Source organism: Tenrec ecaudatus, chromosome 14, assembly GCF_050624435.1.
Source record: "Tenrec ecaudatus isolate mTenEca1 chromosome 14, mTenEca1.hap1, whole genome shotgun sequence".
Lineage (NCBI taxonomy): Eukaryota > Metazoa > Chordata > Mammalia > Afrosoricida > Tenrecidae > Tenrec > Tenrec ecaudatus.
In genome coordinates this window covers 439,244-577,767 of record NC_134543.1, presented here as the reverse complement: position 1 = coordinate 577,767, position 138,524 = coordinate 439,244, and the positions used below count along the sequence as shown (strand labels likewise).

Below are 138,524 nucleotides of genomic sequence, written 5' to 3'. Positions count from 1 at the left end.
TCCCCCTGGGTTTCCTGGCTCCTGGCCTGTTTGCTGACCCCCACTTCCACGCCCTGACCCCGCCTGCGTGCCCGGACCCCCACCTCTGCGTACCCCAAACCCGGCCTGGTGCACCCTGGCCCCGCCTGGTTCCTTCCCTGGGCCCCCTCCCTGGCGGCCGTCTGGCCTGCAGCACCGCTACCGGGCCGCGCCTCTCCGGGGGGCTTCGCCGGAAGCCGCGCTCAGCCCTGCATCCCCCGAGGGGCTCTGGGTGCGGGCCGAGACGCGGACGGGAGGCCGGGCCGGGAGGAGTTGTTGGCAGCCCCCCGCAGCCCCACGCAGCCCCCCGCAGCCTCCCGGCTCCGCGCAGGCGCGGCTCCGCCCCCGCGCGCAGCCCCGTCACGTGCGCGCGGCCCGTCACGTGCGCGGCCCCGTCACGTGCGCGCGGCCCCGCCGTCACTTGTGCGCCGGGCCGCGCGGAAACCCGAGCGCGGAAGGCGGGTTCCGCTGCGCTCCTGGGCGGCCCCTCCATTGGTGACCCTGAAATGTTCAGTGAGTTGTCCGGGAGAAGCCTGTTTATGGGGTTCTCAAATCGTCCTCTTCTGGAAAGAACACGCCTTAGGGGAAGATAGAGAGGAAGGAGGGGGAGAGAAAGAAGGAAGAACTTGATTATGGAGCGATCTACAAATAAAACCTCCGTAGATTCCCCCAGCCTGGAACTAACAGTTCAGACCCTGTTGGCTCATAAAATGAAATAGAAATGGAAACTAACGACACTTTCTAAAACATCTCTGTCTTCCCCCAGAGTGAGGCAGCGGACTCCCTGATCCTTTCAATCAAGTGGGAACTGCAGAGAAACCAGAAGTTCCAGAAACAAAAGCAGTGCTTGGGGGGGAGGGGGGTCAGAGTTTCAGGTCTCCATTCTTGCCCCTCTTGCAAGAAAGATTTCAGGCAAGGCACAAAATTCAGACTGTTAGGTTTCTCGACTGGGTAAGGCCCCCGTTCTTGGCTTTGCATGAGAAATGATTCACGCCGAAGCCTGCTTTGTAACCCAAGTGTGTTTTTACAAAGAATGGGAAAAGTTCCAGGTTTTACAGTCTCAGAGGAGTACGCCTATTGCAGGGAAGCATGTCAAGCTGTGGAAGCCACACTGGGGCCCACAACTGGACATGGGCAACCACGTGGGACTGCACACCCACACCCACACGTGTTGACCTGAGGCCAGAGAGACTGAGGCATGGCCTGAACATGGGAGCTGGGTAAAAAGAGAAAAAGAGACTGCTTTCCCACGGCCTGGGTAACTTAAATCTCTGGCTGGGGAGGCATGGTGGAAGGTATTGGTTGACCCCATTGGCTGAATTAAACCCACCTGGGCCTAGTTTGGGCTGCTCAGGTGAACGGCCCACCTGGCAGGGTGCGGTGGGGGGTGGGGACTTGAATTGGGTCTGTATGGTTGTTAAATGCTTGCCTGATTCTTTTCCAACCTCCTCTAGGGGACCTTGTGCAGGCATGAGAGGGACAAGCCCCTCTGTCCCTACCCTGCTCCCTAACAAGACCAGAGTCAGAGAAAAGGTTGAACAGAAAGAGAGTGTTTAATGAAGGAGGTGCTTTGGGAAAGAAGTCCAAAGGCCCCTTGCCTAGGCTACAAGGCTCAGCAGAAGGTATAGCCTAGCCTTCTACTCTGCTCAGGGCAGCCCTCCCCCAGAGACTGGCTTTCTGCCCTGTCTTACCCTATTGGCCTGTCCCCTGGAGTGTCCCTCCTCCTCCCAGTTCACTCCAGGCTTCGTGCTGTGCCCTTGTCTCAGACCTCAAATCCAACTCTTTATCTAGTCAGTGGGGGTGGGGGTGGGGGTAGTGTGAATACCTCTACCCAGCCTGGTCTCTCCTTCCATTGGTAAGGACATGTGTCTTTTACCTGCCCTTCACTTTGCTTTGCTTTGGAGAAGCAGCAGGGGAGGCATGTCTCCACCTCCTTTGTGCTGCACTTTCTGCCTCATCACCTCTTCCCCCTTCCCCAGCCTCTGAACTCAAGCAATGTTGAGAAGAAGACATGACCTTACAGTGCACCGTTATAACATAAAAGTAAATAAAGCATGCAGTCCAAGAACGTTTCAAGGAAAGCTCTAGGGGAGAAAGAGACCCCCAATCCAAATATAATTTGTCGAGACTTGTTCGTCATGTCTTAAACAGGGCAAAGAGAAGTCCCCTTCCCCCATGAGGTAGACCATCAGCAGGAGACCCATGGCATCCATGGATTCATAGCCGCCTGTCCACTTAAATCGGCCATAGGGAACAAAGGCATGGTCACAGACTCGTGATTGGTGGCAGATTGCAGTTCATCACAGTTGTAAGCCAGACGACTGAAGTGGGACAGGAGCCACCACAGGAACACACATGGTTGCAGATGAGGAAGGCTTACAAGACTGGTTCAGGAGCCTCTCAGCCTCTCACCACTTTGGTTGGGCCAAGACTCATGGCCATGTGGCCCCAGTACTCCAGTTTCCATCAATTCCTGACCAGGCAAGTTCTTGGGGTTGAGACTGCTCCTGTTGGGGCTGGTCAGAGGGTAGCAGCACATTCACTGTGTCTGAGGGCAAGGTCTCTCTTTCCTCGCTGGTCAATAGGCAGAAGCCACTCAGCATGGAGACTAAGCCTGGCTTTCAGGCCTCTCAGTCTCAGCTCTAACCCAGGAAGAACAGAACATCCGAAGGAAAGCAGTGGGCAAGACAGAGGACAAAGACAGGATCAGAAGGTAGGTGACAATGGAAAATCAGCAGAACTACCGAAACCACAAACCCCCTCCTTCAGAAAAACGAATCAAATAGAAAATCCAGCCATCTGACCAAATCAAAGGAGACGGGAAGCAACAAGGGAGAAACCACCTGTACAAAGAGACAAGAGGCTTCAGTTGTGGGATGGGAGAGAATGTGACAGTCTGGGCTAAATGAGTAATTGAATGGGAAAATTAACCATCACAAGGCGTCTGTGGGGGGTGCACTGTGCATACCACCTTGAACGTGCCTGCAACACACCTCTGACAGGTGGGTGCCATGCATGTGCCAGATGTGTTGGCTTTGACACATGTGGCATGGGTTGGAACCAGCAGCAGTAAGTTTGTTTGGGGGGCAGTGTCATGGATGTGCTATATACACTTGCCACGCCTGCCGCCTCTGACACATGTGCTAGGGGTGTTGACCCATATCGTGCCCACACTAGGCTAGATGAGGCATCTTGGACACACGGCATAGGCACCTCAAGGTGTTTGTGACACGTGTGTTAGGTGTGTCAACTTTGACGCGCCTCGAACTCCTGTGGCTGTGCTGAGCACGTGTTCTGCAGTCTGACAAGTGGCAACATGTGTGTGACGTGTGCTAGGCATGCAGTCCTTAACACGAGTGATCTCGGTGTGTGCTTGGCATCTGCTGGGTTTATTGACTGCACACGTGTGACACATTGCAACACCAGCTAACCCCCTTGCCGCCCTCCCCTTCCTGGCTGTCTGGGCCACCAGGACCAGACCCGTCTGATCTGTTTAGTACGTTCTCGGGGCTCCCAGCAGTGCCCTGCCCCCGTGCACACACACTGTTGAATGAGTGGGAACTTGACGCACAAAGAGCAGGGGCCAGGCCTCGGTGGCCAGCACTCACAGCATCGGAAGATGGAGTAAAGTGTCAGCGGGGGCTGGACTCAGTGGTAGACTTCTCGCTTTCCATGCAGGAGTGCTGGGTGCATTGCCCAGCCAACACACTTCCCGCACAAGCACTAAGGACCAGGAGCTGTGCACACAACGCTGCTGCCTGCCGTGTGAGCAGCCCCCAGGGGCGTTTCCGGACTCGGAATCCAAAAGGTCCAGTGACCCGCCCCCACAAACCCACTGAGAAAGCCCTGTGGTCTCCATGATGGGCCCCGTTGTGGTGGGGTTGGCACGGGATGGACCTGACTGGGACAGCCTGGCAGCATGGGGACACCGAGGGCAGAGGCGGAGCGGACACTGTGTTCATGAACGTGGGGAAGAGCCTCCCGTGTGACTGGGATCAGACCTAACTCCCCGGGGCCTGCTTTGTGCCCAGCTGCAGCCCCTCTGCACGTAAGCAGCAGTTACACCCAGGTCTTTTCTTGCTCAGCGCTGGGCCACCGGCACAGGAGCACTCTGGTCTGGTCTGACCTTCAGCACCCGCAGGACTCTTCCTGCTTCCTACCCCACCCCAAAGAGGGCTGGTGGCCAAGTGGGCTGTCTGGGCAGATGGGCTACTTCCGGGAGAAAGCAGGGGCAGCCTGCTCCGTCCAGGTGTACAACCTCAGAAGTCCTGTGGACACTTGGACCCTGTCCTGGGCATTGATTTGATGGCCGTGGGTTTGGGGATTTGACTGAGCCCCTCTGAGTTCAAATCTCTCTAGAATCTAGAGTCTAGCTAGAAACCACCCCCCTCCCCTGGCAGGATGGGGTCCAGGTTTGGGAGGACATCTTTGTACGGCTTCTCCTTCTCCCAGCCGGCCAGCCGGGGTGGACACGGAGAGGTGGCAGGAGCAGATAGCAGGGCTGTGGGTTCATCTTGATCTCCCCCCTTTGGGAAGAGCAGTGACCGGAGGCGACTGGGTGGAGAAGTCTGACAACTGTCCCATGTGCTGTGCTCTGGGGGCCCCGACGTGGCCTCAGGGGTCTGCCGGGAGGGGCCAGTGATGGCTGGGGGTCAAAGGAATCTAGGAATTCTTTTCATTTGCATGTTTCATCTTACTGTTTGCTTGAGAGCATTCTGCTCCTTTACTTTCTCACCCTCTGCCACAGAGTTGATGCTGACGCACGGCCACCCCATGGGGCTCAGAGACTGTTCCTGTTTACAGGAGTAGTAAGTCCAGTCTTGCCCCCCCAGTGCTGCCGGTGGTTTTGAACTACTGACCATGGGCATCACAGACCAGTGCTCAACCACTACGGCACCGGTGTGAACAACAGTGTGTTTCCCCACCTTAATAAGAAGCTTGGAGGCGGGCAGCCCGGCTGGCCTTAGGTCAGCAGAGCCATGATGTTGGGCCCAGCCCCTCTGCACCCCCGTGGCTTTGCCCCTGTGGTCGCAGATGCTGCAGGTGAAGTGGGGGGGCACAGAGACATTGCTCCCTTTGATCCCCGGTGGCTCCGTGGTTACACATCAGGCTGCTAATGGAAAGGTCAGCAGTTCAAAACCACCAGCTGCTCTTGGGGAGAAAGACGGTGCTCTCTACTTCCTTAAAGAGCTACATGCTAAAAAACAAAAAACTACATTCTGCCCCGATAAAATGATGTTTTTAAAATGATAGCAACATAGGTACAAATGTGCTTGATTCAATTGATGCATGGATTGTTTTAGAGCTGAAAGAGCCCCCAATAATATGATTTTTTTTTTAAAGAGAGAGTTTGAGGAACTCACAGGACTGTTCTACCCTGTCCTGTAGGGTCGCGAAGAGTTGGGATGACCCCAGGGCCATGAGCTTGGCTTTTGTTGGTTTTCAACCTGAAAAGGCTCCCCAGGGGCCTTCGGCTACAGCTCACCAGCCAGGGTTGTGTGCCACGGCCAGCCCAGTGCAGTGCTGCTGAGAAGGGAGGAGAGGGCCCGATGGATGCTCCTCACGCCCTCATGTCAGGAGCCTGCCTCTGCCGGAGCCCTGGGCCTGCAAGTGCACACCTGGAGCCCACCCAGCCCCACCAGCTCCGGAGCAAGGCCGGAGCACCAGCCACGGAAACCCCCTCAGGCACTCATGGTCTCCTGGTGAGGGGTCCACCAGGAGCAGCCGATGGCTGCGCAGCCTCACGCTGGGCTGAGAGTGGGGGGGCCACTCCCTGTTGTCCCTGAGGCAGAGCCGTTCTGGGTTGGGGCAGCAGGTCCTGTAAGGACATTTGGTGGCCCGGGGTCCTGGACATTGTTTCTAGTGTCCTCCCCTGATTGCTGAGCTGTCTCTCACAGAAGAAACCCCGGCCAGCTGCCGTGCAGCCAGACTCACCGCAGGAGTGCTCCTAGGGTTTCCGGGCTGCAAACTGTTGCTGATGAGGCAGCGCCCAACAAGCTATGCAGCAAGCCAATGGGGAAGCGACCACATGGCTACCGCCCAGTGCTTCACAGCCCCTTCCGCCTTAGGAAGGCAGCGTGGGGTTTTAAGAGACATCTATGTTTTCTTTCTCTCCTTTTGTCGTAAAGAAGCATTTCCATTTTATTTCCTTTCAGCTTTCTTCTCTTCGGCTTCTGATCTCTACATAGGCTTTGGAGGAGGCCGCGGGGCAGCCACCTGCAGGCTTCTTTGGTCCTTCTGGGCTTCATGTGACCTGCTCCTGACCACCCTGCTGTGACTGGTCCACCTCCCAGTTCCACGTGCTGCATGGGAAGCACGTACGCATTGAAGGCACCTCTTTTGGAAACGTCTCTGTCGGCCTCGGCCTCCACTCTGCTTCTTATTGGCCTTGGCCTCTGGCCGCCAGCAGGCACAGCAGGCAGCGAATGGTCCACACATGGCCGAGGTCTCTCTCGGCACAGCCCTTGTGATGCCTTTTCCTTGTCCTCTTGGAAGCGAGGCCAGGAGAGAAGAGCAGAGATATATTTTCTCACCGTTCATGGTGGTTAGGTGCCATCCAGCCGGTTCCCACACCGGGGCCCTTTGTGCCTCAGCACGGAGCACTACCAGGCCTGGGCATCCTCACACTGATGCTGCATTTCAGCCCTTGGGGGCCGTCAGCCATCCATCCGTCCGTCTGTCATCTCGTTGAGAACCTCCCGCTTTTTCAGTGGCCTCCTACTTTGCCGACCTCCATGAAGAAAGCAAAGGTTGTGAAAGAGTCAAGAAAGGAAAACAGATGTCAGAGGAGCCTCTGAAGCTGGCCCCCGAACACGGTGCAGCGAACGCATGGAAGGAAGGAAGAAGTCAGCCAGCTGACAGAGCGCTCACAGGCAGCCTGTGGAGACACAGGAGAGCCCAGTGACGAAGCCTGCGGCCTGAGTCAGGAAGCAGGGAGAACTGAAGACAAGACCCAGGGTTCTGTGGGCAGACGACTGGATACAGGAAGCACCAACGGACGTGAGTGGATAGAACCACCGCGCCCAGAGGGACCGTCCACATTCCATGCAGATAATCAAGGACCGACAGCACTGAAGGCAGAAGTCCAAGCTGCACTGAGATGTCCATGAAACTAAGGCCTTGGGACTCGGCGGGCTCCCGTTTGGAATGTCGAGGATGCATTGGAAGCACTCCCTCATCTGTGCCAAGCTATTGGGAAGACGGCTACCTAGCAAGGTCATGTTTAAACAATAATCATTTATAATTCGTCAAGGGTTCATGAGTGGGGGAAGGGAGGGAAAAAGATGACCTGGTACCAAGGGCTCAAGTAGAAAAAAATGTTTTGAAAATGATGGTGGCAACATATGTACAAATGTTCTTGGTACAATTGATGTATGGATTGTTATGAGCTGTAAATGCCCCAATAAAATTTTATATGTATATATAAATATAAACATATATATCATCCACCAAATACATACATACATACATATATATATACATATATATATATATATATATATATATATATATAAAGAAAGTATTCCCAAGGCAAGTATTCCGAAGACAAGTGACCCCGAAGGCTGAGATTGCTGAGCAACGGATGTGGTTGACATCACATGACAGCAAAATTTTCCTGGAGATCATTCAACAATGGTAGCAGCCGCGCATTGACAGGAAATTCAAGTTGGATTCAAACGAGGGCATGACGTGGTTTCGGATGGATTGGGCTCAAATCCAAGGACACCAGAAAGGTGTTTGCTGGTGTCTTATTGAGTCTGCGGAGGCATTTGGTCGTGTGGACCCGCAGAAACTATGGAACGCCTTGAGAAGAATGAGAATTCCAGAGCACGTCCTCGTGCCCATCTGGAAGGTGCACATGGATCAGGAGGTGGTCATTTGAACAGAAGAGGGGAATGCTGTGCAGGTTAAAACCAGGAAAAGCGTGTCAGGGTTGTATCCGTCACCATACTTGCTCCGTCTGTCGGCTGAGCAGGTGATTCTAGAAGCTGGACCACATGAAGATGGATGTAGCATCAGGATTGGAGGGTGACCAACAACCTGAGACACACCGCTGACCCAGCCTCCCTCTCGAAAGCCAGGAGGACTCTGAGCACTTGTTGATGCAGACCAAGCACACAACACACGACGAAACACACAACATTCCTCTAGTTCCCTAATGCTCCTCCCTTCCCACGGTCATGATCCCGGTTCTACCTCACAAAATCTGGCTAGACTGGAGCATGCGCACTGGTACAGACATGAACTTTCAACACACGGAATCCAGGACAGATAAACCCCTTAGGAACAGCAGTGAGAGTCGTGATGCCATGAGGGTAGGGGAAGGTGGGGGGGAGAAGGGGGAGAGATGAGGAACCAACTACAATATGCACAATTCCGCATCTCCCCACCCTCCCCAGGGGGATGAACCACATAACATGGACAAAGGGAGACGGCAGGGCTCAAACAGAAAGAAAATGTTTTGAGAATGATGATGGCAACATATGTACAAATGTGCTTCATACAGTTGATGCATGGACTGTTGTAAGAGCTGCGAGAGCCTCCCAATGATTTACTGAGGGAAATAGTAGAAAGGAATCACTAGCCCATGGCTGTCATGGCGGCGACAGCAGAGTGAATCCTCTCGGGTGCAGTGCAGGGCTGTTCCAGAAGGTTCTGCGTGATTCCCACTTCCTAACCGCTCTAGTCCTGGTGATCAGAAAGCAGATACAGAAATTGTGCCGGCGGCTAAGCATGTCTAACTGACACCCACCCACGAACCGGAGGCATGACCACAACAGGCCCACTGGACCCACTGTGGGGTGGACAGGCCCAAGCATTGACACTTGACCTACACAGGCGCCCACGAGCCAGCTGAGAAGGACCCATACCCGCTCAGAAAGAGTGGTCGGTCTTCATTGGCGGATGGAATGACGGCCACCAGGTTCCCCGGGGAAGCAGTGGTGCCACTCAGGACGGCACTTCCTTCCTCAGAGGGACCGAGGGACCGGGCTGTCCTGTGGGCGATGCTTTGGGAGCTGACCATGCCTTGGGTCCCCAGGGAGGTGAGTGGAGTCAGGTTTCTGCTCCAGCTGCACCCTGACCCGTCTCAGGAAGGTCGACCCAACCCCATCTCCCATTTCATTCTCCCCAGGAGGCCGCCACACTAACAGCCAGCAGGTGTGGGATTGGAGGGGACACCGGTGTCCATGGATCTGGTGCTGGTGGCGGGAGTGGAAGCGGTCACCGTGGCCACAGGCCAGAACGGCGGCTTTGAGTTTCCTTGAGAGAGATGTGAGATGCTGGGGGACTTACCAAGAAACCGGGTGCATTGTGTGCTCGGCAGCAGGCTGCTCACTGCGAGGTTGGGGGTTCAAACCCAGCAGCCGCTCCTTGGGAGAAAGAAGAGGCTGTCTGCTCTGGGAATGAGTTACAGTCCCCGAAACCCCAGGGGGAGCTTGCCCCTGTCCAATAGGGTGGCTGTGAGCCAGAATGGACCCCAAGGGAGGGAGCCGCGATAGGGAGGGTGGCTTCCAAGCACCCGCAGGCTGGGGAGGGGTCAATGGCAGGATGCTGGACCCAGTCTCTGAGTTCCCACACTCCGCCTGAGCACCACTGGCGATGCCACCTGGCAGCAGCGCTCCCCTGGCGGCCAGCGGTGTCGCCAGCTCAGGCATGCTGGTCAGTGCTTGTCCCAGGCCTCTAGTCCCTCCAGGGCTCTTGTCCCCTCCCCCAGTGGCCTCCTGAGCACCACCCGCAGACCCAAACAAAAAATACAAGCAAACTCAGGGTCGTGGAGGCAACTGCATGCATGCCCACACTGTAGGACAGGGCAGAACAGCCCTGAGGCAAAGCCCGACCTGCCAGCCTTCCTTCCCACAGGAGGAAGGGGTGGGCGTGACTCGGTTTTGCACCTTGTGAGCTGGAGGGTGAGTTAGGGGATGGTGGAGTGAGGAGGGGCCAGGGCCCAGGCAGGCCATCAGGTGGGCCCTGGTGGCTCAGGCTTGACAAGCGAGGGTCCAAGGCAGGAGCAGGGGGCACAGGGCTACAGCCCAGCCAGTGCTGCGAGGGAGGGGTGGCCCTGGGGAAGGAGGGCCAGAGGCAGTGGAGGGATTTCGCCTGTTCCCACCGGCCCGGCAGAACCGATAGCTATTTTTTTGGTTGCGCGGGGCATCAGGTTGTTCACATGGCACTTGTAGCCGGGGTTCTCTCGGAGGCTGGTGGATGGGAAGCTGCCCGGCGGGGAACGTCTTCTGAGCAGCAGCATATTCCAGAGTCTGTAGTCTGTACATTCCGCCCACAGGTATAAAAATTAGACAGCTTGGAATATTTACTGTCCATGTCATAAAATCCGTTCTCCTTTTGACGAAATGCTGCATGCTTCTTCCTTCGCGGTGTTACTTCAGCAAACAGACGCCAGAGGGTGACAGGCTGCCATTCATTACCGCTTTGTGCGACTCCCCAAGTTCCCATGAGCTCTTGTGAGTGCCCGGTGCAATTCCTGACCGTGTGCAAAGAGCTAAAAGCACTGTCGGAACACCTGCTCTGAGTTCAGCAGAAGCAGACCAGGTTTTCAAAGGTGAACATGACATGTTCGGAGAAGTCCAGTCGCCTAACTCTTTCTAATCTAGCAAACACAACGACTTGTCCACTGGGCCAACGGCTAAAGGAAGGAGACCCTACTCCGACGGAAAAATCACACAGCCCACGGTGCTAAGAACATTTCAGGGAGGTCTCCAATCAGAAGCACTATGGAAATGCCTTAAATAACAGTTTGATTGTTTTTGTCAGTTCTTACTGACATTTGTAAGACTTTAAGAGTCTGTCTTATAACCTAGTTTTGTGTGCCTCTTTCACTGTTCTTATTTAAGGAATAACTGTATGAAATAATAAACTACCTTTCGGTATATATTTCTTCATACTTAAGATGGTCATTAGGGCAGTGAACTGGTTGTTAACTGGTTTGAGTCCCACCATTGGCCAGAGGGGATGCTAAGGCTGTGCAGAGACGGGACGGCAGGGGCTTGGGTCAGAGGGTGGGGGCCAGGGGTTAGGAGGTTCAGGGGGGCTGGGGGTCAGAGATTGGGAGAGTCAGAGGGGTTGGGGTGAGAGTTTGGGAGAATCTTGGGGGCTGGGGTGAGGGCTGCGGGGGGGGGTGTCAGAGGTTGGGAGAGTCAAGGGCTGGGGTGAGGGGTTGTGGGCCGGGGTGTTGGGGGCCAGGTTTTTAGGTGGCAGACACTGACACCCGGCCAAATGCCCTCAGGACCCTAGGGTCTTGGCGGGGGTCTTCCCCACTCATCACACCCCAGCTGCCCACCTCGCCCGGGACAGTGAAGCAGTCCAGTGTGGGCAGGACACAGACCAGTGGCCATGAGGTGGGACAGGCCCCCAGGGCCTCTCTCAGGGCTGGGGGCGCTGGTCTGCTCCGCCCCTCAGGAAGCTGGTCCTTGCCCCTGGAGGGGGCTGGTCCTGTTCCTTCCAAGCACAGGGCTTGGCAGTGTTGGGTCCTGGGGACAGTGCTGGTCAGGACACACCAGACAAGAGGCTAATCTCCACAATCCGTAGAAAACAAGAGAAAGGTGAATAATCCAATTAAAAGGGGGCAGAAGACATGAACAGACAGTTCACTGAAGAGGACACTGGAGAATGATTTGAGATCACTAGCGAGAGTGGCAATACAAAACAGCAACGAGCTACCACCACGAACAGATATTGACCACAAAGTTAATAAACAGATAAATTAGGAATGCTGTAGCGTGTTCGGAGAGATCAGAACACGGATCCGGTGCTGTTGGGACCATCCAACGCACACTCACCATGGCACTCAGCTTGACGGGCCCTTGAACAGCTGGGAAGAGGAACACCGGAGGACCCAGCCTCCCTCTGCTCGGTGCGTGTGCCAAAGAAATAGCAGACACAGTACACCGTGCCTGTGGCACAACAAATGGGCACAAGACTTGAATAGACAACTTACCAAAGACAACATCCAGGTGGCCAACAAGCCATGTTCAAGATCATTGGCAATAAGAGCAATACAAATGAAAACAGCAATGAGATACCCCCTCACACTGACACTTTTAGTAAAATTCCATAAAATGAAAATTAATAGATGCCAGAGAAGATGCAGAAAGATTGGAATTGTGCAACCACTACAGAAATCAGCATGGCGCCTTCTTAAATGCAAACACAATTGCTTTACAATCCAGCAATCTCTGTCCTGGGTATAAACCCTAAGGGATAAAAGAATACAGCAGGAACTGACAGATGCACACCCCTTTTTATGGCACCAAATTCCATAGTAGCAAAACATGGAAACAACCAAACACTGATTACAGAGGAATCGATAAATAAGCCATAGTGCACCACGGGATATTATGAATCAGTAAAATAATGACAACTGAGCACCACGATGACCTTGGATGCTGACCTTGCAGGCAGCATGGCATAACGCAGGGGCTACCTGACAAGGATTCAACACAGAGGGAATGAACTGAGCCCAGCCATGAAGTTACCTGCGGACTGTTGCCTCAGGTGACTGAGGCCTGGGGTACTCAGATGGGAGAAGAAGCAGAGTGGCCCGGGGCCTGTGGAAGTGGTGGCCACTGGACCTTGGAGAGAATGCCCAGCTCATTGGGGGTCCAATGGACCCAGGATCGCCATGTATATATTTAGTACCCTGATGCCCTTTCTCACAGTGACATGACAGGTTTTCATCCATTGGGCAGGGATCTGTACTTGGAAGAATTGATCCAGGAAGATCCCCCCTGGAATCAATTCCCATGCTTAGGGCCAACAGAGTTCAATCGAACGGGAGATGGAATGGTGTCGGGTGACAGTGGTTGGAGTGCTGTGTCATTGGGAACATTGATGATGTTGTCCGTGAAATCTCCTTCTACCCCAGGGGAATGACTGACAGTATTGTGCTTTTTTGTTTCTATGGGGTTTTGTTTTCCTGCCTGTAGCTTGTTGGTTTGCTGGTTGGTTGGTTGCTGTTGTTGGTGTAGTTGGTCTTATGGGCCTTGGATTCTGTCATAAACGGCTGCCAAGGTGAACATGAGTGATGCAGAGCCCGGGAACAAGCAGGTGGAGTCTGGGCTCCTACTGAACTCAAGCCCCAATCCACGAGCAGTTGGTTCTGATAGCATGGCCCCGCTCGATACTCACCTTCATGAAAGGGTCACTGGAGATCCAGGTGCTACAGCAGTGTGGTGAAGAGAGTAGATGGTGCCCGGCTGTCGATCAGAATAGCGTCTAAGGTCTTAAAGGCTTGTCTTCAAACAAGCAGCCATCTAAGCAAGGAGACAACTAAGTCCACATGGAAGAAGCACACTCTCTTGTGTGACCCAAAGATGACAATTTCAAAATTCGAATATGACAAAGGAAAAATATCAGAGCTAAAATTATGAACAGTCAATTTGTAAAAGGCTGTGGGGGACAGTGGGAGCCCAGAGTGTCTAAATGGCTTAAGTTGATGGCAGGTCCTCTCCAGCCAGGCGAAGACTCTCAGAGATCGCTGTCATCCTCATCACGCTGGATCAGCTTGGCGCTTGGCCAGTTGACCTCCCTCTTGACCTAACCTGAACTTGTTCTAGGTGCAAGGATCTCCTGCTTGTTCCATGGCAACAATTTCATCCCTGGCTTTTAAAATATCAATGGTGGTCTCTCTTTTTCTTACTCATTATTTATATTTTTATCTTTACATTATTTTATCATTACTACTGTATTTCATTTTTGTTTTTTATTGTTTCTGTTGGGTTTTCCAGCTTGTGAAGCACAGGAGGGATGCATGGCAGTAATAATGGATGTGAGGGTTTACAGGGGACGGACGTTGAGTTAGGGGGTGGGAGATGGGAGGGTCGGGGAGTCTGAGGAGTACACAGTGACTGTTGGGGGTGGGGGTGGGATGGAGCTCTAGAACTGATTGTGATTACCCTCTCATCTTAAAGGCAAAAAAAGAAAATGTTCTAAAATTGATTGTGGTGATGATTGTATAGTTTTTCTTGATATGATTGAATTATTGAGTTGTAGGATATATGGATTATAATCCAATAAAACTAGAATACAAAAAGAATAAGCAAATGGGAGTAGTCCCCAACCAATGGGGAAAAACAACGAAAACGTCAACTCTCTTAAACACTGTAGGACATGGTCAAAGCTAGAGAACACTGTTTAGCCAGCGCAGTGAGTCTCTCCAGGATAGCTGTTTAATGACACCATCATTATAAGGGAAAACAAAGAAAAATGAAAGTGGTTTGCACACTGGAGGATAAGCCTTTGAGGACTGGGAGGAGGCCAGGGAGAGGGGTGGGAGAGGGAAATACAGAGGGAGAGAGGATGGGAAGGGGCAGGGAGAGAACCACCTTTCTGGAGTGGTTACGGGATATGACAATTGAGCTCACCTGTTAAGATGGGCTATGTCACTACAAAGAATCTACTTCTTTAAAAAACAAAGCACATCAAATAAATATTTCTTAGAAAATGAGGGGGAAAGCTCACAGCCTTAAAAAGGCTCAGATTCCTTTGTGCTGAGATTTAAATATTGGTCTGAGTGGCTTAAAAGGGAGGAAAAGTACAGCTGAGGTGGACGTGGTGCCTTTAGTGACCGACACACTCACTTCAAACGTACGGAAAAACACGCTTCTCAGCTCCGAACGGCGAGTGCTCCCAGTGCTGCGCAGCGTGAGACATGTCACCTGGCGCTCCACCAGCTCCTGGGCCCTTGCTCTGCACTGCACCGTTGGGACGGGCGGATGCCAGCAATACTTTTGGTGCAGGGACTGTGTATTCCCGCCATCTTTCTTTTTAACGTTTTATGAGGGACTCATACAACTCTTATCACAATCCATACATATACCTACATCAATTGTGTAAGGCACATCTGTGCATTCTTTGCCTTCATCATTCTCAAAGCGTTTGCTCTCCACTCAAGCCCTTTGCATCAAGTCCTCTTCTTTCCCCCTCTCCCCCACTCCCCCCTCCCTCATGCACCTTCGATAATCTATAAATTATTATTTTGTCATATCTTGCCCTGTCCGGCATCTCCCTTCACCCCCTTTTCTGTTGTCCACCCCCCAGGGAGGAGGTCACATCTAGATCCTTGTAATCGGTTCCCCCTTTCCAACCCACTCACCCTCTACCCTCCTAGTATCGCCCCTCACACCCCTGGTCCTGAAGGTATCATCCGCCCTGGATTCCCTGTGCCTCCAGCTCCCATCTGCACCAGTATACAACCTCTGCTCTATCCAGTCCTGCAAGGTAGAATTTGGATCATAGTAGTTGGGGGGTGGTGGTGGTGGAGGAAGCATTTAGGAACTGGAGGAAAGCTGTATTCTTCATCGGTGCTACATTGCACCCTGATTGACTCATCTCCTCTCCTAGAACCCTCTGCGAGGGAATCTCCAGTGGCCGACAAATGGGCTTTGGGTCTCCACTCTGCACTTCCCCCTTCATTCACTATGGTAAGATTTTTTTTTCCTGATGATGCCTTATACCTGATCCCTTCGACACCTCGTGATCACACAGGCTGGTGTGCTTCTTCCATGTGGGCCCTGCTGCCTCTGAGCTAGATGGCCGCTTGTTTACCCTCAAGCCTTTAAGACACTATCTCTTTTGATAGCCGGGCACCATCAGCTTTCTTCACCACATTTGCTTGTTCACCGGCTTTGGCTTCAGCGGTTGTGTTGGGAGGATGAGCATCATAGAATGCCAATTTAATAGAAGAAAGTATTCATGCATTGAGGGAGTGTTTGAGTAGAGGCCCAAGGTCCTTCCGCCACCTTAATACTTAACCTATAAATATAGACACATAGATCTATTTCCCCATCCTCCTATATGTATTTGCTTATGTACATGTCTTTGTCTAGACCTCTATAAATTCCCTTTGCCTCCTAGCTCTTTTCTCCATCTCCTTTGACTTTCCTCCTGTCCCACTATCATGCTCCGTCCCCACCTGGGTTTCAGCTATACCTCTTCATTACCTTACCCTTGACCATTCCCCACCAGGTCTGCCACTCCCACCTCACCACCAATTTGAATCCCTTGTTGTTCCCCTGTCCCTGGGTTTGTTAACACCACTTCCTTACCCCCCACCTCCCCCTATCCCTTGTTCCCTCGGAACTGTCGGTCCCATTGTTTTTCCTCCAGATAGTTCATCCAGCCTATCTTATTTAGACAGACCTGTGGAGATAATAACATGCACAAAAACAAGACAGAGGAAAACAAAGCAACAGTATACAACAAAACAACAACAAACCACTGACAAAGAACAAAACAAAACACATCAAGAGAGAAAAGCTTGTAGTAGTTCAAGGATCATTTGTTGGCCTTTAGGAGCGTTTTCCAGTCCAGTCTGTTGGGGCACCACGCCCTGGCCCCAAAGTCCACTTTCGGCATTCCCTGGGGACCTTGCCACTCCATTCCCTTGCTGTTCCGCTGCACTCCCCCAGTGCCTTGCCTCAGTGTGGTGGGATCAGGTGGGGCGCAATTTTCCCACCATCTTCTTTGGTTGTTTTTGTGCATTGTTTCATATTTTGCCTGTAGAATCTTCCAGTGTTTCAACCTGAAGATTAGGTCCGCACCCACCCCCTTAATTTTTTTCCGTTTGAGAAAAGCAACGCCCATTCATTCTTCCCTTTGGGTTTTCCAATGCCAGGTCTCTGCACATTTCGTGACGATGCTCTCCTCCGTCTTCCCAGTTGCCCTGTGACATTTCTGTTCGGTTTCAAGCTCATCAGATCTTCCTTCAGCTGCGCTACGATTGAGAACACGCTGCGGAGCTCTGCTGGCGTTCCCTTTGCTCTTTTCTTTCCCGACTTCCCCACAAAGTTTTGCAGATGTCTTTGCACATTTCATGTGTCCTAACTAGAAGGTTCTCTCCCAAACATCCCAGGGTTTAGAAGGCCATACTCTATCCACCACCTCCCGCGTGTTGCGCAATTGTCAGACATCTAATTTCACAAACGCATCAGACACCGCCACTGTCTTGGCGTTGGGCAACTTGTATTTATTCACTTATTTGTCATTTCTTGTCCTTGCCGTTTCTGCCACCATTGCTGTGCTTCTATCAGCTGCAAGAACGCTCTTTGTTTAATTAATTTTGTTTTCAGTCCCAAGTCTGATGACAATTAATTATCTTGGTTTTGTTCATTCTAAAATGTCTTTATATGCTGCCTTCGCGGCGACATTTTATCAGGAAAGTGTCAAACGTAAACGAGACCAGCAGTAGCAGCCCCCACGCACGTCCCATAGGCTCCACAGAGAGAGGCACTGTGCAGCGGTCTCAGCGGGACCCCGGTCCTCCTGCCGCTGTACTGGGAAGCTCGCGTCTCGTCCTGAAACAGATCTCCGGGGGGAAAAGCAGCCACCTCCCTCGCCATGGATGTTCCCGTCGGGATCTCCAAGTGCTGGCAGGTTTTTCTGAACCGCTGTTGTGTTATGATTTGTACTCTTACTGAATGCCCAGTTGATGGGCCCATTGGTGCTCGGGTCTGCTTCTGTGTGAACCGTGGATGAAAAATCAGGTCCTTTCTCACTGATACTTTCTTAGCCGTCCTCCCTGCTCCCGGAGAAGCCGGGCCTCTCTGCTGCAATTCTCCGCCTGGGTTTTGCCCGTCCTACTTCCACGGTACTGTGCCACACACATTCCCCCATGTCCCCGAGCAGGAGTCCTCATGGCATGTGGTTACAGGCTGGGCTGCTAACCACAAGGCCAGTAGTTCAAAACCACCAGCTGCTCCTCGGGAGAAAGATGAAGCTCTCTCTACCCTGCCCTCTAGGGGGGCTGTGAGTGGCATCGACTGGATGGCAGTGGGTTTGCCCTTTGGTATGTGTCTCCTGACAGCTGGCCATCTCGAATGGCACCGTTAGACAGAGGAGCCGCCAGTTATAGGTGACAATGTAAGTCCGTGAAACTCACCCCAGTCTGGGCTGTGTGTGCATTAGCCAGAGTTCCCTCGAGTGGCTGCGGGCGCATGTCTGGCCCGTGTTCCGTTGGAGTGCCGGTCGGATTCAGCTAGAGCTTGTGCGCAGTGACACTGGTGACTGGCACACATCCTGCCTGCTGGTCGCTCCTCTGGTCAGGCAGGGCCTCACGCTTCGTAACACAGATAGCCAGCCCCAAATTGGCCCCCCAGGAGGTGGGCTGACACAAGGGTGACGACGCCGCGGGACCAGGTGGCATCTGGTTCTGGGGTGCACAAGTCGTCGCTGTAAGTTCACAACTGACTCCACAGCCTCCAAGACAGTAATGACAGAGCTCAGGGAGGAAAGGCAATGCTGAGTGCCTCTTCCCTTTTCAAAAGGAAGGTGGCATCCCCCAGCGATGACTAACATGCTTTCATGTGGATCTGAACTCACCGGGCGAAACGTGTGGGAAGCCGTCCCTCTGCGGTGGTTATTACTCTAATTGAAGCACAGACCGGCTCATCCTTGGCCAGTGGCAGCAGCTTCAGGCTGCTTTCAAGTTCCTTTCTTGTGGCAAAATCGTACAGAACAAAACATCCCCACCTCAACCATTTCCCCATGCAAACATTCCTGCTGTCTTTTCCCGAATCATCCATGTCCCTCCTGCTCACCTCTGGTGCCAAGAATCTATAGATCTGCTTTCTATAGATCTGCTTATCTCACATGAATGAGGTCATACAGTGTTTGTCCATTGGTGACAGACTTGTTTCTCTTAGCAGGATGGTCTCCGGGGTCGCCCAGGTGGTGCTGTGCACCACGGCCGCCTCTCCCTTCAGGGTGGGCAGCATCCCATTGCCTGTGTGTAGTGCTGGAACTGCTTCCTGAGGCTGTTCTCGCCGTGGGCTGTGACTCCCACAAGATGACTGGGAGGGACTATGCAAGCCAGGTGCACAGGGCCCACCAAGGGGACTGGGCAGCCACCTATTAATGCAAATAAGGTGCCTGGAACCCTTGTGGCCAGGGAACCTTGGGGATAGTAGGCATGGAATCCTAATGAGAGGATTAGTTAGCTCTGCCAGCCCTCTTAGTTTAAAAATTGATGCATTTGAATTATGACGGTGTGAAGGCTATTGAAAGTACCACAGGACAGAACAAGCCCGTCTTAGCAGAAGCACAGCTGAAATGCTCTCTGCAAGCAAGGCTCATGAGACTGCGTCTCACATACTTTGGATGAGTTATCAGGAGAGACCAGTCCCTGCTAAGGACATCCTGCTTGATAAAGTAGAGGGTCCTAGAAGAAGAGGGTGACCCTCCCAGAGAGGGGTGGATGGACACGGCAGCTGCACCATCGGCTCCAGCACAACGGTCACCGTGAGGCTGATGCAACACAGGGCAGTATCTGGTCTGCTACATACAGGGAGGGAGGCTGTAAGACTGACGGAATGACACCAACGACAGCATAACAGGGTAAGCACCAACTCCAGAGGAGAAACAGTGGGCGGGGCTTGTCTTTGGATCTGGGCTCTGTGCCCAGGGCTTTCCAGACCCAGGAGGCAGAGAGACAGAGAGCTGTCCCACCAGAAGTGGTGGGTGAACCAAGAGAACTGGCATGAGATGGCCAATGGCTGCTCAGTCCATGGGCAAGGTGCGTGCAGGCTTGCCCACCCGCGATGTGAGAGAGCTGTGTGCCACTGTGAGCAGGGGCTTCCTCGAGCAGTAGGTCTCTGGGTATTGACCTCGGGAGTTAGTTCAGAGCTTGGCTATACTTGCCAGAGCAGGACAGAGGCTAGTGTGAGGGGCTGCCAGGCCGAGGGAGAGATCTGCTTGTCTCTGGAACTGTCCTTACAGAAGAACTGTATCCTGCGCTGTTCTTGATCCTAAGCTGTAACCAGTTACTTCACAAATAAACCTTGTATCCACACATTGCAATGTATTACCAAACCCAGCAGCTACAGACAGAGTCCCTTGGTCGAACAGCTGGGGTCAGAGTTGGTAGACGGTTGGAGGGTGTGCACATCTGACTTGGGCCACTGCGGATGGCAAGTCAGAGGTCTGACCCTGACAGACGACAGCCTGCACTGTGTTTGTCCACCATCTGCTGGTGGATGTGCAGCTTAGTCCTACTTGTGGCTGTTGTAAGTGAGCTGCAAGGAGGGCGCCTGCCTGCCTGCTCGCCGCCCAGTCTGGTCTTGGGAGCTGGTTCTCGCAAGGAGCCTGCCTCCCTCCGCCTGGGAGGCTGCCGGCACACGTCTGTCTCCGGAAGAGTTCTGAGTGCTTCCTCTTTGACGGAGCTCTCGAGAGTGGCCAGCAACCCTAGAAACAGAGATGCCATGGCATTGCAGCTGCAGACCTGCTGCAAAACCCCTCCTTAGAGTGTCGGGAAGCAAAGACCCCGTGTTGAGGACTAAGGCACCAGCCGCAGTCTCCTCCCTCACCTCACCTGCACATGGAGTGGCACAGAGGAAGAGGCAGGCAGCAGGATGGACACACTGGGATCGTGGTGTTGGGGAAGGAGAAGACTGAATGAATGGGCCGTCGACCAGTTGGTCTTAGAAGAAAAGTGACTTTATGTCCATCACACTGCTGAAATGAAAAATAACAAGAATTAAGCCCCCAAACAGAATTATAATTCTTGAACTACTGATGTAGAGGCACCACCTGACAGTGGGATCAGTCTTACGTGACATAACCTGTCGTGCAAAATGATGATGGCTTTCTCTCACTCGTAGGTAGGGATGTGACTAGTAAAACACAAATCACCTTCAAACAACGAGAAGGGGCACGTCACTAGGAAAGACCACTCAACAGGAATGGACGTCAGGTCTGGGAAAGTAGAGGGCCCAGCGACAATGAGGGAGCCCTCCTGCCAGGAGGGTGTCCTGCTGTTGGCAGTGCTGTGGCGTCCGTTCTGACCCCTGCTGGCCCCATGCCCAGCAGAAGGACACAGTGCCCGGTCCTGCACCGTCCTCATAATTGTTCTTACGGTGAGCCCATCGTTGCAGCCAGTGTCCACCCTTCTTGTCCAGGCTCTCCCTCGTCCTTGCTGCCCCTCCAGATAAGGAGCCAAGCACGATGTCCTTCTCCAGGGACTGGTCTCTCCTGACAACATGCCCTAAACACACTTGGCAGAGTCTCCGCATCCTTGCCTCTAAGGAGCACTGTGACCGTAGTTCAAGACAGTCTCGTTTGTGCCGTTGGCAGTCTGTGGTACTGTCAATATTCCTCCTGGGTGTTGTGCTAGGGGCCTAAGACGAGATGTTTGGTGTACAGCACCCAGCAGGCAGGGCTGGCCAGGACTGCCCGGGCTGGACACCAGAGTGGATGGATTCCCCTGCAGGGGACCACGTGTGCTGAGGGGACTTGGCCTTCCTGGGCATGGTGTCTTTGTTCTGAAGGTAGGTCACTGGTTAACCTGGCCCTTCTGGGATAGGTTATCATTCTGGATCCCATGTCTGGGGCTAGGATCCCACTTGGGAGGGAGCTCTGTTAGAGGATTATGGAGATGTAAAGTCCTGCCTTAGTCCGGGGTATGAGCCAAGTCACCCTTTATTACCTTGGGGGCACCTTTCCCTCTTAGTAGAGGATGGACTTCAAGCACCACATCCTTCACTTTCTTTGGGGGTCTCAAACACTCACTACCATTGAGTTACTTCCAACTCAGAGCAAGTTATAGGACAGGATAGAACTGTCCTTGTGGACTTCTGAAACTAACTCCATGGGAATGGACTCATCTTTTTTTCTGGGCAGGAGCTGGTGGCTGTGAACTGCTGACCTTGTGGTTAGCAACCCAGCATGTAACCACTAGGCCACAAGGGCTCCTGGGGGTATGGCCAGTGAAAAGACAAAGCACACCTCTATTAAAGCCATTCCTTGGTGCCTAAGAGACATCTGGGACTCAGAGAGAAAGCTCGGGACCATTAGAGGAGCCTGTCCAGACCTCTGTCTGAAGTGGTGGAAGCCACTGGGCCCAGACACACCAGGGAATGGGGCCCAGAGACTCCACGGAGCAGCACCAAGATGAAGGAACAGTTGGGCAGAACCACAGGTGGGCCGGCATCCTGGGCCATGAAGGCCAAGGCCAAGGGACCACATGGCTGAGACTCTGAGGACTCCTGACTGTGCCCTTACTGTGAGCTGATCCTGATTGTGGTGACCTGTGAATCTTCCTAGTAAGCCCCTGAGTTGTGAGTCCTGCGGCTGCTGCCACAATGATGGAGGCCCGCAGACGGGGAGCGGTGTGGAGAGACGGTTGGTGTCAGAATAGGGAAGGGTAAAACAGGGAGGTCTGTCTGTCCCTGCCTTGTGCCAACGAGGCCAGTGCCCTGACTGTTCACTGCAGCACGAATACCCTGGAAGCCTCCTCCCTTTTCTCTACGTCACATGGCTCTGTTAACTTGTAGGAATTGTACAGAGAGAGCATGTGCATGCGTTCAAATGTACAGGGGCCATGCCGCTACTGCTGCGTGCTGCCCAGGTGCCCGGCAGCCTAGGGTCGGGGTCATGCTGCCCCACAGGTGCAGTTCCGGGTGCTCAAGTCTTTATGAAAGCGGTTTGCCAGGTTCTTTCTCCTGGGGGCAATTGATGGGTTTGAACCACCGACCTCTCAGCTAGCGCAGGGTGCCTGAGCCACTCTGTCGCCATGGCTTTTGAAAAGGAAGGGAGGATAAACCGAGATGTGAACCAAGAACACACAGCAGAGGCTGCACTGCAAAAGCAGGACTCGGCGTGCTGAGCAGGAAGAGAGCACACACACCGCAGCAGCCGGCCTCACCTAGAGTTCTGTCCAGTCAGATCCGACCCATAGCACCCCACACACAACTGACGCTTGGCTGCTCTGAGTCAGCACCGACTCACATGGAGTCATTGCTGACTCACAGTGAGCCCCTGGGACACTCAGGACACCCGACAGCTGGGCACCATGACACTGTCCGGTAGCAGAAGGCAATTGATTGGCTGGTAAGGGGGCATGGACTCCCTCTGCTGACCCCGGAGCGGGGTGGCTTCCTGGCCCCCTGAAGTGCACATCCCCCACCTCACCCCCAAAGCTCTCCATGTTCTGTGGCTAATGACGCCCAGTGTCCAGCCCCTGGTCAGGCGGCCCTCAGCTGTGGAGACTTAGTTCTGAACACAGTGCAGCAGCCCCGAGGCCCACCCTCCTGCTTAAGGCAAATAATAGCCTCTGAGGGGCCAGCCAGCCTGACTGGTTGACCAGCCGAGGTCCCTCCCTGAGATTGCTGCCAGGTAAGTTCCCTGGAGATATGATCTACAAAATGTCTGCTCTGTGACAGAATCCAATGTCTCAGAAAACAGGCTTTGCTTTCCTGTGGACCCTTGCTGCCCTCCAAGCCAGCTGTAGCTTGTTTTTTTGTGCGTTTATTCTGGAGTGAGGGGTACAAACACCCAGTGCCCTGTTTCCTCCAGATGACCACTCTGTAGATTACCACCCTGTCTCCAGCACCTCCTCCAGGTGGCCACTCAGGATTCCTCCAACAGTCTGATAACCGAAGCCCTGTCCTCTCAGACTGCTGCGCTGTTAGGTGCTGCTGGATCAACCTCCCCTCACCAGGACTGTGTGTGCAAGAGAACTGCCTACTCTGTACCATCCTCACCATGGCCCCTCTGTCTGAGCCCATCGATGGCCACTGTGTTCGCCCATCTTGTCCAGGGTCTTCTTCTTTGTCGCTGTCCCTCCACTTTATCTGAAATGCCCCCAAACTCCTACACTGAATGACCATGTATGTCTGTGGCTATTAGCTGTCCTCTGGCCAGTGTCCAGCCTCCTGCCAGCACCACACAGCTTGGTCTGCACCCAGACAGACAGCCCTCGCTGTCCGGTTGGGACCTGGCAGGCCCTTGGTCCTTGCCCCTTCCTCTTCCTCAGGGGAGACAGTGGGTCTGGCTATGCAGAACCTTAGACCAGCCAGGAGCATCTAAGTGGGGGAGGGTCAGTTTGGGGGCAACTGTGGCCTCAAGTCTTGGGTCTGCCCTACCTTGCTGCCTCTTCCCAGCTCTTAGGCAGGTGGCCGGGACTCCCTGCCTCACCCTCCACCCCCATTCCCCTGAGACGCCAACTCTCACCCCTGCCCAATGGTACTTGCTAGGGGTGGAAGTGGACCTTGAACAAGGCAGACCTGTGAGTGTGAGCTGGTGTGGAAGCAGGTTCTTTGGAGGCGCTATCAGTGGGATTAGCACGAGGTTACACCGGAGCAGGGCAGGTCCTGGTCCCATCTGAGCAGTGTCCTCTGAGGGAGGAGACACAGACAGACACACAGACGTGTTTTGGGACAGGCGGCCAATGGGGAGATGCATCCAGGAGCCCAGGGACAAGCCTGAGGCCATCAGACAGCAGGACACTCTCTGGCGAGCTGCCTACCATTCTTATCAGCCACCAGTTTATGAAGCTCCCTCACAGTGCCCCTGAGCTCTGTCCTTGGCTCCCGGAGGGCCCCAGGCTGCATGCCCTTCTGGGAAGCCCTCCCACAACTGGCTGCCTGACCTGGGAATCCTGTCCAGTGGCTGCCATGACCTTTGGGCCACATGGGGCTTGGCCACTGGTCTTGACAGCCCCTCCCCCTACCTTGGCCAAAGTCAATTCTCAGATGGAGAAAGACACAAATACTGATAAATAGGTGGTGGGCCATTTGCTTAGGGGAGGAGCCCTAATGGCATAATGGCTCAGCAAGGTCAGCAGGTCGAGCCCACCAGCCACCCCTTGGGAGTATGGAAGATAAGGCTGCCTGGTCCTGAAAGGATTTGGAACCTTGGAAATCCCTGGGAGCAGTTCTACTCTGACCGAGATGGTGGCTACCAGTCAGAAAGACCTCAGTGGCAGTGGGTTATTTACTTCAAAGTAGGCAAGGCCAGCGGGGTCACGAAATTCAGAGTGTGGGGAAGGGCCCTGGGCAGGGTCTGGGGTTTGGGGGACCAGCTTGTGCTTAGCAAAGAGTGGGGTGGGAAGCTGGAAGCTCATGGGGTTGGGGGGGGGCATGCTGTCCTGGAGCGGGGGTTGGGAGAATCCAAGCACCTCTCCTGTCCCTTTCCCTAGCACCAGGGCTTCTACCTGAGAGCCCCACCTGAGTTCCAAGCCCACTGATTCCCTCCTGGATCCGGTCGCCAAATATCCGTCCACCCCCTTCCCCCAGAGGCCCGCCCATTCCTGCCCTCTGGCACGAGTGGGCCGGTCCGCCCAGCACCTTGGGGGCAGGTAGGAGGGTTTCGGCGGCGTGTGCCAGGTCGAGGCCTGGGACCAGGTAAGGCCCGGGCTGCAGCCCTCCTCCCTCAGGACTAGCCCCTGCCGGCCCCACCTGGAATGCAGTCAGGGCCCCGGCCACCCCTCCCTCCCCGCCTCTGCGCGCTCGTCTCTTTCCTCCGGGACTTCCCACACCGGAGGTGACTCCGGGAGCTGCGATCACGCTGGAGAGCCGGCCCACCTGGGCAATCAGGTAGGCGACATCGATGACCCCAACGTTGCCGCCCCGCCCAACGCGCCCGGGGCCGCGGGTGGGGGAGTCTCCCGCCACCCCTCGCTCGGGCCGCGCGACCAAAGGTTGGGGATCAGAGCGCGACCGGAGCCTGGCTCCTGGGCGAGGTTAAGCGCTCACCGGTCAGGGCCGAGCTGACTAGCCACACGATCCGCCTGACACTAGGGAGGGTCCTCGAGCGGAGACCAAGGGGCAACGGGGCACCGGGGGCGCGAGGGGAGGCGCTCACCTGGCGCCCCGGGCCGGCGAACCCTGGATTTCCGGCGGGGCGGGGCCGGGGCGGGGCTTGCGGCCCGGGGGCGGGGCGGACGGCCGCAGACGTCAGGGACCCGCCGCGGTGGCTGCCGCGGCAGTGGCGCCTGGGCTCCGAGCTGCCGCGCGCGCCGGGCATGTCCTAGCGGCGGGCCCCGCGCCCCAGTGCTCGGCCGGGCGGTGGGAGGCGGGCCGAGCCGGGGCCGAGTCGGCGACCTCGGGACCAACCCGCGCGCAGGTAAGCCGGCCGCACCTGCCTGCCCGCGGGCGGACCGGGGCCCGGCGCCCGACAAAGGCGCGTGGGGTGGGGACGGCGGCGCACCTGGCCCGGCCGGTCCCGCTGCGGAGGCGGCCCAAGGCTGCGCCAGGCCCGGGGCGTCGGGGTGGGGGCGCGCTCGGCGGCCACGGGGCCGCGGACTGGGCGCGGGGTCCCCTCGCCACCGGGCACCGGCGCAGCCATGGCGGCCCCGGCGAGCGCTGATTCAGGGAAGGTGCCGCGCCCTCCCCGCGGGCTGGCGCTCCCTCCCTGGCCGCCGCCGCCGCCTCCCGGCCTGGTGGCCTGCTCCGCGGTCCCTCCCTCCCTCCGCCTTCCTCCTCCTCCTCCCTCGCTCCTTCCCGTCGCCTCGTCGCTCCCGATGTGCCTGCCTCCACGCTCGGCCGGACCCTCCCCCGCCGTCTGCTGCGGCCACCCGCCGCCCGTCCAGGCCCCTGACCAGCCCCTGCAGCCCGGTCGGCGGGGCGGGGGACCCTCCTGGCGGGGCGGAGGGGCCAAGTTTGGGACGTTGATGATCCACCCTGCTAGCTACGCGGCAGCCAGGCCCTGCACCAGGCCGCTCGGCCCGCACCTCCGACTGGGGGCGTACAGGCTCCAAGGGCCAGGGCCCCTCTGCCTTCAGCTGGGCGACTGCAGCTCCGTGGGCGGGGGTCTCCATGCTCAAGTGGAGATGGGGTTTGCGCTGGGGGCAGGGTGGGGGAGGGGGATGAGCCACGGGGACTCCCTGCTGTCTCACCCAGCCCCCAACCCAGAGTCTTCCCAGGAGGTTGCCATGTCCCCAGGGCCCATCCATCAGGCTAGACCCTGAGGGCCCACGGGGGTCTGTGGTCAGCTGTTGGGGTCTCTTCCTGGTTAGGGGTTCCCACACCCCTCATCTGCCTCCCTGGGCCCTGGTCACTCACAGGTAGGAGGGGCTAGTGTTGGCCTCATCCCTGTCCCTCCACCCCACAAGGAGCTGGCACCTGGCTGAGTTACTTGTGGGCACTGCAGGGACAGGGCCCGGTCCTTTCCTGAGAGAGGAGGGGGGCACGTGTGACCTTGCCTACAAGCCCTGCACTTCCGGAGGTGAGCACACTGGTTTGTGTCCCTCCCTGAGGCCCTGCACCTGCTGCTGGTATCCCCACACTGCCCACCGCTCCGCAGACCCTGGGAGACTCTGTCTTCCTTGCTCACTCCACTGACCCCGGGAGTCACTGGGCCCTCAAGGAGTCAAGGCCCAACCCCTCCTCCCAATTGCTCACTTCTTTAGTGGTCAGTGTACCACCCTTACCACCACACTGGGCATTTGGGGCCAACTCCACAGACCTCCTTGTGCAGTACTGCCCCACCCCACCTGACCCTCTTTGAAACCCGCCATGCCGGGAGCACCAGAGGCTGAATTTGATGTTGCACTGACTGGCCCCGGAAGCCTCAGCGACCCTTCCCACCCTCACCCAGGACAAACCTTGGATGCCTCAAGTGCAGTCCAGGTGTTTCAGGCTCATTTGGCCCCTGCCCATCCTCCCCTAACTGCCCAGCAGAGCCAGTCACTGTAGTCACCCACCTCAGTCAGGGCCTCAGTGTGCTGTGGGCTTGTTTCTGATTCCAGAAACATCCCATCCCAGGCCCTTGGGGAGGGGTTGGCCTTGGGGAGGTTGAGCCTCTGGGCTCAGGCTGCCTTCCAGCCCACTCACCTGGGTCCACACACAGGTAACATGTGGCAGCGTCCCAAACTGGTGTCATTCCACAGCCAGCACTTGGAAGGGAGCAGATGCTGTGGGGCTGCCGGGGGTGGAGGCTGAGGGCTAGGAAGGTGGGCCAAGGGTCAGGAAGGCAGGGGCTGAGGGCCAGGGGGCAAGTGGGTCAAGAGCCAGGAGGGGGTACAGGGAGGAGGGCGAGTAGCCTGTTGAGGCTGGGGCAGTGTCCGGGAGGAGAGGTCCGCAGGGCCAGGGTCTGCACCCCCCCATCCCTCCTCCCCGTCCGATGAGAGCCCTCCTGCAGGGCTGGCGAAATGAGCGTCACCTCCTGGTTCCTGGTGAGCAGCGGGGGCACACGCCACCGGCTACCTCGGGAGCTCATCTTCGTGGGGCGAGATGAGTGTGAGCTCATGCTTCAGGTGAGGGGGCTCCCGGGCAAGGGGAGGGCACGGGGGAGGGATAGGACCACGCTGGTGGTGCCTGTAGGGCAGGAGCCATGACAGGTCTACACAGCAGGCTGCCCAGTGCACGTCTTGCCTGTCCTTGCTGTCCTGGCCTGGCCCTGGAGATGTCATGCTGCCCAGCCCACCTCGCAGAGGGGTTGCTGTCCTGCTTGGTCCTGGGGCAGGAGGGGGACCACCAGAGGTCCTGGCAGCCTGGGCCCACATGTGTCCTAATGGAGCTGGGGGCCTTTTAAAGCAGCCTGGAGCTGGAAAGAAGGGGGTCCTTTGGGGACAAGGCTCGATGGGCTCGACTCGGAGCCCTGGGAGCTGCCACACAGGGTCTCAGCCTGGATTCACAGCCGTGCTTGGAATGTGTGTGCAAGGCTATACTGAGCCACCCTGCAGGGACCCACCTGGTCCAGGTGTGGGGCCTTGGGTGGTGGAGACCTTATGAATAGGGGGCTGTGGATAGGGCGGGGGCTTGGAGGCAGGGGGCCTACAGGCAGTAGGGGTATCTGCAGGCAGGGGCCTATGTAAGGTAGGGCTCTCCCTGCTCTCTGACTGGGTGTTGGGGAGATGCCTGGCACTGGGGTACAGACCAGAGTGAGTGTGGGCCCAGCCCCTGGTTTCTAGTCCCAAGGGGCTGGGCAGGCCTGAGCTAGGTGTTATTCCTTCCCCTATGTCCGAGCGTCCATCAGCTGTGGGAGAGTTGGGCTGCCCCTTGCAGCCTCCTTCTGGAAAGCAAGAGGCCGTGGCTCTGACTGCCCAGTGTTGTGCCCACCCCCCTGTAGGGTTGGTGGCTGCTGGAAATACTTCTGCTATTAGGGGGGGGGCTGAGAAATCTGGGGTGGCCCGGGGAAGTGACCTGGTTCTGGTGGCCGCCAGTAGAGGCTTTGTCCCAGGGAGCAGTGGGCATTGGAGTGGACCTAAGCAGGTAGAGGGGCCGGGGCTGGAGGGAGAGCTATGCCATATGCCTCCCTGAAGCCCCGACCCGGGGGGCCCACTGCTGGCCCGTCTTCTGGGGGCTCTAGCTTGAACCCCATGCCCTGCTCAAAGCTGGTGCCCATGAGGATACACATGTGAGGGAGGGATGGAGCTGGGGTGCCTGGTGTGGACCCGGGTGGGGGTGCAGTGTGCAAGTGTGTGTTGGCTCATGTGTGCACAGGTGCATGGGTCACACCAGAGTGCACATGTGCACTGCTCCGGGTATGTGTATGCATGAAGTACACGTTGTTTGCCTACATGCACATGTGTCCATAACTGTACACTGGGGGATTCTGAGGGCATGTGTGTCATGGTGTGCATGTGATATGCATGCATGTGTGAGTGCCTGCGAGGAGGAAGGTGAGCATGCTCCTAGGGGGTCTGTGTGTCTGAGAGTCTGCCCTCCCCCCCGCCTGAGCACAGCCTGCACACCAGGACCCTGTGCACACAGCCTAGACCTTGTGTCCTCGAGGTGGGGTGAGCTGGCAGGACGCAGGACTGTGAGCACAGGTGTAAAGCCCTTAGACCTGCAGTTCTCAGCCTGTGGGTTTCGCCCCCTTTGGGGTTGGAACGACCATTTCACAGGGGTCGCCTGATTCATAACAGTAGCAAAATTACAGTGATGAAGTAGCAATGAAGATAATTTTGTGTTTGGGGGTCACATGAAGAACTCTATTAAAGAGTAGTGGCATTAGGAAAGTCGAGAACCACTGCCTTTTGCAGACCTGTCTTTCCCAGGCCTTTGGGGGCAGGCAGCCTATCGGCTGCCAGGGAGGGGCACCCCCTCTGGCAGGGGAGTCTCTGAGGCATGCAGTCTGCCCTGTGCAGGAGGCAGAGCTGGTGTTGGCCAAGGGCTCCCTGACCACAGGAGATGCTGGACCAGCCTGGGAAGGGTGTGGTGGTCAGGATAGCTGCTTCCCTCAGAGCCCAAGGGCCTCCAGATCTGTGGGCATGAGAGGACCCTGGCGGAGGTGGGGGGCTCAGAGCTTGGGGGAAGGGAGGGTGCGATGCTGTGTGTGGTGGAGCTGCCCGCTGAGGCTGAGTGTGCTCAGGTGTGCAGGGCAGGAGAAAAGATGCTGCACGTGCACACAGGGCTGTGTGTGTCAAGAGTGTGTGTGCTGTGTGAGAGCTGCCCCAAGTACTGGGTGTGTGAGCTGCTGTGTGTGCACAGCTGTGTAGGGGTGCGTGATGCAGTTTATGCACGTGTGTGTGAGCTACTGTGTGTGTGTGTGTGTGCATGTCTGCCTCTCTAGGGTCCCGCCAGCCCCTGGCTCCTTCTGGATGCGAATTAGTCTCGGTTGATAGGTGCCCTGCCCCTCCCACAGCTCACCGGAAGGGTGGGTGGGGGAAGGGAACCCACCAAGGGAGGGTCCTCGGGACCTGGAGGCTGGCCACCTCCCTGTGGTCCGTGCCAGTGGGTAGCAGGGCAGGTGAGCTTTCTGGGGTGCACATGCTGGGTTTTGGGGTGACCTTGGGAGCCTGACTCCTAGAGCTGGAAGGTCCAGGGTTGGCATTGGTATGTGGGGGCTAAAAGGGCTGGAGGAGGGTCTCTCCTGGTGGTGTTGAGGCCATACCCCTGCTTCTGCCAGTCTCGCAGTGTGGACAAACAGCATGCCGTCATCAACTACGACCAGGACAGAGATGAGCACTGTGTGAAGGATCTGGGCAGCCTCAATGGGGTGAGTTCGAGCACAGGCCCTGCCTTCAGATCTAGCATGCTTCTCTGCTGGCCACGCCCCTCTGAGTGGTCACACCCAGACTCATCCCTCCCGTGTTTCCACATCTTCTGATTGGCTCCACCCCCTTTAGGCCTACCCTTTTGCGTGACCCCGCCCCCTCTCAGCCCCGCCTAGGACCCCCATAATCTGTTCCAGGGCCAGGTGTGAGTAGGTGGCTCCTGGGTGCAGTAAAGGCCTCGAACAGGCAGGCCACGCGGGCTGGAGGTGAACCCTGCATGCTGGGTGTCCTGACTGGTGTGTGACCTGTGGTTACTCCCAGTGGGGGGTTGGGGAGGTGGGGAGCAGGTGTCTGAGATGGACATGGACAAGAGGGCAGGTGAGGGGAACCTAGCTTGTGGTGAATATGGCGGGTAGGGCCTTCCTCGGCCCATCTTCTGTTTTATGTCTTGTTAGTCATCCGGCCATCTGTCCCTCATGATGTTTCCATAGCTGTTTCCTCAAGAACTCAGGCCTGCCACACATACCCCTGCTGGCCCGCCTATTGGCTCCTCCTTCAGCTTCCCTCACCCCTCCGGTGCACTCCCCTCCCCCAGTGCTCACAGCCACGTGCCTGAGGGCCCCCATCAGGGGGAGGGAAGGCCCTGTGTGTCCCAGGAGCCTGGCCAGCTGCCCATCTGCAGCGCTGTCCCCATGCCAGGTCTTGTAGTGGCCGCTGCCCTGTTCCTGTAGCAAAGTCCATGCCCGCCTGTGCCCACCACGGGCCACCCCCAGGGCCTCGCTGCCCAACACACCCCTGCTCCTCGCGCACCTGTTTCTGTACCACTTGGGGCCCAGGCCTCTCTCTGAGTCACGTGTCTCCTCTCGCCCACTGATGCCCCGGAGCCCCGGAGTGAGGTGGGGTCTTGCACGAGGAATGGGCAGCTTGGATGGGGCATCGAAGAGAGGTACTTCTCAGATGTCCAGGTGGGGCTGCGCTCAGGTGTGCAGCGCCTCCTGTGGCCATCACGGTGCACAGCTAGGAGGAGCTGCCTGGCTGCTCCCTGGCTCTGGACTCTGGAAACTTCTGCTGCCCATTCACCACCTCTACCTCCTCAGACCTTTGTCAATGACATGCGTGTCCCAGACCAGAAGTACATCACGCTGAAGGTCAATGACGTTATCCGCTTCGGCTACGATATCCTTCCGTATCAGCTTCCCCTGGGTGGGACTGGGAGGGGTGGTCAGGGGAAGACTCCAGGGGCTGTGGCCACCTCAGCCTGTCCTGCCCAGGCTATGGCCTCTGCCCCAGGTCACACTGCACCTGAGCATCAGGCCTGAGGTCTCTGCACCAGGTCATACCTTGCCTCAACATCAAGGTGCCTGACACTAGGGTCCTGGAACCCTGGCCGACCAGGTCGGGAGGAGAACCTCCACCAGGTTCATTGGGCTGACTGCCCCTTCTTCCTGGGCACTAGGTTGGCACACCTGTGGTGAGGGTAGCCGGTAGAGGCTCTCATTTCAGAACCTCTTAGGGGCAGCTGGCAGCCTGGGTGTGGATGCTTAAGGCCCTGCTGGTTGTCACCTTGCCTCCCTTCCTGCTGTGAGCCCCCTCCAAGTCACGCGGGATGCGGGCTAGAGCCAGGACCATGATCAGGCCTCTGGCTCTTCCTTCTTGAAATGGCTTGCTGGCTCACCTGTGGCGTAGACATGGTCTAGGGGCCTTCAGGGTCCATGACGGGTGGACATGCTGTAGGGACTAGTGGCTAGTGGACTGGGCCTGCAGGTGACCATGGCAGGGTGGACATGTCTTAGGGACTGGCACTGGGGTGCCAGGCCTGGGTGGGGGTTGTGCCTGTAGGTGACCAGGACAGGTGGACATAGTCTAGGGGTCAGCCAGGGGTGAAGGGCCTGCAGGTGGGCAGATCGTTCCCCGGCCCTTTCCCTGTCTGGGCCTTGTTCCTTGACTTGGACTCACATTCTAATCTGTATGTGTTGGAGCGGGTGCAGCACCGCCTTCCTGAAGAGGCCCTCAAGGTCAGTGTCCAGTTAGTGAGAGCCCCCTCTCCCTGAGGAACCTGCCCCTGCAGCCCTCACACCGTGTTCCCCTATGTTGGCCCACTCCTCCCTGAGAACATCCCAGGCTGCTCAGGGCCACAGTCCAGGCTAGCCACCTGGGCCAGCTCTGCTCAATGGCCTTGTCTAATCTCGGGGAGGGTGGCTATTACCCTTCAGCCTGATGATGCTGGGAGGTGGGGGGAGGGTGGTGGAAGAGGGTGCAGGGCTCTGCCAGGGTGGCAGGGGCCCAGATGGCTCTGACACAGCAAAGTGGAAGGGCCCTGGGATGAGGGGTGGGAAGTGATCACTGGGGGATCCCAGTCCCTCCTCACCTGTGGGGTCAAAGGTGGGCTTCAGCTGCCCACCCCCATGGTCCCTGGACCCAGCCAGCATCTTAGGCACCAGGGTTGAAGGTGGGGAGCTTGATCAGGCCACCTTGGGTCCAGGGGTAGCCTTTGGGTCCCTGCCCCCTCCAAGCCCTAGGTCAGGTACAGGGGGTGGCTGGATCAGGCGATAGCAGCCAAGGTTTGTTCTGTGAGCCCCCCATGCGGAGCATAGGCCCTCTCGGTAGTGGAGCTTTACCCAGGAGACCTCGGTCACCTGGGCCATCTCAACCCATCGCTAGTACCTTGTGGGCAACACAGCTAAGAGTGGCCTGCTCAGAGCCCCCAGGTCTGAGGGGCACAGCCAAGACTGGAGTTGCTGAGCAAGAGACTGCCCTGCTCATCCATGGGGGATCCAGTACTTAGACCCTGTGGGTGTGGCCCAGCGCACACCCAGACACATGTACACACAGGTGTGCACACTCACCAACACATGCATGGGCACACACCTGCCATTGCCCCCCTTCCTCTGGCCCTCTCCCCACTGTGTGGTGTCAGAGCTGGCCTGCTCTGCCCTCCCAGACCATCCTGTGGGCCCACAGGGCCGGGGTGGGAGCCTGAGCTGTGGGACCCACTCCTTCCCCAGTCACTGGGGTTGTCCCATCTGCCCTGTGGGGTCAGGGAGGGGCCAGCCCCTCAGTCCTCCTGCCGCCCGCAGCATGAGAAATACACCAGCCAGCTGCAGCTGAGTGTGAGGAGTGCCCTGCCCAAGAAGGATGAGCCCCCGCCTGACCACACTCCATACTGTGAGGCCGCAAACCCCAGGCTGGAGAAGGTGGAGCGGAGGCCAGGTCCAGGTAGAATGGCAGGGGTGGGTGGTGCATAGGGCCAGTGCCAAATATGGCCTTGATGTCTTGTCTCTCCAGACACTGGGGCGGGGCGGGGGGGGGGGGGGGACAGGGCGGCTGGAGCAGGCCCCGGGAGCCCAGGGGAGGGGTCAAATTCAGCTCCCAGGTTTTACATCAAGGCGCCAACTAAAGCAGAAAGCAAAGACCTCAGTCAGGTGGGTCCGGCCCAACCCGGGTCACCCTCTGTGGTTTTAGCCATTAACAGGGCCTTGGAGAGACTTGTCCTAGGTGGACCCCCAAAACCAGAAGACCTCAGGAGCTCCCCTGCTGTTCCCCACCCGCCCTCTGCCCATCTGGAGAAGGGCCTGGGGCTGCAGAGAGGCTGGGGCTTGGCTCTCACTCAGGGGCAGGTCCCCTGGGTCCTCCTTCTGTGGTTGGGGGTCTCCAGATAGAGCCTGATGGCTCAGAGTGGTCAGGAGCTGGTCACCCTCCCTGGACAGCTGAAGGGGACTCCCGTCACCCTCCCATCTTGTGTCCCTGTTGGGGAACATGCCAACTCCAGCTCTGCCCTCTGACCCTCCACAGAGGCAGTAACTTACCGCACGCCCCTGTACGGACAGCCATCCTGGTGGGGTGAGGAGGATGCCGGCCACCAGCCAGAGGACCGGAACCAGGAGGAGTCAGACCCAGGTGGGTCCTGGAGGCCAGGCCACCGCCTGGAGCAAGACTGGAGGTGGGGGGGTGGGGAGCCAGAGGAGGGCTCCCACGGGTAAGCAGTAGAGCCCGGTTCTGGAGTGCATGGCCTGAGGTCACTCCTCATCCGCCCCCAGATCCTGCCTGTGGCCCTGCACAGCAGGATGGAGAGCTCCGGGGCCCTCTGGCTGGGCCCCGTGCTGCTGTGGAGCCACAGGGCTATGCATTCCGCCGAGAGCCCAGTTACTTCGAGATCCCCACAAAGGAGTCCCCTCCTCCGCTGCCACCACCACCGCCGCCCACCACCCGGTCCCCTGAGGTGCCTGCCCACGAGGTTCCCACCAAGGAGCCCGTATTGGGCGGGGCCGGGGTGGCGCCTGCTGTGCAAAGCCACGCCTCCTTCACCATCGAGTTTGATGACTGCAGCCCAGGCAAGGTGAAGATCAAGGACCACGTGACCAAGTTCACGAGGCGCCAGCAGCGCCCCCTGGGCAAAGAAGCCACACCTGCTGAGATGGTGTCTGCCCAGACCAAGGTGGCCGACTGGCTGGTGCAGAACGACCCAAGTCTGCTGCGCCGGGCTGGGCTGGGGCACGATGGCCACAGCACCAAGAGTGACCTGCCTGTCCACACTCGTACACTCAGGGGTGAGCGCCTGCCCCACCCACACCACACCCCGAGGGTGCCTGCCCCCTCTACCCTGCCCAGGGGTCTGGGCCCGCCCACACCTACACCTGAGCACTCAGTGCTGGGCGGCCTGTCCGTGCCCTCCAGGGCTCAGCGCGGTGACACCTGCTAGCCAGTCCCCCGGGCAGCTGTGGCCCTGAGTGAGCCATGTTGTGCACTGGCATGTGTCCGCCTCTCGTGGACGGGTCACTAGTGGGCTGGTCGCTTTTATTTCACAATGAACGCCTCCAAACCACCTACTGGTGGGGGACTACCTAAGGCCACCGTGTCGCATCTGAGTCACGTGCGCCAGGCTCTGTGGGGTGGGGGGCCCGGGGGCCAACTCTGTCCCTCCTGCTGATGACCGGCCTCAACGGCGCCCTCCAGGCCACAAGCACCAGGATGGCACGCAGAGCGACTCCGAGGACCCGCTGGCGGTGGCGGCGGCCGCGGCTGCGAACGGGACGGAGGCAGGTGGGGAGCAGGCGCGGCTGCAGCGGCAGATTAAGCGGGACCCCCAGGAGCTGCTGCACAACCAGCAGGCGTTTGTCATTGAGTTCTTCGACGAGAACACGCCGCGCAAAAAGCGCTCCCAGTCCTTCACGCACACGCCGCCCCCAGACCCCAAGGCCGACAAGCGCCTCCGCGCGCCGGGCGCCGCTGACGGAAACCGTCTGTGCGCGCCCCCGACCCCGGCCCCGGGTCGGACTCCAGGCGGGAACGCGGGGCCTCAGCGGGCCGGCTCGCTCAAGCGAGAGAAGGCCGAAGAGCGACTGGCTGGCCCTGCGCCCGCCCCCCGCGCTCCCGCGCGCCCCTTCGGCAGCGTGGGTCGCCGCTCCCGCCTGGCACAGGACTTCTTGGCCACCCGGGCTAGCCCTGACAAGGCCCCCCCGGCCCCGCCCGCCCCTCTGCCGCCCCTGGGGGCCAGCCCCGAGGTGCCCCTGCTTCCTGCTGACCCCCAGCTGACCAAGGCACGCAGGCCAGAGGAGGAGGACAGTCTGAGCGACGCGGGCACCTACACCATCGAGACTGAGGCACCAGACCAGGAGGTGGAGGAAGCCCGCCGGATGATTGACCAGGTGGGTGGGTTGGGTATGGCCTCTCCTGTGAGGGGTCAGACCCGAGTGGCATCACCAAGTGGGTGGGGCCCTCGGGTGGGCTGGTCTGGGGTTGTGCTGTTAGACTGGATGGGCGGAGCTGAGGCAAAAAGTGCCCAATCATGTGAAGGGTTGGGACTTGTTGGTCAACTAAATGGGTTGGGTGTGATTAGAACCTGTAGACGGGCTTGGGGTGGGGGTGGGGGTGTTCTGCTCAGGTCTGAATGGAGGTGTGTGTGTGTGGTCTGACTAGATGGGGAGAATGCTGGAGGAAGCTTCTCCCTGGGGTCTTCCTGGGATTGCTCCTGCCCCTCCCCATCCCCCAAGCCTGGGTCTGTGTGGCCCTTTTTATGGACAGTCCAGAACAGGAGCTCTGGTCTCCCAGCAGCCTGGGGTAAGACATCAGCAGGGGCCTGGGACCAGCACTGCTGACCACAGCCCTGTGCTGACCCCTCCTGGCAGGTCTTTGGAGTGTTCGAGTCTCTGGATCCGCCCCAGGTCACCTTCCGTCCAGTCATTAGAGATGAAAAAGAGGATGTGGCAGGTGCAGGGGTGGCCCAGCACCTGGTTCAGCTGCAGGAGTTTGGGTCCCGGCCAGCAGTAGGCCCACAGGCCAGGCACCAGGTATGCCCAAACAGGGTGACTCTGGAAGGTGGGCTCTCAACTCTGGGGCTCCAGGCTCCAGCAAGCAGCAAAACCAGGAGTGTGAGCAGGACAGGTGTGTGTGTGTGTGTGTGTGTGTGTGTGTGTGTGTGTGTGGTGGGGTGTCCTGTCAACCCCCCACTGTCCCCACCCCCACCGTTCCTCCCCTGCAGGCTCTCACCTCTGCCTGCTTTGAGACTCTCTGATCTTCCCTCGACAGGCCCAGCCAGCCCCGGGCTCCCCAGGGGCTCAGAAGTGGGTATCCCGCTGGGCCAGCCTGGCTGACAGCTTCTCAGACCCAGGCCTGGCAGGTTAGTGTTCCCTCACTGTGGTAGAGTGGTCAGCTCCCCAGCAGCCCAGTCTGCTTGTTTTGCGCATGTCTCCATGTGTCCCCCAGGCAGGTTGCTGCCCTAACAGGCTGCTCTCCCCGATCTGCAGAGGAAAGCCGCCAGACCATGGAGCCTGAGGTGGTCCTGCCCTCGCGTACACGCCGCCTCCTCCCACAGCTGCCCAGCGAGCGGGTGGACAGCCCCGCAGGTCCTGAGGCCACCAGAAAGGCTGCTCCTGGCCTGCCTGAACCTGGCAGTGAGCAGGCCTGCCCATTCATTGGCCAGGAAGAGCTGGACCCAGACAGTCTCAGTGATGCCAGTGGGTCGGATGGCGGCTGGAACCCTGAACCCAGCAAGGGTCAGCTGCCAGAAAGGCACAGGGGTCTTACAGAGGTGCCAGCATGGACAAGGGGCCAGCACTCCCCCTGGACTCCAGGGGAGCCGGCCTCCACCTCTTTCTTCATCGGGGACCAGAACGGGGAAGCAACAGCCTCCAAGAAGCCGGTCCCAGCACCCGGGGAGGCGCCTCCCCAGCGGGTGGCCCTGTCCAGCGTGCCATCCCCAGATGGTCTGTACGTCAGCACTAGCGGCAAGATGGTCATCCAGCTTTGCACCCGGCGCTCTCCAGAGCCCGCAGGCCCTGCCCCAGCGATGCCCAAAGAGGGACTGGCCTTCATCCGTCAGGAGAGCTTCACCAAGGAGCCAGCCAGTGGTCCCCCAGCCCCTGGCAAGCTCCCCCATATTTCCAGCCACCCACTGCTCCAGGATCTGGCTGCTGCCCGGGCCGCCCGCACAGACCTCCACACCCAGGACACCCACCTGATCCTGAAAGAGACTGAGACAGCACTGGCAGCCCTGGAGGCCCAGCTGTTGTCCAAATCTGCAGAGGCCCAGGTGGAAGGTGGCAGTCCCCCCAGGCCACAGGAGGACTCGCTGTCCGGGGACTCCGACGTGGACACAGCCAGCATGGGCAGCCTGCTCAGCGGCAAAAATGGCTCCAGCCCGACCACCCCACAGCCAGGTGGGTCACAGAAGGACAAGTCGCTGGCCACTCGGGACCTGGGGGGCTCCACCCTGAGTGGCACCCACGCACGGCTCTCTGAGAAGCAGTGCCGCCCACCAGGCCCAACAGATGCTGGTCGAGCAGAGCTGACCCGGCGCCTGTCCGTGAGGCGTGGACGTGGGCCCCACGCGTCCCTGGACTGGCCACGTGAGGAGCGCGGCTCCAGCCCTGTCCACACACCCATCTCAGACACTGGGGGCTCAGACCACGAGCTGCTTGTAGGCACCAGGCAGGGACGGCCAGGCCTTCGGCGGAAGCCAGTGGCCCTTCTGCCATCCCCAGCCGCCCGGGAGGAGCAGGGCCGGGTCTCTAGCAGCTCTCAGAAGGGGCCGCACACGCTGACACGCTCTAACAGTCTGTCTACCCCACGGCCCACGCGGGCCTCCCGGCTACGGCGTGCTAGGCTGGGTGACACCTCAGACACAGAGGCCGCTGACAGTGAGCGGGGCATCCCCGTCAACCCTGAGCCCACGAGCCGCCCAGCCGGTGAGCAGACCAAGAAGCTGTCCCGATTGGACATCCTGGCCCTGCCCCGGAAGCGGGCTGGCTCCTTCACAGGCACCAGTGAGACCGAGGCTGCCCCGGCCCGCACGGGCTTCTCTGGCCGGAGCGCAGAATTCTCCTGCAGTAACCGCAAGCCCAGCGTCCCTCGAAGGGCAGCAGCCACTATCGCCTCGGCCTCTGCAGCCCCTCGCCAGCCCTTCAGCAGGGCCCGCCCAGGCAGCGCCCGTTACCCTTCCTCTAGTGAGTGTGGGCTTGGGAGCAGGTGGGACCCTGAGGCCCCTCAGACCCCGGGGTCCCCCAGCAGACTTACAGACCAGTGGTCTGGACTGTGTCGGGAGCGCCTGCCCGGCCACTGACCTCTGGGCACAGGTGGGTGGAAGGGCACTCCCCAGGGGGCCCGAGTACAAGTGTGTGCCGGCTCAGTGTTTCCAGAGCCCCCAGCAGAGGGCAAGGAGACTGGCTATCCCAGACTGAGGATTCTCCTGAGACTCCTCCTCCCTCCCCACCCAACCCCAGGCTGTGTGCCTTTGCCAGGCTGCCCACTTACCCTTCGGTGCAGTATGCCCCTCCGCACATGGAGCCCGGGGCAGCCAGGCTGGGGAAGGACTTTTGGGCTACCCACCGTTGGTTCTGGGTTCTGGGTCTCCAGGGCCAGGGGTTGCTCTGACACCCAGGAGCCTTCTCTTGAGTGGACGGCCCCCCACGGCTTCACCCTTGATGCCTCTCCAGGCCTGGCCGCCTCCCTTTGCCCACTGGGTTCCCTGCGGAGGTGCCCATGCAGGCTGAGGATGGCCCTGCTCGACAGGCAGCCACTGAGCTGACTGCCACTGGTGATCCCTAGGAGGCATTGGCTGGGGTGCATGGCCACTGGGGGTGGGGGTGGGGGCACTGCCTGCTTGCCTGCATGTCCCCTGGGCGCTCTTCCTGTGCTATGGGGCAGGGACCCTTGTCGCTGGTTGCTGCGTGGAGGTCTGCAGAGCTGTGGTGGGTGGTGCAGCGAACGCCTCGCCAGCGGCCGGGCTGCGTGGGCGCTCAGGCCTGCTCTGCTTTCTTCCGCTTCTGAAACAACTCCTTCACCAAGACGCACGCCGCCGGCAGCAGGGCTCTGATTACACATCCACTTCGGAGGAGGAGTGCGGCTCCCCCAAACACGCCCGCGCCCATACCTCTACAGCCACGCAGACCCCGCGGTCCAGCAGCAACGGCCACTCCAGGGCCCGAGGGGGACCGCGAGACACAGACGACGACGAGGCCAATCCCTACGGCTTTATCGTGCAGACCTCTGAGATCGCAGAGATTGCCAGGTAGGACTCCGCCAGCAAAGCTGGCGCCTGGGTCGGCAGCATGAATGTCATTGGTGGGCAGCTCCTGGGAGGGCGGGCCAAGTGCCATTGATGGGCGGCCCCGATGGGCAGGGAAAGCCCCCTCAGTGGGAAGGGCTCCAAGGCGGGCGTGGTGAGTGAGCTGAGTAGGAGGGACTCCTCGGTGGATGGGGTACTGTCAGATCTTGCAGAGTGCATGGAAGACTCTCTGCCAGGGTGGGCGGGGCTTCCATAGAAGACAACCCCCCCTCCCACAAACACACGCCCCTGCTCACCCCAATGATAGAAAAACTGACTGATTGAAGTGAGGACCTGAGGAATGGGTGGAGCTGTGGGACACTGTGAGGTGCGGTGGGCCCGAGCCTTGAGGGGGAAAAGGGGGTCTTGGGTGCCACCTGGCTGGCTCGCTGTCTAGGTGGACACAGATAGGTGGGGGTGGCCAGGTGGGCCACACTGCCCGTTCCAGCAGAGTTTGGTGTTAGGACATCAAGCCTGAGCCCCAAGAGACCCAGAGGTGGTGCTCAAAAGCTTCTGGCCCCTGAAGGTGGTGGGGAAAAGGTAGATGTCCACCCACCTGTCAGGGACCTGTCCAGCGCCACCCCTGAAGCCCCCTTGTGACTGTGGGCGTGTCAGGCTGTCAGCATATCCTTGATGAAAGGGCCCATCTTGGAGTGACCAGTGGTGCAGGGCTTCGCCCCGACAGTGGTCCGCCTTGGGGAAGGGCTGTGTTGGGGTATAGGTTGACTTTGTAGGGTGTTAGTGGGCGTCTCTGGCTTCCTGCCCATCTCTGCCCCTTGCTGAGTGTCCTCAGTGCCCAGCAGATCACGCCTCCTGTCTTCTCAGGCTGAGCCAGACACTGGTGAAGGACGTGGCCACGCTAGCCCGGGAGATCCATGACGTGGCTGGTGATGGTGACCCGCTAGCTTCCTCTGGGCCCACCCGCAGCCCCTCCCTCAGCAACGTGCCCAGCACACCAGCCTCTACCATCTCTGCCCGTGAGGAGGTGAGTCTCGCGCCTGGAGGCTGGTTAGCAAGACCTGGCTGGCAGTCCTGAGGTGTAACTAGTACAGGAGCCCGAGCTTTGGCCCTTACGTGGGGGCAGAGGTCTCTGTGGACCCCGAGCCCTGGGCCTGGCATCAGCTCCCATAACACCACCCACCCCTCTGTCAATAGCTGGTGCAGCGCATCCCGGAGGCCAGCCTCAATTTCCAGAAGGTGCCGCCCCGCACCCTCAATTCCCGGGACTTGGACCAGAACATGAATGAAAGCCGGCAGGACTCCCTGGCCTCAAAGACCAGGCCTCGAAACCACGAGGAGGCATGCACTGGCTGGTGGGCTGGCGTGCTGGGTGGGTTTGGGGACGCAGAACCTGGCTGACAGGTGACCCGCCCTTCCCACAGGTGATATTTGACAACCTAATGCTGAACCCTGTGTCACAGCTGTCTCAAGCCATCCGCGAGAACACAGAGCGCCTTGCGGACAAGATGAAGTGAGAAGGCCTGGCCCAGTGGGCGGGGCTAATGCGGCCTGTGGGTGGGCTGGGGTGGACTCGATTCCATGGGCAAACTGGAGGAGGGCAGGGCTGAAGCGGACGCTCCCCCATGGGTTACCCCATGGTTGTGGCTGGAGTGGCTGTGGTGGGTGGCCAGGACTGAGGGAGAGCAGGACTGGGATGGAGGCAGCCTGGTGGATGGGGCGGGGGAAGAGCAGAGGCCCAGCTCCTGCGCAGTGACGTCCCGCCCACGGCAGGCTGCACACTAGCGTGCTGGACCTGACAGCACACACGTGCTCATGCTGACATCCCACAGGAGACGCTTGGCAAGAGCACACATACACTTAACAGATGTGAGCTGGCGCCCACGGCCATGCCGGTGACCCTAGGGTGTGGGCCTGTGCGCATGTGCAGCACTCCCCGGCTTGTTCTCTCCCGCTCTGGTCCCAGCAAGCGTCCACACCCCTGCTTGGAAAGCCCAGCCTCAGAACACACTAAGATGTGGGCTGTCAGTGGTCCCTTCAGACCAGAGAGTGAGTGGGGTGGAGCCTAGGAGTGGCCACCATCACAGGCTCACTCTGCTCCCCCCCTCCCTCACCGTGTTCGGCAGGATACTTTTCCAGAACAAGGGGCACACCTGGGAGGACTTGGAGGCCAGGCTCAATGCTGAGAATGAAGTGCCCATCCTGAAGACGTCCAATAAGGTGGGGGCTGCCGGGGGTGGGAGCTGACCTGTGGCCCCAGGAGAAGAGAGGGTCCCTTGGCCTTCAGCCCCTCATCCCCCACTCCCTTCCAGGAGATCAGCTCCATCCTGAAGGAACTGAGGCGCGTGCAGAAACAGCTGGAAGGTGAGTGGGCGGGGCGGATGCGGTGGTAAGGTGGGTGGAGCGGCCCCCTGGGTCTGGGTGGGTCTGAGGCCCCTCAGTGGGCCACTCCCAGAACTCCCCTCCCCCACAGTCATCAACGCCATCGTGGACCCTAGCGGAAGCCTGGCCTTGCTGACCGGGAGCAGGAACCCCGCAGCCCCTGGACCACTGGCAGGGGCCCGGCTCACTGCTCAGAGCCCATCGGCCTCCTCAGCAGAGACACTGCTGCCCGCCCTGCGGCCAAGGGGTTACCCTCCGCGACCCAACTGTGGCGACCCCGGCCTCCTGGACCCTGTCTTGCTGCCGGACACTGAGCAATTCCTGATGTAGGCCGGACCTTCTCATCGCCCCACATGTGCCATACCCTGTGGCTGGGATGTCCACCAGGCCCATGTGTGTGCCCCCGCCATGTCTTCATCGCCATCATCCTTGTCCCGTGGGAAAAGGGTGGATGGGGCCACAGCCACAGCCCTCCCACCCAGTAGAGCTGGGTACCCTCTTGGGGAGGCCCCTGCTGGGTCCGGCTGCCCGAGAAAGGATGAGGCAGGCCAGAGCAGTCAGTGCCAAACTCAGAGCCAGGGCCCCAGGCCCAGGAGCTGTCCCTAGCCCCACGACCCTTCAAAAGGAGTAGCTGAGGTCCCAGCTTCCTGCCTCAAGCCTTTGCCAACACACCTGCCAAACCCTGAGCTGATGTGAAGGCTGCCGAGGCCCTGTGGAGAGGGGGCTTTGGGCAGAGCACAGCCAAGCAGCCTAGAGCCAGCTCTGCACACAGCTCCAGCAAGTGCTCACACACACCTGTACGCATGCACACACATCACAGCCACATGTGTACACAGCATGTGAAGACAAAATGCACCTTAATGTGGGCACACATGCAGACACGTGTCAAGGAATACACACAAGCAAACAAACTAATTGGGGCCCTGCTAACATACTTGTACATATGCACACATACTTATGGAGACATGTATGCAAACAACGCATCCCCTCATGGACCAATACCCTCACATGGCAGACGCATAGCACATGTACACACACTGCACCCACACACTAGCAGACAACACGCCCCTAAATGGGCACACACACACAACCTGTGCACTCTCCCCCTCCCACCTCCCAGGGACACACAGACATACACACATGCACCCCCACATGGGCACACACACACACACTTGCACACAGGTGTGTCCCAGCAAGCGCGAAGGAGGTACGCACATGTGACTGTGCCCTTGGGTTCTGAGATTGGCCCTGCTTGAGGCAGAACTGAGCACTGAACCAGAGTGGTGCCAGCTTCCCGCAGCTCCCAGCTGGGTGGCTCTGGGTGCCTCCCATGTCCCTGAGCTTGGCGTTTTGGGAACTGGCAGGGAATAGCTCCGGGGGCGGGACCATTTTCTCAGGACTCAGCCGCGGGGGTGCATGAGCAGACCAGCCACTCAGGCGGCCGAGTCTCCTGGACCCTGTAAGCCAAAGAGCCCTGGCGGGTCACCCACCTACCCAGGCGATGTGGCACTGTGGCCTGCTAGCGGCCCACTGCTGGGGTGGGGGGCGTGTTTACATTTCCCTGGTGTGGAGCAGAATGGGTCCTCGGCCCCACCCCTCCTGGCTCCCAGCGTGAGTGGGCGGGGTCCTGCTGGCCCCGCCCCCTAGAGACGAGGTTTGTCCGCCTGCCCCGCCCAGCTGCCCACCTCTGGGCCTTGCTGTGCCAGTCTGAGTCACTACTCCACATTCCTCCCCGCGCTGTTTGTCTGCCGCGCACCAGCCCTGGGCCCGGGCCGTAACTTATTTGTCTGGCTTCTCCGAGGTGTTTGCGTTTGTTCTCAGGTGGTCTTGTGGGTGTCTTTAGGAAAATGGTTATTTTATATGATTTGGGTCATGGAATTTGTTCTAATAAATCATCCTACCGCACGGGGGCACAGCGGCGTCTTTCATCTTGGCCTGGTTTCTCCTTCCAGGATGTCTGCAGGCGGGGCCCTCTGTTACCCCAGCAGGACGGCACAGAGTGGGAGACTGAAAATTCAATCAGACCCGGGGCTGCAGTTTCGGGATGCTGCCGCTAGGCGGCGGCGTAATGGAGAAAGCACAGGGACATTTCTGGGCGTTTCCGCCTTAAAAATAGGAACTGTTTGTTGTCTGTTAAACCATCTGATGTGGCAAGAGCCAGGAGCCCTCTGAATATGTGCCAGCTGCAGCAGGGGTGTGGGGGAGACCAGTGTCCACATGGAAACCTGACTCCCTACCCCTCCCGGGCTCCTGAGAGAGGCGGCGAGGTGACCTTACACGGTGTCAGCATCCTTCACATCCACCGCTGTCACCACCACTGGCAGAGATGCACTCCCAGACACCAAGCTCACTCTGCCCTGGAATAGCTCTGGGTCCAGGAAGGTTCTTGGTGCTGGGATGGGCTTGGACCCTGGAGTGGTCCTGCCTCCTGTCCGAGGGAGGCCCTGGTAGCCCGGGCCTGCAGGCAGGCAGGCAAAGCCCTGTGGCGGGCTGTGGAGGACAGGCAGGAGGGCGACCGTGAGTGGACGCACACAGCCCTTAGAGGCTGGGGCCAGTGGACATAATGTGTTCTCAGGTGACAGACAGTTGGGCTTGTGAGTGGGGACTGCATGTCTCTGGTGGCTTGTGGCCTAGCCCCCTCCCCAGAGACCAAGGGCATTTATAACACTGCCCACCTCCCTCCTCCCGGATGGTTCTGGAGCCAGGCTCAAGGATGGGAGGTGGCAGTTGAGCCACCAGGCACTGAGGCCAGACTTTCATTTCTGACCCTGCCCCCACTCGCCTGTCCCTCAGCCTGCATGGGCCCCAGACGTCACCCTCACACTCCAGAAGCAGCCACGGCAGTAGGAGAAGCGCAGCCAAAAGCTGGGGACGAGGAGATGGGTGTGTGCCCAATAGAGCACTCATAATATGTGCGAGTGGGAGCTCAGCGGGGAGGTGGAAAGGGCCAGGTGGGGTTAAGCAGAGAAGCAGTCCCCAGCCGTGTGTTACTGACACCGTGCACACTCAGACATGTCTGTGCTACTCTGCCTGAGGAACACACAGGAACCGAGTGGGGGAGGGGGAAGGAGGCCAAGGCAGCCACCGGCCAAGACCATGACACTGGGCAGAGAAGTTGTGCCCAGGCTGTGAGGCAGAGAAATGAGTAAAAGTGAATGCCTTTGGCCAGGAGGCTGGATTGCAGAGCAGGATGCCCTCTGGGCATTTGTCTACCCCAAAGGTGTGGTGTAACGCGTGCCCAAGCAGGGCAGAGGTCAAGCAAAGACCACGAGGCCGATCCGCTGAGAGGCGCCGGTGGTCAAGCAGAAGAAGCGCTCTGGAGAACAGCACAGCATCTTCCAGCTGCCCTTGCCATAACCTCGCGTGTGCTATTGTAGACTTCTGCACGCTGGCTGTGGCTGTAATGCCAGGGCAGGGAGTTCTCTGCTGGGCTAATGCGGGCCTCCGGAGCCACCCCACCGCCATCTTTCCACTGTGTTGATGTGCCATCTGAGGAGCACAGAGAACCCCCACCCCAGAAGAAGAGCCATCCCTGGGGCACATTTGAGATCTCTATCTGACATGGCCATGGTCGAGACCAAGGACACCAGAGACTGCAGCACGAGGCACTGTGGGCAGAGGAGACCTGGTGAGAAGGGAGGAGCAGCGCCCAGACCATGGGACTGTGAGGCCAAGCAGCGGGCAGGCTCCCAGGCCCACAGAGGCAGAGGTCCAGTAACCACATGGCTGGGAGGCTGAGTGAGAGGCTGGAACCTGGGTTATGCATCCTTCCTGTTTGGCCCAGCCACCAGGGAGCCACCTCAGGCTGTGGAGGGAGGAGGGAGCCTGGGAAACTCCCAAGCTGATCTGGTCCCACCCAGCACTCTCCCCAAGAACCCTGCACGGCTGCCGGGCAGATGGAGGTGTGAGCCCCCGCAGTAGCACCTGGAAGACATGAGGCACAGCTGTACCCCGACCCGCTCTGCTCCGTGGTGACCAGTTATTAAATGGTGTCAAAACCACTTGCGGAATGGGAAGTGAAACCGGCCGCCGCTCTCTGGGTGATACCCGGCAGCCCAGGGCTTCCTCCAGCTTGCTTCCTCTTCTTTGAAGACCACCACCCAGGCCGGAGCAACACCCACCCTCATGACCCCTTGTTGGATTACATGTGCAAAGACTCTTCCAAACAAGGTTATGCTCACAGGTACAGAGGGTGGGGCTTGGGCACACTGAGGGGCCACTATCTGACCCCGACGCTGAGCCTGGAGCTACAGACCTTGTGCCTCACCTTAAGGCAGAGGCTGGTCTCCATAGGACTCCATCGGTGGCGGTGGCAGCAGCTCCAGCCAAACCTGCCTCTGGGCTCATCTGGAGGAAGGTGCCACTGTCTGCTCCCAGGAACAGACCCTCTGCGAGTCCGGAAACAGTCCCCTCCCCTGTAGGGTCACTGGGTGGTGATAGGACTCCGAGGCTAGGGGGCTCTGGCTCCAGGCTGCTGAGCAGGCATGAATGTCAAGTCTGAAAAGGGACATGTTGATGGGTTCTGGGCATGATTCTCAAGCAAACCAAGTCTCGAGGTTCCCAGATGTTCTGACCTGGCTGCCCCCATCCCAAAGACCCGGCAGGACCAGCACTCTGGGTGGGCCAGAACCAGGGGGTCTGTTGTGGCAGGAGAGGCCCGGCCCCCAAGCCAAGCCAGGCAGAGGTTCAGGGCCTGGGGCTCCCTCACCCTGCCTGGCACCCTGTGGTTAGGGTTGGTCTCACCTGAACCACATCTTCAGAGACACCTAGAGCAGAACCCTGGATGGGCCCCCACAGACCGTCCCCCTCCAACCAGGAGCTCCAGGCGAGAGGAGTAGACGGCCACCCCGGGGCGGCCAAGGGGGTGCTCCAAGGGCTACAGCATTGTGCATCCAGGGACCCCAGTGTGGGTGGGGGAGTCCCACCTGGGATGGAGCTGAGCTCCGGACATTTTGGCTTTGCACACAGGTCCATGGTCACCCCCATTTTCTCAATGATGGGGACCCCAGCTGCACCCTCTAACTCTATGTTGGGGTCCCAGGCATGGCCCCCCACATCCTCCACCAAGAAGATTCTAGCCGCCTCCATTTCCCAGTGTCCCTTGAAGCAAACCCTGTGAGGATTACAGGCTGAGCTGCTTTCAGCAGCTCAAATCTACTGGTCACTCTGTGGGAGAAAGACGAGGCTTTCTTCTCTGGGAAAAGTTACAGTCTTGAGAACCCACAGAGGAAATTCTACACTGCCCTTTAGGGTCCCTACGAGTCCCTTTGAAACCATGGCAGGGAGTTTAGTTTTTCTCTTGCAGCGAAGCGAACTGCAGCCATGTGACAGTTTGGCACTGTCCTGGGGGTTCAGGAAGTCAGCGCAGCCAGGACCCCTGGAGAGATGGCTGTGCTCTAGTGGCCACAGGGGCTACGAGGCTCCCAGCCACACCTAGGGCTTGGGGGCTGAGAGCTGGAGGGAACCTAGACGTAACCTGGCTAAGGTGAGAGAGAAGCAAGACCCACCTCAGCCCCAGACCCCACAATAAAATAACTTGGGTTCCCAGCGAACACTAGGCTACGTGTAGAGCAGGCTAGTCTACGCTCACTGTTCTGAGTGGCAGACACTATGTCCATGGCTTGCTGAGGGCCTTCCTCTCTGTTGTGCTGCCCCGCTACTTTACCAAGCATGATGTGTCTTCTCCTGGGACTGGCCTCTCCTGACAACATGTCCAAAGTACATGAGACAAAGTCTTGCCATCCTTGCCTGAGGAGCCCTCTGATCTTACTTCTTCCAAGACTGATTGGTGTGTCCGTTTAGCAGTTTACTATTCTTCACCAGCACCACAGTCAAATGCATTGATTCCTCTTCAGTCTTCTTTATTCAGGGTTCAACTATCACATGCGTATGGCGCTATGGAAAATATTACAGCTTGGATCAGGCACACCTTAGTCGTCCAAAGAAATCCTTGTTCTTCAACACCCTAAAAGAGGTCCTGTGCAGCAGATAGCTAATGCAATGCATCCTGGCATCTCCTGGACGCAGCTTCCCTGAGAATTGAGTGTGGATCCAAGCAGGGAAAGATCCCCGACCATGCCCATCTTCACTCTGTGTATCACGATGCCACTCGTGCAGTTGAGAGGACGCTTGTCTACTGGGCACTGAGTTGGAGTCCACACTGATGCACAGACATTTGGACATGGTGACAGCAATCAGCGGGGAACACAGAGACATGGGTGAGCACATGCCGTCACAAGCATGGCACCCACCGGCTGTAAGGTTCGCAGTAACTGTGTGTGTGTGTGTGTGTGTGTGCGCGCGCGCGCGCGCGTGCAGACGCTATAAAGCAAGGGGTGCCACGAATTTCTGTTCTGCTAAATCTCTGCCTTTGGTCTCAGGCCACCCTATTCTGACCCAAGGGTCTGTGACCGTGGTGCCCCCACCCCTAGGGGCCAAGGTCTCAAGCTCCCCGCCCTGCAGCCCGCCCTCCCTCCAACTGTCTGTCCTGAAGGGGAGGGGACCCAGGGCCCAAGAGGAAGTGGTCAGAAGAGGAGCAGCAGCTGCAGAGAAGAGCAGGTGGTGGGGTGGTGGAGCAGCGCGACTGGCCAGGGCTCGACAGCATGGACACCAAGCCTACGGGCCCAGAGGTGCGTGATGGCTGGGCTGGGCCAGTGAGGACAGGCTGGCTCCTGGCAAGCCCTGCCTTCTGCCTGGCCTGGGACCCCAGCCGTGCCATCCTACAAATAGAACAGGAAGTAGGGGTCCACAGGCTGCTCCCCAAGGGCTGCAAAGGCTCACTGGCACCCCCACAGATGCCTGAAAATTCCGGAGATAGGTCATTCTCTCCAAATGACTGGCCTCCTTGCAGAACCACGTGGGCACCGGCCTCCTCAGGCCAGGCCAGGTTGGCACTGCTGGGACCATGGAGTTGTGGGTGACAGCTATGGGTTACCTGTGGCCCTGGAATTGGGGACATTTAGGAAGCAAAGGTTGTTCCCACATGGGGCAGGGAGGTTGGGGGAAGCTTCTTCAAGGACAGACCTCTGGGGACCCCTTTGGCCCATCCCACTTGGGGTGCCACATGATTGCCTAGCTGAGTGCGTCGGCCCCCATTGTCCCAGGGAGGGGAATGTGGGCCACTGGGGAAGAGGACCTCTGGGCTCCGATAGGGGGAACCTGGGCTGTATTCTGAGAGGACCCCAGTCTCTGTTGGAGGGCACTTTGGGCTCTGTTGAGGAGTCCTAGGACTGTAAGGGGTGTTAAGATTTCATTCAGGATCTCTAATGCTTCCAGCCTCTATCTCAGTAGATTTTGAGGACCCCATACCCCATATTTCTCTGCGACCTGAGGTCTCCTAAGGGTCCCTTCAAGGGCCTCTGCCCTGACCTGTTGGACAGAGCCCAAGAGGAAACCCCAAACCACATGTTCCTTGTGGCCCGTCCCCATCCAAGGTAGGAGGAAGGGATTCTCGTTTCAGACAGCACCGGACACCAGCTGCCTGGCCCCATGGTGGACTTGCTGGCCTCTGGGAGCAGCCTGCTCACTCCACCCCAGGGAGGGGTCGAGCCCAGCTCTCTGGCCATGATGGGCCTCTGCATCTAGACAGGGTTGGGGTGGGGTGGGGCACAGCCCAGTGGGGAGTGACTTCTGCCGGCTGGAGAGACCGATTATTTATAGGTCGAAGTGCTAGCAGAAACGTCCCGACTCGTTTGCTTGTGGTTGAAACAGGGAAGTGAGATGTGTGCACAAGACCCCCAGAGGAGAAGGCAGGGGGCGGAGGGATTTAAAGCCAGCCACACCCCCACCGCGCTCCCTTCCCCCTTCCCGCCTTGGCACACGCCAAAAACAATGCAAACCAAACCAGATCCATCCGAGTGGCCCGGCCCAGCACTCCACGCGGCTCCCAGCAGAACTGTGCGCGCAGGGGTTCTAGGACTAACGAGTGGGAAGACCAACAGCCAGAGTGCCCCTAGTCTCCAGACTCAGGGACCGCCAGGGCAGCCAAGTGTGCTGCATGTGGGCCCTAGTGGGAGACCAGTGTCTCAAAGGGCCCAGCACCCCACTTCTGCATGAAGCCACCCCAAAGGGCCAAGTCTGAGGGCAGCTGCAGGCGGTTGCACAGAGGTCTCTGTGGTTCTGGGTGATGCTGCTGGGGTGCTCACCACAGGGGTGTCTGGGCTCAGCAGCCCAGCTATCTGTGCTGGTGACATTGGGCTGCCCTCACAGGTGGTGCAGAGACCCCAAGCGCCCCCCTCGTGGCCCTGCTACACATCCCACCACAGCCCACAGGGCATCCAGACCATCAAGGTAGGGTGGAGTGCTGAGGGAGGGACAAACAGGGCGGCAGCCCCACGGGACTTCTGGGCCAGAGGGGGGAGGTCAAGGCCCAGTCAGCCTCAGGGTCTCTGGTGGCACAGGCCACCTGATCAGCTGGTCAGCTGCATGCCTTGACCACTGGGGTAGGTGGAGTGGACAGTGACCATACTACCTAGGATAAGCCCCATCTCATCATAGGGGCCCCAGACCATCCCAGTGTCCCATCCCCCGGGGCACCACCCCCAAACCAGTTACAGGCCCTCGCAGATAGCACATCTCCATCCTGGAGCACCCAGAACGACCATGTCTCCACTGCAGGTCCTGGGGGCCCTGGCTCTGCTGGGCTTGGGGGCCCTGACTCTTGCCTTGCTCCTGTGGCAAGCACCCCTTCCTCCTACCTGGCGGGTCCAGGGACACCCTGAGGAGGAGCCCTCTGGATCCTGGGGCGGCCACCACCCCCTGACCTGGGGGCATCAGGGAAAAGAAGTGGGGTCCATGGAATCAAAGGATCAGTGCCAGTGAGTGGGCTGTGCTCCATGCCAGGCCCTGGAAGGGTGGGCCCACGGGGCTGTTGGGCGTGGGCTCCTACGGACCCGGTGCAGCAGTGCCTCTGGACATTACTGCCCACCTGTCCTCCCCCTCCCCTTGGTCCTGCACACCTGGAGACAAGCCCCTCTGCTGGGCCAATGACACTGGACCTTGGGCTTCTGCCGGGTGTGCAAGGTCAGGTGGAGTCTGGCCACCAGTGGGTCATCCCTGTTCTGACACCTGCTCAACGTCCCCTCTCCACTTGGCAGGCTTGCTCTTGTGGAGAGCCTGCCCCAGGGCATGAACATGTCCGGCCCAGTGGCCCAGCCCCTGGCTGAGGCCTGGCTGAGGCTCCTTGACTCTGCCCATGAAAGTGTCCACGTGGCCTCCTACTACTGGTCCCTCACCGGCACTGACATCGGGGTCAACGACTCGTCCTCCCAGCTGGTACACCCTGCCCCCCCATCCTGCCCTAGAACCGAGGACCCTGCCCATGGGTGTGGGGGAGTGAGGGCACCAGGCTCTCTCTTTGGGGGTGGAGAGCGGGCCTGGGAGACTGAGCACTGAGATGGATCCAACAACTGGTCTTCCCGGCCCAGGGTTTAGCCTAATGCTGAGCTGTAGGTAGCTGAGTAGGCTCTGGGGTGAGGTCTGGGGCCTGGTGAGAGCAGAGGGCCTGAGAGCTGCTGGACCCCCAGGGGGAGGCCCTGCTGCAGCGGCTGAAGCAGCTCCTGGACAAAAATATCTCCCTGGCTGTGGCCACCAGCAACCCGACACTGGCCATGAATTCCACCGACCTGCAGATGCTAGTGGCCCATGGTAGGTGCTTGTGCGGTCAGTGGGTCAGCGCCCCGGGAAGAGGGCAGAGAAGAAAGCAGGGCCACCTAGTGAGAGTCTGGGAGAACCCCCTTACCACATCTCCAGGTTCGGGGGATGGAGGGGTGTCTGCGAGGGATGCGTGGAGTTCGTGGGACCCTCATGGTCGCTCCTTGCCCCTGAACCTGGCCAGGTGCCCAGGTGCGGCGGGTACCCATGGGGCAGCTCACCAGGGGCGTTTTGCACTCCAAGTTCTGGGTCGTGGATGGGCAGCACATCTACCTGGGCAGTGCCAATATGGACTGGCGGTCGCTGACCCAGGTGAGTCCAGGGTGCAGGGGGTGGGCAGGTCCCCAAGGGGGCCACCTTCCTTCTCTTCCCCCTGGGGACTTTGCAGAGGCCAAATTCCTGCAGAGAACATGTGGCCTCCGAAGTAAGTGTGTGCGCTGACATGGTCAGCGGGTAACAGAGACGGTTCAGTCCATTGAGGAGCCTTCCTGCTGGAAGGGAGACCCCAGGGATGTGTGGGGGACACACAGGGCCCCTTCTTAGAAATCAGCATCAACACACCTGACAGAAGACAGACCATAGACGGCTGATGGGCAGCTAGGCATTCCTGCAGAATTGGCTATTTTAATTCTTGTTTTGATCTTCAGACTACTGTCCTCTCAGGGTCCACTCCACTGTCTATTCAAGATCTACCGGCAGGGGCTGCACCCCCATGTGCCCAGCCTGGGGGGGAGGCATGCAGCCTCGCCCTGGCTGTAGCCCTGGTCTGGTCTGCAGGTGATGTGGCAGTAAGGGTACTCAGTGGGGGCTTCATCCCCCATATGCCTTGCTGCCTCCCACTGGCCGCAGCCCTGAGTCTGGTCCACAGGTGAAGGAACTGGGCATCATTATATACAACTGCAGTCGCTTGGCCCAGGACTTGGACAAGACCTTCCAGACCTACTGGGTGCTGGGTGCGCCAGGGGCCACTCTTCCCCTGGTCTGGCCTCAGAACTACTCCTCCCACATAAACCGCATCCAGCCCTTCCGTGCCCACTTCGAAGGAATACCCACCACCGCCTACTTCTCGGTGAGGGGCTGAGCTGTTCATCTTCCCCCCATCCCCGTGGCCCCAGGGCCGGCCAGCGCTCACAGCCCCTCCTGCAGGCTTCACCACCCGCACTCTGTCCCCACGGCCGCACACGAGACCTGGAGGCACTGCTGGCTGTGATGGGAGCAGCCCGGGACTTCCTCTATGTCTCAGTCATGGACTATTTCCCAACCACGCGCTTCAGCTACCCAGCCAGGTGTGGAGGCAGGGCCAGGATGGGTGGGGGTGGTGCCAGAGTGGGGCAGGACTAGGATGGGCAGGGGTGTGTCAGGGGCAGGTCCCTAGCCTGGAACACCCACCGACCCGCTCTGACCCAGGTACTGGCCAGTGCTGGACAACGCACTGCGGGCTGCCGCCTTTAGCAGGAAGGTCCACGTGAGGCTGCTGGTCAGCTGCTGGCTCCACACGGACCCCTCCATGTTCCCCTACTTGCGGTCGCTGCAGGCTCTCCATAACCCAGCGGCCGGTGTGGTTCTGAATGTGGTAAGGGCCCGACCAGGTCTTGGAGGGGTCCCCAGGGACCGCCCCTCCCCTCCTCGCCCTGCTGCCTGACACCCTCTGTGTCCCAAGCGAGTGTTCATCGTGCCAGTAGGGAACCACTCCGGCATCCCGTTCAGCAGAATGGACCACAGCAAGTTCATGGTCACGGAGAAGGCGGCCTACATCGGTAAGTGGCTGGACAGGGGCTGATGTGGACACTTAAACCCGCAAGGAGACAGACCATGGCTTTGTGTCCACGTGGGTCCTCAGAGTGGAGGGGCTGCTGAAGGGGTTTGAGTCACATAGGCGACATGGCCACACTGGACAGGCCTAAAAATCCTGGCCACCTGGCACCTGGCTGGGCTGCCCGGTGCTCTGGGAGGGTCCCCAACACCAGTTGGTGACTCTCAGCATGGATGAGGCAAGAGGCCAGCGCCCTTCCCCCACTCCCAGGCACCTCCAACTGGTCGGAAGATTACTTCAGCAGCACCTCAGGCGTGGGCCTGGTGGCTAGCCAGAGGGGCCCGCATGCCCTGCCAGGGTCCCTCACTGTGCAGGAGCAGCTGCGACGGCTCTTCGAGAGGGACTGGGACTCCCCCTACGCTGTGGGCCTTGATGGACAGGCGCCGGGCCAGGACTGCGTGTGGCAGGCCTGAGACCAGCCTTGAGGCTCCAGGATGCTGCTCCCACCCCCACTACCCCTCCTGCCCAAGTCTTGGGCCAGGGCCAGGACTGCTTACTGATGCTGGACCACTCTGGGGTCCTTTCTGCCCTCCAGCCCCGCCCCTGCTAAGCCTCACCTCCTCCTGGGAGGACTCAGACCCACTACCATCCTGTTGGTCCTCACTCACAGCGACCCCAGACAGTAAATCTTTCCTTTTTAATTTTTTCATTTAAACCTGAGACTGTACATCTTTGTGGCAGCAGACAGCCTCAGTTTTCTCTTCTAGAGGGGCTGGTGGGTTTGAACTGCTCACCTTGAGTTTAGCAGCTCAATGCTTGGCCAATGCACCTCTAGGGTGACCTCCGCGATCCTGCTCCATCTGAGCGTCCAGCACCGCAGTCCTAGTCTGCTGGCCCTGGCTGACAGGCCCACCTAGCACTCTGCTCAGGCTGGTCCCCATGTGGCCACCAGTGTCCAGTGGGGACGTGGGATCCTGGGACAGTGCGTCACAGCGTGGCTGGACCCTTGCCCATCTCCTGCTCTCAGTTCTAGAAGGAAGCCACAGTTGGCATTTTGGGGTGGAAAGTAGGATCTGGGTGGGGATCCCGGGCGCCAGTATGTGTGGGCAGAGCTCACACCTCAGGGTGGGGTCCAGGCTGTGGATTGGGACTTAGACCTCAGAGCTGGGCTCTGGTTGTGCAATTGGGGTTTAGAGGTGAGCCCAGGCGGGCTGGGTGCCAGATGGCAGGGAGGGGACACAGAGTGGATCTCCCTCCTGATGTGCTGGGGAAGGCCTGCATTTGGGATGCAGGGGGACTCTGAGTAAGGCCTGGATCCTGGGAAGCACTTGGTCACCTGTAGAAGAAGCCGCTGACGCTGTGTGTGGTCACCAAGGCCGGTCCTTTGATTCTAAGTACTGGATCAGTACCTGACTGGGTGCTTGTGGCACCTTGAGACCCACCTGGGGGCCCACTTCAGATGGAGGGGCCCTGGACACTAGGCTGAACTTGGGCAGGGTCCCTGGTGCTGAAAGGGTGCCAAGTACCGAGGAGCTGGGTATCAGTGTAGACCCTTTCCTGCTTCCCCAGAGCCTTGGCAATCTTGGGGCTCACACCTACCTTCTCCAGTCCCATCATTCTCAGAACTCCCTGCCCCCCACCCCAATCTGCACAGGCCCAGTAAAAACCCTTAGGTATGAGCCTTTCCCTGCACCCCTATGTGTCCATGCTGCTCTAGGTCTCAACATTCCATCTCTGCTGGTCTCCAAACCCAGCCTGCCCACAGTTGGCCAGGAAAACAGTGATCAGTGACCCACCTACTGCTGCCACTCCTGGCTGTCCCCGGGCCACAGGCATCTCGAGAAGCAGGTTCTGCCCCTCTGCCCCCTGGTCCCGGAGCTTGATCTCTCTCTCTCTCTCTCTTACACACGCACACACACACGCTACAGGCCCTTCAGGGACACGTTTGGTCTGGACACTTCCCTCAAGCTGGTTCCAAGGGGCTCCAAAGAAGACTTACACGCTGAGACTCAGTGACATGGCTCAGGTGCCTATGTCCCTGCCCCAAGTGCAGGCCAGAGCTTCCACACACATGCAACTGACAGCCAGGGGCCAGCCACTTCTGTGGTCACAGGACTCAGACCAGAATGGTTGTGGGAATGATGTACCTGGGGCCACGTGACAGGACAGCCCATCCACCCTGCTAGGAGGTTTTCCCATACTTGCTTTGAGGCTGCCCTCTGGAGAGGCCCATGTGACCAGGGACTTTGCGCAGGGAGCGGAGACCCTCAGCTGCACATGCCCCAGTCAAGCCTTAGCTGAGACTACAGCCCTGGTCACTCCCAGTACAGCCTCCAGGACCCCGAGCACACCCCAGTGAAAATAGGAGATCACAGCAGCTGCTTGAGGCTGCTGCAGCCCAGAAAGCTGAGGTCAGGGTGGGGTCCCCACCCAGCAGCTTGCTGGCCCCACAACCCACTGCCCAGACTTGACTCTCAGCTCCAAAGAAGTCAAAGGGGCCTGTGGGCTGTCAGACCTGGGGGGCTCTGCTGAAACCCTCCCTTTCTCACCATATTGGGGCAGCCTCCCCACACTTGGGGGCTCTACTGACCCCCTCCACCCTTTCATTACGTGGGACAGCCTTCCCGCACCTGGGGCACTCTGCTGCCTAACACCCCCTCTCCCCACTGTGGGTCAGTCTCCCCCAGACCTGGGGCTCAGCGGCTTCTCACTATCGCCCCCCCCCCCAGGGCTGCAGGCATCAAGCAGAGTCGTTCTTCTGCAGATGGCCCCTCTCACCAGCCACAGGAGTGGTGGGCTTGCTCTCAGTGACATCCCAGCCGCCAGTACCCCTGCTGGTCCCCACCCAGTGCTCTGAAGGTTTCAGAGCAGCCCTGGGGCCATAGGGTCCTGAAAAGCCCCTCAGCTCTTGCCCCCACACCCATGGCTCAGAGAACTTGTTACCAGCAGCCAGCCTGGCCAGGGAGAAGGCCACTGCCCACTCTGAGTGTTAAGTCCCCACTGGCCTGGGGTGGGAGTGGGGGGCGCCCCAAAGAATGGCTGTGGAAAGCCAAACCTCTTGAAGGTCACTCTGCCCCTACTGGAGGCTTAATCCCTGTGTCCAGCCCAGAGAAAGTGTGACCAAGGACACAGCCGCCTGTCTTGACACTGGGTCCCTCTGGTGCCGTCACCACTCTGTAACCTGCCACCTCAGCAGTGCCCTCTGGTTGTGTTTATGTGTGTGTGTGTGTATGTGAACACATGTCTATTTACATGTGTGTGGGGCACACCTGTGTGTGTCTGTCTCTGTATATTGCCTATGCACATGTCTTTCTGTTCATGTTTGTGTATGTGACTGTGCTCATGTATGTGACACATATGGTGTGTCTGTGTTCATGTTTATCTGTGTGGTGTATAATGTCTGTTGGTTCATGTGTGTTTGTGACTGTATGTTGTATATGTTCATGTATGCGGTCCTCAGCCAGACAGTGAGCTCAGAGGACCAGAGGACTGTTCTCTGTCCCTCTGAGCACCACTGCTGAGTGACCAATGAAGGTCAGCAAGATGACCAGCCTGTGAAATGCCTGCTCTCAGACCTACTCAGGCCTGGAGGAGGGTTCTCAGGGGGACACACAGGAGCACGGAAGCGCAGCAGTGGCCTGGGGGTACCTCCTGTCTTTGTCCTCCCCAAGGGGCAGCCAGCTGGCTGCTGGGTCTGGTCGCTCCAGGGTGGGAACTGTGTGCAGTGGAGGGGGCCATGCTGCTCTGCCAGACCCTACAGGTGCCTGCCAAGCCCAGTGTCACCTGTCATCTCCTTCACCACCACCCTGATGCCCTGCTCGTGTCCCACCCCACAGAGTACCCCAAGCCTGTCCTAGCAAGGACCTGTCACTGAGCACTTGTCCCAGCACAGGTGAGCAGGCAGCAGGTCACCTGGACTAGAGATGACCCAGTCTCTGGAAGAAAGAGCACCCTGGAGCACAGGACAGACCACCAGAAGCTGCACTCCCCCAACCCCCGCCCTCGCAGCCCTGCCCACAAAGAAGCGTGACCGAGAGCTCCCAGGAACATGCATGGCTCCCACCTTTATTTAGCCAAGACCCCCCCCCCCCGGCCATGCAGTAGTGCATGTCTTAGGAAAGGCAGAGGACTGGCCCGGCCCCTAGGTTGGGTGAGGTGGGCACACCTGGGGGCCTAGTTCAGGAGGGAGGACAGTGTGAAGACAACTTGGTCTTGGTGCTGCAGAGGGTGGGGGGAGCAGCTGTGGAAATGATCACATGCCCAGAGCCAGCCTGCTGCACCCTCACTTAGTGGGGGACCTGGGAGCAGACTTGGGGGCAGCCTGTGGCTCTGGATCCAGCCGTACCAGCTTGGTCTTAGCAGCAGATGCCACCGTCCCACGGGAGCTCGGTGTGCCTTCCTCCTGGTCTTCAGGGGACAGGCTTTCTTGAGCATCAAAAAAGATGACCGCTTCCTCTTGGTGCTCTGGCTCCACCTGAGAGCTCCCAGTCCCACAGCTCTCCCTCTTCTCAACCGGAGCAGAGGAGAAGCCTAACCTGGGAAACCGGAACCAACTGGCCTTCTCTGCCCCAGGCCGCACCTCAGGCTGCGTCTGGACGGGCATGCAGGCCTGGCCTGCACCCGAGGGGTCGGGCCGAGTCTCCTCCACAGAGGATGAAAAGCCGATGTTGGGAAGCCAGAACCGGAATAGACCTGGAATAGCCTTCTTACTCGCTGGCCTCTCCTTGGAGACACCTTCATCCTCAGCAGACACCTCCTGGCTGTCCTCCAGGGAGCACTCCAGGATTTCTGCCGGCTCCTCATCACTGTCGGCCAGCTGGGGGCTGGGGGGCCCTTCGGGCAGGCTCATCTGTGGCCTGGGGGCACCAGCACTGGTCGAGATGATCTCAAAGGGCTCTTCAGTGTCATGCTGCAGGTCTGCAGACACAGGGTCTGCTCCGGGGGTGGCCTGCTTGTCAACCACAGAGCCCTGTGTGGCTGCGGGCACACCGGCCTGGGGCGGGGGCTCTGGGATTCTGACCTTCAGCAGGGAGAAGCCATAGGAGGGTGTCTGGACCTCAGAGGCGGGGACCTCAGACTCTCGCACAACCTGAGTGTAAAGGGCCTCAGAGGGCTCTGGTGTGACCCGGCTACGGATGGTGACAGCCCGGCTCTCTCCTGGGCCGCTCTGAATGTGCACTCGCACCTTGGAGGTGGGCAAATCTGTGTCCTCGGGCTGCTCCAGCAGGGCCCCAGCGCTGAGCTGTGGGGTGCTGGCCACCCACAGGCCAGGGCCTGTCCCTGGACACAGTTCTTCTCTCACAGAGGGGACGAAGATGTCCTCACCTGTGCCAGGGGCACAGAATGTAAATCTTGGTACTTTCAACTTGGGGAATGTGACAGTGACTACGGAGCCCTCCCAGAGCTGCTCCATCTGGATAAGGGACACCTGGGCTGGCACCTCTGTCTGTGAAGTCTTCAGCATCACAGGTCCTTCGATGTATTGATCCATGCTCAGGGGAGCCTGGCCCTCTGACGGAATCCCACCACCAGGTACCTGCAGGGAAAGAGAGTCGTCACCAGGCTGGACTCCAGGCTCAGGGGCAGTGGGGGGGAAGGACAGCGCCAAGCTGGGGCTGGGGACACTTTTGCAGGTCATCCACAAACGACTAGGTCTCACAGGCCATTCCATCCACGTCGACGTCTGTAGGCTGCAAGGACATGGCTGCCCTCATGACTGTCTCTGGGACATGGGTCTCCTGGATCTGGACTCCAGCGGCCGTGTCCCCACCTTGAGCCATCGGACCACGAGCCACACCCTTCTTCTCCTTAGGGGCTGCATGCCTGAAGCCAGGCATGTGGAACTTGGGCACTCGGAACCAGCCCTCCAGTGAGCCCACGTGCACCCAGGGCACGCAGGCACCTCCCTCGCTGCTCTCCAATGGGTGGGTGTCAAGCTATCTACAAGCCCGCCCTCGCCACTGCCCACCCTGCGGGGTAGACCATGCCTTGCCAGCTCACCTCCACCTTGGCCTCTCTCTGGTCCTCGCTGGCATGTCCTGGGGCTGCTGTGGTGGTAGAGGGACAGTGCTGGCCGCTCTTGGGATGGGTTGCTTGAGAGCCCTTGCCCTTGGAGAAGGAGAGCCTGCGCAAGACAAAGCTGGCCCTTCTCGCCCCCCCCTTGGTGCCTTCCTTCTCAGGAGGAAGGTCTGAGTGAACTTCCACCAGGGGGTCTGGTGCTCCTGTCTGGGCACTGCGCTGACTGGGTTCTGGCTCCAACCCAAGACCCACAGGTGCTGGGCTGCCCTCAGGTGCCCTCTGCAGCCCAGCCTCCTTCTTGGGAGACCTGCTGAGCGAAGGGAGCTTCAGTCTGGGCATCCTGAAGGGGCTGCCCTTCCCCTCACGCTCAGTGTCCTCAGGGGCTGCTTCCCCAGGCAGGTCAGGGCCAGGATGGGTAGCCTGCCCTGTGGGGGCGGTGCTGGCCACTGAAGGCAGTGCCATTCCAGATGGAGGGGATGCTTGCTCCTTCCCTCCTGCGAGGCTCCCGCACTCCGGAGCAGTTGCTGCTGCCGCTGATGCCACAAACCTCGGTTTGAAAAAGTGAGGAAACATCACTCGTCCAGAGGTGGCCTGAACGAGGACACCTGCAGGCCCGGGGACAGTGGCCGCCTGGAAGGCTGGGGCTCTGATCAGAGGGTGTCCCTCTGCTGAGCCTTCCTGGCTAGGAGAGGCCCCATCCAGGGGTGGCCCAGGGATATGGTCATGAGGAAACTCTGTCTTAGGAATAGCCACAGCCCCCTCTGTCACCTGGAACTTGGTGAGGGTGACATCATAGCTGGAACTGTCACTGGAGGATCCTGCTGGAGGGACGTGGAGAGCGAGAGTGGCAGAGTGACGACCAGGCAATGACATGGGGGAGACCAGCTGTGACCAGGAGCCACAAGACCCCTCTAGCTGAGAAGCAGCAGGCCTGGGCTGAGGGGAAAGCCCGGAAAGGGCTGGAGCAGCAGGGAGCTCGGGTGCGTGGCCAGGCACAACGGGGATTTCAGAGGACTTCAGGGGCGAGAGAAAGACCACGGGCAACTTGAAATGGGGTTCCTTCCCTTTGTGCTGCACAGGATCTTCCACTGTGGGGTGAGTCACAGAAACATCACTAGCTTCATTGGAAAGGTCAGGGGCATGGACACAGTGGGTAGAATCCACTACGGATGGGGCCAAATTCACGTCAGGGCCGGAGACATGTTCATCTGCCTGAGACGGAGTCATGAAAAGATGGCTAGACTTGCTGAATGACGGCATGCTAAGACGGGGAAGGCGGAATCGACTATCCTTGCAGGGCACAGCCGGCTCTTCCACAGAACCTGCACATTCCAACAGGGCACTAGGAGGCTGAACATCCAATACCGTAGAGGGTAGAGACAAATGAGGGCCACTGGAAGCCTCCTGACACTTGAGGGGCTGGAAGTCCAAGCTGGGGTCCTTAAAGATCACGTTGACAGCACTGGATTTGTCGTCGCCCTCGGTCCCAGGGACGGACACTTCCACATGTGCCTCCGGAAGAGACAAGTCGGCCGAAGTCTCGATGGACTTGCCTGGCGTTCCCATGCCAAAGGACGGCATCTTGAAGGAGGGCACCTTGAACTTGCCCTCCTTGGTCTTGAGGTCCTTGTCTCCAAGCTTCAGGTCCCCCTCCACCTTCATGTCTCCCACGGAGAGCTCTGGGACAGAAGCATCCACTGCCACCTTGGGCAGTGACAAGTCCATGTCTGGGAGGCTGACGTCCAACTTGGAGCCTTTCAGGTCCACCTTGGGCATCTTGATGCCGGGCATCTGGACGTTGGGCAAGTGCCCTTTGAGCCCAAGTCCTCTGGTCTTGCCCTTGAGGTCCCCGACAGGCTTGTCCACCTCCGGGAGGGTCAGGTCCAACTGGGCCTCTGGTAGGCTAATGTCAGCAGATGGCAGTGTGATGCTGCCCTCGGCGGGAGTGACCTCGACGGCCACGGAGGGCACGGATGCTTCCTCACTCATCTTAAGCACGGGCAAGTCCAACGAGGTGCCGAGGTCCTTGCTGGCACCTGACATCCCAAAGGAGGGCATCTTAAACTTGGGCATCTTGAACGTACCGTTCTTGTCAGCCATATCCTTGCCTTCCAGGGACACGTCACCCTCCAGTTGAACTCGTGACACCTGGCTATCCACATCCACGCTGGGCAGGGACACCTCCAGGCTGGGCGACATTATCTCAGACTTGGTACCCTTGAGGTCCACCTTGGGGCCCTTGAGGTCCACCTTGGGCATCTTCACGCTGGGCATCTGTAACATGGGCATGTGCCCTTTGAGTCCAGCTCCCACTGTTTCCCTTGCCAACTCCACTTCGGACAGCTGACCCTCAGGGAGTTTAATACCCATTTCACCAGCCTTCAAATCCACGTCGGCAGAGGGGAGCTGAATGGTGAGGTCGCCAGTCTTAACATCGCCCTCCAAGCCGGGGAGGGACACTTGTACGTGTGCCACTGGCAGAGACATCTCGGCTCCTGCATCGATGGCCTTGCCTGGCGTGCTCACACCAAAGGATGGCATCTTGAAGGAAGGCATCTTGACCTTACCCTCCTTGGTCTTGAAGTCCTTGTCTCTGAGCTTCAGGTCCCCCTCCACCTTCATGTCATGCAGGGAACACTCAGGGCCAGAAGCATCAACCGCCACCTTGGGCAGTGACAAGTCCACGTCTGGCAGGCTGACGTCCACTTTGCGGCCCTTCATGTCCACCTTGGGCATCTTGATGCCGGGCATCTGGACCTTGGGCAGGTGCACTTTGAGTCCGAGTCCTTCGACCTTGCCCGTCATCTCCCCGGCAGGCATGTCCACCTCCGGGAGGGTCACGTCCAACCGGGCCTCTGCTAGGCTAACGTCAGCAGATGGCAGTGTGATGCTGCCCTCAGCGGGAGTCATCTCAAGGCCAATGGTGGGCACGGATGCTTCCTCGCCTCCCTTGATCCCAGGCGAGTCAAGTGGGGTGCCCAGGTCCTTGCTGACAGCTGACATTCCGAAGGAGGGCATCTTGAACTTGGGCATCTTGAACTTACTCTCCTTGGTGGCCACGTCCTTGCCTTCCAGGGACACATCACCCTCCAGTAGAACTCGTGGCACCTGGCTGTCCACATCCATGCTGGGCAGGGACAACTCCAGGCCGGGCGACTTTATCTCAGCCTCGGTGCCCTGGAGGTCCACCTTGGGGCACTTGACGTTCACCTTGGGCATCTTCACGCCGGGCATCTGGAACTTGGGCATGTGCCCTTTGAGTCCAGCTCCTACTGATTCTTCTGCTAACTCGACTTCGGGCACCTGGCTCTCAGGGAGCTGGACACCCACTTTGCCAGCCTTCAGGTCCACATCGGCAGAGGGGAGCTGAATGCTGAGGTCACCAGTCTTGACATCGCCCTCCAAGGCAGGGAGGGACACTTGCACGTGTGCCTCTGGCAGAGACATGTCGGCCGCTGCCTCGATTGGCTTGCCTGGCATGCTCATGCCAAAGGATGGCATCTTGAACGAGGGCATCATGAACTTGCCCTCTTTGGTCTTGAAGTCCTTGTCTCCGAGCTTCAGGTCCCCCTCCACCATGACTTCACTCACGGAGCGCTCAGGGCATGAAGCATCCACCGCCACCTTGGGCAGTGACAAGTCCACGTCTGGGAGGCTGACGTCCACTTTGGGGTCCTTCAGGTCTACTTTGGGCATCTTGATGCTGGGCATCTGGACCTTGGGCAGGTGTACTTTGAGTCCAAATCCTTTGGCCTTGCCCTTCATCTCCCCGGTAGGCATGTCCACCTCCGGGAGGGTCACGTCCAACAGGGCCTCTGGTAGGCTAACATCACCAGATGGCAGTGTGATGCCGCCCTCGGCAGGAGTGATTTCAACGTCCAAGGAGGGCACGGACCCTTCCTCGCCCACCTGTAGCCCATGCAAGTCCACTTGGGTGCCCAGGTCCTTGCTGACAGCTGACATTCCGAAGGAGGGCATCTTGAACTCAGGCATCTTGAACTGACTGTCCTTGGCGGCCACGTCCTTTCCTGCCAGGGACACGTCACACTCCAGTTGAACTCGTGGGAGCTGGCTATCCACATCCACGCTGGGCAGGGACACCTCCAGGCCTGGCGATGTTATCTCAGCCTTGCTGCCCTTGAGGTCCACCTTGGTGCCTTTGAGGTCCTCCTTGGGGCCCTTGAGGTCAACCTTGGGGCCCGTGAGGTCCACCTTGGGCATCTTCATGTCAGGCATCGGGGATTTGGGCATGTGCCCTTTAAGTCCAGCTCCTACTGCTTCTCCTGCAAACTCGACTTTGGGCACCTGGCCATCAGGGAGCTGGACACCCACTTTGCCAGCCTTCAGGTCCACATCAACACAGGGGAGCTGAATGGTGAGGTCGCCTGTCTTGACATCGCCCTCCACGCCGGGGAGGGACACTTCCACGTGTGCCTCTGGCAGAGCCATGTCGGCCGCTGTCTCGATGGGCTTGCCTGGTGTGCTCATGCCAAAGGATGGCATCTTGAATGAGGGCATCTTGAATTTGCCCTCCTTGGTCTTGAAGTCCTTATCTCCGAGCTTCAGGTCCCCCTCCACCATGACTTCACTCACGGAGCGCTCAGGGCATGAAGCATCCACCATCACTTTGGGCAGTGACAAGTCCACGTCTGGGAGGCTGACGTCCACTTTGGGGCCCTTCAGGTCCACTTTGGGAATCTTGATACCGGGCATCTGGACCTTGGGTCCGAGTCCTTCGACCTTGCCCGTCATCTCCCCGGCAGGCATGTCCACCTCCGGGAGGGTCACATCCAACCGGGCCTCTGCTAGGCTAACGTCAGCAGATGGCAGTGTGATGCTGCCCTCAGCGGGAGTCATCTCCACAGCCATGGAGGGCACGGATGCTTCCTCGCCCAACTTGATCGCGGGCAAGTCCACTGGGGTGCCCAGGTCCTTGCTGACAGCTGACATTCTGAAGGAGGGCATCTTGAACTTGGGCATCTTGAACTTACTCTCCTTGGCGGCCACGTCCTTGCCTTCCAGGGACACGTCACCCTCGAGTAGAACTCGTGGCTCCTGGCTGTCCACATCCATGCTGGGCAGGGACAACTCCAGGCCGGGCGACTTTATCTCAGCCTCGGTGCCCTTGACGTCCACCTTGGGCATCTTCACGCTGGGCATCTGGAACTTGGGCATGTGCCCTTTGAGTCCAGCTCCTACTGCTTCTTCTGCTAACTCGACTTCGGGCACCTGGCCCTCAGGGAGCTGGACACCCACTTTGCCAGCCTTCAGGTCCACATCGGCAGAGGGGAGCTGAATGGTGAGGTCGCCGGTCTTGACATCGCCCTCCAAGGCAGGGAGGGACACTTGCACGTGTGCCTCTGGCAGAGCCATGTCGGCCGCTGCCTCGATTGGCTTGCCTGGCGTGCTCATGCCAAAGGATGGCATCTTGAACGAGGGCATCATGAACTTGCCCTCCTTGGTCTTGAAGTCCTTGTCTCTGAGCTTCAGGTCCCCCTCCACCATGACTTCACTCACGGAGCGCTCAGGGCATGAAGCATCCACCATCACCTTTGGCAGTGACAAGTCCACGTCTGGGAGGCTGACGTCCACTTTGGGGTCCTTCAGGTCCACTTTGGACATCTTGATGCTGGGCATCTGGACCTTGGGCAGGTGCACTTTGAGTCCGAGTCCTTCAGCCTTGCCCTTCATCTCCCCGGTAGGCATGTTCACCTCCGGAAGTGTCACGTCCAACAGGGCCTCTGGTAGGCTAACGTCAGCGGATGGCAGTGTGAGACCACCCTCAGTGGCAGTGATCTCAACGGCCAAGGAGGGCACGGACGCTTTCTCGCCCACCTGTAGCCCAGGCAAGTCCACTGGGGTGCCTAGGTCCATGCTGACAGCTGACATTCCGAAGGAGGGCATCTTGTACTCGGGCATCTTGAACTGACTGTCCTTGGCGGCCACGTCCTTTCCTGCCAGGGACACGCCACCCTGCAGTTGAACTCGTGGCACCTGGCTATCCACATCCACGCTGGGCAGGGACACCTCCAGGTCTGGCGATGTTATCTCAGCCTTGGTGCCCTTGAGGTCCACCTTGGTGCCTTTGAGGTCCTCCTTGGGGCCTTTGAGGCCCACCTTGGGGCCCGTGAGGTCCACCTTGGGCATCTTCACACCGGGCATCTGGAACGTGGACATGTGCCCTTTGAGTCCAGCTCCTACTGCTTCTCCTGCTAACTCGACTTCAGGCACCTGGCCTTCAGGGAGCTGGACACCCACTTTGCCAGCCTTCAGGTCCACATCGGCAGAGGGGAGCTGAATGGTGAGGTCGCCGGTTTTAACATCGCCCTCCAAGCCGGGGAGGGACACTTCCACGTGTGCCTCTGGTAGAGATATGTCGGCCGCTGCCTTGATGGACTTGCCTGGCGTGCTCATGCCAAAGGATGGCATCTTGAATGAGGGCATCGTGAACTTGCCCTCTTTGGTCTTGATGTCTTTGTCTCCGACCTTCAGGTCCCCCTCCACCATGACTTCACCGATGGAGTGCTCTGGGCCAGAAGCATCCACCGTAATCTTGGGCAGAGTCAAGTCCACATCTGGGAGGCTGATGTCCACATTGGGGCCCTTCATGTCCACCTTGGGCATCTTGATGCCGGGCATCTGGACCTTGGGCAGGTGCACTTTGAGTCCGAGTCCTTCGGCCTTGCCTTTCATCTCCCCGGCATGCATGTCCACCTCCGGGAGGGTCACCTCCAACCGGGCCTCTGCTAGGCTAACGTCAGCAGATGGCAGTGTGATTGTGCCCTCAGCGGGAGTAATCTCGACAGCCATGGAGGGCACGGATGCTTCCTCGCCCACCTTGATCCCGGGCAAGCCAACTGGGGTGCCCAGGTCCTTGCTGACAGCTGACATTCCGAAGGAGGGCATCTTGAACTTGGGCATCTTGAACTTACTCTCCTTGGCTGCCACATCCTTGCATTCCAGGGACACGTCACCCTCCAGGTGAACTCGTGGCACCTGGCCGTCCACATCCAAGCTGGGAAGGGACACCTCCAGGGCGGGAGACGTTATCTCAGCCTTGCTGCCCTTGAGGTCCACCTTGGTGCCCTTGAGGTCAACTTTGGGGCCCTTGAGGTCCACCTTGGGTATCTTCACGCCGGGCATCTGGAACTTGGGCATGTGCCCTTTGAGTCCAACTCCTACTGCTTCTCCTTCTAACTTGATTTCAGGCAGCTGGCTCTCAGGGAGCTGGACACCCACTTTGCCAGCCTTCAGGTCCACATCAGCAGAGGGGAGCTGAATGGTGAGGTCGCCGGTCTTGACATTGTCCTCCAAGCCGGGGAGGGACACGTCCATGTGTGCCTCAGGCAGAGCCATGTCGGCCGAAACCTCGATGGGCTTGCCTGGCGTGCTCATGCCAAAGGATGGCATCTTGAACGAGGGCATCTTAAACTTGCCTTCCTTGGTCTTGGGGTCCTTGTCTCTGAGCTTCAGGTCCCCTTTCACCTTGACGTCCTGCAGGGAGCACTCAGGGCCAGAAGTATCCACCGCCACCTTGGGCAGTGACAAGTCCACGTCTGGGAGGTTGATGTCCACTTTGGGGCCCTTTAGGTCCACCTTGGGCATCTTGATGCCGGGCATCTCGACCTTGGGCAGGTGCACGTTGAGTCCGAGTCCTTCGGTCTTGCCTTTCATCTCCCCGGCAGGCATGTCCACCTCAGGGAGGGTCACGTCCAACCGGGCCTCTGGTAGGCTAATATCAGCAGATGGCAGTGTGATGCTGCCCTCGGCGGGAGTAATCTCGACAGCCATGGAGGGCACGGATGCTTCCTCGCCCACCTTGATCGCGGGCAAGTACACTGGGGTGCCCAGGTCCTTGCTGACAGCTGACATTCCGAAGGAGGGCATCTTGAACTTGGGCATCTTGAACTTACTCTCCTTGGCGACCACGTCCTTGCCTTCCAGGGACACGTCACCCTCCAGGTGAACTCGTGGCACCTGGCCGTCCACATCCACGCTGGGAAGGGACACCTCCAGGGCGGGAGACGTTATCTCAGCCTTGCTGCCCTTGAGGTCCACCTTGGTGCCCTTGAGGTCAACTTTGGGGCCCTTGAGGTCTACCTTGGGCATCTTCACGCCGGGCATCTGGAACTTGGGCATGTTCCCTTTGAGTCCAGCTCCTACTGCTTCTCCTCCTAACTCGACTTCAGGTAGCTGGCTCTCAGGGAGCTGGAGACCCACATTGCCAGCCTTCAGGTCCACATCAGCAGAGGGGAGCTGAATGGTGAGGTCGCCTGTCTTGACATCGCCCTCCAAGCCGGGGAGGGACACGTCCACGTGTGCCTCTGGCAGAGTCATGTCAGTCGCTGCCTCGATGGACTTGCCTGGCGTGCTCATGCCAAAGGATGGCATCTTGAACGAGGGCATCGTGAACTTGCCCTCTTTGGTCTTGATGTCCTTGTCTCTGAGCTTCAGGTCCCCTTTTACCTTGACATCCTGCAGGGAGCACTCAGGGACAGAAGTATCCACCTCCACCTTGGGCAGTGACAAGTCCATGTCTTGGAGGCTGATGTCCACTTTGGGAGCCTTCACGTCCACCTTGGGCATCTTGATGCCGGACATCTCGACCTTGGGCATGTGCACTCTGACTCCGAGTCCTTCGGCCTTGCCCTTTATATCCCCGGCAGGCATGCCCACCTCCGGGAGGGTCACATCCAACTGGGCCTCTGCTAGGCTAACGTCAGCAGATGGCAGTGTGATTCTGCCCTCGGCGGGAGTAATCTCGACAGCCATGGAGGGCACGGATGCTTCCTCGCCCACCTTGATCGCGGGCAAGTCCACTGGGGTGCCCAGGTCCTTGCTGACAGCTGACATTCCGAAGGAGGGCATCTTGAACTTGGGCATTTTGAACTTACTGTCCTTAGCAGCCACATCCTTGCCTTCCATGGACACGTCACCCTCCAGTTGAACTCGTGGCACCTGGCCGTCCACATCCACGCTGGGCAGGGACAACTCCAGGGCGGGAGACGTTATCTCAGCCTTGGTGCCCTTGAGGTCCACCTTGGTGCCCTTGAGGTCAACTTTGGGGCCCTTGAGGTCCACCTTGGGCATCTTCACACCAGGCATCTGGAACTTGGGCATGTGCCCTTTGAGTCCAGCTCCTACTGCTTCTCCTTCTAACTTGACTTCAGGCAGCTGGTTCTCAGGGAGCTGGACACCCACTTTGCCAGCCTTCAGGTCCACATCGGCAGAGGGGAGCTGAATGGTGAGGTCGCCGGTCTTGACATCACCCTCCAAGCCGGGGAGGGACACGTCCATGTGTGCCTCAGGCAGAGCTATGTCGGCCGAAACCTCGATGGGCTTGCCTGGCGTACTCATGCCAAAGGATGGCATCTTGAACGAGGGCATCTTAAACTTGACTTCCTTGGTCTTGGGGTCCTTGTCTCTGAGCTTCAGGTCCCCTTTCACCTTGACGTCCTGCAGGGAGCACTCAGGGACAGAAGTATCCACCGCCACCTTGGGCAGTGACAAGTCCACGTCTGGGAGGCTGATGTCCACTTTGGGGCCCTTTAGGTCCACCTTGGGCATCTTGATGCCGGGCATCTGGACCTTGGGCAGGTGCACTTTGAGTCCGAGTCCTTCGGTCTTGCCTTTCATCTCCCCGGCAGGCATGTCCACCTCCGGGAGGGTCATGTCCAACCGCGCCTCTGGTAGGCTAATGTCAGTAGATGGCAGTGTGATGCTGCCCACGGCGGGAGTGATTTCAATAGCCACAGAGGGCACGGACTCTTCCTCGCCCCCCTTGATCCCGGGCAAGTCCACTGGGGTGCCCAGGTCCTTGCTGACAGCTGACAGTCCGAAGGAGGGCATCTTGAACTTGGGCATCTTGAACTTACTGTCCTTAGCAGCCACGTCCTTGCCTTCCAGGGACACGTCACCCTCCAGTTGAACTCGTGGCACCTGGCCATCCACATCCACGCCTGGCAGGGATACCTCCAGGCTGGGTGATGTTATCTCAGCCTTGGTGCCCTTGAGGTCCATCTTGGGGCCCTTGAGGTCCACCTTGGGCATCTTCACGCCAGGCATCTGGAACTTGGGCATGTGCCCTTTGAGTCCAGTTCCTACTGATTCTCCTGCTAACTTGACTTCAGGCACCTGGCCCTCAGGGAGCTGGACACCGACTTTGCCAATCTTCAGGTCCACATCAGCAGAGGGGAGCTGAATGGTGAGGTTGCCGGTCTTGACATCGCCCTCCAAGCCGGGGAGGGATACTTCTACGTGTGTCTCCGGCAGAGCCATGTCGGCCGCTGCCTCGATGGTCTTGCCTGGCATGCTCATTCCAAAGGATGGCATCTTGAATGAGGGCATCTTGAATTTGCCCTCTTTGGTCTTGAAGTCCTTGTCTCTGAGCTTCAGGTCCCCCTCCACCATGACTTCACTCACGGAGCGCTCAGGGCATGAAGCATCCACCGCCACCTTGGGCAGTGACAAGTCCACATCTGGGAGGCTGACGTCCACTTTGGGGCCCTTTAGGTCCACCTTGGGCATCTTGATGCTGGGCATCTGGACCTTGGGCAGGTGCACTTTGAGTCCAAGTCCTTCAGCCTCGCCCTTCATCTCCCTGGCAGGCATGTCCACCTCCGGGAGGGTCACATCCAACCGGGCCTCTGCTAGGCTAACGCCAGCAGATGGCAGTGTGATTCTGCCCTCAGCGGGAGTAGTCTCTACGGCCATGGAGGGCAAGGACTCTTCCTTTCTCCCCTTGATCGCGGGCAAGTCCACTGGGGTGCCCAGGTCCTTGCTGACAGCTGACATTCCGAAAGAGGGCATCTTGAACTTGGGCATCTTGAACTTACTCTCCTTGGCTGTCAAGTCCTTGCCTTCCAGGGACATGTCACCCTCCAGTTGAACTCGTGGCACCTGGCCGTCCACATCCACGCTGGGCAGGGACACCTCCAGGCCGGGAGACGTTATCTCAGCCTTGCTGCCCTTGAGGTCCACCTTGGGGCCCTTGAGGTCCACCTTGGGGCCCTTGAGGTCCACCTTGGGCATCTTCACGCCGGGCATCTGGAACTTGGGCATGTGCCCTTTGAGTCCAACTCCTACTGCTTCTCCTCCTAACTCGACTTCGGGCACCTGGCCTTCAGGGAGCTGGACACCCACTTTGCCAGCCTTCAGGTCCACATCGGCAGAGGGGAGCTGAATGGTGAGGTCGCCTGTCTTGACATCGCCCTCCAAGCCGGGGAGGGATACTTCTACTTGTGCCTCCGGCAGAGCCATGTCGGCCGCTGCCTCGATGGACCTGCCTGGCGTGCTCATGCCAAAGGATGGCATCTTGAATGAAGGCATCTTGAATTTGCCCTCCTTGGTCTTGAAGTCCTTATCTCCGAGCTTCAGGTCCCCCTCCACCATGACTTCACCCACGGAGCGCTCAGGGCAAGAAGCATCCACCGCCACCTTGGGCAGTGACAAGTCCACATCTGGGAGGCTGACGTCCACTTTGGGGCCCTTCAGGTCCACTTTGGGCATCTTGATGCCGGGCATCTGGACCTTGGGCAGGTGCACTTTGAGTCCGAGTCCTTCAGTCTTGCCCTTCATCTCCCCGGCAGGCATGTCCACCTCCGGGAGGGTCACATCCAACCGGGCCTCTGGTAGGCTAATATCAGCAGATGGCAGTGTGATGCTGCCTTCGGCGGGAGTGATCTCGATGGCCATGGAGGGCATGGACGCTTCCTCGCCCACCTTGATCCCGGGCAAGTCCACTTGGGTGCCCAGGTCCTTGCTGACAGCTGACATTCCGAAGGAGGGCATCTTGAATTTCGGCATCTTGAACTTACTCTCCTTGGCGGCCACGTCCTTGCCTTCCAGGGCCACGTCACCCTCCAGTTGGACTCGTGGCACCTGGCTGTCCACATCCACGCTGGGCAGGGACATCTCTGGGCCGGGCGACGTTATCTCAGCCTTGCTGCCCTTGAGGTCCACCTTGGGGCTCTTGAGGTCCACCTTGGGGCCCTTGAGCTCCACTTTGGACATCTTCACGCCAGGCATCTGGAACTTGGGCATGTGCCCTTTGAGTCCAGCTCCTACTGCTTCTCCTCCTAACTCGACTTCGGGCACCTGGCCTTCAGGGAGCTGGACACCCACTTTGCCAGCCTTAAGGTCCACATCGGCAGAGGGGAGCTGAATGGTGAGGTCGCAGGTCTTGACATCGCCCTCCAAGCCTGGGTGGGACACTTCCACGTGTGCCTCGGGCATAGACATGTCGGCTGCTTCCTCGATGGACTTGCCTGGCGTGCTCACACCAAAGGATGGCATCTTGAAGGAGGGCATCTTGAACTTGCCAGCTTTCATTCTATTGTCCTTATTTTCTAAGAGTAACTCACGCTCTTGCCCTCCACCCATATCTGTGCTCTCACCTAATGTTATTCTTGCGTCTATAGTTCTGTGCTTATGTTCAGATTCTACGTGCTGTCTCTTATCACTCTCTAGTGTCCACAGTCTGCCATCTCTAACTTGTATTCCCGCCTCCTGTTTTTCCAGTTGTGCCCCCGGTGTCTTTGGATCTTTACTTGGAGACCATCCAAAGGATGGTGTTTTTAACTTGGGCATTTTCAGCTTTCCTTCGGCAACTTCTCTGTTTTTGTCCTCAGTCTCGTCCTTCCACCTGGCTGTTCCAGCTCTCTCCTCTTTGCGTCTCTGTTCTTCATCTCTCAGCATGTTCTCCTGGGATGGCCCTTCTCCCTTCCCTTCTACCTCTTCCTCTCCCTCTCCCCAGAGCTTCTTTGTCCCCTTTCTCTGCTGGCCTTCTGAAGTGTCCATGTCTACATTTAGGACAGTTTGTTTCGCTACACCAAATCGTGGAGTCTTCAAGTGAAGGATCTGGATTCGTATTTCTGGGGGCTTGCTTGGGGTATCACTGGCCATCATGGGGTCTTGCAAGGAAAGCTTGGCAATCCCCACCTCTAGTCCCTGTACCGGGTCCCCCAAGATCTCTTCAGGGGATTGCCCTCCCTGTGGCCTGCTCCTCCAGGATTGCTTGTCTTCCTTGCCCTTCTTCTCCCTGTGTCTAGCCACAAGGTCTGCCACCTCACTCTTCTCTCCCGCCCCAATGCTCCTGCGCTCCGGGCTCAGAGAAACCTCTGTATCCCAGCACTCTGTCTCCTCCAAAACCCCTGCAACTGGCAGGCCTGCAGCCCCCTTGCTCCGGTGCCCTGAGCTAGACCGGAAGCGTAGACTGGGGAACCCCCTTCGGCGCCGGCCAACCTGCAGCTCCTGTTCCTCTCCCAGGCGTGGGTCCTCTATGTCTGTGCTTGTGGGAGACCTGTCAGGGCCCTCTCTCTCATAAGCCTCTGAAGAACTGTGGGATCGTCGGGGCCCTAACCTGGACTTAGGCCGAAGTGCAGGGAATTTAGGCCAGGAGCGTCTCTCCTGGGGCCGTCGGCTGCGCCCTTCCCTGGCCTTAGGGAGTAGCTTGTCTTGGTCTCCTCCCACCTCCAGGGTCTTTGTGGGGCTCTCAGGGCACAGGTCTGTGGCCTCTTCATCCTGAAAGACAGGAGGCAGGTTGTGGGTGTCTGTTACTGCAGCCCAGGGACCACCCACAGCCCCTGCCACTGAGCTAGCCTCACCTGCTTCTTGAGAGCCTTTGGGCCTCGGTGAGCATCGCTGGGCACTCCCTCCTCGTCCTCTCTGCCTGGAAGTTTCCGTCTGATCCTGAATTGAACCTTATATGGCTCTGAGTACTGGAGGATTTTGAGAGCATCTTCATATTTAATGTCATCAAAGAATATGGTTGTGCTGAGCAGCTGGTCCCCTGGAGAATAACAGATTGGCCTTCAAGCCACTACTTCCCTTAGGTCCTCAACTCTCTCCTCCCCTGAACCTCCCTCGGCCTCCTTGGGCCCTCTCAACCCATGGACCCCCTTTAGGTCCTAGACCCATCAGTGCAAGTCTACCTTAGGGTTCCAACCCTCTCCACCCCTAGACTCCCTTGACCCCTGACACCTCTGGTCCTTGTTTTCCTGGCCCAAGACCCTCTTGGGCCTTTAACCTCTTTGAGCCCCAGACCCCCAGACCCTGACTTCCTCAGTCTCCCAATCCCCTTAGGCCTACATTGCCCCTGGGCTCCTAACACCCTTCGACCTCACCCTTTCCAGCCCCATCCATCTTGGCTCCCAGCCCCATCAGGCCTGACTCACCTCAGGTCCCCACTCCCACAGGTTCCTGTCCCCTCAAGCCCCATCCCCCACAGTTGTATCATCCCCCACAAGCACCAATCACCTCAGGTCCCTCTCCCCCTCAGGCCTCCACCCTGCCACAGTGCCCTGTCCCCCACAGGCCCCAGCCACCTCAGACCCCTGTCCTTCACAGGTGCCCTGTTCCCCTCAGGCCACTATTCCCTCAGGCCCGGATCCCCTACAGGTCCCAGTCACCTCAGAACCCCACCTCCCTCAGACCTCTGTCCCCCTCAGGTCTCCTTCCCCTCAGGACCCCATCCCTCATAGGCACCCCTTCCCCTCGGGCCCTGGTCCCTTACAGGTCTAGTCGCCTCAGGATCTCTGTCCCTCACAGGCGCACCCTTGTTTCATTGTTTACATCCAAGGTCCCAGTCCCCTCAGGACCCTGCCTTCCTCATAGGTGGCCTGTCCCTGCAGGACCCCGCCCCCTAAGGACCCCACCTCAGGACCCTGCCCCTCAGGACCCCACCTCAGGACTCCATCCCCTCAGGACCCCGCCCCCTCAGGACCCCGCCCCTCAGGACCCCGCCCCCTCAGGACCCCGCCCCCTCAGGACCCCACCTCAGGACCCCGCCCCCTCAGGACTCCGCCCCGCTCAGGACTCTGTCCCCTCAGGACCCTGCCTCCCTCATAGGCAGCCAGTCCTCCACAGGCCCCAGGCCCTGCAGGACTCCGCCCCCTCAGAACCCCATCCCCCCAGGACCCGCCCCTGCAGGGGCAGGCTCCCATGCCTTACATTGGAACACCAGCAGGGAAAGGCCTTCAGGAAGGGGTGTGATCAAGAAGAGACCGCCCCCCCTCGGGTGGCCCTGCTCCAGTTAACAGGACAGCAAGAGGTTGCAGCTGGGAGGTGAGCCCACTTCCCCAGGGAGGACACCTGGGCAGCAGACAGGGCCCAGCCTGCCCGTCGCAGTTCTCGGGTGAGGGGCGAGGGTGGGCAGCACATACCTTCTCTCAAGCTGAAGAGCTTGGCAGCTGAGGACTCCTTCAGCACCTGCTGAACGAAGATGCCCTGGTGGCCACCTCCAGTGACGCTGTATCCGCTGGCTCCCGCCTCCACCTCGGTCTTGAGCGTCACTTCCGCTGCCCCCTGCTGAGCCGGGATCGGAAATACAAGTGTCCCAAGGGCTGCCCAGGGATGGCCGACCTCCTCCCTATCTGGCACCTGGCCCCAGGCTTTTGGGGACTCTGCTGCTGGCAGGTTCATGGGAGGGGCTGACTGGGGGGCTGGATGAGCCCAAAGGCTCTTGCCCTGCTAGTTCCTTGCTGCCCTTCCCACATCCTGGGCAGCAGCTGGAGGGCACCTGGCTCGCCCACGGAGGCCTAGCCTGTGCAGGCCAGAACATGAACCCTGGATCAATTGCATCTGACCGGCTCTGGGCTCTCAGCCTCATGGCCAGAATATCAGGGGAGGAGGACCAGGGGAAGCCAGGTGTCCTCTTCTGGGGCCTCTTTGACTGTCCCCTGCCTCCCCTTTCCCTCACCCTGGCCCCTGTGGCTGCTCTGCTCTGACCCACCTCCTGGTGACTCATCTTGGAGAAGGTCTGGGCGTCCCCCGAGTCGCGTTTCCACCACGATCTCCGATTCCCCGAGGAGGCACGCCGGCCTGGAGCGTCCTCCTGCAGACACAGGCAGCCGTTGTCAGCACCAGGTCAGAATCCCCCTGCCTCACACTGGGAGAGGGTGCCATGTGGCCACCATCCTGCCCCCACAGCCCCAGGGAAATTGGAGTAGAAAGAAATCCAAACTGAGCAAAAATAGGTTCCTTGGTCAGTATGTCTCCCAGCCCCTTCCTCAGCCCCCTCTCCCAAGAAGCTGTCTGCCTTTAGCTCATCCACTGCCCCACCAGAGAGCAAGTGCTCACTTGGGCCCAGCTGGGACACCATCAGGGGGCGGGGGGGTCTGGTATGTGGCCATCCCCAACCTGTGAGTCTTTGTCCAGGAGCCTTACCCGGAGGCCAAAACCTGTCCCCTCAGTGGTGTATTCGTAGACGGGTGAGGACCCCTGTGGCCGTGGCCGGATAATCTCACCCACAGACCCTTCCGTCACCTGCAGAAAGTGGGGATCCAGTTACTCCACGACCATGTTTGGCCAATCCCTGTCCGGGGTGGGGGTGAGCCTCACTTACAGAGCGGGTCTCTTCAGTGTCTGCGTTGGGGTCCTCTGGCTGAAGCTGCCGGTCAGATTCTACAGAGAGAGACATTGAGGTGAGTGGAGGTGTTGGACCTGCAGGCAGGAACCCAGGAAGGTCCATGACCCTTGAGAGGGTGCTGCCCTGTTCTGCACAGGAGAGAGAGAGAACCATGTCCCTGGAGAGGGGGTGTCAACCTGCCCTCACAAGGAAGAGATAGGGCCATTCCCTTGGGGGAATGCCCCCTGCCCTGCACAGGGGAGAGAAGGAAGAAGAGCTGAGCCACAGAGAGAGCAGTGCCGTCACCTTGCTGGAAGAGTCTGTGTGATAAAGAGGCCATCTCTCCCCACACGGACCTTGTGATGGGATATCAAACCCAAACTCACAGCCATTGAGTCAGTGTCGACTCCCGGTGACCCTGTAGGGCAGGGTAGACCTGCACCTGTGGGTTTCCAAGAGTGTAAGTCTATGAAAACAACTTAGGGAAGCAGAACAAGACTTTATGATCTGGCTTCAAGACTTACTGCTAAATACAGCCATGGAGACAGAGTGACATAAATACCCAGCTCAAACCCCTTATACACTCAAGCCGTTTCTGACTGCTACTTCAACAGGAAGAGTCCTCTTTTCAACAGATGGCACTGAAGCAACTAGACACTTGTTTGGAAACATGAGACCTGGACCCATAAAGATGGACTCCAAGAAACCAGTGCTAGGTACAAAACCCAAAACTATAAAGCGTCTAGAAGAAAACACAAGAGAAAGCCTTGGCCACCACAGGAGAGACCACGATTTCCTAGAAAGGATTCAAAACGCTCAAATCATATAGCGAAAAAGTTCATCAGACTTAATCATTGTTGAAGACTTCTGGTCTTTAGAGAGACCATAATGCCAGTAGAAACAGTACTGATAAATAGGCAAAGATTTGGACAGACACTGCACCAAAGAATATGCACAAAGAGCCAACAGGCACAAGGGGAGACAGCCAGAAAGACGTAGCAGTTAAAACCACATGGAGATGCCCAGGTGCCAGGGCAACGCTAGAGTGAAACCAAGCAAGGTGAACGCCGGCGCCGACTGCAGGCAGATATGGAGTCACTGGGATGCTGGTGAAAAGCGACCTAGTACAGTCACACTGGAAAATGGTCTGGCAGCTTCTTGGTTTTTTTTATTTGTTAAGTGTCATCAATGTGGTGCCAACCCACAGAGACTCCAGCCCTAACTGCCTGGTCCGGCCCCTTCCTCAGACCACAGCTATGACAGGAAAAGCACTGCCTGGTCTGGCACTATCCTCAGGACCCTTGGTAAATTGAAGGTCATTGTTGTGGATATTGTGTCCATTCACCTCCTGGGGTTGATGCTGGGTCCTAGCAGTCCTACCCAGGGTGTTGGAGAGTATAAACCTTTACAGAGGTGGCAGCCTCAGAGCAGCTGGTGGGCTTGAACCACAGGAATTGGGGTGAACAGCCCAGCACTTACCCCACTGCACCACGAGGGCTCCTTTCCATATCTCAGGTGTTTGACTCAAGAGAAAGGAAATACACCGACACAAAGGCTCATGCCCATGGCAGCATCGTAGCTCATCATCTCCGAAGCCTGCAAACAATGGCCTCCACACATGAAGCGATAAACCCACCTTCCCACACCCACACTTTCACCACGAGAAAGGGCTGGCAACTGACACCCGCAACCGGGGCACGAGCTGCTGCCATGTGAACTTCTACGGGCATGAGGCACAAGGAAAGACCAGCCTAACCTGTAAGGTCAAAGAGCCGATCGAAGTGAAGTGGGCAGCTCCCTGCAGACGGGCCTGAGGACGATGCCCATGTCCTTAGTGTTACACACCTGGTTTGTGATGGTCATCATGTGGGTGTGTACATTTGTCAACACTCAACTAGCTGTACAGGAAAACCAGGTGTGTTTTATTCTGTGCCCATTCTTCCTCATTAAAGACCTGCTGCCATCCTGGGGCGCTCTGCTCTGTCCGATGGGTCCCTCCGAGTGGGAATCGGCTTGACAGCAGACACCAATGATAAAGTTGACTTACAAAAACAGGATGCAGTGTGCACTGCAAGCCACCCTTCAGGCAGACTTAGAGCAAGAGAGGATCTGTGAGATCAGAGGAATACTACAAAACCAATGATCCAAGAATTCATCTCCAAAAGGTATACCACAAATTAGAAAACCCCAGCAAATTAAAGCAAAGAATAGAAAAGATTGATGACAGAGACCCGAAACAAAGATAAAACTAGAAAAGTGTTTTGTTTAATGGGTTAAAAACCCTACAGTAGCGAGAAACAAAAAAGTCAAATTCTGGTTTTGACTGCCGACTGATGAATAGATTCCGGCTCATCCAGTCCACAGTAGAACTGGTCCTTCGGGTTTCAGAGCACCCAGAAAAGACTATTTGGACCAGTAGATTGCTGGGGGAAGGGGGGACCTCACCTCTGAAAACACAACTTACCAAAATGGATAGAAGAGATGGGAGATCTACAGAGTCCTATCGCGACTCACGCCACACCATCAGTGACCACAGGTCGCCCAGGAGAAAATGTCACACACAGTCAGTGGCACCATGAACTGCTTCAAGCATTTACTAGAGAAACAGCCCTACACTCACCACCCTCTGGCACTCAGGAAAACTCAAGAGGAGTCTGTGCCAACAGACTAACAGCAAAATGAGGAAACCCTGAGCCTACTCCTTTCTCAGACACGGGGTAAGTCACTGGCTAGCCAAGCCCATACAATAGCAGGAGCATAAGGTGCCCTAGCAGAGCGGGGTTCACCCCGGAAATGTCTGGCTAAACAATGGAAACCAATCCCACATTAGGAGAATACGGGGTGGGGTGGTGGTGGAAGAGTGTGGTCATGTAAAGTTCTGCAACGCCATCTGACACAATTCAACAACCTTTCCTTGTTCAAAACAATTTTGATTAAAATACAAAAGGGTATGGAAATAAAACAGAAAACCCGTAGGCTATGCCGTGCTTAAAAGCTGGAGGTCTAGCAGCAAAGCATTCGTAAGGCAAGCAGAAATGACCCCAGGGGAAATCCCTTCTTCAACAGCCCTGCCTTAGAGGAAATATGACTGATAAATGGGTCACATGGGAAGGCACCCGAGGGAGTGAAAGGCCAAGCCACAGATGGGGCACAGAGAGAGTTGCTAGCCATTTATCCAAGAAGGGCGCCCACCCAGAATGCACTGGGATTCTTACACGAAAAAGACAGAAAAACCCAACTGAAAAATAGACCAAGAAAATGCAATTCAGAAAGGTGCATCCAACCAGCCAATAAGGCACAGGGGGAGGGGGGCTCAGCACTCTTGTCCCCCAGGTGATAGCAGGGGACACCACAGAACGTGGCTCTCAGCTCCTACCCACACCCACTCTGAGAGAAGGAAGACCAGTGGAGGTGAGGGCTTGGGCTGTCGCTTGGAAAACCCTGTGTTCATCTACGACAGATCATCATGCCCTCCTCCATGGTCAGCACCCACACCAGGGTGAGAGACGGCAACTGGGTGAACCACTCTGTACCGTGTAAGGGACTCTAGTCAAAAAACCAAAAACACCCCCCCACTGCCATCGAATCGCTGCCGACTTCTGCCCTGTGGGACAGGGTGGAATCGCTGCATGGCTCCCGTGGCTGGAGCCTGCACGGGAGCAGAAAATCCCGTCTTTCTCCCAAGCAGCTGCTGACCTTGCTGGTACTGGTTAACAACCCAACTCGTACCCACCTGGGCGCCTGAGAGACTCTATACCAGGTAAAACATTCCACGCCCAGGTAAAAGACTCCTTACCCAGGTAAAACACTCCTTAGCTGGGCAAAGACTCCACGGTCAGGTGAGATGCTCCACACCCAGGTTGAGTAACAGAATGGCCCACGTCTGTGCCCACAAAGACCTGCACACAGGTGACTGTGAGAAGCCAGGAAGGCTCAGATGCCCATCCACACAGCATGAGAGAAATGAGTGGCAAGTACTGACTGATGGGCAGAGCAGAAAGCGGCTGTGTACAATGGGAGTCACTGCTCTGGGGAGCAGGAGTGGATCAGGTGGGAGCTGCCCACCCACCCCACCCCAGGGAGGCACACCGCTGTGAAAACACATCACCTCCACACGCAGGATTGCTACCACTTCTCCTTTAAAAAGTGAAAAACCCCACAAAAGGTCACAGAAATGACCAGGGTGGTGCTGGTCAAGTTGGGATTGGACGCCTCTGAGGAAAAGCAGGCACCCAAACTGCCTCCGAAGAAATGAAAACCTACAGCCACCACCTTCCATGAGTTCAAAGCCAAACCTCTTATCAGAAACCTTCCCAACCAACACTGCAGGCCCAGCTCCCGTGAATGACAGCAAATGCTTAAGGAAAGAACCGCCAGGACAGAAGCTAACTGGCCACCTGGGCTGGCTCCCACCGCCCCTCCCCCTTGCTCAGCTGAGATTTGCAGTGGGGACACAGGAACTCACCTTCCACCTGACTGCTGGGGTGGGGCTGGACCCCAGGAGGAGGGATGGGAGGAGGCTGCAGAGACTTCAGCTCAGTCACCCCCAAGTGAAGCATCTCCCCCGCCCCCCAGTGGGAAGGCCTGTCCCTGGGAATGGTCAGCAATTCGGGGCAGTTTGGAGGAAGCAGGGCCCCAGGGACCCCTCAGAGGAGGCAGGGGCAACTGAGAAACTGGGGGAACAGCCAGCGAATACCACCCAACCCAAAGAAGCCTCACCCCCAGGTCAGCTCCAGGGGAACACCCTGGGTGTAGTGGGCGTGTTGGGGAGGATGTTGACAGCCTAGCACCTGAAGCACGCCCTGCAGGGGGTGGGCCAGAGCAGGCACCTCCCATTGGTGGTGACCCAGTTCTCTTCCCCACCTTCTGGCAGCTGTCCGTATCCTACCCCCACCCCACCTCCACCCACAGGTGAAGACGAGGCTCTTGGGAGCCACACGGGGTGGGGGGTGGGTGAAGGGGAGGAGCCAGCTGCAGTGTGGAGCTCTGAGCTACAGCCTTCCCTAAACCAGAACAAGAGCTGAGGGTTGGGTGGGGGACGCCCAGACCCACCACAGGAGGGAAGTCCACCCCTTCCAGCCCCCAGGACACTAGAAGAGACCCCACCCAAATGCCCATCCCTCCCTGAGAAGCTGTCCTGCCCTGTCTGTCCAGCCTGGCCTGATCCCTTCTCCCAGGCCTGCTCTGGGGGCCGCGGAGATGCCCTGGGAGCAGCCAAGCAGATTGTGCTGGGGCTGCCACCAGGACCCACTTGGAACCCAACATTGTCCTCCGAGGTGGCCCTGCCTTCTGAGTCCTGCCACTCAGGCCTCAGACACCCCAGGAGGGATCCCATTCAGCCACATGTCTTGGGGTCTTATGGGGTTGAACTGTCCACGGTGGGCCGGGCTTGTGGAGCCAGCAGGGCTGAGGAGGGTTAGCACTGGCCTAGGAGGGGAGCTGGAGGGAGAGAGGGGGCTCTCTGCCCAGGATGACACCCCAACACAGGGTCAAGCTGAGACCTCTCCCATCACCTGCCAGGTTCTGACTCCGAGGATGGACATGGTGGCAGTTTGGGCCCAGGGAAGAGCTTCACAGAGATGAGCCCAGGAAGTGGCTCTCGGGACTCCTGGCAGGCAGGTCTGTGTGCATATGTGCAGGATATGCATGGGTATGGGGGTGCTTATGGGGTGTGCAAGTGGTCTGTGCATGGGCGCATGCTCGTGTGTGTGCACACAGAGTGTGTCTGAGGATGGAGGTATGCATGGAGTGTGCATACTGTGTGTGTATGGATGCATTTGTAGGGTGTGTTTATGTGTGCATAGGGACATGTATGCTTGTGAATGTGTGCACAGCGGTTGCTTCATGGGTACTTTGTGTGTGCATGTGTGTCCAGTGTCCTTCTGTTTACCAGTGGACAGTCCTGGCAGCCTGGTGGGCCGGGCCAGGAGTCCAGGAAGTGGGGAGGCTGAATCAGGCTCAGGCAGCCAGGGCATTGCCCTGGGGCCCACACACAGACCTACTCCCTTGGCACAGGGACTGCAGCCCCTCCCTGACCATGACCATGAGAGCTGGGCTCCTGCTGGCCATCACAAGACCTTCACACTTTCCTCAGCAATACCCACAGGCAGCTCAGCCCCCTCCCTGATTTCTCCTCAGATAATTCTCTCGGGAGAGGCTGGGCAGACTCCGGCTCCTGGCTCCTGCCCTCCAGGTTCTATGTGTGCTGGGGTCAGCCACGGGCACCAGTCCCTCCAATGTCTCCTCCCCATCTCTCCCTCCCTGCCTGGTCCTCTGCCAGGTACACTCCCTGCCCAGCAGGGCCCCTCCCCACCCACACACTCATCAAAGAGAGGCTGGTTGGGACCTATGGAAGGGCCAGAGGGGCTGGTTCATTTCATCCCCCTAAAGAGGAAGCAAAGACTGGGCCGGCTGCCCATCCCCCCTCACCCCACCAGCGGGATGCCATCAGCAGACCTGAGCCTGCTGCAGTCTCGGTGAAGACAGGGTAGCACACTGATGTCCAGGGTGGTGACCGTGACTAGTGACCTGCCACCAAAGCCTACCTCTGACCCCTCCAAGAAAACAGCCTTGGGCAAGGTCCCGGTCCCAGGGCCCTGTTTCCCAACAAGGACATGGCCGACCATGTCCACCTGGGAGGTCCTTGGGAACCTGTGTGTGCTGAACAGAACCAGTCCTGCTGGGATGGTATACTTAAGCTCTCCCACTCTAGGACCGCCGTCCCTTGCCCCTGCCCAAGCTCTCCCACACTAAGACCACCCTGCCACCTGCCCAAGGCAGGGGCAGCCAAGGGGTCCTGGCCATACCTCAGACACCTGGCACCAGCCCTCCTCTCCCCAGCACCCCAGCCTTCTTCAAAAGGCCCTGAGCTGGTACTGACACACCTTACAGCCCTGGTATCGGCCAGGCTTCTGCAGAGCCCAAGTGCTGGCCCTGCACAGACTGGGCAGGGAGGGTCCCGGGGGGGGGGGATCCTGGGAGGGGCCGGGCAGCGCTGGGTAGAGCTGCTTACCAAATGAAGGCGTTCTCCAGACTGACTGCAGGAGTGACTTCCCAGGCTCTGCTGCAGCCTCTCTTGGCCCCTCCCTGCCCTACCCCCCTCCATCCCTCCCCACATTGTCCCTCCCTCCAGCTCCTCCCCCATAGGATCAGTGCCCAGCCTATCTGCCCTGGCCCACAAGGGAGTGGGTGGGCCCCTTTCCAGGCCTAGGCCTAGGCCAAGGCCCAGGCAAGGACCCAGGCCAAGCCCCTTGTACCCAGCTTCGCAGAGCTGTGGAGACCCCAGCCCAAGCGGCTGACCACAGAAGGAACTGGCCTGCCAGTGGACATCTGAGTCACTGTGGCCCAGCCCATTGTGGACAAACCACACAGACATGAAGCTATACTGCCCAGCCCTGTCCTATGCTGAGCTGCCCCAGGGCCGAGCAAGGAAAGGCAGATGCAGTCCAGGGCATCTCTCAATGGACCCGAGATGGGGACAGGGCCCGTGACACCTGGGCCTTAGGGGGATACGGCACCTGAGCAGAGATGGACACATGGGCTTCCCATCTCCCCCAGGGCCTCAGAGGGACCTGGCCCCTGAGCAGAGGTGGGGATACAAACCTCTAACACTGGGGTCTCAAATGGAGATGAGGACACAGGCTTGTAATCCCCCAGGACTTCAGGGGGCCATGGCCCTGAGCTCAGGTGCAGCAAGCCTGTCTCAGGCTAAAGTAATGGCCTGTGTCCACCAGGGAGACCTGACCCTGTGAGGGGTCCCTGCCCTGCCCAGCTACCCTTCCAGGCTGGGGAATCAGATGAACTGGGTGGTGTAGAAGCCCTCCAAGTCAAGTGGAAGCCAAGAAACACCCCCACAACCTGACCATCTGGTGCCCGGCTCCCCACATGCAAGCTGCCTGGCCTATCACCTCACTAAGGCCCCATGGTTGCCCCCCTAGCACCTCGCAGTGCTGGGAGGCCCAGGCAAGCCCAGGCAGGACCTCCTGGGCTCTGTTATCACAGATCTCCTGTAGGATCCCAGTCGCCCCTCCCTGTGCCCATGGCTGGCAGGGAGGGCTGGCTGGTTGTGGGCACTGCAATCCAGGAGCAGGCCTGAGCAAGCCTGAGCCGCTGAGCGCTTGGCCTGGGGTGCTAGGGCAGCCCCAGCCCCAGCAGGCCCCACAGTCCTGCCTCCAGGCCCGACCAGGCAAGGGACAGAGTTCTTGGGGTGCTGTGGTGACTGACACCCCAAGCTCTGTGGGGAATGTGGGCCCAGGTGACATCTGAGGGGTAGGCAGTGCCCTGGATGGAGGCAGGGCCCTGCTATAGAGCAGATCTGCTCCACAGGATTGCTGTCTTCACTGTACACAAAGAGCTAAGCACTCAGCGGTTGAGTTGGGGTGGCAACAGAGGGCTGACCCCCACAGCTTCCTTCATATCAAGCCCAACAAGGGGTCCCAACCTTCGCTTAGTAACCGGGCAGCTTCCCCCACCGTGGCAAAGCTATCACCTAAGGAGAAAATGTCTCATACAGGAGGAAGGGCGGCCACACCCAGACACCCAGTGCTCACACCTGACTGCAGTCCCAGGTGGGTGGATGGCTGACTGACTCACCCAGGGACAGCACTGGCCTGAGCCTGGTCCCTTCCGAGCCAGTCAGCTGCTCCTATTCACTGCCTCCTCTGCCCCCAGCCAGGCCCCCACCACAGGATCGCAGTCGGGGGAGGAGGGGTGAGGGGCACGATGCCTTTTTACAGCATGTCCAGACCCCTCTGCAAGCCTCTGCCAGACCCCCACTGGCCCAGCCTCCCCCTTCACCTTGGCAGACTCCTATGCCCCCCACATTACCTCTGCTTGGAGCCCACTCAACAGTCCACATGGACAGTGGATGGCCAATGGGGAGAGCTGGGGGGCCACACAAAGGTATGAGGTGCAGAGTCATGGGGGAGCACGGGGGGGGGTCAGCTGTCTCTGGGCTCAGGACCACTGTGCTGGGAGAGGCCATGGTTCTCGGACCCCGCACTTGGGGAGGAAGGGGCAGGCGCCAGGCATCTGGAGGACAGGGCAGTGGCTGGCATCCTGAGGGGTCCTAGGCCAGCCCTGCAGATCCCAGAGCCAGGTATTTAGCTGAACTCCCAAGCTGCGCAGAGCCCCACCGGAAGACAGGGTGGGACACAACTGACTGACAGTGAGTCGGCAGGAGGGCGGGGTTGAGGTGTCACATTCCAGGGGATTGTGTCAAGGAGGCCGCTGAGCAGGAGGAGCTGTGGGAGGGGTCTTGGGGCAGCTTCTCTCCCGACCACAGAGATGCTGCAGGGGCGGCGGCAGGCCCACTGCCCAGGAGGCCACAGGCCAAGTCAGCCCAACAAAGGGCCCTTGACTGGCCCAGTGGCTGTGCCGGCCCAGGGTGACTGGTGCAGGGTTTGTCAGCCTGGCTCAGCTCTCGCCATGTGGATAAGGAGGGCCTTGGCCAACACAGCCCAGCTGCCAAGCCCAGCCCCCGATCTGTATCCCTGGGACAGGTGTGCTTCTTGAGGGGCTCTGGCTTGGCCCCCCAGCACATGCTGGGGGCACTGCAGCCCTCTCTGGTCCAGGAGGCAGGGCGTTGGCTGTACATATTTCTGCAGCCCTGAGCAGGGGGGTAGGAGAGTAGCTACACTGCCGCCCCACCCACCCCCACTCCTGGGCCCAGTTCCATTTTTCCATTTTAGAGAGTGCTTCTGACTATTAAATATTTATCCCAAGGGCGATCTCTGGCTCCCAGCCACTGGTGACTTCCCAAAAAACATGCATAGGGAGAGCCAGGCGGGCAGGGGGCTCCGGGATGGTGGCCTGCTGGTTTCTGGTCCCACAGCCTGTGCAGCCAAGAGCCAGGTAAGGGTTCCAGGGGGCATGCCAGCCTCGTTGTGTGTCCACACAGAACCTCCCTGGCTCACCTGCCTGGTCCACTGTAGCAGGCCAAGTAGCCCCCCCAAGCCCAGCCCCAGTCCACTGAGGCTGCCATAAGGCCGCTTGGCTCCAAGTGGCCTCGGATCGCAGCCCCCTCCCCACAGTCTAAGCTAGCCTATGCTCTGAGAGCCCAGGATCTCCGTCTGGCTGGCCTTCCTCCTGAAGCCACCCTGGCCCAGCTGGCTATCCCCCGGACCCCTCTAGCCACCCACCCCAGGTCCTGAGCTGGGCATGTCAACCTCAGAATCACAGACCCCTGGACTCAGTTGGAAAGGCAGGTATCCTTACTTCACATTAGCCTGAGGGCAGGGCACAGCCTGTGAGAAGGGCACCTTGGCTTTTTACCCATGTCATGAGGGCAGGGACCCCTCAGGTGGCCAGAGCCCCACCCACCCCAGCTAGTCCCATGTGGCCCAGGTAAGGCATTCCCAGCCTGACATTTACAGAGCTCTTGGAGGTGGGGCTGGCAGCAATGGGAGGGGGCATCTAGAAGAGGCAGGGTCCAGGCTGAAAGGTTTGGCAGGAGGATGGGGAACGGCATCCAGAGTGAGGGTCTTGGGGGCCAGAGGCACCGGGAGAAGAGGTCTGGGGCACCCAAGTGGGAGTCCTAGGAGCTTGAAGGACAGGACCTGGGGGCCCTTAAGCTCCTACTGATTACCCATCTCTCCCCTGAGGAGGGTGGAGCCACACCTGGCTGCAGAGGGAGGGTAGTCTGTGGCTTCAGGGGGCAGACAGGCTAGAGAAAGCAAGTCACCTCCCCAGGCCACCGTCTCAGTTTCTCCCAAGAGAAAATACTAGGGTACTATCAGGAACACCACACACACGCACACACACACCCGAGGTTTCTGAGAAAATGTCTCACAATAGGGACATTCCTTGGAGGCCAGGCCTCTGCTGCCTCCCTGTGGGGTGTCCTGCCACAGACACCCCCATCTGGGGAGGGCACAGGAGTCTGTCCCCAGAGATAACACCCAGAGTTCCCTGCCTGGTGGGCAGGGCTAGCAGAGGCAGCATGTTCATTGCCTCTCAGTGAAGCCCAGCTGGGGGCTGGGCAGAGAGCTGTCCTTCCTACTCTGGACCTCACTGTCTCTCTCCACAATGTGAGGGCTACATAGCCCCCCACCATGGACAGTCACAGGGAATGGTCAGGGGCAACAGCTGGAGTGCCGGCGCTTGTCCCGCCCTATGCTGGCCTTGGCTGCCAGCAGCCCCAAGCTGCAGGGGTAGCCAACACAGAGACAGTGGCTGCCCCAGCACCATCCTTGGGAAATACACCAGAAAACTGGTGGACCCATTGAGGATGCAGCACCAGACCCCTCATGGGACTTCCTGCACCTTGAAACTCCCTCACCTTATACCCAGTGAGGATTCTGGTGGGAGAGAGGCTCAGGCCATGCAGGGTCTGTAGATGCAAGGCAGGTGCAGGGCAGCCCAGCTCTGGCTGAGAAAGAGGCAGATCTCCCTGAGGAGAAAAAGCAGGTGCCCTTGCGGGTGAAGTGGCTGACATACTACAGCAGAAGGGCTGGTGTCAAACCTACAACCAAAGGAGCCCTCTTTCCTTCCCCTCCAGGTCTGGGGCATGGCTGATGAAGGAGGAGCACTGGTCAGCTCCAAGTGGAATGAACTGGGCGGATCCGGGCACCCAGACCACTGGGTGTTCCTGATGCGGCCACCAGAGGGCAGCCTCTCCACACAGCCTGGCAGGCCAAGGGACACCCCTGGTCCTGAAACCCCAGATGGGGATGGGGAGGCTGGGGTCGTTTGGCACAGTTGGCACTGGAAGGTGTGTTTGGACCTGTGAATAAGGACGAGGAGGACTACTCATGGCTGGCCCTCTGGGAGTGGTCTGGGGTTGGAAAACGCTTGGACTAAGATCGTTTGTCCCAGCCTATGAAGTTGTGGAGGGCTTGCCTGGGTCAGGGTTTGTGGGGCTCTGATCCTCCAGGTCTAACAAAGTCACCCTCAGGAGCCACTAGCCTTGCCTTGTTCCTCAGGAAGGGACAGCCCTGCAGGTTAGAAGAGAGAAGAGCTTGCGTGGGATGGGGTCATATGACACCGTGGGTTCAAGGTGGGTCAGACGCAGAGCAGAGGTGGAGTCCACCGACCATGAGCGTCATGGCTCTCCTACTAGCTTCCAGGCTCTCATCTGAGTGGGCAGGTCACAGGGCTACCTGCCCTAGCCACCCCACCAACCTACTCCTCTCCTCCTGCCTGGAAGCTCTCCGGGAGGGAGTGTGAGAGAGCCTGCAACATTCAGAGTGGGGTCCAGGCCGGCACCAAGGCAGCTCAGCCCCTCCCCAGCCTGCTGCTGGCCAGGTGCCCTGGGTGTGGCCAAGCTGCCGCAGTGCTGACCCACCATGAGGGACTGCCTCTCCCCTCTGCCATCCCACTGGCCTGCCTAGATGCTGGGACACTCAAGCCCCCGACAGACAGACAAAGTGCAGAAGGTCCCATCCTGCTGAGACCAGAGTCTCAGAGGAAGGGGTCACCACATAAGCAGCAGCCAACCCCCCTTGTCCAGCACAGGCGGCCTTGAAGACTCATCTCCAAGCTCCACCAGGCCCCCGAAAGCATGACCCTGCCAGAGCCACCACCAAGCCATGTGAAACAGCCACACCACCAGACCCAGCGACCACGACCAACTGACTGCACGGCCAGCGGAATGCTCCCTCAGGCAGGTTAGGGGCAGCACGGAAACCTGTCCCCCGGGCGCTGGTGGTGCATGGCCTCACGCCCCAAAGACACGCGGCCCTTCTCACGGCCACCACAGAACCGGGACGAGACACTGTCCCCGAGAGAGAGACACAGCCGGGGACAGAGCGAGCGAGAGGGACGGCAAGTGGTCAAGGAAGGCGCGGGGCGCAGAGTGCGCGCAGACCCCTGGAGCGGGCACAGAGCGTCTCGGGAACCAGACCCCGAGCGCAGAACCAGCGGAGTGTCCTGCCGCGCCCCGCTCCCGCGTCTCCCGCACTGAGTCCGGCCACGCCCCGCGGCGCCCACCCGCCCGGAGGGAGCGGGCTGCAGGCGATGCGCACCGCTGCCGGGAGCTCCGGCCCAGGTGGGCAGCACCAGGTGGAAGCAGTCGCACATGGCGGCGGCCGGCGGTGCTGGCCCTGGCGGCCCGCGCGTCCACTCCCGGCCCCGGCTCCGACTCGGTCCGGCGGGCGACTCTCCTCCGCGAGCCTGGCGCTGCGGCGGGCGGCCGGCGCAGACTGCGGACCCTCGGAGCCCGGGCCGCTCGCCCTGTATCCCGCGCCCCGCCTGCGCTCCGCGCCGGTCCAGCCCCGGCCGCCTGCAGCCCATTGGTCCCTGCTCCTCGCCGGCCCAGCCCCACCCCGGCCGCCTGCAGCCCATTGGCCCCGGCGCTGGCCCGCCCGGCCCAGGCCGGCCCCGCTCTCCTCCCCTCCCCCAACTCTTTGGGGTGGTGCGCGGTGCGGACTTCTGACCCCTGTCAAGTAAGAGCTGGGGCAGTAGACCGCTAACGTCACCCCCATCCGAGCCCCTCATCTGACTCCGGGGGTGGGGGCCATCATCCTCATAAGCTGGGTGTCCGCAGCAGTTATCTAGGGCTTGAATCTGGACTCCTGAGGCAGAACCCTGAGTACTGGTGGGAGGGGGTACCCCAGGTGGGACACACAGAGGGCGGGCAGGGGTGAGGCTTGTCGTGGGGGAAGGGTGCCCGGTGCTGGGCGTAGGATGTGCTGAGCCACGACTTCCAGACTTGGACCGTCCACACTTCTTACAGACAACACTGGAGGGGTCCAAAGTGCCAGGACGGACACACAGATACAAATTCACACAACACACAGACTCCCACTGACACACTCACACATGCACACTGACAACACACAGACACAACATGCTGACACACTGACACCCACGGGACACCTACCAACACACGGATATGTACACACTGACACGTGCACACTGGCACATGCTAACACACATGGACACTGTCACACAGGCATGCCCACTATGTCACACTCAGGGGCACAATGGCACAATGGCACACGCACATGCTGATACAAAACTCACTGACACACCATGTATAACACACCTACTGATAGACTGATGAAGACTGACACAACACACAGACACACACACACACACACACACACACACCCTTTGTTCTGGAGTCCAGGGGCAGGTGATGCACACTCACACTCACCCTGGCCCACAGAGCAGACACATGTGGTGTGTCTCACAGATAGGCACGCAGATGCACACAGGCAGAGTTCTGCAGCATGCAGGTGAGCCTGCCAGCCAGTGAGTCACACTCACTTCCCGGTAGTGGGGCTGCAGCCGGGCAGGCTTCCAGTCACTGGTCAGCCAGGGCCACATCACTGCCTGGAAGGGTTCTGCAGCCGCCCCACTGGCATCCGGGCCTCAGTGGGGACCCAGGGCACAGTCTCATGCTGGATATCTTTTTCTGTGGTCCAAGACCCTGCCCTCTCCCACCCTTTGTCCTCCATGCAGTGTCCCTGTGTCCACATGTTTGTGGTGTTGGTGTGTCCACTGTGCATCTGGTGTGGGTGTGGGCAGGCTGAAATCGGGCACCCTCAGCGCCAGCCCAGCTCTGTGTCCCCCCCTCCCACACACACCTCTTGAGTGCGACCTTGGCAAAGCTCTGTGGGACCTGGGCTCTGTCCAGACGCAATGATCTCATTCTACATGATGTCTCCTGATAGTCTTGATTTGTGGGGGGCAGAGGCCCCGGTGGTAAGGCTAGACGGGGCCACCATCAAGCTCTCTACATGCCCAGCTGTAAGATCTGAGTACAGGGATGCCACCCTGAGTGGGAGCTTTGCCCCTTCCCCAGCACAGCAGACACCTGCTCTGAACCAGTCCCTTAGGTTGCCCACTTGTCCTGAGACATGCCCAGAGCCCAGTATCAGTATGATCGGTCAGGCCTATGACTGACCCCAGAGTCTCCGGGGTAGCCTGCCCCCTCCCTCTGTTGCCTGGGATTCCTCCTCTAGGTGGGGAATCTGACACTTACCCTGTGAGAGGTGAGGAGAAAGGAGAGGGCCAGCCAAGGAGGGGGCTGGGCTGGGGCTGGGGTAGGGACAGCAGGCTGGGTCCCTGTACCTAGAGAGTCCCATCTCTTCCTCCATGAGCCCCTGAGGAGTACAAAAGAGCAAGCCTTTGACCCAGGGGGCCCCTGGGAGGGGAGAAGACTTGAGCGGTTGCTGAGGCAAAACCCCCTTGTGTTCGACAGGGTTCTCTAGAGAGATAAAACTAGATTGCTGATAATTGTATATATATATATATATAAAGATAGATACATAACACAATAAATGAACAGTTAAATTATACACAGATATATAATACAAGAAATGAACAGTTACCATACACACTCGAATATAAGCCCACCCGAGTATAAGTCGAGGTACCTAATTATTATCTGAGAAACCAGAAAAACTGATTGACTCAAGTATAAGCCTAGGGTGGAAAATGCAGAAGCTATTGGTGAGTTTCAATAATCAAAACAAATGAAAATAAAATTACTAAAAATTGAGGCATCAGTGGGGTAATGTATTTAATATTTATTTTAAATAAAAAACATAAATAAAAGGACAAGTCATTTAACATTAGTAAACTAGCACAGTAAGTGGAAAATAGGTTCAACAAAACAATAAGGTATCAACAATGATACCTTAAGAGTACTATTCCCTGAGCTCAATCAGCAACCAAGCTAAAATGTAGTTAAAATCCTTCAAAACTGGATTCCTCATCATCATCCGTATCCCAATGCAGAGCTTCAGCTGGTGTGAGGTCATCATAGACGCTGTCCTCACTGAGATCGCCGTCATCACCATCACTGCTGTCATTTTCATACAAAGCGCAGTCTTCACTGCCATCCACAGCATTACTAATACTACATTTCTGGAAGGCACGTCGCACCATGTCTTCTGTAATGTCTCCCATGCATCTCGAACCCACTTTGCTATTAACTCTATGTCAGGCTTCATGAGATTTCCTCCTTTTGTTACTCGGGCTTGACCAGATGACATCCATTTATGCCACATCTTTTCAACACAGTCTTTAAAAGGCTTATTCAAAGATACACCCAGGGGCTGAAATACAGATGTAAGCCCACCTGGAATAACAGCTAAAATAACTTTACTAGATTTTGCCAATTTTTTTAAATGTCATCCAATAGGTGGACTCTGAACATATCCCAAACAAGTAACGATGGCTTTTTCTTTAAGGCTGCTCCTGGTCGTCGGTTCCAAATTTCTCCCAGCCATTTTTTAGTTCTGTCTTCATCCATCCAGCCTTTAACATGTGCACGCACAGTAATTCTTGGTGGGAAATTGATCGTTTTAGGCAAGGTCTTTCTTTTAAAAATAATGACAGAACGCAGCTTAGTTCCATTAGCCAAACATGATAGAACTGTAAATTTTTTTTTCATTTCCTGTGGTTTTGAGAAAAATGTTTTTTTCTCCTAAACTTGCCACGGTTCTGTTGCTTGGAAGATCAAAAGTCATGGCAGTTTCATCCATATTCCCAATATCTGCCAGGTCATAATTATAAATCCTTCTTTGTTTTATAATAAATGACTGGAATGACATAATTTTTTTCTTCAAGGTCTTGTGGCAATTTCTGGGAAATCTTTGTTCTTTGTCTCAAACATAACCTGTAGACCAAACCTATTCATGAAGTGGGTATACCATCCTGCTGACACAGCAAATTTTTCAATGCCTGGTGCTTTATATTTGTCATCCTTAGCCATTTGTAGAGCACGTATGCATATTTCCATTTATGTTACGCAATAACCTTATTGATGCCACTCGATAACCCATTTATGCAATTCACTCTCTAGAGTCCCATAAAAAGACGTTAAACCACGCCGAGTTTTTTTAGCTTTTGGAATCTGTTCCAAGTCAGCCTTCATTTTCCGCCACTCCCTCACTTGCTTTTTGTCAACACAGAATTCCCTACTTGCAATACTGTTATTGCTCTCTTCTGCTCTTGACACAACCTTCATTTTGAAACCAGCCTATGACCAGCGTTTTTGTTTTGGTTCAAGAGTATCCATTTCTAATAGGATAAAAAACAAGACTTTGAAAAAGAACTTTCATGGTAATGCCCCCCTGCTCCTCTCCCCCCACCCCAATGTGTTAGCCAGGAAGAGGAGGGGGGAGTCCATGCAGGGGCGGGGCGATGCAGGATGTGAATTAACACAGAGACCAGAGGGGAGAGACAGAATGCTGCCACAGACACCCTTACCAGTTCAGCTGCCGAGGTAAGTAAATCACTGTGGGTGCTTCTGCGAATTGGAGCCGTCCACGTCATAGGACGGCTGTGATTGGTTAGATGTGAGTAAACAAACATTCAAAGCCTACAGTGTCAGCGGGCCTTTGAATGAACGGGGGAGAAACGGCAATCACCCGCAAGATAACGGGTGCTAGTCCTGTTACCTGGGGGCGGGGGCAGCGAGATGTTACATCTTGCTGGGGTACCACTGACCCGTGTATAAGCCGAACCCCAGTAAACTCAGCATATACACGAGTATATATGGTAAGTTATAAACAGATTGATATATAATACATGAAATGAACAGTTAAATTATAAAGCAGTACAAATGACCCAGTGCAACCCACTCCCGGGAGAGTTATGAGACACTAGCAGTCCTTCAAGTCTTGAAGGCCGTCCGGTAGTCTTCTGTAGAGAGAGAGAGCTAAGCTATCTCAACACAGGCAGCAAACAGCAAGGCAGGTCACCAACTGTCAGTCCTCAGCTCCGGAGATGTAAATTTTATTCATGTGGTCTTAAAGGGACCTCAACTTACAGCTACACAGTCCACAGGCTAGGTGTCCCACAGGTAGTGTGCCCTTTAAATTGAGGCACAGAACAAGCAAGGTCACTGTACACTGGGCTGATGATTAAAGAGCGAGAGACAAGAAAGCCACGTATCTCACCGTCCTTCAATTAATCCCACTTGTGTTTATCAGCCAGGCTGGCACAATAAACTATCTCATCTCTGCCCCCGCCCATCTCTGTGAAGCGGGGGTCCCTGGGCAATGCCTTCCAGCCAACAATGGGGAGGTGGGGTAGGGGACCCAGATGCAGTTCAACGAAGGAGACCAAGCCAAGCCATCCAGGAACCTGGACACCATCCTGAGGGAGGAGTAACAGAACCCTTGGGGTGCCTGCTCAGGTCACACTGCTCCCAGTGGGTGTCCTGGTGCTGTGAAGACCCTCGGGGTTCTTGGATTCGTCTCATTCTAGCCATTACAGGGGTAGCTCTCTGAGCCCATCTCCCACCCAATGTCCCCTGGGGTCCAGCTAGGATCCCTCCGCCTGCCTCCTGGGCACTGCCTGCCCACCCTTACCTACATGTGGCCTATGCAGCTAGCTCTGCCCTCAGTCCCCACTGTCACTGCCGGTCCCTTGCAGGGTGTGAGGCTGGGCAGGCAGGGCCCGACCTCACCCAGGAACCAACGGGCACTCCCCAAACTGTGTGGTGACTTGGGGATGTGCACCCAGGCACACAGAACCTTACCAAGTGCCCCCAATAGATGGGTTCTACAGACAGCTCTGCATGCTCCAAGCTTGCTCCTGCCAGCCCCTCCCTGGGGGCCCTGGGAACCTGCGCTGAGGGTCCAAACTGGAGAGGGTCTCAGGCTTGCCTGCAGGGCATGGAGGAGGGATGGGTGCCAACAGAACCTATGCTGACTCCCCACCATCACCCCCACTACAGGCTGTCATCAGCTTCCAGCAAGAGGGCCGCCCAGAGAGCATCAATGATTGATGGCCCACTGCAGTGGCCTCAGCACAAGCAAAAATAGCTCCTCATCATCCTGCCCCACTGGCCAGCTGAAGGCTTGCCCTCCCCCTGGGCTGCAGGCTTCCTCCTCAGAGACCCAATGCTCACCTGCAGAGGCATCATCCAGACTTCTGCCCCACTCTCTCCCCAACTGGTACTGGGGCCCTTGTGACTATGTCAGCAGAGTCCCACTGGTGACTTGGGATCAGAGCACTGCACCTCAGGGAGAGAGGGACCCCCCAAGAGACACAACAAACATGGTCCCCTGGAACCTGGGAGTCACCCCCTTGCAGGAGCTTGGCTTGGCTGTACACCCCCACAGGTTCCCAGGGGCCTAGGAAGGGGCATCCTTGGGGGTACTCTTAGTGGACAGCCCCTCAGGGAACAGAGCTGAATGCAGCCCACAGCAATGCCTTGTTCCAGAACCCCGAGGGTTGTAGAGCATCCTCCTCCAGGGGAAGCCAAGGCTGTGGGGGCACTGCTGCCAGGAGAGCTACACCAGCCCAGCTCTACTCCCAATGCAAGGCTCATTTGGGCCTCAGTTTCCCCACTGCTATGGAGGCCCCCCCCTTGCCAGTCCCCAAGACTTCTAGGCTCACAGGACAATGGGTGAGGGCTCCAGAGCCTGCCTGAGCTGTAGGCCTTACAGAGCCCAGCCCTTCCCCGCCCGCCGCCCCCAGCTGTGAGGGCTGCCTGGGTAGATGGAAGCGTCCACTGTGGGACATTCCTGTGGGACCTCAGCCCTCACGGATCACAGCAACATTTGGAGTGACTTCCCTGTTCCCACTGGGAGCATCTCACTGGCCCTTCCCAGCATGGACAGGTCCTCAGCTCAGGAGATGGGGGCAGGGGACTGCAGAGCCACCACACAGGGAAGGTGTCACCCAGGCAGCTGCCTGAGTCTGAGGTGGGGGTTGCAGAAGGCCTTGGGTCAGAGTCCGGAAAGTGACCTCATTGTCTCATCATGCAGTCGCTTAAATTAGACTGGGGAGGGGGTGAGTCCTGGAAGCAGATACGACCTGCAGGATGAGGAAGGGATGGAAGGGGGTTTGTGGAGGCAGATGGATGGTAGCTGAAGCAAGCCTGGTGGGAGGTGGAGCTGGGGGAGGTGGATTGAGCTCATCCATCCAGGTGGCCATCAGGACGTGGGATAGAAGGTTGGAGGGGAAAGCGAGGGGGGCGGGTAGGTAGGATGGGAGGTAGGGCATAGGGCACTGGGCCAGGGTGGGAGTGGTGCGGGGAATGGATGGCCAGGGGCTGGTAGAAGGGGCAGTTCATTAGTGCTTGAGGCCTGCAGCAGGGTCTGTTTACAGGTGACCCAGCCTGGAATTTGGGAGCAGGGGACACCTGCCCTGCCCAGCGGCTGGGTTCTCAGGTGCAGTAGGGAGAGCAGCACTCAGGGTTTCTGCTGCCTCAAGCAGGAAGGGAGGCTAGGCTGGCGGCCTACTTCCAGGCCTAGGAAGGGATCCTATGGAGCTGGCCTCGCGGACACACAGGGGCAGCTGCGTGCTGACAGCCGTGCCGTGCACAGGGCAAGGTCCTGCTGGGCGACAGGGTAACCGCTGAAGGGGAGGGGCCCTGGACAAGAGATGGGGGCATACTGAGCACCAGTGGTCAGTCTGCGGATCTGACAGCGGAGACGCGCAGGCCCCGCCCCACGGCGGCAGCGTGCTGACCTCACCGAGGCGGGGCTGAGTAAGCAGTTGATGCCAGAAGAGGCTGGAGTGACATTGCTGGGAAAAGAGCCAGCCGCGCCAAGAGATTGAGGATTGTGTCCTGTATCCTTGGCATTGCCTCAGTCTCTGGCCACCGTAGGCTTGTCTCCCTAGCCCCCCAGGCCCCCCTTCGAGGACAGTATTATGTGTGACCCGATTTCCGGTTGTGGGCTCCCAGCCGGCTAGATGCAACACCTGCAAAGGGGTGGGGGAGTGGACCACGCCCTCGTGGTCACGTGGCAGGTGAGCTTGCCTGGGGCGCTGCCCTGAGTCGCCCAGCGATTGCCAGCCAGCTGGAAAGGACAAAGCTCCACAGGGACTGCCCTGCCGGGTCTGTTGGGCCCAGTGAGGGTCACTCCACGCACAACAGCCGCAGACGGGCAAGCTACTCAGCGGTGCCCGCGCCGGTGTGAAGGCTTTCGAGAACCTTCCCTGAGGCAGAACTGTTCTCCCAGCCCTCAGCTCCAGGAGGTAGCCAGGGGGTCTTGGCTGTGTGTGTCCCAGTGCGTCTGAGGGTTTCCAGAGCACCAGTCCGCCCCCCCCTCGCCCCAGGAGAGGGGTTTGGGAAACCCCGGGATGCAACTTGACTCCACCCCCAGCCTGAATCCCTTTCTGACCACTGCCCGAAACCCCACCCCCACCCCAGTCCTTCGCCCCACTGCACACTTCCACTCTGGCAGTCCATTTCCTGTGGCCCCAAACAAGATCACGCAGAAAGCACGCAGGGCCGTGCCAGCAGGGTGCAATGAGTACTGCTCAGACTCAGCTCAGCCGCAGGCTAGAGGACCTCAATGCCCTTGTTCCCAACCTGCAGAGCAAGGAAAGTGTGGGCCAGGGCCCTGCGCGTGGCAGACTGGGCCCAGGTGAACTGCGCACCCTAACTTGGAAGCAGGATTCTCCACCTAGAAAGACGGTGGGTGAGCAGTAAGAGCCCCATGCCACCCAGACATGCCCCTGTGCTTGCCCAGCCTTCACTCCTCACACCCACTTCATACTCCCATCTACCTCCCGCACCCATGCCCACCTCTTGCCCCATCCAGACACTGCCCCCACCCCCCAAAGCCCCACTGCACCAAACCATCCACTCTGTACCTACCTAGTCTGTATGCAGGAGCAGACACGGGCCATTCAGGTGTGGATCTGGGTGCAGGGGAAGTGGAGATGGGGGCTCAGGTCTGCATGTGTGTGTGCAGGGGGAGCAGAAGCAGGCTCAGGTGAGTCTGTGTGTGTAGTGGGAGAAGACCGGGGCTCAGGTCTGCATGTGGAGACGGGTTCAGGTGTGTGTGCAGGGGGAGGGGAGATGGGCTCCGGTCTGGTCTGTGTGCAAGTGGTGCAGAGACTGGGGTTTGGGTGTGCATCTGTGTGAGCAGGGGGAGTGGAGACTAGGGCTAAGGTCTGGTCTGTGTGTGCAGGGGAAGGGGACTGGGGCTCAGGTGTGGGTCTGTGTGTGCAGGGGGAATGGAGATGGGGGCTTGCCACTTGCCCTTTCCTGCTGGACACTTAAGAGACCATGGCTGTGTCAGGTGTGGGAGACCAACCACATGCACAAGAGTAAGCCATTTTTGGCTGGGGGGTAGGCATGTCACAAAGGCACGGTATGCATCAGGGTGTAGTCCTCCTGACCCAATGGGCCAGTCTTGGACCCATGTCCTCTGTGTCCCCAATTTCCTCTTTATTCTGAAGGCCCAAAGACCGGTATCCAAACTACTGCAACTTTGGACTTAACTTTAATCTGAAGTTGTATTCCAGCACCAGTTTGATACAGGAAACCTGGGCATTTTGACTACCAGGGGACATAGGCCTGGCGCAGGGCATCCTGCCCTGTCACTGCGCACCAGTCCTTAATGGCAGGCAGGGGCACCCTCAGACCAGGGCCAGTGTAGGCAGGACTGGCTGGACCCTCCTGAAGGGAGATCTGGGCAGAGACCAGAGGCAGGATTCCCAAGTAAACAAAAGTTTGGCTTTGATCTGAATGACATCCCTGGGGGCAGCTTACATATAAATAGTATAAATAAGCCCCTCCAGAGTTCCCTCCCCTAGTTCACAGAACAGGAGGCTGACTCCAGGGCTGGGAAGATCCCAGACCAGGGCTCAGCCCATTCCCTGGGCTGGCAGAGCAGAGGCAAGAGTTTGTAAAATCTCTCTTCTTCAAACCTCAAAAAGCAAGTCCGCCAACTGCCACCGCCAAGGCTGTGAATATGACTAATGTAGCAGCACAGGGTTCTCATAGAAAAAATATACTTTTAGGAAAATAGCTGAAAACATCTAAAGAGATAACAAGTATAAAAAGTTAAAAAATATATCTTAAGGCAAAATGTTGCCCACACATAAACTTACTTTGAAGAAATCCACCTAAACGAGGGAGGCTGGGTGTGTGGCCCCTTTGTGGGGGGCGGGTTGCCACTGTCCAGACACCAAGGTTTGAGGATGACTCCAAGAGGGGGAGAGGGGACCATGGTGGACACCTGGACAATAACAAACTGTTCCAGAACGTCCTCAAATTAAGTCCACAGACAAAAACTCAGGACTGCTGGGGCAGCTGACCCCCCATGAGCCCACATGGCCTGCATGCTCGGCCAGACCCACCTCAGGTCTCTACAAGGATCTCCACAATGTGGTCGAGCTCGCCCAGGTCAGCCTTGCAGCCGGGGCCAGGGGGAGTGGTGGCGGGAGACGCCAGGCCCTCAAGTGTGTCACAGGGGCTGGCCCTGCTGCCTGTCATGCCAGCCAGCACGGCATCGAGGCCATAGTAGGAGCTGTCTACATCCGCCAAGAGGTCCTCCATGGAGCTGGGGTTTCGGCTCTCCAGGGTCTCAAAGATCTGATCCAGTGACTTCTGGAAGCCCCCCCTGCTTTCCCGAGAGCTGTCCAGGTCCCAGACACTGCTGGGGGCATGTCTTGGCGCCGGGGATGCTGGGCCAGAGGCGAGGTCAGAGGTCAGGTCTGGAGCTGGGCAGTCATGGGGCCCTTTGGGGAAGTGGCCGTCACCGGGGCTAGGCCTACCCTGGTCCTGCTCCCGCTCTGACCGACACAGGATGTCTGTGGAAACGAGGCGGTCGAGGGGCGCTGGCCCTGTGTCAGGGGGAGACATCCCTCGCCAAGCCCCATCCTGGGTCATCTCCTCCTGGATCTGCCGCACAGTGTTGGCAATGAGGACGGAGCGGCAGAGGTTGGGCTCCGCCAGCATGTGGCACAGCTGCAGCTTCACCAGGGACATGTCCAGTAGGCACTGTCGCTGCAGGGCATATGAGGGGACGGCCAGTTCCTCTTCACCGTCGGGAAACTTTCTCTTCAGTCCCCGGGCAAACATCTCGTCCTGCTGAGACCAAGCCAAAGGCTATTTAGTGCTACACAGATACTGCCCCAGTGCCAGGAGAGGGTGGTGTCCTCTGTAGCCTGGAGACAGCATACAACAGAGCTGGTGGGCCACTGAGGACTGTGGCGCAGTGCTCACCACTCACCATGCTTTCCTCAGCAAGGACGAACTAGACCTAGCCCTGGGAGAAGCCAGCTAACCCAGCCACCTGCCTCCCCACCTTATCTATGCTGCTGACCCTGGCCTGCTGATCAGACTGGCCTCGGGCACTCCACCCCTACCCCTCAGCCCTACTAGCCCATACTCCCTGCCAGAGCACTGGTGGTACAGGATGAAGATATCTGGACCCACTCCAGATGAACAGGGGCCAGAGATATAGAGTGCCCCCCTGGGCAAGGACCCACCTAGTACTGCTATGAAGACACCTGCTGGTGAGCAGCTGCCAGCAGTAACCACCAACCTCATGACTAGGAGGCCCAACTGGAGATGCCAGGGGCTGAGGACTGTGTCACTCACTCAGCCACCAGCCCAGTCTCCACAGATGTTATGGCCAGCAGCCTGGGCCCGGCAGCTACAGACTTATCATCCTACGGACCTTGCGGAGCGTCCCAGACCCTGGGAGCACTTTTACCACAAGGGGTCTGACACTGAGCCTTGGGCAGTGGCAGGAGGTCGAGGCTTGGCCTCTGAGTGCCTCATTCCCACTAAGGTCTAAACCGGGCCTATAAGTATTAATCCACTGGAGAACGCTCATAAGCAAAGGCCCTGACCCTCAACAGCTCCTAGATACCTAACACCCAAGCCATCTGCCCATCCTTCAACAGAATCCTGACTCAGCATGCCCACAGACTCCCAACATCTGCCTAGCAGTTCGTCCACCCGAGAGCCTGTCCTCGAGCTCTCGGGGCAGCACATTTCCTGTCTAAGTGCCTCAGCTGACCTGTGGCTGTCTCTACCCCAGATTCTTAGCTACCCATCAATTGCAATGGTGACCGGGGCCACAGACTCCAGAGACCAATGGAACCACCCACAGGAGGGCATATCGGTGACGTGTGTTCCTACAGGAAGTGGAGACCAATCTTTTGAACTGTCTCTCAGGGGCGAGGACGGGAGCAGGCAAGAGGTGGGACTTCAGTTCTTACCTGCACCCCTTGGTGGGGGTTGGGGGCTACAGTGGCTGACTCAGAGCCCCATCACCGGCAGGGTAGGTCCCACCCGAAGCAACCCTGGAAGGAACACCTTACTAGAATAAAAAGAAAAAAATGAAAGCTGTAAGGTAGTAACTTCTCTCCTTTCCTATTTGAATTACAGCTAGGATTTTTGTTTTTTAAGTAAGTTTTATTGATAAAATTAGAATCCTTTAAAGATGCAAACCAATTGTATTACTCCTTTAGACAGCCATTTTGACTGAGGGTCTGGGATGTAGCCTGTCTGTCCATCAAGACAGAAGAGTTCTAAGCAAAGACAGCCAGATTCCTGCCGGTGCCCCCTTGTTGTCTGCTGTCACCAGGCTCACACTCCTGCCTCCCCTAAGAAGGATGGCTGAGGCCTCACAAGGAGGTAGACTCGGGTGTTACAGCAGTAGTGTTTTAAGAACAGCTTGAGGGGCAGGAGCCCTAATTTTGGTGAGTGACTGGGGACCAAGCCACAATTATGAAGCTCACGTCTTGGGAACTAGGTGGGCACCCAGAACGCTGGCCTCAGAAGGGTCATAATTCTTAGAATGCCAAGTCACTATGAGTCCAGAAGCTGGGGGGAGAGGTGGGCCTGGTGACTCTAAGGAGCCCTCTGTAGGCGGGGACAGTTCTGTGCCTGACCGATGGTAAACTGGAAGTACACCACCTTCCTCAGGCTGGCTGTGCCCTGCGTTCTGCCAGAGGCAGATGCCATTTCTGGACATCTTTATGTGAAATGTTTGTCTTTAAAAATGTAATTTTGTTGGGGGCTCTTACAACATTCCATACATCAACTGTATCAAGCATATTTGCACATGTGCTGCTATTATCATTTCCAAAACATTTTCTACTTGAGCCCTATGGTATAAGCTGTTTCCCCTTCCCCCTTCATGAATCCTTGATCAATTATATAGTGTTATTGTCTTGTATCTTACACTGTCCTTTGTCTCCCTTCACCCATATTTCTGTTACTCGAAACTGTAGTCATTGTGAAGGAAGTCACAAAGTGGCCATAGCTGATGACTCTGCAAAGCTCCTGAGATCACAAACAGCTCTCAGTAAGGCCCATTTTCCTCATTATACTTTGTACCTGCTGGTCCAGCCGATTTCAAGCGAAAGAAAGCCATTACCAAAGAAAAACACTTTGATAATAAAGTATGTAGCTTATCCTGTTTTCTGGACCTGGCTACAAAATCTGTTTGGTGGGCTACATATTGGCCTGCTTACCACAGGTCTGCAGTTCAACATTACCAGCTGCTTCTCAGGAGAAAGGTTTTCTACTCATGTAAGGATTTAGTCTTAGAAACCCAGAGGCAGTTCTACCCTGCCCTATGGGGTTGCCATGAGTTGGAACTGATGGGATGGCGTAGCTTAAAAGCCACTAGCTTATTACACCTCGAGAAGCTGAGGGCAGGAGGTGATCGGACATTCACGGCAGCTCTTATCACCTGAGCCTACAGGTGCAGCCACCTGAGGTGTCCCCTGTGGGTGACAGACAAGCTGTGGTCAAACCCAAAGGAATACGACTCAATCCCAGACACACAAAGTCCCAAGTTGCACCCCTACAGGGGACCTTGCAGATAGGCAGCTGAGCTGTGCAGTCTGGCCTCAGCTCTGGGAACGCAGCGGCCTCGCAGGAAGCAGGGCGGTCTAAATCAGCAGCAGGGGAATGACCAGTGAGAATAACTTCACAGCTCATCACCAAGGCCCTTGGATTGCACAGACTGCACATGCCCAAACAGACTGGCGTTTCCTCTGTAATGTTTATTTTCACAACTGTAAAGAGCAATGGTCTGAAATGGAAGGGGGAGTGACAGGGAAGGGCAGATGGAGAGGTGAGCCCAGATTAAGGGCCCAGCCAGCGTGGCCGTTCACCCATCAGATTTCACACGGAAGGTTCTGGAGTGGCTCTGCCCCTGCCAGTCCCTTGACCTGACGCCCCATCCCCCAGCCCAGTCCTCACACCAGTGACCTAGCCATTTCCCAGGGTGGGGAGAAGGTTGCAGCATGGCCTTGGTAAGATTCTGGGGCTGGTCCAGCCGGAGCAGGCCTCACACCTGAACATGGGGGCTGACGGCTCCCATCAAATAGCCAGACTGGCTTTGAAACCCGTCTTGTCATCTCTGGCTGCGGGAAAGAGAGCTGTTCAGATGAGGCTGAGGCACAAGCGCTGTTCTTCCTTGAGGAACTAGTTTCTTATTCTGACCTTGGTTTCAGGATGAAATTCACTGCCACTTGATGGAGCAAGGGAATGCATGTCAATAAGACACAAAACTTCATTTTGGAAACTGACTTTTCCCCTACAGGCTCATTTTAACAGGGGTTTGAAACTATGAACCACTCCCAGAAAGCTGAAGCTCTCTGCTTTGGTAAAGAGTAAGTCTCAGAAACCCAGGAGGGCAGGTTTACACTGGCCTGTAAGGACTGCTGAGAGTCAACATGCACTCCAAGGCTGTGGGTTTGGGTCTGAGCCATTTGAGAAGCACATCACCAGAGTCCTGGTGTCCAACACAAAGGCTGGAAGAGAAAACGCTGCCCAGAGACCCTCTGGGCTTTCCTTTGCCCGTGATGAGCTGTGGCATCCAGAGTGAAGCTTGTTGCTGGGGTTTTCTGTCCCTACCTTGAGGGCCTCAAGAACCCGAAGTTCATAAGCAGACACAGTAGACTGTTCCTCATCTTCGGAGGTGTCCCCTCTGCCTACACCTGCCACCCTCTGGCAAGGCAGGAAAGCAGGCCGAGTGGCCGGCTTTTAAACCAGTCAAGGCTTCAGTACTTGTTCCCGATTTTCTCAGTGAGTTCAAAGGAAAGCTGGGATGAATGTACCAGAGTGGGAAAATCAGTGCAAATAATATCTATCACACTCCTTCTAAGAGTGAGTAAAATAAGACAAGGGACAAATACTGACCAGGTACCAACCAACTCAGGAGGTCTGCCCACCTCACCAGCAGCCCATGGGGCCTAGGCCAGCCATTCTGGAAAGGGCTACCTAACAAAGATTTTCACAACAGGTACTGAGATAACAGTTAGGTTTTACGCCTCTGGGAATGGCTTGGGTGTTTCTGCTGGGCCATTCTGTTTTCACACACCGCGTCCAAGATGCTGCTGCTGCTAAGTGCCATCTGGTCGGTCGGTTCCCCAGCACAGCGACCCTACGCATCCTGCATCCTACAGTCCCGCGGCAGCCTCACAACCGCTCCTGTGCCGAATGAAGCCCATTGTTACAGGCCATGTTGTCACACCATCTCTCTGAAGGATTTCCTCCTCTTCTGTGCAGGGGACGCAAATAGCAGGGAAATCCAAACTGCCCGAACACAAGAATAAATGGATGGTGGGTGTAAAAGCAGAGGAGCAGGCCCATGGAAGGAAGAATAAACAGAGGGATAGAAGGACAGGCAGGCAGATGCAGGGGAAGGATATATGGACAGGTAGGTGGATAGATATTGGGCAGGGGGATGGAAGGATGGACAGGAAGGCAGACAGACAACAGTAGAGGATGGATAGACAGGCATCTGGATGTTGAATGGGAGGGTGGATGGAGGGGCAGGCAGATGGATGAGAAGATGGAAGGGCAGATGGACAGATGGGGAGGCAGGAGGATGAGAGGATGGACAGACAGATGGAGGGATGGATGAACAAAGGGGCAAGTGGACAGAGGACGAGGCTGAAGGATGGATGGTTTGAGGGGCAGCCCCAGCCCTCTTGGCTCCAGTGGTCAGAGGCAGCAGGCACTGTGGGTGCATGAGGACGTATAGGGCCAGGGCAGCAGAGGCTGGTGAGTTTGTCCAACACATAGCAGGCTGGTCACCTTCCACAAACGCAAGCTAAGTTTGGTCCCGGCCTCCCATGTGACCTACAATTCCTTTATGATTGAATACGGTTTAAAAAACCGGGAAAAGCTCCCTGGGTCTGCAGGCCACACACTGAATTCCCTGAAGGCGGGTGACTCATGGGTGGGGGAGGGGGAGGCACGAAGGGGGACACCAAGTCTTCCGGCTCGGCCCCGCCCCCGCCCCCACAGGCCCCGACCAGGCGGCGGGCTGGGCGCCACGAGGTCTCCCGGAGTGCGGCCCGTGAAGCAAAGGGGGACTGTGTGTGTGTGTGTGTGAGAGACCGGCGCTAGGCCCTCGGGGTCCCCGGCCCGTGTGGGGGCGTAGGCCCTCGGGGTCCCGGGCGTGTAGGGTCCCTGGGCCGTCGCGCTCAGTACCCCCTCCCTCAGCCGACACGCCCCGCGCCCCCACAGAGGCCCCCGCGGAGCGCCCACCACCCCGCGCGCCCCTCAGGCCCTCAGCTCACCTACACCAGCCCGCACCGCCCCGTTCCGTGCAGCTCCGCCGCCCAGGCCGCCGCCGAGGGAGGGGCCGCCCCGGCGCGCGGGGCGGGGCGGGCGGCCATTCGGCGCCCACAAAGGGTCACCAGCGCCGGCCGCGCCCCGCGCCCGCTGATTGGCCGAGACCGGAGACGGAGCCTTCGGTTCAAACCAGGACTGGGGCGGGGCCTCCAGGCCATTTCTGGTTAAGGCGGAGCCTCCGGTTTAAACCCCGGACGGGGAGGGGCCTCTCGGCAAAACCCGGATGGGGCGGGCGGGGCCTCCGGTTCAAACCCGGCGGGGCGGAGCCTGGCGCGCGGCGCGTCTTCCCGCGCGGACGGCCACGGCCGTTGAGCCGGTTCTTCCCCCGCCTGGAGTCGGGCCCGGCCCGCACTGGCTGTCGCGCGGCGGGGCCGGAGGCGCGGAGAGCGGGCCAGTGGGAGGTGGGGCAGGGGGGGAGGCGGGAGGGTGACGGAGGCCCTGGCAGGGAGCATGTGAGGGGTGGGCAGGCAGGCGTGAGGAGGAATGCGGGGCCGAGCAAGGCCCGAAGGGGAGCCCGGCAGAGGGGTGGCGCCAGGTTTTCCCTGCGGCCCCGAATAGGACGCCGAATCTGGAAACCGGTCCTTCACGCACAATGCTAGTAGGCGTCCCAAAGTTTCACAGAAGATGGAATTCGAGTGGAACTTCCCACCTGTTTTTTGGAGGCCCATTCAAGACCAGGGATATGACCACGGACTGGGTGCGGTTGTCTGCCCTGTTGGACATGTGGGGTCGTTGAGGAAAGCAGAGGTGAAGGGTCACCTGTGTCCCATCCAGACAGCTGCTGAGGACCCCAGGGAAGGGAGGGGAGAGAACAGGAAGAGCACCGGAGTTGAGGGCTCAGGAAGGACGTTCTCAGACACCTGAATTGTCTGTGAGGATAGACCTGGGGGAAGGGGTGGAAAGGGCAAAGTTCTTATTGCCCTGCCTCTGAAACCCTGTGTAAGGTCACTGTGGTCTCCAGGCCGTGTGGGGACAGTGGGCCCAGAGCCTGTCTTCCCACCACCACTGTCCAGAGCTCCTTGCAGAAATGACTGAAGCAGGTAACTAACTCATCCAAAGGATGTAGGAACCTTCTCAAAGTCCCCGCTGTGAGCTGCAGCAACCTGCAGGTCTGTACTCACTCAGATACAAGCGTCTGAACACAGGTACACGAGGGAAGGGAACCCCCACTTCCGTGGGCATCTTGGCCTCCCCACAACTTGCTACCCCAAACCCAGTGAGAGGAGTCCATCTTGACATGGCCATCCTAGAGGACAGAGGGAGCTGCCCAATAGGGTCTCTAAGTCTGTACCATGGCAGATAGCCTCACAAATACTTGCTAACTTCAGAGAAGTCTTAGCCAAACAGCAAGCATTGTAAGCACTGGTAAGGGGACAGATCTATTGCCCCTGTGGGGTTTGGGGCTGTGGTGGGTGGAAAGAGGGTCAAGGGTCTGGATCTATTTGAATTAGGTTGCCATGGGAACAAGCACAGTCGGGAAGCTGGCTCCCCTGTATGGGCTGGCTGTGGGACTGGAAAAAGCCTGTTTGCGCAGCAGTTTGCACGTTGGGCTGGCTAATGCAGGCTTAGCTGGCAGATGGAAACAGCGGCCCCTCCGCTCAGAAAGCCTGCTGGGGTCCCTCAGAGTCCCCATGGGCTTCCAGGCAGGGCAGGAAGGTACTGGACAGGTCGTTGTTTCAGATTTGACTTGCGGCAGTGAGTTTGGTCTTGAGGCGCCTGCTAGGAGGGCTCTGAAGTCGCCCCTTGATGACTCCATCAGTGTTTGTTCTGCCTGCTGTCAGGCACCTGGGGCTGGTCTGACCTGGGTGCCAACAGAGCCCTTGTCCACTGGTGTGGGCCCCATCCCTCCTGAGGTCCAGGCTGGGCCCTGAGCTGTGTAGGCTTTCCAGCCGTGATGCCGACCCGTCACGCCCCCGCCAGCAGCCTCTGGGATCTGCCTAGGGCCCCGCTAGTGCCTCCTAGGGGCCGCTGCCCTCTGTATGGGTCACCTGTAGGCACGGGGCCTGCCGGGCCTGGTGCCCAGTTGTGAGCAGCGTCCCTGCGGGATGCTTGTGAGCGAAGGGTTCTGCCACTTGGTCCGGCGCGCTCACCAAGGGCCACGGGCAGAGGCGTGGCTCCGCGGACACAGCTTTGGGGCGCACTGCCCCCTAGTGGCCGCGGCACGACCAGCGTGCCGGGCTGCACTCCGCCCCCGCGCCCCCCCCACTCCCGTCCCGCGCCCCGCAGCGAGGACGCGCTCTCTAGCGGCCTTCCTGGGAACAGCGGGCGCCTCGGGCGCGACCAGGTCTGCGCAGGCCTGGGCTGCATCCTCCTTGACCTTAGCACGAGGTTATGAACCTGATTCTTGCTAGGAGGTCACTTAGAGGCAGGCCTAGTGTTAAAGTGCGTGTCTTGGCCTGGATTCTCTAAAGCCAGTGACACTTACTTATATATGGAAAGAGGTTTACATCAAGGAAATGGCTTATCCTATTGTGAGGCAGGCAAGTCCAAGTCCATGGGAACTATGGACTGTCAGGCTAGAGGTTCTCCGCACTCGTGTAGCTGCAAGGGCTGATGAATACAAGATGCACAGGTCAGCTAGCAGGCTCCTGGCTGCAGAAGCAAATGAATGCAAGGTCAGCAGATAAGATAGCAGGCTGCTGACTCCTGGGTCTGGAGGTCAACTGGTGAGCCAGAGGCAGGATCCCGCAAGAACCAAGCAAGCTTTCCCCCACTTATACTGGAAGTGGACCACACCCTGGAAGAGATCTCATTAAGCGACGATTACTATGTCTTAATTGATCTCCTTCCTCACTGGGTGTGGGGACATAACTTTGTTTCATACTCAGGGCCACAGAATTTTGGGAAAAGTGAAATGAAAAGATCATGGGAATTTCTAGTGAATTTTTGGAAGTCCCTCACAGGAGTGAACAGTCTGTCCCCAGAGAGACAAACCCATTCATGCATGCAGGCGCAGTTTAGGTGTGAGCAGGCCAGCCCGGGCTACAGGCTGTGGGCTCCTAGTCCAATGGAGAACGTTCCTGTACAAGGCCAAAGAGAGAGGACACAGAGACATGCAGGCAGAGGTGTGGCCGGACCCGGGTTTGTAGGCAGCTGCCAGCAGGTAGGTGGGCACAGAGTGTCCCTTTGGACATCAGAAGGAACCAGCCTGCTGACACCTTCACTCTGGGCTCCAGACCCACCGGAGGATGAGCTGGGGGTCTGTTGGCCCCTGGTTTGTGGAATACCATAGCAGCTACGGGGGACTCAGATGCCATGGGGGCATGGTGCCGCCTCTTCCTGCTTGGATGTTCCAGACTGTTCCCAGGATCCCAGCCCACACCTTGTCAAGCCCCCAGACATGCATAACCTGTGGCAGCTGCAAGGACACAACCCCTCAGAGCTGGGCCCACCAAGAGACCAGAGGTGAACCTTGCAGTAGAAAGACAAAACCACACTGCGTCTCATTTAGAGGGCTTTGGGATGAGCACATCACCTGTGCCCTTGCTTCTAAAGTGTATTTCCTCGAGTTCTCCAACAGTGCAGGGGCACTGGCCTAGGGGAAGGACCATGGAAACAAGGCCTGGGCAGTGATAGTGTCCGGCGCCTCTCCTTTCCACTGTGCTGGCTGGCCACTGAGGCATGAAGCAGAGAAAACGGGTGAGGAGCAGGGCAGATGAGGAACCCAGGCAGCCTGGTGACTCCCAATGCAGCGCTGGGCTCTTTCGTCTGTTTCGGGGCCGTGCTCACTCCATAGGACCACAGGGCTGGGCTGGGCTGTGGGGTAGAGTAGGGGGAGAAGTCTCTGCTTGGCTCTGACTCATCCAGTTCCCATTGGCTTCTCCCCAGCAATGAAGCTGGGGTGTCTCTAAGTGAAGGAATCCCACACCAGTGGGCCTGACGCCTCCCCGAGTGTCCCAGATCAGGGCTTCCTAAGAGGGGCGTCCAGCTCCATTCAGGGGTCCACAGTAGTATCTGTCCTGTTCAGCAGAGCCAACCCCAGGGAAGGGCGCCATGCACGTCCCCCAGCATGCAGCCCTCCACAATGCTGGCACAAAACTTCAGAGAGGAAGCAGCCTGGCATGGGTCTGTTCGGGGCAGGCTCCAGTTGCCCACAGTGCTGGGTAGCCCCGGGACCTCTGCCAAAGCCCTGGCTGCTGGCTGATCACTGTCGGGCACAACCATCACCCAGAGCTTGGAGGACAGGCCTTGCTAGCTCCCTCGTGGTTGGGTTACTGCCCCTTACTTGACTCCTTCTAGGTGGACCCTGGACTTCTGAGCTGTGGGGCTGCCCGGAGAGGCAGAGGCTCACAGAGAAGAAACCAGGTGCAGGTCTTTTACAAAGATCACAGGTATGGGATGACTTGGGGGGGGGGAGACCCCTGCTGCTGGCCCCAACTTCTGGATCCGCCGACCTCTCTGCAGGCACTTAAGGCTCAGCAGGACCCTTGCTCAGCCACTCTGGGGGCACTGGTAGGTAGTCCCCAATCCACTGCCATCAAGTTGATCATGGCATATAGTGACCTGCAGGGCAGGTAAGCAGCCCATGGGGATGGGGAGGCTGTCCTTTACAGACTCAGATGGACTCACTTCCTTCCCGAGGAGCAGCTGGTGAGTTTGAACACCAACTTCCTGTTAGCAGTGGAGCTCCTTAGCCTCTGCACCACCAGGGTTCATGGGCAGATCGCTGGGCCTGGGAAACTCATTGCACCCCCCAGGTGTGGTGGGCGACTTGGGCTCCTCGGAGTCCTTGAGGCTCATGAGCTTGGTGAGGTCCGTCTTTGTGGACCAGGCTTTCCACTCCCTGTGGATCCGGGACACCTTCTGCCGGGAGTGTTCTGTGGCTAGCACATAGATGATGGGGTCGGCCACACTGTTGACGGTGCAGAGGCATAGGAACACCACGGACAACGTGTACAGCTTCACCTCGAAGGCACAGATGGCATCCTGGTCCCCTCCGTGGTAGGAGTAGGCAGCAGCTTTGGCGAGGAGCACCAGGTGGTAGGGACCAAAGCAGACCAGGAAGATTAAGACAATGGCGAGGGCCGCCCGCTTCACCCTGGCCTTCTGGGTGGCACTCAGGCCCTCACTCTGCCCTGCACTCTGGACGATGCGGTGGTTGGTGAAGGCAATGACCAAGAGTGGGACGACAAAGCCTATGGCAAATCTCGAGTAGTGGTAGCGGGCGATGGTGAGGTCAGTTGGCAGCGTCTCAAAGCAGGTGCGCTGCTCATTCATGTCAAACACCGGGTAGTGGACCAGCCCCACAAGCAAAAAGGCGGCCACTGAGATGAGCACAGCAGTCTTCTGGTGGCGGTGGCCCCGGCACTCTAGTGCATATGCCACCGCCAGGAAGCGGTCGCAGGAGATACAGCACAGGAAGAGGATGCTGATGTAGATGTTACAGAAGAAGATGTAAGCGGTCACTTTGCAGGCTGCCAGGCCCAGCGTCCACTGGTGCTGGTTCTGGATGTAGAGGATCCAGAGGGGCAGGGTGCCAAGGTAGAGCAGCTCACAGAGCGCCAGGCAGAACAGGTAGACTGCCAGCACGTTCCCCTGCAGAGCCTGCATGAGCGTCAACCAGGCCGTCAGGAAGTTGGCAGGGAGGCCCAGGGTGCAAACCGAGCTGTACACCACCACCAGGATGACTCGGCTCTCCTCGAAGGACACATTGCAGCGCTCAGCAGAGAGGCCAGGTGGGGTCACCAGGGTGGCGTTTTCTGCAAAACAGGGATGAGAGTGTGGCTGGGGACTTGGAAATCACCTGGTGACAGGAAAGGAGAAGGTACGAGGAAATGTCAAACTGGAGAAACCAAGGGGTTTTTAAGTGATGGTTTGACCATGCGGCACAGAGCATAGGCTGTACTGTATTGACTCTGCAACACAGGAAGGTCAAGTTCAAAGAACGTTACTCCTGTGATGGGGATCCCTGAGTGCTACACTGTGGCAGACTGGGCAGCGCCCAAGCCAATGCTCTGCCAGGTACACCCCCTGCTTCAGTGCCTGGTAGAGACGATGATGGAGAGAGGGGTGTTGAAGCTCACGGCAGACCTCAGCAGAGAATACTGATCCTCCATTCTCAGCAGAGTCTTGAGCTAGCCACACTCTCACCTCTCCTCCAATACCGGGCCTGCCCCATCCCTCCCTGCAGATGATCTGTTAGACCCAGCCTGGAAATTGTCTCCTCTCAACCTCTATCCTTACTTCCCTTTTTTCTGCTGGAGCTGCCAGTTCTGAGGAAGACGGTGCGCAGCTGCTGTGTGACTGTATATATTTGAGCTAGTGTCAGTGGGCACATATAAGTGAAAAGTGGTTATGTTTCCCTGGTGAGTTGACCCTTTTACCTGTGGCCAACTAAGGGAGAATTGTATCACACCGAAAAGAGAATTGCACAATCTATCATAAGGTGTCTGGACAATGCCCCATGCCTACAAGGGAGTCTCATTAACACAGCTATTCTCAGATTGAGGCACCAAGCACCAAATCTGAGGCAATTGATATTTAAAATCAATTTATTGAGTGAAATGGATTAAGCACACAATCAAAATGTACTGATAATTACTGGTGATTAGTATGTTAAAGTTGGAAATAAGAGTCGGTAGATGTGTCCATGTGTCTTTGGGACCTGCCGGCTGTGGCAGTCTCCCTTCTGAGCCATGGAAGAGTAGATGCTTGTTTATTGGCAAGACTGTCACCATTTAATTGGTATCGGATTCTGACTGGCACAAGTAACATTCTTAGCTGTTAACTTGATGTGTTTTGAGTGGATATCGGACAAACTTTTAACTGTAGTTGGACTATTTCTAGGGTGCAGAACTAATCCACGGACAGAGGAGAAAATAAGATCCCAATAAAGCCCAAGTGAAGAGTCTTCAGCAACTTGGATGAAATTTTATTTTAAATCTTAACTGCCTGGATTTGGATGTTAGTGATGGTTGCGGACATTCCAAAGCCACACTTTAATTGGTTTTAAATGTTATTTTAAGTGAGTACAATGAAGAGTTCAAGCAGAAAATAAAATATATGCTTCTTGTTAAAATTGAATAAGAGACTTGATTTCATTTGTTAAAAAAAAAAGTCGGTAGATGAAAAATATGTACTTGGTGGTAAATGGACACCAGAGATGGCATGACAGAATTTTTCAAGACCAGTGACATACTCATGGCAAATGTCATTGTTCAACATTCACTGATAGACTACACGGGAATCAACCAGACTGCATTGGAACAGAGACAACGCCATTCTTGCTGTTAGTTACATTGAGTCAACCTGATGTGGAACGAAAGGAAACCCTCCACAGCCCTGCACACCCTAAGAATTGTTTTGAGCTCATTGCTGCAGCCACTGTGTTCATCTACTGCTCCCCTCCTTTCCGCAGCATGATGTCCTTCTCCAGGGACTGGTGTCTCCTCGTGGCACTCCCTAAGTATGGGAGCTGAAGTCTCAGTATCCTTGGAACTAAGAAGTGTTCTAGCAGGACTTCTTCTCAGACAGATGTGCTTGCTCTTTTGGCAGTTCTTAGTACTTTCAATATTCTTCCCCAACACCAAAGTTCAAATGGATAAATCCTTCTTTTACCTTATTTATTCCTTGTCCAACTTTCATATACATTTGGAGTGATTAAAGGACACTGTGGAGAAACTCAAGTCAGAGCCAAGTCAGGTACTGACTTGGAAACACGGTCAATTGCTCAAGTTGAAGCCAAAGAAAACCAAAACAGTTCCATGGGAGCCAAGGTACAACCTTGAGTTTAGAAAACGTCTGAAGGGGAGTGTTGGCACATTGAACAGCAGTGACTAAAGACCAGAAAAGTTGTGGAGTGACATGAAGGACATCCTCTATGAAAAGAGCAGATCATTAAAACACACACACACACACACACAGAGGAAGCAAAGAAAAGACCAAATGGATGTCAAAAGAGACCTCGAAAAGTACTTCTGAGCATTGAGTAGTTGGAGCTAATGGAAGAAATAATGAAGCGAAAGCGCTGAAGAGAAAATTTCCATGTAGGGCTCAAGAAGACAAAGTAGTATAATGAAATGCGGAGGGAAAAAAGTCCCAGGGCGGGGGGCAGGCAAAAGGGAAGGAGACGTTCAGCATTTATCAAACTGAAAGAAATGAAGGAGGGGAGGAAAAATAATCCAGATTTGAACTGCAGTATTGAAGGAGCCTACGGGCAGCATGGAAAGAAGAGAAGAGGCCCCGCTGCACATCCTGGCAGCTCAGATAGAGCGGCAGCAGCCAGGTAACCCACCCAACTTCAAGAAAGTTCTCAGTGTCCTGAGGTACACTGGCATCAAGCAAGTGCCCTGCCCACAGCTAAGATCCCCAAAAGGAAGGTCTGCTCCGCCAAAAGGGCGGTGAAGGAGCAGCCCAGGAGGAGATGGGCAAGGTTGTCAGCGAAACCAGCGCCTGCACAAGTGGAGACAAAGCCAAAAAGGCAGCAGGAAAGGACAAGTCTTCTGGGGGAAAAGTGAAAGCAAGAGAGAAAAGAGGCTGAAGTCGCTACCGAGAACTAAATAAGATTGACCTGCCAAGGTTGAGAAGCAAAAGACGAGGAGAGTCCAGCCTCTGAGGAAGCAGGAAGAAAGAAGCCGAGTCTGATTAATGTGTGTCTGCCCTGTCTAATCAGCGGGCTCTGTTAGTTCCTTTCTTGTACAATGCAGAGGAATATTTTAATCAATTATTTTGTAAATGTGAGTTTTTTAGTAGCTCTACAAACACGTTTAAGAAAGGAAATCCCACTTCATCCCATTTTTTTAAGTGTAAATGCTTTTTTTTAAAGACCTGAAATCATTTACTGATTGTTTTTTTTTTTATACAACCACAAAATAGTGCATGTTGAATTGTGGGAAGATTTGACTGTCTTTGGTGTCAATATAACATTCCATGGGTAGGGTGAGGGAGGTTTGTATCCCTAATACAAAATGAACTTAATGCAATTTGGAGTCACTGTCGTGCATTTGTATGACTTGAAGATTTGGAATTTTATTTCCATGTTTTGTTTTTTTTTTTTTTTTCTGCGCAAGCTCCATTTTATTAAGTAGGATTTTGCAGTGGAACTGGGGCGCTTAAAAAATTTGACCGCCTGGGCCCAGGGCGGCTCTCTGGCTCCTCCCCGCCAAGATCTCTGAGACAACAGCTGGGTATCAAATGACTTTAGACTTTATCTGAAGGAAAGGTACAAATGGAAGAATGGAGGTGGATGCCTGGGTACAATTTCTAGAAAAGGGACAGGTCTACCCAACATGCATGCGCTGCCTTGGTGACTTGGGGAAAGCCGGGCTGCCGTTTAGCTCTCTCCATCACTGTCTCCCAGGGTATGCTTGTCGAAGAGATACTCGGCCAGGCCGGAATCTGGGGCCCCCATCTTGCGCAGGTTGGTGACGTAGTCGCCCAGCTGTTTGATGGATTTCACCTGCTCATCCAGGTAATGTGTCTCGATGAAGTCACAGAGATGGGGGTCGTTCTTTTCCGGGGCCAGTTGGTGCAGATCCAGCAGAGACTGGTTGACGTTCTTTTCCAGGTGCAGGGCACACTCCATGGCCTTGAGCCCGCTATTCCAGTCGTCACGGTCTGGTTTCTTGATATCCTGGAGGAAGATCCGGCCCCCTCGTTGGTTCTGCAGCTTCATCAGTTTCTCGGCGTGCTCTCTCTCCTCGTGAGACTGGTGCAGAAAGTATTTGGCAAAGTTCTTCAGAGCCACGTCATCCCGGTCAAAGTAGTAAGACATGGACAGGTAGACGTAGGAGGCGTAGAGCTCCAGGTTGATCTGGCGGTTGATGGCGGCCTCCGAGTCCTGGTTGTAGTTCTGGCGCACCTGCGAGGGAGACGCGGTCATGGCGGCGGTGGAGGCCTGGGGGCGTCGAGAGTGCGGCGGAGAGGAGGTGCTGGGCGGCCGGTGGGCGGGGGAGGCTGGCGAGCGCCGGGTTCCGTTCAAGCACTGTTGAAGCAGGACACCGCGGCGGCTCTGAGGAGAACGTCTCTCCATGTTGTTTTTTTAGTAGAATTGAGTCTGAGAATCATTGTTGTCATGGCTTGCTTGTCAGAACTGTGCATTCTGTCACACTGTTGGTTGTGGTAGTCCACTTTTCCTGATACCTTTGTTATGTGCTGTGAGAGGCTGAACATTTGAGTGTGTAGTGTGTGTGACATTAACTTGTGAATTATTGGGACTTAAGATGTAACAGCTTATCTACATTTGAAGATAAGTTATCAATATTTGATCATCTTTTTAAAAATTGCCTCCAAATTTAAAGCTGGAAAGTCACGGGGATTTAGAAAAGAATTGTATTTACATGCCATTTTAGGCTTTTGAGTATGAGCATTAAGAATTGCATACAAATTGCTCATAATATCTCTGTACTGATCTAAAAACAACCAGTAAAATGAGTTACAAAAACAAAAAAAGAAAAGAAAGAAGAAGGGCATCAGGATTAGCGTCTCGGGAACACCAAGATGAATTAGCTTTACATAATTCACAAAGATGATGTTCTACACCCTACTGGGGCCTTGAAGACTTGTGCACAGCCATGTAAGTGCAACTTTGGGTCTCTTCCTGACCACAGAGGCGATGACAACTGAAAAACACACGGAAGCGAGTCCAATGGACAAATGCACCACACAAGCATCAGCCTCCCTGAGAGCAGAAGAACCAGACGGTGCCCAGCCACCACAACCAACTGCTCTAAAAACATCACAATAGAAGGTCCTCCATAGAGTTGGCAAAAAACTGTGGAACAAAACCCCAAGTCATAAAAGAGACCAGGCTTAATGGTCACACAGAGGCAGGTGAGACCCAAAGACTATGGTCCTTAGTCATCCTTCAGATCTGAAAAGAACTCGCATCTCTGTTAGAGCAATGAACAGTCAAGAGCGAAAGGGCAGCGTTCACCCAAGGACCCGTTCAGAGACTGGAGAGGAGGAGGACTGAGAACAGCAAACACAGGGAGGTGGTGGGGAAAGGGGTGGTGCTGTCCGGGGATTGCAATGGACTGAATGTGACAAAAGGTGAACGAATTGCTTAATGTGAAACTGATGATCTGCTCTGTAAACCACCTAATTCATCATGAAAATTTTTAAAAGATGAAAGAAATACAGAGTCACTGTATCAAAAAGAATTGGTTGACATTCAGCCATTTCAGAAGGCAGCAGATGATCAAGAACTGATGATATCTAAGGAAGAAGTCCAAGCTACCCTGAAGGCTGGAGGGATTGACAGAATAACAATGCAGATGTTTCAACAAAAGGATGGAGCACTGAAAGGGCTCACTGGTCTTTGCCAAGAATATGGAGACAGCTACCTGGCCAACTGGCTAGAAGAGGGCTGTATTGTGCCCATTCCCAGGAAAAGTGAATCAACAGAATGCAGACATTATTGAACAATTGCATTAATATCAAACAAATAAAAGCTGCCAAAGATCATGCAAAATCAGTTGCAGCAGCACATCAACAGGGAGCTGCCAGAAATTCAAGTTGGATTCAGAGGAGGCCATGGAAAAAGGGATATAATTGCTCATGTCAGATGGATCTTGGCTGAAAGCAGAGAATACCAGAAAATGATTAATTGTGTTTCATTGACTATGCAAAGGCATTCAACTGTGTGGATCATAACAAACTATGAACAACCTTGAGAAGCATTGGAATTCCAAACATTTCATTGTGCTCATGTAGAACCTCTACATGGACCAAGAGGCAGTTATTGGACCAGACAGGAATTCTGCCTGGTTTAAAATCAGGAAAGGTGTGCATCATGGTTGTATCCTTTCACCATACTTATTCAATATGTATGCAGAGAAAATAATCTGAGAAGCTGGGCTATATGAAGAAGTACATGGCATCAGAATTAGAAGAAGTCTTATTAACAACCTGCGATACGCAGATGACACAGCACTTGCTTGTTGCAAGTGAGAAGGACTTGAAGCACTTGCTGGTGGAGATCAATGACTGCAGCCTTCAGTGTGAATTGCAACTCAATGTCAAGAAACCCCAAACCCTCACAACTGGACCAACAGACAGCATGATAACCAGATGGAAAAACTGACGTTGCCAAGATTTCATCTTGCTTGGATCCACAATCGTTGTTCATGGAAGCAGCTGTCTCAGGGATTGGACTCTCCTGACAATATGTCCAAAGTCTGTGAGATTGGGTCTTGCCATCCTTGCCTCTAAAGAGCACTCTGGCCTTACTTCTTTCAATCCAGATGTTTGTCCTTTTAGCAGTCTATGGCACTTTCAATATTCTTCTCCAGCACTGCAATTCAAATGCATTGATTTTTCTACAGTCTTCCTGATTCAATGTCCAACTTTCACATGCATATGGTGCAATGGAGAATCCCATGACTTGGATCAGGCGCACTTGGTAATAGTCAAGAAATCAGATAGTGTATTGCATCAAGAAATCTGTGCAAGACCTCTCTGAAATGTTGAAGAGGAAGGAAGGGTGCTGCTTTGAGGACTAAGGGCACTGGGCCTAATTAATGATACTTCCAGTTACTTCGCATGTGTGTGAGACTGGACCATAAATAAGAAAGACCACAGGAGAATTGATGCTTTTGAATAGTGGTGCGGGTGCAGAAAGAAACACACCATGGATCGCCAGAAGCACAGACATCTGTCGGCGGAGTACAGCCAGGATGATTCTCAGAAGTGAGGAGGAGACTTCATCTTACATACTTTGAACCTGTTGTCAGGAGAGACTAGTCCCTGGAAAAGGACTTCATCCTTGCTTGGTAAATGGAGGGGCAGTGAAAAGGCGGTAGACCCTTGGCAAGACAGATGGACACAGCTGCTACACCGATGGGCTCAAACTTAGCGACTGTGGGGTTGGTGCGGGACCGGGTGGTGCTTCATTCCACTGCACACGGGGTCAGTGTAAATCAAGCTTGACCAGGCAGACCCCAACAACAAAGTGAATCAGGGCCTCAAGACTCTTGGGCGGGTGAAGGTTAGAACTCAAACCTGCCTGGATGCACACTCTCCTTGCTCCACCATCCAGCCTTTGCTTTTGTTTCCAATTCTCCAGCTCAAATGATGAGCATTGTGGCTCTTTTGTGTGCCCCACAAACACTGTGGCCAGCTGAGAGTCCGAGGCAGGCAGACGCCTACTGGACAGAGAGTCACCAGTTCCAGGGCCCACCCATGGCACCCCGAGGTGGCCTACTCTGCTTCACTTGCTGCCTGCCCCCTTACCCTCTGCCGAGTTCCAGGAGGTGTTGGTGACACAGCCTCAGTAAACTGAGTGTTGTGTGGTTTATGGAAGTGTTCAGGGCTTGTGGGAATTTGTGGGGTCCATGGAAGTTTGTGGGAATTTGTGGGGATTGGGGGGTTCATGGGCTCATGGGAGTTCATGGTGATTGTGGGAGTCCGTGGCTATTTGTGGGGATAGTGGGGGTTTGTGGGAGTCTGGGTTCATGGGAGCCCATGGGGTTCATTGATGTTCATGGAGTTTGTTAATGTTTGTGGATTTCGTGGGGTTTGTGGATGTTCATGGCACTCATGGGAGTTCATGGGGTTTGTGAGGTTTATGGGGTTCATTGGAGTTCGTGAGTTATGGGAATTCATTAGAGCTTGTGGGTTCATTGATGTTCATGGGGTTCATGGGATTTGTGGGTCTCATGGAATTCATGGGGTTCATGGGATTAGTGGGGTTCATGGGAATTCATGGAGTTCATGGGGTTCGTGGGGTTCATGGGGTTTGTGGCAGGAAGGCTTCCAAGCTAGCTGAGGAGCCATGTGCCAGGAACAGATTCCCCTGAACAGATGAGTGCGGTGTCCTGATCTTTGTCCCGTGTCCCTCTGTGTCCTCGGCCCTGAAGACTGGCAGGAGCATGGGTGCCAGACCCCAGTTAACCCCTGACTCTCCCTCATGGCAGAGCTGCCTGTCTCAGCTCTGAGTTGTCACCGAGGGAGCAGGGGTACATGACAGCCGAGGTCCAGGATCAGAGTCTGATGAGGTTCCTGGGAACCCCCCTGGCACAGCTGGTCCTGGGGAGCCCGCCAGGGGTCTTCATCCCAAGGTACTCTTACCACCCTCTGTGTCGGAATGCCCGTTAAGGTAAGCACAGACTTCCTTGCGCTTACTAACTTGGGGTGGATAGTTTCATGTGCATTTCGCCTGTTCATCCATGTGAAATTTCACTGCAGATTAGTAAGCACAAGGAAGTCTATGTTTACCTTGCTCAACAAGCATGCTGCCCCTGAGCACCCCCATGCCTGAATCTGCCCCTGGACCCCAGCCTGGCCTCTCCCATATGTGGAGTTAGCGTTGAGGGGCCACTCCTAGGGAGCCCTGTGCCCAGCCCCAGACCAGACCATCCCACTTTGCAAACAGACCCCTACAGTCAACAGAGCCCATGACTGGCTTTCAGAAGTGGCTCACCTGGCTTGTCTTCCTAGTCCTTTGTCATCGGGGGCTCCAGTGAACCCGTGGGGCTCACAGGCCTCCCTCAGCAGGTGGTGGTGCTGTGCATGAGCATCCCTGGCCACGGGTCGAACCCCGTCTTCCACATGGAGGATGAGAGTTCTAGCCTGAGCCACTGCTGCCTGCTAGCCCTGGAGGGGATGCTCTGATCCTGGGGCCCACCCGCCTGCTTCCCTCTGGCTGCTCCCTGGGGCTGAGATCTCCCGTGGACAGAACCCATACTGCTGTCCCCAGAGGGCTGCATGCTGGTGTGTCACAGGCATCTCCATCACCTCTGGGCCTGTGGCCCCTCCTTCAGGAGGGCCCTTCTTGGCTCTGTCTGAAAGGTCCAGGTTCCTAACAGGAAGGCTCATCCCCTGCATGGACACTTGGTCATATCCATCTTCCTCACCCAGGAACGGCCTCAGCCACCCTGTCTGGTGCTGAGCTGCAGAGCCCTCAGGAGAGGGATCAATCCTCGACACCATGCAGACCACCCACTTACAGACCCTCTGCCGTGGATTATGAAGACCTGGGGGCGCTGGGCCGCTCTCAAGGAGCACCATGAACTCCCTGACTTTGTATAGGGTGCTCCTCACCTGGTGTGCCTGCTCCCAGAGTTCATCCCCACTCTGAGACACCCAACACAGCCTCAGTCCTGTGGCGCTGTGCACCTGGGGCCTTGAAGCCATGCATAAGGTCCCCACACAGACTGGGCCCCAGGAGGAGGCATGGGGGTGGGGTGGGCAAGGGCCAGTTCCTCATTTCCACCCACTCATTGTGGTGGCAGGGCTGGGGTAGCTCTGGGACTTGAGATGGAAACGCATGGTCTCCAGGTGTCCTTCCTGCCCTCCCCTACCCCTGGGCCTTCCCAGCATTTCTTAGCAGAATCATGGGACACCGTGTCCCTGCCGCTGGCTTCACTTACCCCCAGAGCATGCTTATTTCTTGTCATTATGGAAGTCACTGTCCCCATTATGAGACCAAGTGCATCATGAGAGACGTTCCAACAATTTGTGTCCTCAATACTCAAGGTCAAAGGAGTCACTCACCTGGCATATTTGTGGGGCCCAGACTTCAAGGGAAGGTCCACAGGAAGGACCCCAGGGTCTGGCATGTGTCTGGTCAGTCCTGTTGCCGCCTTTACTCTCAGAGCTTAGAATGATCTGGAAACACCTCAATAAGAAAAACACGAATAATTCGATTAAAGATGGGCAGAAGGGTACTAAGTTCCAAAGTGGACACTTTTGACCTAGTTTCTCCCCAGCCCCTGGTGACCCAGGCTGCGCACTATGGACACATTGGACATTAAACTCTGTCCTCTCAAGGCTCCCGGTATCGTTCATAGAAGGGTCTGATTTGGAAACCCCAATAAGTGGACAGGACTTCACCTTGCACTCACCTGCAACAGATTTAAGAAACTGAGCTAGTCCCTTGGACTTAAGGCTGAGAAGAAGGTGTGGAGTCTGAGGTCGCTGGACTTGGGTTCGGATCTCTTGTTTTGAGGGTACCCAAATAGCGGTGGCTGGGAGCCACTGCATATCCCCATTTACCGCTTTCTTTGCTTTTCTTGGTGACATGTCTTAGTCCAGCAGGCATGGTCTTTGAGAAAGAATGCCACTGACCGTCTGCCCCATCTCCCACCCTGTTCCCACTGCTGTGTAGACAGGGTCCAGTGACGTTTTCAATCTGTACAAGTCAACAAAGCTTCCCGCCACACGCATACTTTCCCTTTCTCAGCCGTGTTTTAAATTCTATAACATTGACTAACTTCATGATAATCATCCCCTGAGGGTGTATGTTAGGGTTCTCTAGAGAAACAAAACCAGGACACATGATTTTATATATGTTTAGATAGATAGATAGATAGATAGATGGCATAAGAAATAATCTATAGAGCAGTACAGCTAATACACTGGCAGTCCTTCAAGTCTTGAGGGCCGTCTGGTGCAAGTCAAAGATGCAGACGGATAGCTTAGTCCTCTGTAGAGCAATTCAGGCAAACCTGCCACAGGCATACACAACAAGGCAGGGCACCAACAGTCAGCCAGATGACAGGGCCGGACAGTCCCCAGCTCAAGGGATGTATACTACAGTAACATGGTGAAGCAGGTCTTGAAGGAACCTCAAACTACAGCGACACAGTCCACGGGCTAGGTGTCCCACAAGTAGTGTAGCTTGCAAATCGAAGCACAGAACAAGCTAAGGCAGCCACACACTGGTCCAATCATCAAAGAGCAAGAGACAAGAAAGGCAAGGCTCACCGAGCCATTTAGCTCTCTGCTGTTCAATTAATCCCACATGTGTTCATTGTCTAGGTTGGCACAGTAAACCTATCTATCACAGGGTGATTGATAATGCTCCCCAATAAAAGGAGAATGAAGCCCTAAAGTATACAAGGGACATATATAAACCATAGTAACTGAATGGCTCGAGCTCATACTTAATTATAACCCTAATGTAAGAAAATCAGTCCTTAGGATGTGACCCTACTCGCTGCCTGCCCTCATGAAGAGAGCACTGGAGATATGGGTGCTATAGCAAACTGGTGAAGAAGTCAGATGGTGCCTGGCTATCTGAAAGATTACAATCATGTCTTACAAAAATCAGTCATCTAAGTGAAGTGTCAGCTAAATCCACACAGATGAAGCACAGCCACTGTGTGATCTAAGGATTGTCAGTAATAAAATCTAACACGGGAGGAGGGAAGGGAATGATGAATTCTGAGCACCTGGCTTGCAGACAGCTATGGATGACAAAGAAAGCCCAAATTCCATTTGCAGGACCACACATGGATTAAGCCTCTCAGGGAGGTGAACAGCTTTGCTGTCGGTACATTGGAAAGCAGATTACTGTAGACGTAGTCAGGCTGAAATGTAACACCTTATCATTTGATCGCCCTTTTGACCCATTTTTAAATTTCCCTAGTTTTTAGTATTTTCTGTTTTATTTTTTATTGAGGTTTTTCTTCGTTGTATTTTGTTTTCATTGGATTCATTGTGGGTATATTTTCTGTACATGAAATCCAGGATGGGTGCAGCTATACAGACAGCAACTAGATGAATAGTTTCTTAGGGTCTTGGTAGGGAGACTGGGCAGTGGTGGGGAGCTAGTAATGAGGACAAGGAAGAAACTATTCTGACACTGTGGTGTGATTGCTAAACTGTTTAATATGACTGAATTATTGAACTGCCTAGTGTCTGAATTACAGCTCAATAAACTTTCTAAAAATGGGCAGAAGACAGTCCACCAAAGCCGAGATCCCGGCGGCCAGCAGGCATGGGAAGGAAGGCTCTCCATCACTGACTTTGTGTGCGAGAACTGCCAATGCAAACACGAAGCCACACTCCATGCCATCCTGATCGCAAGTTCAAAAGGACAGAAGAGAAAATGACCCATGCTGGGAGATGTGGGGCGCTGGGGACCTCAGACACACGTTGCTGGTGGGACAGCAGAGCTGCTAGACCATTGGGGACAGCAGCACAGCACCGGCTCACATGCAGAGGACAGAGGCACCGCTGACCCGGTCGTCCCTCTACTCAGCAGAAACCCTGAAGAGACTCAGAACAGAGCACCTGCCGATGCGCACACACCCCGTGTTGGTCGCCACGGAAACAGCCAAAACGCAGGTCTGCGGAGCAATGCGTGCACACTGCGGCTTGTAGGGAGTGCCATTCCCAAAGACTGGGAGAAACTGTCAGACCTCGTGACACAAATGGATCCGTCACTCTATTAACAAAGACAATCATTGGGTGAGACTATAAAAGAAAACCAAGGGCAGTGGTTTTCACACCAAATGAAGCCACAGTTGCTCATTACAAAGAAGCTGGTGGGCGAAAGGGGTGGGTGGCTGGTGGAAGGAAGATGGGGGAGGGCCAGAAACTGAATGTCTAGAAGACTACACTCAGAAAGGCTTTTCAGGAGCCAGAAACACGTCTCCTCCACGGGTTCAGAGGCATCCGCTGCTCCCTGGGGACTTTCAAAACACAAAAAAGCAAAGACTTTGAACAAATCATAAAATAATAAAATGGTCTGGAAAGCAAGGCCGTAGGACTTGCTTTGAGGATCAGCTGGGGCGGCTGAGTCATCCGTGACGTGATGGAGCTGCCACCCGTCAACATAGGCCAGCCTCGAAAAACAGCCAGTGGAAAGTTCACAGAGGAAGCGGCCAGCCCCTGACCACCCCCACATGCTGGGCCCACTCAGGACCGGGAAACCAGAAAGGGTTTGGGAGAAGTGGCCCAACAGAGACCTGCAGGTGTTGGGGCCAGCCAAGGCAGCCATGGGCTCTAGCACGATCGAGGCTCTCTAGACCCAGTGGCACAGGGCAGGGGGCTGTGGGCATCACCCCTGACCACCCTCAGGACTTCCGAGCCAGGCACAGCCCCAGCACAAGCTCTTCCCCATCGGCATTCTCACCCCGCCCTCAGACGCTGGGGGCAGCCTGCTCTGCGTTTGGAGACGGTGGAACCCGGGAGGCAGGCTGAGGGCCTGTCTCTTGGTCCTGGGGTGGGAGAGAGGCCACTCCACTGGTGCCCAGAAAGGAGGCCCCAAGAGATCCACCTACCAAGGAGCTGTGCACTCCCACCACCCTGGATGAGCTACGGCCAGTTAGGGCCACAGCCCTCTTTTCTCCAAAAAACAAAAATGGGAACTCACAGAAAGAGGAGACATCTCCAAGTGACAGGAAGTCCTCTGGCAGGGAGGGGACCTTGTGTCTCAGGAGAGCATCCTGAGTGCCTGGCAGAGTGGGTGACATGGCGGCAGGCACAGGGGGCCACTGGCCGGGAGGGGGGTGACCCAGCAGGCAGGCCAAGGGATGGGGGTGGGGTGGTGACTGGCATAACCATGAAGTATGTGTGCAACTCATGCCACCCCTCCCACCATTTCACGACATAGCACAGCTCCCTGAACCCAAGCCAGCGGCACTGGTCCTGCCTGCGTCTGCCTCTGAGGGCTGCCCATCTGGAAAGCCGCTGTGTCTAGGCAGGAAGGGCTGTGGGCTTGGAGGGGTAGGTGCAGCCAGACAGACATGCCCGCCCGTCAGATGTGGGAAAACATGTGAAGCTGTTTCCCATAGGTTTGTATCAAGAAAAGGGCGGCCCAGGGACCTCACACCCACACACAGTCCCTCCTGGGCAGCAGGGACCAGGACGCTGGTGGCTGCCTGCCCCTGCAGAGTGGGGTCTCCCATCAGGGGAGGCAGCAGGACCAGCTCATCATATGTTTTCTCCAGGGAGCGGGCTGCCCCTCTGGGTCCAGACAGGGAAGAAATTGATCTTGACTCGGTGCCCCTCATTCTGAGCACCTGGTAAGGGATGCCTGCCAGGCTGCCCTCCTCCACTGGCCCCTCCCTAGGCAGGGATCAGGCTCTAACCCACCATCCCCGCTGACCCTGGAAATGCCCTAGTTTTCAGGATACAGGTCACCACGTGCCCCTCAGCCACACTGCCCCCACCCCCTTCCCTAGCACCCTCTCTAGGTTCCGTACAGCCCAAGGACAGCCAACTGCCCAGCATGTCTGTGAGTCCATGCCTACCTCGCAGCCCAGCAGCGTCAGGGTCTGGGAGTCACACGCGGCCTTGGTCCCCAGAGCACACAGGCAGTGTGGGTCAGGGCTGCAGGTGCACGAGAGCGCAGTGGGAGCACCCACTGTGGGAGCCGAGGCACCGAGGGGCCCACTCGAGGCCGGAGGCCCCAGCCCTCTCGTAAAGAGAAGCCACAACTCCCCAGAGGGGTGGTGCTAATGAAGCTGGCCCATGGCCAGACAGTGAGAACACACTGAGTCCCCAGGCACCAGAGGGACCCACAACCAAGTGGTAGTGTGGGGCCAGTGTGCCATGTGCCTTGGACCCCAGAGCACCTGTGGGGAGGCCCTGGGGAGCAGAGGGTCATCCCAGCCGCCCTGTAGCAGGAACACGCACCAGCAGCCCCTGGGGCCTGGGCAGCAGTTGCCCCTGCCTTGTGGGGTGTCTGTGATGTGCGGTCCTCTCACAGGCAGAGGGTCAATCGGTCCTCTGGGAGGGCTAGCCGCTTGCCCTCGGCTGCTCCTAAGCACTGGCAGCCCCATCCAGCACCGAGTGCCTCGGAAGAGAGGCCTGCAGATCTATTTCCACGTCAGCCCCTGGTCCTCCCGAGGCAGGCTACTGGCAGGCGGTATTTTCGCCTTTCATTAGGACCTCTCAGGCCTGCGCCGGTGGAGGGAGCCCTGGTGACACAGTGGTTATAGGCTGATTGTGAACCGCAAGGTCAGCAGTTCAAAGCCACCAGGCACTCCTTGAGCGAGACGCAGCTTTCTACGGCTGTCATGAGTTAGTCTCCGGAATCCCACAGGGTCCTGCGTGGCGGGGGTCAGGAGCAGACAGATTGTGGTCACCATGCACAGTTTCCACCTAGCCTTGTCTGCCCCGCCCGGACCACTTCCCAGAATCACTGCTGCTGACTGCTGACACTACCCCCTCCACTCAGAACAGGTCCCTGGGCACGTAGGCCAGTGCCAGCCTCACACCCCTACCCCACCCCAGGCAGCCAGAGGTGGGGGTGGCAGGCACAAAGAGCTGGTCCCTTCAGCTTTGGGGGAAACTTCTGGAAGCTAGCTGTGATGCTCAGGGATTTCCTGGGGCTACTTCACAAGGACCCTTGGGTTTCTCCTGTTCCCGGAGAGGTCAGACCTGGCCCCATGATCCTCTGCTGCTCGCAGATCTACAACCCCAACCAACCTGAGGGGTTTGTCCTCTTTCCGAAGCCTCTCTGGGCCCTACCCGGCCTCCCACTTCATGCTGAGCAGAGGGAGATACTAAAAGGCCTCTCTGTCACCCACTGAAGGTCATACCCAGCAAGGCCCAGGACCACGCCACATGACCACTCTGGCCCCTCCTCCTGGCCCCACATGTCCCAAAGACCAGGCTCTCCATTTCCCTGAGATTCAGTGCCCAGGAAGCTGGCCTCCAGGGTCTAGCCACATGCCCAGCCCCATGTGGAGACCTCCTGGACTCTCTTAGGGAAGAGCCTGAGGGGCCTGTGTGTGCCTCCAAACCTGAGGGGCCCTAACCCCATGGACCAAGGCCACCACCGGGTCATCAGGCTGACCCACAGACCACAAGAGCTCCAACACACTCACCTTCCTGGAGCTCCCACTGCCCACCGCCGCCTGCCGCCAGCCACCACCCTGCTCTCTGCTCAGCCAACCAAGGTTTCAGGAAGTGTGCTGTCACCCCCAGCCATCAAGGAGATGGCAAACCCCAAAGTGTTACTTCAGCTTGGTGACACCACCTTCCTGGGGGCAGGGTCAGGAAGTGTCTGAGACACACTTCTCTCTGAGCCGGGACCTGTTCTCCCTCAGCCTCTGCCCAGCTCTGCCAGTTGCTCTCTCCCCAGCTACCCCGGCTGGAGGCCTTTACCCAGGGGCACACGCGGAGATGGCCAGGGCTGCAGCCCACACCATCCACAGGGCCCAGGACAGCCTGGCCACTTCACCCACTAGGGGAGGTCAGCTGCAGGTCTCTCTCCTGAGACACAAGTTCCCCACCCACCTCTGAGGAAGGGGTCCTCGCTGGGAAGGCTATGGACACTGGGTCTAGGCTCAGTGTCCCTTCTCCACACCCCAGGCAGCTCTCACTTTACCCCTAGGCTAGGCTGGATGTGGGTGCCTTGGGAGAAAGCCGGCCACCTCCCTGGGTGACCAGGCAGGGCTGAACAGCCAAGCCCAGTCAGAGGGCCAGAAACAGCATACAGCAGGGGGGCCTTTAGCATTCAGTTAGCTCCAAGTAGGCCCAGCCCAGCTCTCAGGCCCATGGGGCTGATGGGGGTGAGGTGGGTCCCGTGGGGTGACCCAGGACCTGGTGACTCAGACCAGAGGGGGAACAGAGGCTGAGCCCACAGACCTGGTGTTATGGTATATCCCAGAACCCACCCATCACAATTCCAATGGGCTACTCATCGGGCTGCTTACCCAAGGTTGGTGGTTCAAACCCAGCAGTCACGCTTGGGAGAAAACTGAGGCTGTCTGCTCCTATAATGAGCTGTTGCCCCAGAGACCACAAGAGCAGGTCCACTCTGCCCGGCAGGGTCGCTCTTAGTGGGAACTGACCCAATGGTAGGGGCAGGGTGGTGTTTTGGTTTTTCACTTGGGTGTGCACCAAGTCCCTCGAAAGGCAGGTGTTCCGGCCCAGGGAGCAGCTGGGTCTGAGGCCACGCACCACAGCCTTCCGGAAGCTTCTGTCTCAGGGCTTTCTCCTGGGAGTCCCCCATCTGTCTCCCAAAGGTTCCAAGGAGGCTTCCAGGCTGGAGGCAGCCCAGGCTCTACCCAGGGGCCCGTTCCTACCCTCACCCTACTGGGGCCCCTGGAAGTGTGCGCTGACTCCTCAGTGGGTGGGGGTCCACCTCTGCCTCAGCTGGCCCCACGGTCCATGTGGGACTCCAGGGCTGAGGCAGACCCTCTTGTCCCCAGACACTGGCACAGCAGAGGTAAGTCCAAGTGCGCCCAGCCTCTGTGGGGCTGTCCAGTCCCCGACCCCGCTGGTGAGCTTGGCGGGCTCAGGACACTGACTGTGGACAGTTTCCTGGTCCTCTCAGAGGCCCTGTGCTCACCGGGGATGGGGTAGTCACTCTAAGAGTCTGAGACAGTGCTGATGGCCCACACTGGGCCCAGACAGGGCACCCTGGGTCACGCCTACTGATCACCATCTCTCTGAGGACCTGTGGCTTCTGGGCTCTGTGCAGCGGACGCAGCGGAGGTCAAGGACTGGATGACAAACAGAACAATTCAAAGCCAGCTCAGCCCCAGGTTCCACTGAGCTCACTCATCAACGGGCCAGTTAGAATCTGAATGCCCGAGTGGTAGCCATTGGGATGCTGGCCTGAACGGACAGTGCAAAACCAGCCTTTTCCCTAGGAGCGAACTGATGGGGTCTCCCGTGCACTGTCGGGGACAAGGGTTGTGTGGCTTCTCAGGATCACCTACTGTTCCAGGGCACTGGGCAGCGTGAGGTCCACGGGCAGCAGAGATGTGGTCCCAGAACCCAAAGTTGCTCGTGCAGCCAGCTCAGTCTCTCCCCACACCTTCAGCCCTGCTTTCCTGTTAGAAACTGGCCTGACCTCGCCCTCTTCCTCATCCTGTCCGCCTGCGCAGGTCTCCTGGGAGGGACAGGGGTGTGTGCAGGACATGTCTAGGGTGGGGCCGGCAGGAGATGGTGGCCCAGGGACAAGTCGGGGGCCTCTCCTCACCTTTGTAATAAAGTGCCAGGATAAAGAGCCCTTCCCCAAATGCTGTGAGTCACCCGAGGTATCGGGGCCAGGTGGCAGCAGGAAAGCCCTGATGTGTGCTCAGCAGGTCGGCAGTGAGGGCAATGTGGGGACCCCAGTATGCGGCTAGCGCAGGCCATTCACCTTTACTCCGAGGTGAGTGATGGGAAGAAGTGCTGCCTCTGCAGTTGGGGCCACAGGGGACCAGAATCGGGGTGCTCCCTGCAGGGGGCCTGCTGCAAGTGTCCCCCACAGTGGACAGTGCCTGGTGGTCCTCTGGTCTCACAGTGGCCTGGGGGAAGGGAGGTCCTCTAGGGGACATTAGGTGACATGAGTAGATAGGGTGAGGTAGACAGAAGAAGACTCAACAGGACTTAACACCCCTTGAATGTTGGCCTCCAGCTACCGACCAGGATGTGCCCGCCCCACTGGGCGGTGGGCTTTCTCACTGGGGTGGCAGGAACACAGCCAGCCCCCTGACTCCACCTGCTCATCCAATAGGAGCTCCTAACGGGGGATCCTTCTGGAAGGAAAAGTGAACCCCTCTCTGGGGCGCAGCTGGAGGCAGTCGCCCAGCGCCTGTTGGGCAGGTGGGCTCCAGGAGCTGGGGTCTGGGGGCAAGGACTGTGACGCTGAGATGAGCCTTCAGCAGGCAGCCGATCCCATCAGCTCCTGAAACTCACCGTCGTGGGGACCAGATTGCCCGAGCCTGGGCATTCTGAGAAACTCAGACTGGCTGTGTTGGGCCCAGCAGAGTCTGCTGAGGAGCAGGGCCACTCTGTCTCGAGTTGACTGGCCCCGCAGAAGCCTTCTGCAGGGCTCTCTGCTGGGACAATGGCTCGCAGGCCCCTGGGGAGGAAGGTGAACTGGCTCGGAATTGAGAAGCCGGCAGCCCTGTGTGGGGTGCAGGAAGAACAGGAGCGGACAAAGGGACAGCGGAGGAGTGACAGGGACCGGAAGCAGCCAGAGAAGCTGGCAAAGGAGGAGCGAGATCACTGATGAGAAGAGATGACAGCCCTGGCCCATCGCGCCCCCACCACCTCGTCCAGATCACCATGCCCCAACGCTATGCCTACTGCAGCCACACCTGGCCCACACCCACACCGCCAAGCCTGTTGCCACCTACCTGACCACGGTGCCCCGGGCCACCACGTCTGGGACCACCACACCCCAAGCACCACGCCTGGACGCTCTGACCCCCAGGGTCACTGAGCAGACTCTCGCTTCAACTTATGTCCTGGGCAACTGAAGATCACACAGAGGATGTTGTCAGGTGCTGTCAGGCAGGGACCCATTCACGGTGACTGATGTACCACAGCGAGATGCTGCCCAGCCCTGCGCCAGCCAAAATGCTGTTGTGACATTTTAGCAATGCAGTTGTTGCGGTCGTTGTGCCAGCCCATCTCGTCATGGGCCTTCTTGTCTGCTGTGCCTCCACTGTACCAAGCACGGGGTCCCTCTCCAGGGACTGGTCTCTCCTGGCAGCATGAGGTGAGACAGTCCCACTATCCTTGCCTCTAAGGAGTATTCTGGTCATATCTTCTCCAGGAGGATTTGTTCGTCCTGTTCGCCGCAGTTCATGGGACTTCCAGTGTTCTTTTCCCACCACAGTTCCCGTACACCAGCTCTTCGCCAGTCTTCCCTAGTCAATACCCAACTTGCACGTGCATCTGGCGTGCCTGGAATACCATGGCTTAGGTCAGGCCTACCTTAGTCCTCAAAGGAACACCTTGTTTTTTCAAAGAGGTCACGTGCAGCAGATTTACCCAACGTAACTCATCACTGGATCTCTGGAGTTCTTCTTCCATGGTCTTGGAGAATGGATCTGGGCAAGACGAAATCCTTGACAACTTCCATCTTTTCTCCACTCATGATTTGCCTCGGGTCTGGGAGAGGGTTGTGGTCGTCCTTGCACTGAGCTGGAGTCCTCCCGGCAGCTGCGGTCCTTGACCGTCAGCAGCACACGCTTCAAGTCCTCCTTGCTCTCAGCGAGCATGTTGTCTGCATGGCAGAAGTTTCTCATCGGCCTTCCGCCAATCCCGATGCCATGCTCTTCTTCCTAGAAGCCAGCTTCTCTGATGACCCGGACAGCAGATTGAGCAAGGATGCTGATAGGACACGGCCCTGATGCCAGCCTTTCCTGGTTTCTAACCACACAGCTCTGCCTCGTTCTGTTGAATGGCAGGGGCCCGGTCTGGACTTCCTTCTGGGAGTCTTGGCCACCTTCTGGTCAAGGTGGGCCGGGCACTGTCTTTACCACTGAGTCACGTTTGCTCAGGAGAAGAGGGAGACCGTTCACTGGCCAGTCTTTCAAGATTCTCATCCAGAACAGGCACTGGCCCTGGCGTGGTGCGAGCATCTCCCTAGTGCTGCTGGGGCCGGTCTCATTGGCAGGCTTCTGAGTGTCCAGCAGGGCCCTGCCCCGTCAGGTCCCTCACTGAACTACAGGCCCCATGTGTGACCTGGATTCTTAGCCTCCTTCACCCACCCTCCAGGGCAGTGGACCGTGTGGGAGGGCGGCAGCCACAAGGGAGGAGAGGGTGGGGCAGCAGCAGCCTGGGCTGGGAGCCTGCCCCTCCCCTCCCAGGATCATGAAGCTATGGTTTCAGGGACTCTGTCTTGTGTCCTAGTTAGGCCGAGGATAGACTGGCCACGACCCAGAAACCAGCTCTCCGGCTGCGGTAGCAGCTTCGCAGGCCTGCGTTCCAGTCAGAGACGGCAGCTTGTACAGTGGTCTTCATATCCTCACTCCAAGCAGACACCAGGACAGGGAGGGCAGTGCTGACCGAGCAGAGCGTGTCTACTCCGTTCCTGGGGCTGTGGAGTCACGCAGCCACACCTGGCTGCAGCGCCCCTGTCTGTGGGTGCGCAGGGCAGTCCCTGCCCCCACCCCCACTGTCACAGGACAGAGTCCACTGCCCAAGCCAGGCTGCTGTGGCACCCCATGTGGTCACTGGTTCTGAAACTTGGGGCTCAGGGCTGGGCCTCCCTCTAAGCTGGTGCAATCTCATTAGCATAACAAGATAGAACCTCCTTTCACAGACAAAGGTGGGGGCCAGACTCCAACACAGCGCACACTCCCGCCCAGCGTGGTCTAGCACTCAAGCAGAGGAGACTGCCATCATCACTCAGAGACCCACATATTAGGGGGCGGGGTGGGGTCTCATAGAGGCTCTGAGCAGCACAGCTGGTGCCTTGTGGAGGGGCATGGGCTGCCCCTGGCTGGACCACTGGGGTGGGGCTGCCCTTCCCGGTGGATCTTTGCAGAGGGAACTGAGGGCTGGGGGTGGGGGTGAGCTTTGCTGCCAGTGGCTAAGAAGGCTGGCCACATGGAAGCTGGACCTTGGGTGAGGAGGGGGTGAACAGACCTCCCCTACAGGGTCAGTGCAGGAGTGAGCGCCTCCCTTGTGCCCTCAGCACCCTTGGCACACCCCCTCTCTCCCCTCGAATCCCATCACCCTGGGCTCCAGTGAGGCCACTCGACCCTGGGGACTTTCCTGGTTACATTTCCTGCTGGGGACAGCCACTGCCAGTTCTCCTTTCTGGGCCCTGGTGATGCCCTGCCCCCCTGCAGCTCTGGCGGGGCCTGGGCATGGGGTGGCGGAGGGGTCTGGAGAGGAGTCTGCAGGAGACCCTAGCTCAGACTTTGTCCTGGTAGAGGTATGTCTTCCTGGACGCCCAGCATGGGGAGACACCCCGTGCCTCCCCTCCTTCCTGGAGGCAAGAGCAGTCAGGCTGTGGCCCTTGGTGGGTCAGCAAAGGCTCTGGCCAGGCCCAGCTCCCAGGACCAAACCTGCTTGTCCACTACAGGAGGCCACATGCTAGGCCACTAGCTGTTGATAGAGCACTGGCTGATCCAGGGCCACCGTGGGCCCACCCGTCCTTCCCCCACCCCAGACCTTCCTGCTCACTGGTGCTCAGCATAGCCCTACCCCACCCTGAGCACCAGGTTGCGGACTGGCCATGGTTCCCCACAGGGAGGGGGTGGGGCCCACAGGGACTGTTTGAGACACTTTTGGATCCCCAGCTAGGGTGGCAGCGCTGGGGACCTGGACTGGCAGGTGAGGGCCAGGGGCTGCTGACCCCACAGTGCACCCCAGCCTGGCAGAGCATTCAGTCCCAGTCCATAGTTCCCCCGCCCGAGAGGCCTCCTCAGAGGGGTGCTCTGGCTGGGGGTAGGGCGAAAACAGTGATTAGCCAACGGCCCAGCCTCAAGTGGCAAGCAGCCTTGCCTATCTCACCCACCCCATACTGGGGAGGCTGGTGGGGCACCCCATGCACCCCAGTCCCTGGAAGCCCATGAGGCCACTGAGGCAGGAAAGAGGGCAGGAGCCAGCAGCCCTGCTCAAGGAAGTGCCTGGTGGGCCTTGAGGGAGAGGCCTGGGGAGGTGGGGTACTTAGGGGAACAGCCTCACCCCCAGGGAAACCTCCGCTGCGCCTGAGGGCTGCTCTCATACAGGAAAGAGCTGCTCCTGGCCAGGCAGCCTCTGCTAGGGAGCAGGACAGGGATACAGGGCAGGGGGTATGGAGGGGCTGGACGCTGCTCCTCCACAGGCTGGGGTCCTGGCTGGGGCAGTTTATGGCCAGCTCCACTACTTGAGCTGCCCAGAGACTTGGAGTGGATGTGGGGAGCAGGGAGGGTGCACAGGCTGGGGGTGTGGAGGGCCTTGCCAAGGTCCAGAGCCCTCACATGAGCTATAAGACACCTGGGAGCTGAACTCAGATTTGGGGATGGGGGAGAGGAGACAGGGCCAGTCTCCATGACTGGGGGAGGGTCTCCCAGGGGCCAGGGGACAGAGAGCAGACAGGGCTGGGAGAAGCTCAGGCCCATAGTGTGAGTGGGTTTGACACCCCTGGGCAGGGCAGAGCATGAGCCCAGGGCACTAGCGGGTGGGCAGGTGCAGGGCAGGCTGTCCCAGTGAGGCCACTGAGATAGTTTATTGTGCCAGCCTGGCCGATAAACACAAGTGGGATTAATTGAAGGGTGGAGAGATAAGTGGCTCGGTGAGCCTTGCCTTTCTTGTCTCTCGCTCTTTAATCATCGGACCAGTGTGCAGCAGCCTTGCTTGTTCTGTGCCTCAATTTAAAGGGCACACTACCTGTGGGACACCTAGCCTGTGGACTGTGTTGCTGTAAGTTGAGGTCCCTTTAAGACCACACGAATAAAATTTACATCTCCAGAGCTGAGGACTGACAGCTGGTGACCTGCCTTGCTGTTTGCTGCCTGTGCTGGGATAGCTTAGCTCTTTCTCTACAGAGGACTTCCGGACGGCCCTCAAGACTTGTTGTCTCACAACTCTCCCGGAAGTGAGTTGAACTGAGCCATTTGTACTGCTTTATAATTTAACTGTTCATTTCTTGTATTATATATCTATCTCTTTATAATTTGACTGTTCATTTCTTGTGTTATCTATCTATCTATCTATCTATCTATCTATCTAAAATTACTAGCAATCTGGTTTTCTCTCTCTAGGGAACCCTGTCTAACACAGCCGTGTAGGAACTGAGGGTCTGGTGGTGCGGGGGTGAGGTGGCGGGAGGTTAGCACCCACAGCCCTTGGCCCAAGTGAGATGAGGAGGAACTGGGGCTGCAGGGGCAGGGGGAGTGGGTGAGATTGGAAGTCACAGGCCAGGGAAAGAGGCTGCTCACGGGTCTGGGGGCAGAAGGGGGGCCCACGGGTGTGTGTATCTGTGCCTATCTGTGCACGTGACTAGAAATAGGCATGTGTGTGCATCAACATGTGTGTGCATAGGCACACATGTGGACGTGAGCATGGGAGTGTGAACGGGGGTGTCCACACATGTGTGAACACGGGACATTGTGTAAGAGTGTGTGTGAAAGGTTAGGGCACATCAGTGCCCCCCCCCCCAGGAATAGAGGGAGAGTTTTCCAGAAATTCAAGCCTAGAGCAAGAGAGGGGGCCACCCACTGTGTGAAGGAGACACTGGCAGTTCTGTGGGTGAGTTTGGGAGGTGGCTGGGGAGAACTAGCCCCACAATGCAGGAAGGGATGCTAAACAATGAATGTCAGGAACCTAGGGACCAGTGGGCCAGGCTTTAGGTTCCCGGTAGACACTCTGAAAACATGTCTACCAAACCTTCGGTGAACCACACCATGGGCTAAGTAACAGGGTGATCGGGTAAGTGACCTGGCAGGCAGCAGACAGCACACAGGGGCTACACCAGAAGGGCTTAACATTGAAGCCCCCCGAATGAACTGAACCCTGCCTTGCAGTAGCCTTGGACTGAGGGTTGGGATACTTGGATTGGAAAGGAAGCAGAGTGACTGCCCCAGGATCGTGGAAGTGGGGGTCATTGGACCTTGGGGGAACCCTGGCTCAGTGGGTGTCCGGTGGCAAGGGGCCAGGATCACCTCACCTTGCAGTGACACCACAGGCTGTGATCCGTTGAGCAGGGATCTGCACTTGGAAGAACTGATTCAGGAAGTTGCCCCCTGACATCAACCACCAAACTTAGGGTCGAACCCCATCAATAGGAGCCCTAACTGCGCAGGACAAAGCCTCGTGGGAGCTGTGCTCGCACAGACTCCTCATACCCACAGTGTGTGGGGAGAGGGGCCACTGGGGACATCGAAGAGGATAACGGTGCAATCGACATAGCCCTGGGGGTGATTGACACCACCGCACTTCTTCCTTTATATGGGGGTTTTGCTTCCTTGCTTGTAGCTTGTTTCTTTCTTCTCTGTGTGTGTTCTGTTTGTTTGGCTTATGGCTGCTATTGATGCAACTGGTCTTATAGGGTTGTGATTTTGTCATATCACGACAGCAAAAGTAAACCTTGGACATGCAAACCCCATGCACAAGCAGAAGGTATCTGGGCTCCTACTGAACTCTAGCCCCAATTCATGAGCAGTTGGTTCTGATACATGGCCCTGCTTGACACTCACCTTCATGAAAGGATCACTGAAGATACGGTGCTACAGCAGTGTGGTGAAGAGAGCAGATGGTGCCCAGGTTATCGATCAGAATAGTGTCCAGGGTCTTAAAGGCTTGTCTTCAAACAAGCAACCATTTAAGCGAGGAGTCAGCTAAGTCCACGTGGAGGAAGCACACCATCTTGTGTGATCCAAAGATGACAATTACAAAATTCGAATATGGAGAAGGGAATTGTGAACACCCAATTTGTAGAAGGCTATGGAGGACAGTGGGAGCCCCAAACCCATCAGCAGGGTGTCTTAACCTGACCTACCCTCTGGCAGATTCCCCGAGCAGCCTTCCTTGTCAGGCAGAGACCATGGCAACCTTGATTGTGATGAGTCAATATGGACACCAGCTAGTTGGCTCCCTACAGACCTGACCTGCTCTGGGAGCAAGTAGCTCTTCTTTGTTCCATTGCAGAATTTTCTTCTCTGGCTTTCTGAATGTCGATGGGGGCCTTTTCTTCCTAACTCATTATATGTATTTTATCTTTATATTATTATTAAGCATTTTATTAGGGGCCCATACAACTCTTATTACAATCCATACATACATCAATTGTGTAAAGCACATATGTACATCCATTGCCCTCACTATTCTCAAAATATTTGCTCTCTACTTAAGCCCCTGGCATCAGCTCCTCATTTTCCCCCTCCCTCCCTGCTCCCCCCTCCCTCATGAACTCTTGATAATTTATAAATTATTATTTTGTCATGTCCTGTCAGACATCTCCCTTCACCCACTTTTCTGTTGTCCATCCCCCAGAGAGGAGGTCACATGTAGATCCTTGTAATCGGTTTCCCCTTTCCACCCCACCCTCTCTCTACCCTCCCAGTATCGCCACTCTCACTACTGGTCCTGAAGGGATCATCTGCCCTGGATTCCCTGTCTCCAGTTCCTATCTGTACCAGTGTACATCGTCTGGTCTAGCCAGACTTGCAAAGTAGAATTGGGATCCTGATAGTGGGAGGAGGGGGGAGCAAGCATTTAGGAACTAGAGGAAAGTTGTATTTTTCATTACCCCAGACCCTTCTGCAAGGGGATGTCCAGTGGCCTACACATGGGCGTTGGGGCTCCACTCTGCACTCCCCACTCATTCACTATGGTAAGATTTTTTGTTCTGATGATGCCTGATACCTGATCTCTTCGACACCTAGTGATCCCACAGGCTGTTGTGCTTCTTCCATGTGGGCTTTGTTGTTTCTGAGCTAGATGGCCGCTTGTTTACCTTCAAGTCTTACCACCTTATGTCGATTTTGTTTCCTATTTTTTCTGCTGGGTTTCCCAGTCTGTGACGCACAGGAGGAGTGGGTACATAAGGATAACAACTGGTAGAGAGGTGGTAGGGTGGGGGTGACAGGGAGGGAAAGTGGATTGGGGGAGTAAACAAAGGAGGCGGGCGGTGGGAGGGAGCACTAGAACTGATTGATTGCACAACTCCTTTTAAAGGCGATTTAGCCATGGGGACGGAGTTTCTAGCACTGATATGGTAATGATTGTACAATTGGTCTTGATGTGATTGAACTGTTGAATTGTAAGATATGTATGGATGTGATTGTGGGTATGAGTGTGAGGGCGTGAACATTGGTGTGTGGGCGTGGTGTGCGAGCACTTTGTGTGTGGTAGATGTGCATGGACACAGACAAGAGCTGGTTTGACTGCTGTGTGACACACTACTGTTCTGGGCTCACAAGGTGGAGCTGCCTGGACTTGCTGTCCCTCACCTGCAGGCTGCCACTCCTCCCACCTGCTCTGACCTAAGATTTCCTTCCAGCTTTCTGGGTGGACCACCACCTGCAAGTCACATCCACCTCCCTCTGACACTCTGCTCAGGGCCCAGTCTCATTCACCTTTCACACTCACAGTTGCACACATAGAGGTGCATGTGCAAGCAGTCACAGGCAGCTGAATGCAAGTGTATGTGCGCACAACACGCAGGCACACCTGTGCATGCCCAGCTCCAGGCTCACTCGGCTCAAGGATCAGGCTGTCACAGCCACATTCCCCTTGGCTCTTGTGTGGGCAGAGGGCATGGGCATCCAGGCTGCTGCAGCCCTGTGGCCTGGCCATGCCTGGGGGTGAGCGGTGACCAGGGTGTGGTCCTAGGTGAGCTCTTCCCAGCGGCACCCACCACCCTCAGAATTGGAAGACAGAGCTGGATATCCTGGCCTACATCTCAGCCTCCCTTCAATTCAGGTGACGGTGTCCCCTTCGTCCACCTGTCTTGTTGGGATTGGCAGCATTTTGAGACACCCTCACTTGCACGCCTGGGTTGACACACTGGGCTGTGTGCCCTCCCTCTCTGGAGTCTGTCTCAGAAGTCGGGGGACTGTACCCACCTTGGGCAGGCTCCCTCATCACTCACCGAGCCCCCTG

At 57.2% G+C, this 138,524-nt stretch overlaps 5 protein-coding genes, 1 non-coding gene and 1 pseudogene across 13 annotated transcripts; 3 read left to right on the top strand and 4 right to left on the bottom strand.

Moving 5' to 3' along the window:
- Positions 1-25,702: 25,702 nt before the first annotated feature.
- CEP170B (centrosomal protein 170B) lies at positions 25,703-44,480 on the top strand. 4 transcript variants are annotated; one of them, XM_075530489.1, is made up of 19 exons: positions 25,704-25,869; positions 27,886-28,000; positions 30,598-30,687; positions 31,783-31,863; positions 32,644-32,700; positions 33,763-33,901; positions 34,478-34,582; positions 34,723-35,232; positions 35,639-36,330; positions 36,811-36,972; positions 37,211-37,301; positions 37,429-39,126; positions 40,061-40,190; positions 41,052-41,211; positions 41,382-41,525; positions 41,609-41,697; positions 42,311-42,404; positions 42,497-42,548; positions 42,658-44,480. In XM_075530489.1, the coding sequence occupies exons 2-19, from the start codon at positions 27,896-27,898 to the stop codon at positions 42,894-42,896; spliced, it is 4,638 nt and encodes a 1,545-aa protein (XP_075386604.1). In that variant the 5' UTR covers positions 25,704-25,869; positions 27,886-27,895; the 3' UTR covers positions 42,897-44,480. The 4 variants fall into 4 exon arrangements, with proteins under 4 accessions (XP_075386605.1, XP_075386604.1, XP_075386603.1 ...); XM_075530488.1 differs by having other exon boundaries at positions 39,968-40,190; XM_075530490.1 differs by lacking the exon at positions 36,811-36,972 and having other exon boundaries at positions 25,703-25,869; positions 39,968-40,190.
- Positions 44,481-49,168: 4,688 nt separating this feature from the next.
- On the top strand, positions 49,169-54,443 carry PLD4 (phospholipase D family member 4). Its single transcript, XM_075531599.1, has 11 exons — positions 49,169-49,195; positions 50,775-50,855; positions 51,183-51,382; positions 51,662-51,839; positions 52,091-52,211; positions 52,402-52,529; positions 53,086-53,286; positions 53,364-53,503; positions 53,625-53,790; positions 53,878-53,974; positions 54,241-54,443. Exons 1-11 carry the CDS (start codon positions 49,169-49,171, stop codon positions 54,441-54,443), a joined length of 1,542 nt encoding a protein of 513 aa, XP_075387714.1.
- A 3,592-nt stretch (positions 54,444-58,035) lies between these two features.
- Positions 58,036-76,245, bottom strand: AHNAK2 (AHNAK nucleoprotein 2). 2 transcript variants are annotated; one of them, XM_075530579.1, is made up of 6 exons: positions 76,153-76,245; positions 75,719-75,820; positions 75,150-75,294; positions 73,593-73,777; positions 59,971-73,509; positions 58,036-59,506 (listed from the first exon to the last, which is right to left on the bottom strand). In XM_075530579.1, the coding sequence occupies exons 2-6, from the start codon at positions 75,731-75,733 to the stop codon at positions 58,253-58,255; spliced, it is 15,138 nt and encodes a 5,045-aa protein (XP_075386694.1). In that variant the 5' UTR covers positions 75,734-75,820; positions 76,153-76,245; the 3' UTR covers positions 58,036-58,252. The 2 variants fall into 2 exon arrangements, with proteins under 2 accessions (XP_075386694.1, XP_075386695.1); XM_075530580.1 differs by having other exon boundaries at positions 75,150-75,291.
- A 22,788-nt stretch (positions 76,246-99,033) lies between these two features.
- CDCA4 (cell division cycle associated 4) lies at positions 99,034-105,654 on the bottom strand. Of its 4 annotated transcripts, none has more exons than XM_075531108.1 (3): positions 105,533-105,654; positions 101,207-101,307; positions 99,034-100,067 (listed from the first exon to the last, which is right to left on the bottom strand). In XM_075531108.1, the coding sequence occupies exon 3, from the start codon at positions 100,056-100,058 to the stop codon at positions 99,336-99,338; it is 723 nt and encodes a 240-aa protein (XP_075387223.1). In that variant the 5' UTR covers positions 100,059-100,067; positions 101,207-101,307; positions 105,533-105,654; the 3' UTR covers positions 99,034-99,335. The 4 variants fall into 4 exon arrangements, with proteins under 4 accessions (XP_075387223.1, XP_075387225.1, XP_075387224.1 ...); XM_075531110.1 differs by having other exon boundaries at positions 99,034-100,064; XM_075531109.1 differs by lacking the exon at positions 105,533-105,654 and adding an exon at positions 103,860-105,446.
- A 4,547-nt stretch (positions 105,655-110,201) lies between these two features.
- GPR132 (G protein-coupled receptor 132) lies at positions 110,202-111,705 on the bottom strand. The gene is made up of 2 exons (XM_075531598.1): positions 111,678-111,705; positions 110,202-111,286 (listed from the first exon to the last, which is right to left on the bottom strand). Exons 1-2 carry the CDS (start codon positions 111,703-111,705, stop codon positions 110,202-110,204), a joined length of 1,113 nt encoding a protein of 370 aa, XP_075387713.1.
- A 467-nt stretch (positions 111,706-112,172) lies between these two features.
- LOC142427111 (small nucleolar RNA SNORA24) lies at positions 112,173-112,303 on the top strand. The gene has a single exon (XR_012779935.1). It is a non-coding gene; the product is annotated as a small nucleolar RNA SNORA24 (small nucleolar RNA).
- A 2,262-nt stretch (positions 112,304-114,565) lies between these two features.
- LOC142425434 (ferritin heavy chain pseudogene) lies at positions 114,566-115,549 on the bottom strand (annotated as a pseudogene).
- Positions 115,550-138,524: the final 22,975 nt, after the last annotated feature.

Excerpts from the sequence above, each read along its gene's own strand:
- GPR132 (XM_075531598.1), bottom strand. The coding sequence starts at position 111,705 with ATGGGGCAGGCCCGGTATTGGAGGAGAG. Across the intron at positions 111,287-111,677 it reads GGCCCGGTATTGGAGGAGAG|AAAACGCCACCCTGGTGACC; the intron begins GTGAGAGTGTGG and ends CCTGTTTTGCAG.
- CDCA4 (XM_075531108.1), bottom strand. The coding sequence starts at position 100,058 with ATGTTTGCCCGGGGACTGAAGAGAAAGTTTCCCGACGGTGAAGAGGAA.
- PLD4 (XM_075531599.1), top strand. The coding sequence starts at position 49,169 with ATGGACACCAAGCCTACGGGCCCAGAG. Across the intron at positions 49,196-50,774 it reads CCAAGCCTACGGGCCCAGAG|GTGGTGCAGAGACCCCAAGC; the intron begins GTGCGTGATGGC and ends CTGCCCTCACAG. Across the intron at positions 53,287-53,363 it reads CCACCACCGCCTACTTCTCG|GCTTCACCACCCGCACTCTG; the intron begins GTGAGGGGCTGA and ends CCCCTCCTGCAG.
- AHNAK2 (XM_075530579.1), bottom strand. Across the intron at positions 73,778-75,149 it reads GCTCTTCAGCTTGAGAGAAG|GGGACCAGCTGCTCAGCACA; the intron begins GTATGTGCTGCC and ends GTTATTCTCCAG. Across the intron at positions 73,510-73,592 it reads CAAAGGCTCTCAAGAAGCAG|GATGAAGAGGCCACAGACCT; the intron begins GTGAGGCTAGCT and ends CCTGTCTTTCAG.
- CEP170B (XM_075530488.1), top strand. The coding sequence starts at position 27,896 with ATGAGCGTCACCTCCTGGTTCCTGGTGAGCAGCGGGGGCACACGCCAC. Across the intron at positions 36,973-37,210 it reads GCCCACAGGCCAGGCACCAG|GCCCAGCCAGCCCCGGGCTC; the intron begins GTATGCCCAAAC and ends TTCCCTCGACAG. Across the intron at positions 40,191-41,051 it reads GAGATCGCAGAGATTGCCAG|GCTGAGCCAGACACTGGTGA; the intron begins GTAGGACTCCGC and ends CTGTCTTCTCAG.